Here is a 144179-nt window from a genome sequence, read left to right as displayed (position 1 = left end):
GCCACCTCGAGGGCAACGTGCAGAGGGGGTGAGACTCCTGGTGTGTTGGAAGGATCTGACAGGGAGGGCCTTTCTCACCACCAGCCAAGCTACACCTTGGTGCTTGTTGGAAAGTCCTGGCGATGAGGCATTCTGCCAAATGACTTTGACAATCTGCTCGGGGAACCATCCCACAGGATCCACCCTCTCCTTTTCCGGCAGGGCCTCTAAGACGTTACGTGCTGACCACTACCTGATCGATTTGTGGTCAAAGGTGTTTCTCTGCATAAATTTTTCCACGAGGGACAGGTGGTACGGCACGGTCCAACTACTTGGAGCGTTCCGCGACAGCGTGGCCAGACCCATCCTTCGCAACACCGGGGACAGGTAGAACCTCAGCACGTAGTGACACTTGGTGTTTGCGTACCGAGGGTCTATGCACAGCTTGATGCAGCCACACACAAAGGTGGCCATCAGTATAAGGGCGATGTTGGGCACGTTTTTTCCCCCTTTATCTAGAGGCTTGTACATCATGTCCCTGCGGACACGATCCATTTTCGACTTCCAGATAAAGCAAAAAATGGCTCGGGTGATCGCCATCGCACAGGAGTCTGGAATGGGCCAGACCTGCGCCACGTACAGCAACAGCGAGAGTGCCTCACACCTGATGACCAGGTTCTTACCCGCAATGGAGAGGGAGTGTCGCTCCCACATGCCCAGTTTCCTTTTCACCATAGACACTCGCTCTTTCCAGTTTCTAACACATGCTCCAGTCCCTCCAAACCATATCTCCAGCACCTTCAGGCCGTCAGCCCTGACGGTGAAGGGGACAAAGGATCAGTTAGCCCAGTTCCCAAAGAACATGGCCTCGCTCTTCCCACGATTTACCTTGGCTCCCGAGGCCAGTTCGAACTGGTCGCAGATGTGGATCAGTCTGCGCACCGACAGCGGATCCGAGCAGAAGACGGCGACATTGTCCATGTACAGGGAGGCTTTGACCTGAGTGCCTCCACTGCCTGGGATCGTCACTCCTCTTATGCCTGGATCCTTCCTGATGGACTCAGCAAAGGGTTCTATGCAACACATGAAAAGGACAGGGGAGAGAGGGCAGTCCTGCCTGACTCCAGATCTAATAGGAAAGCTATCTGATTCCCACCCATTGATTGAGACTGCGCTACTGATGTTAGTGTAGAGCAGTTGGATCCAATTGCGAATTCCCTCCCCAAACCCCATTTTGGAGAGCACATCCACCATGTAGGTGTGCGATATTCTGTCAAAGGCCTTCTCCTGATCCAGGCTGATGAGGCAGGTATCCACACCCCTGTCCTGCACATAGGCAGTCATAACCCTGAGCAGCGCGAGGCTGTCAGAGATCTTCCTGCCCGGCACAGTGCAGGTCTGGTCAGGGTGGATCACCAATTCCAGAACGGATTTGACCTGATTGGTGATGAACTTGGACAGAATCTTATAGTCCACATTCAACAGTGAAATGGGTCGCCAATTTCTTATTTCCTCCCTTTCCCCCTTGTGCTTGTAGATGAGGGTGGTAATGCCTTTCCTCATGGATTCTGACATGTTGCCGGCCAGGAGCATACTCTCGTACACTTCTAGCAGCTCTGGGCCCATCCAGTCCCACAGAGCCGAATACAACTCCGCCGGCAAGCCGTCGCTTCCGGGAGTTTTACTCTTCTCGAAGGACTCAAGGAGAAAGTTTGTCAGGAGTTAGCGGTTTGTCCAGGCTCTCCCGTGTATTGTCGTCTAAGACCTCCGTGATAGAGGACAGGAAGGACTGGGAGGCCGTGCTGTCTGTGGGCTTCACATTATACAATCCGGCATAAAAGGATTTGCTGATCCTCAAAATGTCGGACTGCGATGACTTTACTGAGCCGTCTTCTTCCTTCAGGCTGCTGATCACAGAGCTCTCTCTGTGTACCTTTTGGAAGAAGAAACGTGAGCACGTCTCATCCTGCTCCACGGAGTGGACTCTGGAACAGAAGATGATCTTGGAGGCCTCCAAGGCAAAGAGCGAGGCTTGCTGGCTCTTCACCTCTTGGAGTTCCTCCTTGACATCGACCCCCATCGACTGCAGCCCGAGCAGATTCTGCATGGTTTTCTGGAGCCGGGACATTTCCCTCTGTTCCTTTCTAGCTTTCTGCGTGCCTTTGAGGATGAAAAACCTCTTGATGTTTCCCTTGACCGCTTTCCACCAGTGTGTCAGGGACTCAAAGAGGGGTTTCACGGTTCTCCAACCTTTGTAATCCCTCTTGAGCTCCTCAATGTTTTCTGGGGTCAGCAGTTGCACGTTTAGTTTCCATGCCCCCCTGCCCACCCTCCAGTCTTCCTCTAAGTGACAGTCAGCCAGTAGGAGGCAGTGGTCAAAGAAGAACACCAGCTTGACATCGGTGGATCTGACTGCGAACGCGCGGGACACAAACAGGAAGTCTATCCTGGAACGGATGGACCTGTCTGGCTGCGACCAGGGTTGCTGAAGACGTTGTGCAGCTTGGCATCCTTAACTGTATCCATCAGGGATCTGGACATAACGTCCAATCTGCTGTCGGCCCTGCCGGATCGTCCAGCCGCATCGATGATGCAGTTGAAGTCAAAACCCAGAATAATCGGCCTGGAGGTCACCAGCAGCAGTAGGAGCTGCTGAAAAACCGCCAGCTACTCGCCCTTTTGTGCTGGGGCGTAGACGTTAATTAACCGGAGTGGAGCATTCTTGTACATTACGTCTGCTACGAGGAGGCGCCCGTCCACCACCACCTTAACCTTGGAGACGGTGAAGTTGCCTCCCTGCAGCAGAATACCCAGGCCAGAGGAACGAGAGTCGTTTTCTCCTGACCAAATCGATGGCCCATGGGACCACCATCGTGACCATTGCCTGTAGGAGCTGAGGTGCGGTATCGCACACTCCTGCAGAAACAGCAGGTCGGCTTTGACCTTGGCAAGGTAGTCCACATCGCGTAGTAGATTTAATGCTACGCACATTTCTGGATACAATCTTTACACCCATTTTAAAGCATTTAGTCTCTTACCAAACCTGTTGTCTCTGAGAGTTCCAGACTTTTGGTCTGCTCCTGCATACCCATAGTGTTCACAAATTGCCTCACTTTGGATGGGCTGAGGAAACTGTCCTGAACCACCCCATTGGAGATGTTCTGCTCAGGTGGCATCTGGGGGTCCGTGCAGAGAACGGGATTTGAAATGTCCTCTGTTGGAGAAGCTTCTCCAATCCTCTCCCCTTCTGGGGCGTTGCTGCTCCCAGCTTCCCAGAGCTGGGGTGCGCTGAGTGCCTCACTGCTCCCAGATTCCTGGGGCTGGGGTGCGCTGGCCTCTTCGGGTTGTGGGCAAAGTTGGGGTGCGCTGGTCTCCTCATTGTCTCCAATGTTCTGGAGCTCGGGTGTCTCGTCCTCCAACTCCCTAGAGCTTTGCCGCTTCTTCTGTAGGTGCCGCCCTTGCACTTCTTCGTCTGAAGAGCAGCAGCCCTTGTCATCTTTGTCGGATGGGAGACACCTCTTGCCACTTGTCTGGGAAGTGGCTTGGTCCCTTCTTAGCCCCTTCTTCCTTTTGGCTCTCTTCAGCTGCCACTCCCCCTGCTGAATTTCCGCTGCTTCCTCCTCCTCCATTGATTCACTCTCCTGAGAAGTGGGAGGTTCAGGGGGCAGTGCTGTTGATTGGCTGTCTGCTGCCTCAATCTTTTCCTCCACCTTGTCTCTCTCTGTGTCCTCCTTTGTCCCGTTGTTTTCACTGGGGGCCATGGTGGTTGGAGTGTTGCAAGTGTCCTTGGTAGTAGTGACACGAAGCATTTCCTCTGCTTCCCCCTCATTGGCTTTGGCTGCCTGTGCGTAAGTGAGGCAGCGTTTGGGGCAGGTCCTGTAGAGGTGGCCTGCCTTGCCACACAGGTTGCAGTACTTACTCTGCTTGCAGTCCTTTGTCTGGTGCCCTTCCTGTTTGCAGTTCTTGCAGAGGGCGGCGCAGCAGTTGGCCGCCACATGACCAGACTTGCCGCATGAGCGACAAAGTTTGGGCTGCCCAGCGTAGACAAGGTAGCCACAGCTTACCCCGATAGCGAAGCTGGAAGGAGGGTAGAAGATGGCTCCCTTACCGTCGGTCTTGAGCGTGACCTTAACCTGGCGTTTGCATGTCCAAATCCCAAAGGCGTCTCTAACTTCGGTGCAGCTCCCAACCTTGTCGACGTACCTGGCAAGGAAGGTGAACACATCGGCGACAGGGACATAGGGATTGTAGAGATGCACAGTCACCACACTGTCCCGTTGCAACAGCAGAGCAAAGAGCGGCTCCACCATCAGGATCTTCATCTCCGGCTGGTCTCTCTTCTCCTCGAGCACCCTCAGGAACTTGACGCAAGCTGCCACACACTTTAAAGTCATGTCAAAACATCCAGCGCTGAGGAAGTCTTGCAGGGAGTAGATCTCCTCCGCTTCAAATCCACATGCCTTCAACAGGATCCGCTTGATGAAGAATGACCGATCCATGGGTGCTCCTCCTTCGCTGTCTTTCACCGTCACCCGGACGGTGTTAGGTACCCCATGGTATGGGGCTCGACTGGTTATAGCCATCACTTCACGACTACAATTGATCTTAGCCAAAAGGCCAAGAAGTGGGTCCTCTTCAATTCCCTCCTGAGTCACGGGGTCTGTGGTGACTTCTCCCAGAATGCTTCAGTCACTTCTCACCAGCGCCCTCTGTTGGATGCTCTTCCTCCTGTTGAGTGCAAAAGTCCTTCTCCTCGATTCCCTCCTGAGTTGCGGTGGCTGCGGTGACTTCTCCCAGAATACTTCAGTCACTCCTCACCAGCGCCCTCTGTTGGATCAATGTGGGCATTGGATTTGTGGAGTTTGTTTCAGATTTGCTAACTAGAGTGTGTTGTGTTGTGCTGTGTTTGCTGGACTGTGTTAATCTTCCATCTCTCTGCTTTTCTATAATTCTTGTGGGGGATAATGGGCAGAATCTTCCCAACCCAGTGGAGGCAGGTTCCAGTGTGTGCTAGCTGAGAAAGTCCCGGAAACTGGGTCGGGATCCAAAGGCCAGTCTGTCCTCTTCCATCTTTCCCAAGAGTGTGCTTGAAGACAAGTGGAGAAACCCCTTAGGTCTGTTGAGTAAGTAATTAAAAAAATAATTGAGGCAGCTAAGAAAGCAATTCAGACCTGTTTTAAACCAGAGTCCTGGATTTCCCAACCAGGGCACTTGCTCTCTGACCTGTCAGCAAATGGCCAGAGTCACCGAGGTGAGTGCACAGCGGGAAGACCTTCTTCAGTGAAACAGACAGGCTGGGAAGGCTTTGATCAGTGAAACTGAAGAGTTGCTGACATGGACAGGTGAGAGGCTGCTGTTCAAAGCACTTCTTCTCTCAGAGAGAGTACTTTCACTGCTTGGCAGGTGGTTGCCAATTTCTTGGAACCCACATCACCTGTCTAGCACTTCACTAACCTTCAGCTGTACTTCCCTGCTGCCAGCCTTCCACATGACATGGGAGCAGCTTATTCACCCACACCTTTCACCCCTGATGAGGGACAATAGCAGAGGCCACACCATTGCCAACAGCAATAGCAGCAGCAGGGGCAAAACTAGCAGCTGCACCAGCTGTCTTCTCCTCCATTGAGTGCAGCACCTGGTGGGATGAACACTGGGATCCAGGTGGAAGTGGGAAAGACCCCCAAGGTAGAATCTGCATGCAGAGGATAATTTCTCTCGACATGTGTGAGCACCAGTGCTTCAGGAGGCTCGTGGAAGGTCACTGCTGATAGCTGTAGCCTCCTGGAACTAGAGCCCCTGTCCACTGGAACAGTTGAGCGTGCATTGCCAATGGTGACAAGGTGCCAATAACTGAAGGGCCACACCACGCACCCCACCCCCACCCCCGACCCTCACCACCCTCATCTCCTGGCCTCTGCGTCCCACCATGTTGTGTGCTCTTTTCTCCTGGAAGGAGAGAGGGAAGGCAGAGAGGTGTGAGTGTTTATAATGGCCCCTGTGGAGGGCTACCACGAGGCATGGATATGAGAAGCCAGTTGAATAAGAGTGAGTGTGAGTGTTAGGGATTCAGATGAGGAAGTGAGATGGCTACTTGGAGAGGAATGAGTGGAGTTGCAAGGTGTGCTGACCTGAGGCGTGCTGTGCAGGGCCTCTCAGTTTGTGGGACTTGGCACCTGAAAGTGTTCTGCCATGTACCTGTGATGCTGTCTGAAGGTCCTGAATCCTTTCGGTGCACTGACTCCAGGTTAGAGGGAGCACACTTCTGCTGCTGACTTCCTCAGCCACTTCCATCAATGCCTGCTTGGTTGGAGAAGTTATCTTCTTCCTCCCATCCTTGGGAGACTCACCTCACTGCAGCCCCTCAGAATCTGTAGCAGGACCTCCAGGTAAGAGTGAGAGACCCAAGGAGCAGCATTCCCAGGTCTCTTTGCAACTCGTTATCCCTTAATTGGAAACCATTCCTGTGACAAAATGGAGGCATCATCCTGTCTGCCCTCCCTGAGAAGTCAGGGAGACAGAGTTGGGATAATTAGCTTAATCTGGGAAAGAGCAATGGCCCGGGGCACCATTTTAATGGCCAAATCTTCCAGTCTCTGGATTGTCGGACACCGGACATGTGACCGAAAATGCATGTCTGGACCCTGTAGAAGTCCTAACATGCAGACCAACCTGGGAATTGCCTGAGAGGTTTAAACTTCTGATGGGAAATTCCCCTGCTCCCCAGGACCCTCCCTGAATGTCTCCGAGTCTGAGTTACAGTCGGAGACTTTTGACAGTTTCACGGTTTCTCATAAAATGTTAAATGGATTAAAACCTCGTCTAACTCCTGGGAAATTCTAGATCTGGCCCCTAATCAGTCGCACTGACCCCCCGACAACTCCATGATCCCCTGACCCTTCAACCACCCCCAACATCCTACTACTACCCAACCCCCGACTGCGCCCTGACCCTCTGACTACCCCCCCAACCCGACCCGACTACACCCCAACCTCAATCTGATTACCCCTCCTGACCACTCAATTACCCCGACAATCTGACCTGACCACCTCCCCCCACCACCCGTCTACCTCTCCCGACCAGACCTGACTAGCCCCCGACCTGACTACCCCTTCTGACCTGACTCGACTACTCTTCAACCCACCTACTCACCTCACCCACCTACCCAGTTACCCAGTTACCTCACCCACCCCACCCAACTCACCCGTCTACTAACCTACCCACCCTACAAACCTACCCATTCACTCATCCATTCACTAACATTCAAAGACTGGACATTTAAAGTTACCATACAGCAGCTACTGCCATAAAAAGGGGACACAGTCTTTCCCCACTCTACTCTGCTTCAACCAAGTTCCCTGATGGACACTGCATTCTGCAATTCTGGAAAAGCCAGACTGCCAAGGTCCCAGAAGAAATGAGGAGCAGTATCGAGTCGGGGGAATTTTCAAGCAGAGCGACAAGGCAATGATGATTCCTCAATCAGCCGCACTAAAATGGATTATCTGGGCATTATTCCATTGCTGTTTTTGGGATCTTTCTGTATGATTGCTGGTCCTCTGAAGTTCTGGGCCAATGAGTTGGGTTCCTGACCTGAAAACTGTCCCATCATTCCAGCAGGGGCGAGGTGGGAAGACTCCCCCTAAAAGGGTTTCAGCATAATGTGTAGACGTAAAAACAAATCATGCGAAGCAAAGTAGTGTAAGTTAAACAGTGGTAAATTAGCAACTGTGGATCAGTTAAGCAACAGTAAATCAGAAAGTTGTAAATTCAAGTCCCAGTCCAGAGATTTGAGTGTCTAAGCTCGGCTGACCCTTCACTGCCTTGCAGTACTGAGGGAGTGCTGCACTATTGGAAATATCCCCCTTTGGATGTGATGTTAAGCCAAAGCATTGTCTGCTCTCTCAGGTTGATGTAAAAGATCCCTTCGCACAATTTTGATGTGAAGCAGGGGAGTTCTCATTGGTGTTTTGGCCAATATTTATTCCTCAATCAGCATCACTAAAATGGATTATCTGGGCATTATTCCATTGCTGTTTTTGGGATCTTGCTGTACGCAAATTGATTGCCGCGTTTCCTACATTACATCGGTGGCTACACTTTGAAAGTATTTCAACGGCGGTAAAGCACTTTGGGTCAGCCTGAGCTTGTTAAAGTTCCTATATAAATGCAAGTTCATTCTTTATACTGCACAGGATTTGAAGCCAGCAGGGTTCACACAGCCCGCTCTAGAGATTTTACACAACGGCGCTTCAGATTCAGCTTAGGGATCCCCACCCCTCCCACAACCCCTCCCCCAGCACACCCCCCGCAGTGATACAAGGGGTCATTTTGTTAAGCTCAGCTACCAACAGTATCTTGTTGGTTCTGTAGCTGTCCTACACCTCAATGATGCTCACATCTCACCAAGTTCCTCGGTTGCAACGTGGGCCTGAATTTTTTGGAGGGTGGGGTTTCCCTTCCTCCTATCCGAAGAGCTGGAGGGGATCACATCCCTGCCAACTCCGAGTGCCCCACAGCCACTTATGCTCAAACGCACATCGATTGGCTGCAGGCGGAACTTCCGCCCCTCACTCAGGAGGAAGCCCCACCTGAGAGAGCTGCCGGACAACCTGATTGGCCAGTAGCTCTCCGGCCCCTGCAGCAACAAGAGCTGCAGTGGACAGAAGAGGAACTTCGTGAAGATTCCTGAGCTTATGTCCCAAAACCGAAGGACAAGGTAAGTTTAAGGGGTCCCAGGGCAGGTATGGTAGGGGAGGCCTTGGAGGGGGGAGGGGGGGTGCAAATGGGGCAATTGGGGTGTCAAGGGTGCCAGGGGAGTGGGATGGAGGTTCAATGGCCACTGGATGTTAAAGTGGGGGGGCATTCCCACAGTCAGAAGGGGGCTTCTGATGGAGGCACACCAGCCCCCCCACTTCTCGCCCGAGATCTAAGCCGTTCTTTTTCAGGCCTCCCCCTTGCCAGGCAAATCCTCCTGCCAGCCTAAAAATTGAGGCTGGGTGGGAAACGGCCCCTAACTGTCCACTTAAGGGCCGCAATTGGGGCACGTGCGGAAGTCGCGTCCAAGGACTTGCCCGCCCCAGCATAAAATTGCTGTGAGGTTGGGGTGGGCAGGAACCCAGAGGGAATCCCATTCCTTCAATTTCACGCACCCCCTCAACTAAAAACCTGCCAGCAGGGGGGGTGTAAAATTCATGCCCTGGTCTCGATACTTGTTTGTGTCACTGTGAAGTGAAAACTGCTTAGCAACAATGCATAGGTGACAGTATAACTGCACTCCAAAGCTTTGAGATCAGGCTCTTCCCAATAATAACTTTGCACATTTTTAAAATTTCTCTTTTTTAAGCAAAAGAAAACAGTTTATGATGAGCAGGTGATGCAGTCATTGGAATATTGGACTGAGGAATTCCAAACAGATGTGTGATGCATTATTTTTAAATAAAGGCAAGAAAAAGAAAGGCATGCATTTATATAGCACCTTTCATGACCTCAGTACGTCCCAGAGTGTTTGACAGTTAATTAAATACTTTTGAAATGTAGTCAATGTTGTGATAAAGCCAGCCAATTTGGACAAGCCACATTCTCCGAAACAATGAAATAATGGTCAGATAATCTGTTTTAGTGATGCTGGTTGAGGGATAAATATTGGCCAGAACACCAAGGAGAATCCCCCAGCTCTTCTGCAAATAGAGTCATGGGATCATTTAAATCTCCTTGAGGGGGCAGCTGGGGCTTGAGTTCAAGTCTCATCCAAAAGACAGCACCTCTGACAGTGCGGAACTCCCTCAGTATTTCACTGGATTGTCAACTTAGGTTATGGGCTCAAGTCTCCCAAATAGAATTTAAACCATGATCTTCTGATTCGGAGGAGAGAGTACCACCACTGTTCTAGGGCAGTGCCAAGCCTGCACAAAGAATGCTCCAATGATTCCACTAGGCCTCCTCAGAACTTTCTATGTTGAATGAAAAACCTTGGAACAATTTGGAGAAAGCTGACAGTCCCCACCTGGGAAAATAACTCTGGGCATGACCTCTTGGTGGATTCACAGTCCATAATATTAATGAAGTGACCCACCCTGTTATAAATGGGGTGGGATATTCAGTCACTGATCCAGTTAATTTCAGAAGAAACACCTTTACATTCCATATCAGTAAAGTGCTGGGCACCTTAAACACATGGAACAGAATCACCGGGTCATGAGCGCAATCAATGCCAAATTCAATCTGTGACTCTCCCTGAACCAAGTAAATATTGAAGCTTATTTAGGGTAAGTTTGGCAAGTCTACTTTTCCAAATATCATTTAAAGCTTGTGGCAATGGGATGTTTCAAATACTAAATGTAACAGCCTTGGCTTGGTGTGTATCACTCTTGACTCTGAGTCAAAAGGCCACAGCTTCAAGTTTGACTCCAAAGACTTGAACACGTGATCTAGACTGACAGGCCAGTGCAGTGATGAGAGGGTGCTGCACTGTTGGGAGTGCCATTTTTCAGTTGCGATGTTAAACTGAGGCCCAGTCTGTCTATCTGACAGCGCTATTTGAATGAGAAATCAGGACAGCGCAGCAATGAAATAAGTGAAAATGCAGATAAAACCCGCCATCTGCTGCAAACAATTGGGATTCCAAAGATACAGAGCTGCTATATTTTTCCTGGATGAATCTGAGGGATACAATAAGGTTGTTTATGTCTTTCAAAATGATTTACATTTACACATTTTAATAAAGAAACACGAAGAAGCTCAGGATTATGTCAATGGAATGGATCCTGTGTAAAGTGAACAGCTGACATTGAAAAGATGCCACAAACGTGTACATCATCCCTCTGGTCTGTACTTTAAACTTGGATTTCGAGCAGGGCCCTTGTGTTTTCATCCACCTAAAACCAAATTAAGTTTTCAAAGATTCTGATGCCCTTTAAAGAGAACATTCATGTCCTTGTTATCAACAGATAACCTCCTCAGGTAAGAACAAAGAGCCCTGGAAATCATCGTAAACCAAGCAGTACCCAAGAAAGAAAACAGACCAATATTTTGAGTGGCCTCCCTTCATCAGAACATTTTAATTCAATTCAAAAATTTGCCTTTTAATTTCTTTTCTCTTTGCTATATGGGTTACCATGCTTGCGCTATCTTACGGTCAGGATGCAGGATGGGAGATAAATAGTTAAATTCACTTGGAAAAGGCATACACAGAATTTACAGCACAGAAACACACCATTTGTCTCAACTGGTCCATGTCAGTGTTTATGCTCCATACAAACACCCTCCCAACCCTCTTCATCTCACCTGATCAACATATTCATCGATTCCTTTTTACCCAAATGTACTTTCCTAACTTTCCATAAACGTATCCAGTCTATTTACCTCAGTTACTCCTCCTGGTGATGAATTTCACATTATAACCACTCTCTGGGTAAAGGAATTTCTCTTAAATTCCCTGTTGGATTTATTGCTGTGAATTTTATGTTCACGGTCCCTAGTTTTGTGTTCCTTAACAAATCCTAAGAACTTTAATAAGGGCTGAATTGGAACTGGAGACTTAAGAAACAGGAGAATAAGTCAGATTTGTAACTTATATAACATCTTTTATTCTAGAAAGCATGGGTTTTTAAATATATTCACTCATGGGATGTGGGTGTCGCTGACTAGGCCAGCATTTACTACCCATCCCTAATTGCCCTTGAGAAGTCGTCGGTGATCTGACTTCTTGAACCACTGCAGTTCATGTGGTGTAGGTACACCCACAGTGCTGTTATGGAGGGAGTCCCAGGATTTTGATCCAGCGACAGTGAAGGAACGGTGATGTATTTCCAAGTCAGGATGGTGAGTGGCTTGGAGGGGAACTTCCAGGTGGTAACATTGCCATGCAGCTGCTGCCCTTGTCCTCCTAGATGGTAGTGGTCATGGGTTTGGAAGGTGCTGTCTAAGGAGCCTTGGTGAGTTCCTGCAGTGCATCTTTTATGATACACACTGCTGCCACTGTGCATTGGTGGGGGAGGGAGTGAATGTTTGAGAATGTGGTGCCAATCAGGCGGGCTGCTTTGTCCTGGATGATGTTGAGCTTCTTGAGTGTTGTGAGAGCTGCACTCATCCAGGCAAGTGGAGAGTATTCCATCACACTCCTGACTTGTGTCTCGTAGATGGTGGGCAGGCTTTGGAGAGTTAGGAGGTGAGTTACTCGCTGCAGGATTCCTAGCCTCTGACCTGCTCTGGTAGCCACAGTATTTATATGGCTGGTCCAGTTCAGTATCTAGTCAATGGTAACCCCCAGAATGTTGATGGTGGGGAATCAGTGATGGTAATGCCGTTGAATGTCAAGCGACAATGGTTAGATTCTCACTTGTTGGAGATGGTCATTGCCTGGCACTTGTGTGGCATGAATGTTACTTGCCACTTGTCAGCCCAAGCCTAGATATTGTCCAGGTCTTGCTGCATTTGGACATGAATTGCTTCAGTATCTGAGGAATTACGAATGGTGCCAAACATTGTGCAATCATCAGCGAACATCCCGCTTCTGATCTTATGATGGAAGGAAGGTCATTGATGAAGCAGATGAAGATGGTTGGTCCTGGGACACTACCCTGAGGAAGTCCTGCAGTGATGTCCTGGAACTGAGATGATTGACCTCCAACAATCATCTTCCTTTATGCTAGGATTGACTCTTAACTTTGGGGTAAAAAGTGCAATGTATATGCACAAGCTATAACTAGTCGTAATTCATGTACATCTACCTATCCACCAGGCTTTTTGGTTATCTGGTATCAAATGCACTGTTGAATGGCTTCAGTGAGATATAAACTTGTTGGTGTCCATGAATAATTCTGTTGTTTGCATCAAAGAGACAGATTTTTTTATGTTATTAAAGGTAATAAAATTACCTGAAAACATCTTAACTAAATTTATTCTTCAACCCATCCATTAAATGCATAAGAAATAACTTCAATTTTATAAATTACAGGCGTATATTGTGTGTGTAATTATAATAATTCAGACTCTACTTATCCTCAGCTTTCTTTACTTCTTTACTTCTTTACTTTTATAACAATCTGGTGCTGAAGTTAATTTACCAAACATTCTCATGAAGCAGATCAATCATTAGGATTGAATTACGAGTGCCAATTCTGTGCTGATTTTCACCCGATCTGACACCAGTGGCAGTAAGTGCAGCATCTCTGTAAATCACTCTGTGAAAAGCCACTATTTGTATAATATAGACATTGACTTTAACATACCTTTGTCCTGAAGTATGAATCCAGTATATGAACATTAGTTATGCACACAGATGAGAAGAGCATTGGTAATGTAGAGGAGCAGCATTACAATGAACATTTGAGATTGAGATAAATAGCACTGGTGAGGCCACATTTATTGCCCAGCCCCAGATACTCTGTGTTAACCACCTGGCGTGGGGCTGGATTCATATGTAGACCAGGTAAGCTTTGGGTTAGTGAATCGGTAAGGCTTTCCTTGATAATCCATCAGCTCTCACCATCATTTTCTGTTGGATGAAATAATAAAAGGAGTTGATAGAGTGGATAGAGAGAAGCTATTTTCCCTGGTGGGAGAATCAGGAACAAGGGGGCACTATCTTAAAATTGGAGTTGGACAATTTAAGAGTTAAAGCAGGAAGTATTTTTTCATGGAAATCTGGAACTCTGTCCCCAGAAATAATGATGGTACAATTGAAATTTTCAAGACTGAGATCATCATATTTTTGTTGCGTAAAGTTAGCAAGGGATATGGATCAAAAGCGGGAAAAAGGATTTGAGATACAGGTCAGCCATAAGTGGATGGAGCTACAGAGCAGTCTTAAGACCAGGCTGAATGGCCTAGTCTTGTTCAGAATGTTCCTACTCACCACAATTTGCCATTTTGGAATATGAACTCCAAACCTCTGGATTACTCCATCAGAATTGAAAAACAACTAGGGTTTTGAATCCAAACTACAGATGCTATGTAACAGTGTGTGTAATATAAGGATATCATTGCAGAGAGGACAGTGCTGCAGTGGAGCTTATTTCATCTCCGCCAACAGCAACTTGGGAATTACATAGGAAGAACTTAAAAAGAAACTAAAAGCTTGCTTTAACAGATGACTCTCTGCATTCTCAGCATGGATCAATGCATTCACATCTAATTGATAAACTTTGAAATATATTCAATCTTAAATTGGTAAACAAATTATCAGTTGGCACTTGTGATTGTCATTATGGTGTGTTCCTGCCACCAGGTGGCAGCGTTAAGTTGGATTTGCTTCACACTACACTGAGACCTGATGGGAGGCCTTACCTGCAGCTACATCCTGACCAGAATCTAACGTCCACTCCACCATCCCGTCACAGCTGGAAGACCACCTGCCTCCACAATGCCACATGGGAATGATGGTAGATGTCAACTGTGGCATTCTTGCCTCTGATGCCGAAGGTTATGGGCTCAAGTCCAATTTCAGGACTTGAGCAAAAAAAGGCTGATACTTCGGTACTGTGTTAGGGGAGTGCTGCAGTGTTGAAAATGCTGTCTTTTTTTATATATTCGTTCCTGGGATGTGGGCATCGCTGGCTAAGCTAGCATTTAATGCCCACCCTTAACTGTCCTTGAGAAGGTGGTGGTGTGCTGCCTTCTTGAACCACTACAGCCCATGTGTTGTAGGAGCCACTTGTTGGATGCAATCTTAAGCCAAAGTTCTGTCTACCCTCTCAGGTGTCTGTAAAAGATCCCATGGCACTGTTTCAACAAAGAACAAGGGAATTATCCCTGGTGTCCTGGCCAATATTTATCCCTCAACCAACATGACAAAAAAACAGGTTACCTAGTTGTGGTAAAGTGGAGTGCTATGTACCTTTAAGAGAATGTAGTTAGTTGACCATATGACTGTATTGACCAATCGCTGCACAGCACAGGCTTCTTGGGTAACTGTAAGTCTAGAGCTGGAGGTGATTGAAGAAGTGCACGTGGTGTTAGTGCTCTGTTCTTAGTTCCAATAAATCACCCGTGTTTGTTCAGTTAATCGGTCTCTCTGCCTATATTGTTTCAAGCACCAACTAATGTGTTAGTATCAAGGGTGCAGCTGGGCAAAGCGAACCTAATAATGTAAAACGTAAAACTAGTCACAATCATTGAGTTGTTTGTGGAGGTTTGCTATGTACATATTAGCTGCTACGTTTCTTGCATTACAACAGCAACTACACTTCAAAATTACTTAATTGGCTGTAAAATGCTTTGAGAGGTCCATTGGTCATGGAGGATTCTGTATAAATGCAAGTCTTTCTTCTCTTTCCAGACAGCTCATCCCGTTGGCCTCCTTGCTTTCCACCATCGGCACTGCTGACACCTCTAACCTTCAGAATTTCCCTGGATGATCCTGCAAACAATCTGGGAGAAAAACCATAGGAGGAATTAAAAAATAATGGATCTTGTTCATTTTCTTTGAACAGTTTTGTTTATTAGATATAAGGATAGTGAAGTGGGAAAACAGAGGCTGTTTGACTGGGCGAGGTGATTGGAGACAGGTATTTATCTGAGAGTTGGCAACTCCACATGGACCCCCCAGGGCAGGGATGGGAGTAGTCCCTGAGACAACAACAACAACTCATTTTTATATGACGCATTTAATGTAGTAAAACATTTCAGGGCACTTTGTGGGAGTGTTATAAAGCGAAGTTTGACACTGAGCCACATAGGGTGATTTTAAGGCAGATGATCAAAAGCTTAGTCAACGAGGTCGGCTTTAAGAAGTGTTGTTAAGGAGGAGAGAGAGTTAGAAAGGCAGAGAGGTTTAGGGAGGGAATTCCAGGTCTTAGGACCGAGGCAGCTGGAGGCACAGCCACCAATAATGGAATAACTGAAATCAGGGATGCTCAAGAGGCCAGAATTAGATGAGTGCATATATCTTGGAAAGTTGTGGGACCGGACGAGGTTATATAAGTAGGAAGGGGCAAAGGCTGTAGAGGGATTTGAAAACTAGGATCAGAGTTTTAAAGTTCAAGGGTGCCTTAACTAGGTTAGTGTAAGTCAGCAAGCACATTGGTGACGGGTGAATGGGATTTGTTTCAAATGCAGCAGAGTCTGGGATCATCTCAACATCAGAGGATGGAATGTGGGAGGGTGTCGAGGGGTGCATTGGAATAGCCAAGTCCAGAGGCAGCAGTGGAGGATTCTATGATGCCTTTTGAGCGGTTGTTAACTGAGTATTAATTGTGATTAATTATAGGCAGGTTATGAGTATTAATTGGGGATTCACTTGTGCTCCTATAAATAAGAATGCACAGAAACTGTGGAATTTTGGGGTTAGGAGCTGCATGCTTGTAGTATGTATTTTTGTAAATAAAAGCTTATAAAAGTGTATAAAGATTGGCCTTAATTCGATCCTCCACTGCCTGGTTTTCTGGAATGTAACATGGTAACAGATGATGGTTGTTTAATGATGAAGCTTGGAAACTAAGAAAAACATTTTTCAGACATAAAACTAAAATCATTGCGGAAAACGGTAGAAAGCAAGTGTAAATTGTTGGGGTGTGATTACTCTCCAAGGTTTTTGAAACCTGAAAGATATGTCCAGTGGAAGAATAAAGTGGATATGTGGACACAGATTATGTCCCTACCAACGAGAAAATAAGGCATGGTCTTGGCATTGTCACTGCCCACAAGAAGTAAAATCAGAAGTACAGGGCAGAATTTTCTGGCTGGCATGTGGGTGGCAGAGCCCGCACGCCAGCGCTTAAAATGTCGCGCGCTGACGTCGCGCGAGCGTCCCGACATCAGCGCGCGGCATCGCACGCCCGCCATTAATTAAAGGCCTTGTTAAGGCCCTTAACTTGCCAATCGCGACGATTTTGAGGGGCCCGTGCGAACTTCCGCTCGGGGCATGGGCCCAACGGACAGGCGGGTAGGTGATTTTTTTACAAACCTCATCCAGTGGCGGGATGAGGTTTGATAGCGGTTTTAAAAAAGTTTAATAAAGTTTTTGTTTATTTCATTAATGCGTCCCATCTCGTGTGACATTTTCACATGAGGGGGACATGTTGATGAATTTTTTATTGTTCTATTTTTTATATTTGCCAGCCTTTCAGCGATCTCCCTGAGGCAGCACTTTGCCTCAGGGAGATGTGCACTCTGACAGTTGGGAAATCCCCCCCCCCCACACAGGAAGTGCATAGTGCTTCCTGTCAGGTGGCCCGCTGGGTGGGCCTTAATTGGCCCGCCCACTTAAAATGGTGGCAGGGCCCATTTTGGCGGCGGTGATTGGCTGCCCGCCCACCGCCGAACCGGTGGGACCCGCCCGCCCATCAAGGGCAAAATCCTGCCCACAGTATTTTGTGCGATGCCTGTAGGTTGGACAGTGATGAATGTTTGGACCTACGATTAGCATTCCTCGAAAAAAAATCAACAAGGCGGATGGTTCATTAAATGCCTGTGGGTCATGGTCAGAGTTTGATAGGTTTCAGCACATGGTCATTTCACGGAAGATTTTATCAGATTGGATCAAAAAAAATGTTGAATTTGATTTGGGATTCCTAGGTCATTAGTGGCATTTAAATTACTGGATTGTGCTAGGGTGTCCCATCTGGACAGGCTGTTGGTTCCAGCTGATATTTGGTGTCAGAGAGGGAGTAGCTGTTGGATCTGATATCTGTTGCCTTAAAGAATTCCGGGGAAACAGTCATTTCCTCCAGCCTTCACAGAACAAATGAGACACTCTGTAGTGACGCAAAGAAAAGAAGAGTCAATTGTTTCCAGATTTTGAGATACAGATGCAGGCAATGGAAGGATTAAACTCAGGCAGAATGTGGATGCAAATACCTTTAGCAGATCTGGTTATTACAACAGAAGACAAAATTGAAACAATAATAATGCAAGATTGAATCCCAGAAATTCTTAAGCAACAATTAATAAGCACTTCAGATGTGACTTAAAGTATCATTATAGATTGCCCAAAGCGGAGAGGCAGGTTCCTTGAAATGACACATGATGGAGGAAGAGGATGAAGATAATGATAAATTATACTGGTCACAAGCAGTTTTACCCCTGGAATGAATGCATTAATTGTGGCTCCTTTAGCTGTGCAGTACTAGATAGTGCCTGCACATCGACAGTATGCAGAACAGATCAGTTAAAATGTCATGCATTAAGTAATGAGAATCAATGCAAGGTTAAGGAATATAAAAGTTCTACTTGCTTTAGATTTGTTTATGCAACATACTGAGGTCACTAAAGAGTGTTGCAATTCCATGTAACACAGCTGAAGTAAGTCATTTTTAAGTAATGACATAGTCTCGAGTGAGATACCTAATGCTGTTGAGAAAACTTTCCATGAAAAAAGGTTCAAATGAAACTTAACATGAAGCATGACAGGGTAATTATTTTTGGAAAGTCAGTTGATCTGCAGTTTACCTAATCAAGCCGTGATTGTAGCCCCTTAACAAAACTTAATGTTCTTTACCAGAGAGTTAGACACATATTAATGGCATCAGGATCTAAAAATCAGAGAAAAACAAATAGTCTTAAAGTTACATAGACATTTTGCCCACCCTCATTGTCAAAGGTTAAAAGTCCTGCTAAAGGACGCGGGCGTAGTTGATGAAGAGTATATGGGGCTAATAGAAGAAGTTAGTGAGAAGTGTAAAATCCCCAAAAAAAGTAATGAAGGATGCCCCCATATCCTATTGTAAGCATCTATTGGCATGGGACTTTAATGAGGTAGTTGCCATGAAATATGTTCATCCTATCTGTTATGGACCTGGCAACCAGATTTAGTCTTTATAAAATGACACATATTGAGGACAAAAGAGTTATAATGAACAAAATCACAGAGAAATGAATAGAGAAACAGACTTGGGGCACTAGTGAAGATTCTAAATGATAATGGAGGGTAACTTTCCATTGACGAGATAAGCGATGTGTGAAAATATTAACATCATGATCAAGAATACTGCAGCTGGAAGTATTTCAGCAATATACCCTGTGAAAGAAATATGCAGAGCTGGATGAAATACTGCCTAATATTTTAGCTGATCAACCAGTCTGCAAGTTGGCATCTGCCCAGGCAGGGCTGGTTCATGCAAAGAATTCACTCCAGATGGTTAGAGGATATACTTTCTATCAATTAGTCGAAGGCAATATCCCCAATTGCCTTCAGTGCTGTATGATAGTCCTCCTGCTCTAGAAGATACTTCAATTAGTTCAATTCTTTCTGCACATTTGAATGCTTTACATGCAGGGAGACAGACTTTCATCAAGGTTGAGGCCTCAGAAAATTCAGAAGCACTGAGGTATTGTATAAGACAATCTGAGACAGAGTTTATTCCAGGATATTTCATAAGAATAAAAGAAAGGATCATAAAAAATGGAAGGGTCCTGGTATGGTAATAGGTCATGATGGTAAGACAGGACTTATCAAACATGGCAATCAAAAGTGTTAAAGTTCATTCTGTAAGATTAATATGAATCAATTACACACAAACCCTGAATAGCTGATAGAGTAAACAAGGCTCCTTGTAACTCAAATGCTCATGTGTTTTGCAATGAAGGTCTGAGGAACATAAAGAGGTGGATCGAGGGCTGGTTGGGCTAATGTGAGTGAGTATGACTAATATGACTCAGCCACAGGCCAATTTCCCAGTGTGCGTACTCGTGATGTATATTCCCGAGGGGATTTATTGGAGTGCTTCCCAAATGTTTTCCCCCGTGTGGCCCCATTTTAATGCCTCAGCCTTCGTGTGACCCCAGAGTAAAGATCTGGGGGTACGAGGGCAGTTGAGCGAGAGGTGGATGCTTCAGACGGACAGTTTCTGCAATCATTATTGTGCAGAGCACTTGAAGCAGTTAAATACTTGCCATAACCTCAACTAAAACTTGATATAACTCCCTATAATTCTTAGCTACGTAAAATTTTGAAGTTCTATTTTGGCATTTGATACACATGACTGTAAATTACACAGAGAACCAGAATTTTACGATAGTCACCACAAAAGGGTTTTCGTTATACACAACAGAAAATATTGTTTTCTCATTAAGTCCCATGCCAATGGATGCTTTACGGCCATAAAGGCTTTTCTTACCCTACAAAAACATTATGGCTCATAAAACTCTTAGGGCAGGATTCTCCAACCCCGCCGGCCACCGAATCGTCCGGTCCCGCCAAACATTAATGGACTTTTGGCTGGGCCACTGAATCTCTCACCGTGGGTCTCGCCATGAGGGGGTCAGAGAATCCTGGCCTTAGTAAGCATGAATATATACTTTTTAAAACTATGTATGTATCACTCTCAAATTTAGATTGATTTGCACAAGCTTTGGCTGTTGCAATGACAGATGAGGTGGCAAGCTTGTTGCATCTAAATACCCGGGATGTGGATTTGTGTTGGTTTGGCATTGACTAGTGAGCTTGGGGATTTGGTGAAAAGATAGCGCTTCTAGAAAGAAAAAAATCTACCTTTTCACACATTTTTTTTTGCAGCAGCAATCAGGCCTCAGAGAGCAGTCCATTAGACCACCCCCATCAATAGCATAAAAGCACGAGGGGCCTCGCAGTTGTTAGAGATCAAATCTGAGCTCCAAGGCAGCCATTGCTGCTTCCATGTTCACGACCCCAAAATCTCAACTCTCGCCCCTGCTGGGGATTGTGACGCACGCTTTGGGAAGCCCTGGTCTTGTGGCAGTTGTAGGACGTGCACGGAAAGCAACTGACAAGTTTGAATATTGGTTGAATATTCAGGATGATGGCCACGAAATGAAGTCCATGGAATGGCAGAATGAGATTGTTACGATCCCAGTGGAGACCAATAATCTGAAAGAACCAAACTTTGCAAACTGACCCCAAAGGAAGAAACCAATATACAAGGTTTCACTTTTAAAACTTTGACTGGAAAAATCCAACCAAAATCATCAAAAATCATACATGAGCTAAAAGGCAAATTCTATTCAGTGGAAACTATAAATTACATTTTAAATAGTTAATACAACAAAGATAAGTCTCACAAATTTATTGGACGGTTCCCCACCATTGCCGGTTGTTGTAAAAACTCATCTGGTTCACCAATGTCCTTTAGGGAGGAAATCTGCTGTCCTTACCTGGTCTGGCTTACATGTGACTCCAGACCCACAGCAATGTGGTTGACTCTTAAATGCCCTCTGAACAAGGGCAATTAGAGATGGGCAATAAATGTTGGCGTAGCCAGTGACACCCACTCCCCATGAATGAATTTTTTAAAAATACATCTGCGCATCATTATAAGACCTGCTCACTGGAATCACCCCCCCTCCATCGTCACGTCGGTGGGGGAGGGGGGATGAGGTTGGGAGGGAGAGAAGGAGGGAACATGGTAACTGGGAGATAGCGTAAGGGGGAGGAAGGTGTAAGGGTAGGAGTTCAGAGGGGGAGAATGAGTCCAGGGGGAGGAAAGAGTCCAAAGAGAAGAAGGAGTAAGGATGGAGAAAGAAGTAGGGATGGAGGAAGGAATCAGGAAGGAGGAAGCAGGAAAGCTGGAGGAAAGAGTAAAGGTAGAGGAATGGGTAAAGGTGGAGGAATGAGTAAGGGTGGAGGAAGGAGTCAGAAAGGGGGAAGGAATAAGTGGGAGGGAAGGAATCCGGGGGTGGGGTGGGATGGGGGGGTGGGGGGTGGGGGGTAGGAGTCTGCGGGAGGGGAAGGAGTTCCAGGCACGGAAGGAGTCCAGAGGGGGAGATGCCCAGGTGAACGTGAAAGGGAGGGGTCTGTGCAGTCGATGACTGCCTCCTGGGGAGCGGACTGAGCGTGGGCTTGGTAGGAGGGAATGGTAAGTATGACAGAGGGCAGAGTGAGGTGGTAGGGTGGGAGGGTGAGGGTGCAACGGTAGCAATAGAAGGGAAGGTGAGGGTGGTTGCTGGGGGCTTGGAGGCAGACACGGACCCTGGGAGTGGGAAGGAGGAGGTTAGTGAGGTTTATGTGGATGGGGGTCGGGAATGTGCGCATTCACCTGGGCATCCCCGAAATAAAAGGGTTGTGCCTGGTAGGTGACAGTGGGGAGGTGGAAGGTAATGCCAGAGAGGGTCGACAGTGATGGGGGAAAGGACATGGATGATTAAGGGAAGGGAAAGGACGGAGAAGCTGAAGAAAAACATAAGAAGCACTTTGCCTACAAATCCAAAAGTGATACAAATCTCGTGGTGGGTGAGATCAGGTGCTGCATGGGAGTGTGATCAGTGGGTGGGCAGAGATACAGCTCAGCTCAGATGGTCAACTGAAAGGGAACCCCAGCAGGCAGCATTGAAAATACTCAGGACATTGAGATGAGAGTGATGGGGGAAGGATCCGCATGTTTGGGAGAGTGCTTGCACAAGGCTCCAAAAGACCCTGTCTCACACACACACACACACACACACACACTTCTCCCTCCAGGATCACTTGGGGGCTGGCTGTGAGCAGCTGAACTGCTACTGGGAGCAGGAATGCAGAGGGAGGACTTACGAAGCCTGTAAATGAAACTGAAAGACACCATTACACATTATTCAGTGAAAGTGAATATATTTCCTGATTAGAAAGTGACAAATTGTGTTCACCCATGCAAGGATTTGTGATCAGAAATTCTTAATGTTCCTAGACCTTAGACTTCTAGGTGCTGCCCTGACATCCACAGCAGGGGTGGAGACAGCCTGTGCAATGGTTGGCCCTGTTGCCTCTGGTGACTTTGGCGTAGGTCCTCTGGAAAGCCAAGGCCTTGGAGGCCCCAGCTTGCTTTGCCTGTCCTCCTGTGGGCCAGCTGCTCCCTCTGCGGTGACAGAGGACAAGGTTGAGGGGGGCCACAGGTAAAGGGGACTCGGGGGAAGTGGACAGCCGCTGAGATACCTGAATGGATGACCCAGAGGTGTCCAGCTACCACTCCTCCCTTCAGGTGCCCGAGGACCCGGGCCTGACTTCTTGAGGGGAAAGAGCACCTGGAGGGATGTCGAGGTGCCCCGTTTCCCTCTCTCATTGCCACTGCAGGAACTCACCCATGGCTCCCGTGATGGAGTGCAGATCTGTGCGCATCTCTGTTCCCTGTTGGACCAGGGTCTCCATGGCATCCGCCATCCTCCCCGAGCTCAGGCCAATGCACTCCTCCGACTCACGTGCCACTCTCTTGAGGGCTTTCAACAGCTCTGCATGATATTCCCCTGCCTTCTGCTGACTCTCCACAATGAGTTGGAAGGCCAAATCCAGAGGCTCATCATCTGACTCAAACCTCACCGATGCCTCTTCTGCAGCAGTCCTCTGAGTGCCAGCTGAACCTGCCTCCTCCTGTGTGGACACATGTCTGTGCGGTGATCACTAGATTGTGAACCTGAGCCTGCTCTAGACCTAGGTCCCATCAAGGTGTGTGTCTCTGCGCTGGTGCAGGGTGTGGGTAAGCGCTGTGATGGGTCTTCCAGGCTACTTATTTCCAGCTCTTCAATGTCCTCTTGGCTGGACTTGAGGATGTGGACAGAGCTGAGGGACTGGCTGGCTGAGGGTGTCAGTTGCTTGGCAGAGCTCCCTGTGAAGCAAAGTAGAAATAATTAATGCAGGCAGCAGAGTCAAAAGCAGGAGAGAGAACACTCTCAGCTGCGTTGAGAGAGGGATGATGTGGTGCAGGATACTCACATGGGTGTTCACCACCAACCCCACCATCACCACAGGCATGGTCCACGTCCTCATCAGTCAGCACAATGCCACGCTCCTCAAAGTGAGTGAGAGACCTAATGTGGGCCACTTCGCACCCCAGCCTAGGACCTCTCCCTGCTGCTTTGAGCCATCTTCTGCAGTAAACAGATGGAGAGAGTGTGAGCAGGACACATGGCACTGCGTGGAATGTTTGTGTGGTGAGCGGAGCCATGGACGGGATGAGGATGCGAGCTCCAGAGGATATATGAGCCTGATGGAGATGTGAGGGTGTGGGTGAGACTTAGTTGTCACTTGAGGTGTGAGATCTCTCTGGATGTGTGATGGGTTTGTGAGTGTGTGAGTTGAGAGTGATGAGAAGAATAAGTTACCCTGCCGAACAGATCAGGCCATTCATCCTTGTTCGGAATAGGGCGGCTGTCCTCTTTTCCAAGGCATTGCCACTGGCCACCACTGCAACTACCTCCCATGCTGGATTGGTAACCTTGCTTGCTGGTCTGCACCCAGAGCGTGGGTAGAGGACATTACAGTGGGCCTCCACCGTGTCCAAAAGGCGCTCAAGGGATGTGTCACTAAACCATGGGGCTGCAGTTTTCTTGCCTTTCAGGGCCCTGTCTTCCATGCAGCAGTCCTGGGCTGGAAACACTGAGAGGTGTGTGTGCGGCTGCACTTTAAATATAGCGCCCAGCGTTGTGGGCGAATGAGAGCCCGCCTGCCATCAAAATGTCGTGTTTCCTGGGAATGCCTGATCAAGAGGTGGGATCGGGATGATACGGCATGAAAAGCCGTCATTACAGCCAGCAGGTAAAACATTCTTTTTCTCGCCCGCCACCGGATTTAATGCAAATCTGGGACGATTCTGCCCATTGTCCGCAATTCAACATCTCAAAGCCAGGCTTCAATCACCCCCACAGCATCTGGACATGGCCGACATGGCCATCTGATGTCCAAGTTTCATCTCAAAACCTCGCCTGGTTGCGATTGCAGAAACCCTTACAAAACCATGGAGCGCATAATAACATCTTGCCCCCGACTCAAGTTTGAGGGTGATAACTTGCAGTTACATTTGCTCTCCAGCAGGGCATTGGACTGGTTAGGGATCTTGTCATCTAAACTGTGACAATGAATTCTGTTCCTAAAGATATATGTGAAAGAAGAAGAAGTAACAGGCAATGGCCATCTCCAACAAGAGAGAAACCAACCTGCTGACATTCAATGACATTACCATCGCTGAGCACCCACCGTCACAACCTAGGGGGTTACCATTGACTAGAAACTGAACTCGGTCAACCATATAAATGCTGTGGCTACAAGAGCAGATCAGAAGCTGGGAATTCCACAGTGAGTAACGCACCTTCTGACTCCCCAAAGCCTGTCCACAAGTCAGGAGTGTGATGGAATACTTCCCACTTGCCTGGATGAGTGCAGCTCCAACAACACTCAAGAAACTTGACGCCATCCAGGACAAAGCAGCCACTTGATAGGCACCCCATCCACCACCTTCAACATTCATTCCCTGCACCACCGACACACAGTGACAGCAGTGTGTACCATATACAGGATGCACTGCAGAAACTCACCAAGGCTCCTTTGACAGCACCTTCCAGACCCACGACCTCTACCACCTAGAAGGACAAGGGCGGCAGAAGCATGGGAACATCACCGCCTGCAAATTTCCCCTCCAAGTCACACACCATCCTGATTTGGAACTATATCGCCGTTCCTCCAGATTTATTGGGTCAAAATCCTGGACATCCCTTCCTAACAGCCCTGTGGGTATATCCAAACACATGGACTACAGTGGTTCAAGTAGGCGGCTCACCACTGCCTTCTCAAGGACAATTAGGGATGTGCAACAAATGCTGACCCAGTCAGTGACACCCACATCCCATGAATGAATAATAAAAAAGTAGATAAATGTGTCCCTAAAACTGTCAAACATGCTTTCTACCAGATAATCATTAAATTTATTTTCAGACCAGCTGCTATACAGATCCCATATGAACCTATTTACACAATGGCCAGAAGCTAACGTTACCCACACTAACACTTATGGACATGCATTTCACACGTCACTCACCGAGGGGCGACAATCCAATGAATTGCCAGCCTCACATGATGTTTAATGATTTTATATCTATATCTTCTAGTCTTGTGACCATAATTGAAACCATAAAGCTACTCCATCTACTCTTTTAATCATGACTTCAGTGGATCAGTGCAGCATAAAACAGGCTGCCAATTTGCTATCACCAATTTTGCACAGCTACTAAAGTTGGATGCATACACAAATATTGCCTTTCAATATTGCATAGGAATGTACTCATATTTAATCCCCGGCAAATTTGATCTCTCCAGTTCATCCTTAGAGTTTTACAGTTTTAAAATCCAGAATTGCCTGAGTCACTCTTCCCTCAACCTTTGCATCTGTTTTTTGAAGATAAAGTGACCAAAAATGGACAGTTTGGGGTAGAAATTAATGTCTGTTGGACCCATATTTTGGGTAGAAAGCTGGGAAAACACATGCCGATTTAGCAATGAGATGGCCTGCACCCCATTCACACATTGATCCCACTGCCAAATTTAAGGGGCACATTTTTTAGGCATCCTGGGCAGAGACTTAAAACAAGCATTAGGTTCCTTGCAGATTTAAATTAGAGGCCTAACGCCTTTTGAACAACCCCTGTGATACATTGGGATTCAGCATCGCCTGTGGCAAAAACCAAAGATAGGTTTTAGGATTTTTTATTTAAATGCTTCCCTATGGAACCATATGGAGGAGGATTGCACCCAGACACCATAGGAGCCTTTATCAGCTCTGCCCACTAACCCTATCCAACTCATGTCTTCCCAGGTTTGCCAAGAGACCATTGCTGGCAAGGCAGGCAGCCCAGAATTGGTGCCTCTCCTTGGGTAAGCTGCCTGTGGGGCATGAGCAGCACCAGTAACGCATCTCAATAATTCAGAGGAGGCCTAAAAGCCAATTTCCATTGTTCCTTTGGGCCTTTTGTTTGAGGTGCACAGCTTCTGCAACAGTGATTCTGGGCCTAACATTGGGCCCAGACTAAACCCTACCTACCTGAGTGTTCTAACTGTATCCTTATTAATACTTTATAGAAAGTTGAAGTTGCCGAGGCTTCATCTTGCACTCAACAGGACAAATGCAAGAATGCCAAATTTCAAACAATCGCAACAATTGAGACTACAGGAGAAAAGGGTGCTGATTGGTTGGCAACTCAACTCTGATTGGCCAAGGTATTGCCATGGAAAAAGCAACAGGGAACTTTAGGCTCCCCAAGCTCCCAGATATTTCAAAAAAGGTGCAAGACTTGAATATATTCCTTTTGTTGCAGAGAGCAGGTCCCTGCATACAAATCTATGCCACTTATGGCAAGCATAAAAGAGGCACTTTACGGGATCGATTGATTGTCTTAAATTGGTGTAGCTATTAGCGCAAGTGTGGAATCACTCCTAACAGTAGATGTTTTGTTCTGGGTTTTACAAGCACAGGCTGGTTGAGTATGGTCAGTAGCCTGCCTATTGCGAACAACCAAATGGACGATCCTGAGTGCCGATTTTGCAGTGTTTATTTCATGAAAGAAGTGTTTTTTTCATTGCTTCTTGTCAAATGATGATACTTCTGTTAAACACATACTGGTATAAAGGAAAAGCATTTTTTACATGTAAATTACCCTGGTAAACCATATATGTAACAGCTGTGATTACAGAAAAAGACAAATATGCAATTCAAACTGCTACATTTCAGGTATTATTGATATTGGTTTAATCTGGGACATTATGCACATGTATCATTGTACATTTTAATGTATAAGTTAGTTTGATAAAATAATTTTTAAAAATTTTGTGGCATCGACAGGTAAACACGGTTTGTCCTTTTTTTAAGTGGAGGGGGGGTTATTCATACACTGCCCTCTCTGTTGGGACTGGTGAACAAAAGTGTGCAACAACATGGTCGACTCCAAAGTGGAGTCTCCAACTGAATTATCTCCAATCCAAAACACCACACACCTCCTGCACACAAAGGGAAGTCAGGAAATCTGAATTGTTCAGCCTCAAAAAAGCTCTTGAGGCTGCGGGGTCAATTGAAAATTTAAAAACTGAGATTGATAGATTTTTGTATTTGTGTATTAAGGGATATGGAAACAAGACAGGTAAATTAAGTTAAGATAGTGATCATCCATCATCTCACTGAAGAGTAGAACGGTCAGGGAGGGACTAAATGGCCTACACTCATTTTTATAGAATCATGGAATGATTATAGCACAGAAAGAGGCCATTCAGCCTGTCATGTCTGTGCAGATCCTAGGAAGGAGCAATTCACCTAGTACCCCTCCCCTGCCTTTTTCCTGTGGCCCTGCAAATATTTCCTTTTTATATAATGATCCAAATTCCTTTTTGAAAGCCTCAATTAACCCTGCCTCCACCACACTCTCCAGCAGTGCATTCCAGAGCCTAACTACTCATTGCATGAAGTTTTTCCTCATTGCTTCTTTTGTCAATTATCTTAAATCTCTGTCCTGTTGTTCTCAAGCCTTCCACCAATGGGAACAGTTTCACCCTAATCTACTCTATCCCAACCCCTCATGATTTTGAATACCTTTAACAAACCTCCTCTCAAACTTCTATTCTCCAAGGAAAACAGTCCCAACTTCTCCAATCATTCTACGTAACTAAAGGTCCTCATCCCGGGAACCATTCTTGTGAAACCTTTCTTCATCCTCTCTAATGCATTCACATCCTTCCTAAATCTGGCGCCAGAACTGGATGCAATACTCCAGCTCAGGCTGAACTAATGTTTTATACAAGTTTAATATGACTTCCTTGCTTTTGTGCTCTGTGCCCCTATTGATAAGTTCCAGGATGCCATTTGCTTTATGAACTGCGCTTTCAACCTGTCCGGCTACCTTCAATGATTTGTACGTGTATATAGGCATGTCTCTCTGTTCCTGGGCCTGTTTTAGAATTGTACCCATTTATTTTGTATTGTTTCTCCATGTTCTTTCTAACGAAATGAAACACTTCACACTTCTTGCATTAAATTTCATCTGATGCTTGTCCACCCATTCTACCAACCTGTCCTTTTGAACTTGTGCCCTATCTCCCTCACAGTTCACAAAACTCCCAAGTTTCGTATCACCTGCAAATTTTGAAATTGTGACCTACACATCGAGGACTAGGTCATTAAGATATATCAGGAAGAGCAGGGGTCCTAAGGAGTGCAACTTCTCAGAGTGAGCAGCTGGGAGTTTGGTGAATGGGGGCATCTTAAGGGCTAATCTTTTCCTAAATATCTAGTCTTGTTTGCTTAATGCAAAGAAAAGTTAAGCTTATGAATAGGAAAATTGAGCGATTGAACACGTGGCTGGAGAATTGGCTTAGGAGGGAGAGCATCAGATTTCTGAGGCATTGGAACTGGTTCTGAGGCAGGTGGGACCTGTACAAGATGGACAGATTGCACCTTAGCAGAATCGGCACTAACATCCTCACAGGGAGATTTGCTGGTGCTGCTGGGGAGGATTTAAACTAGATTGGCAGGGAAATGGGAACCTGAGAGAAAGCTCAGATTGGGGGGAAGCAAAACTGGTATCAAGAAGTAGCAAAGTAGTAAGCGAAATGAAAAGGCAGTTAAGGGAAAGGCAAGCATCAAAAAGGATCAGAATGTGGAATAATGTTAAAAAGGCAAAGTTAAGCACACTCTATCTGAATGCAAGCAACAATCGGAGCAAGGTGGATGATTTAAAGGCACAAAAAGAGGTAAATGGGTATGAGTTAATTGCCATTGTGGAGATGTGGTTACAGGGTGACCGAGCCTGGGGATTGAATATTCGATGATATTCATTATTTAGGAAGGATAGGCAAAAAGGTAAAGGAGGTGGGTAGCACTGTTAATTAGGGACAAGAACAGTGCATTAGTGAGAGAGGGTCTTAGATCGAAGAATCAAGATGTAGAGCCAGTTTGGGTGGAGCTAAGAAGCAAGGGGCAGCAAACATTGACAGGAGTTATTTATAAGCCATCGAACTGTAGTGGTAACGTTGGGCACAGTATAGATCAGGAAATTGGAGCAGCATGTAACATGGATAATACAATAATAATGGGTGACTTCAATTTACATATAGACTGGGTAAACATAAAGATAAAAACAAAAAGCTAAAAGCTACTGCGGATGCTGGAAATCCAAAACAAAACAAAAACAGAATTACCTGGAAAAACTCAGCAAGTCTGGCAGCATCGGCGGAGAAGAAATCAGTCAACGTTTCGAGCCCTCATGGCCCTTCGGCAGAACTGCAGCATAGTTTCAACAAGGGAGAAATATAAATTGGTTTAAGGTGGGTGGTGGGGGGGTGGAAGAGACACATTGAGGGTGTGGTGTGAGCAGATAATAATCAAAACATGTCACAGACAAAAGGGTCAAAGAGGTGTTGAAGGTGGTGGTCTTTGTCTGAGAAAAGTGCTAATTAAGAATGGAAAACAGGATATTCAAAGTACAGCTCTAGTGGGGGTGGGGTGGAAAGACTAAAGGTTTTAGTTTTAGATTTAAAAATAATGGAAATAGGTGGGGAAAGAAGAATCTATATAAATTATTGAAAAAAAAGCGGGTGGGGGGGGAAAAGAAACGGGGTGGGGATGGGGGGAGGGGGAGTTTAAGATCTAAAGTTGTTGAATTCAATATTCAGCCCAGAGGGCTATAAAGTGCCTAGTCAGAAGATGAGGTGCTGTTCCTCCAGTTTGTGTTGGGCTTCACTGGAACAATGCAGCAAGCCAAGGACAGACATGTTGGCAAGAGAACAGGGTGGAGTGTTAAAATGGCAAGCGACAAGGAGGTTTGGGTCTTTCTTGCGGACAGACCGCAGGTGTTCCGCAAAACGGTCGCCCAGTTTGCGTTTGGTCTCTCCAATGTAGAGGAGACCGCATTGGGAGCAACAAATGCAGTAGACTAAGTTAGGGGAAATGCAGGTGAAATGCCGCTTCACTTGAAAGGAGTGTTTGGGCCCTTGGACGGTGAGGAGAGAGGAAGTGAAGGGGCAGGTGTTGCATCTTCTGCGTGGGCATGGGGAGGTGCCATAAGTGGGGGTTGAGGAATAGGGGGTGATGGAGGAGTGGACCAGGGTGTCCCGGAGGGAACGATCCCTACGGAATGCCGTCAAGGGGGGTGAAGGGAAGATGTGTTTGGTGGTGGCATCATGCTGGAGTTGGCGGAAATGGCGGAGGATGATCCTTTGAATGTGGAGGCTGGTGGGGTGATAAGTGAGGACAAGGGGGACCCTATCATGTTTCTGGAAAGGAGGAGAAGGCGTGAGGGAGGATGCGCGGGATATGGGCCGGACACGGTTGAGGGCCCTGTCAACGACCGTGGATGGAAAACCTCGGTTAAGGAAGAAGGAGGACATGTCAGAGGAGCTGTTTTTGAAGGTAGCGTCATCAGAACAGATGCGACGGAGGCGAAGGAACTGAGAGAATGGGATGGAGTCTTTACATAGTTAGCACTAATGCTGTGGAGGGTGAATTCCTGGAGTGTGTACGAGATGGATTTCTGGAGCAGTACATTGAAGAACCAACTAAGGATTGGGCTATTTTAGATATAGTATTATGTAAAGAGAAAGAATAACCTTGCTGGATAGGAGCCTTTAGGAAATTGTGATCATGATATGATAGAATTTTACATTAGGTTTGAAAGTGATAGAACAAAGAAGAGTACAGCACAGGAACAGGCCTTTCAGCCCTCCAAGCCTGCGCCAATATAGTTCATTCTGAAACTATGGTCTTAAACCTGAACAAAGGAAATGATGAAGGTATGAGGGGCATATCTCTATTGACATCTGTGTATGGTGGACTGGGAAAATACACTGAAAAATTTGATGGTAGACAGGCAATGGCTGGTATTTAGAGAAGTATTACATGGTCTACATCAAATGTACATTCCTCTAAGACACAAAACCCAACAGGAAAGTTGAATCAACTGTGGTTATTAAAAGAAGTTAAAGATTGCATCAGACCAAAGGAAGTGGTTTGTAATGTTGCCAGAAAAAGTGGGAAGCCCAAGGATTGGGAGCAATTTCGAATCCAGCAAAGGAGGACCAAGAAACTTATATAGAATGGGAGAAGAGAATATGAAAGCAAACTAGCGAGAACCATAAAGGTGGACTATAAAAGCTTCTTTAGGTATGTGAAAAGGATGAGATTAACAAGGACAAATATGGGCCCATTACAGGTAGGGGAGAATACATGGAGAATAGGGAAACAGCAGAGGAACTATACAATTACTTTGTGCCTGTCTTCATGGAGGAAGATCCAGAAAATCTCCCAGAAAAATTAGGGAACCAAGGGTCTTGTGAAAATGAGGAAATGAAAGAAATTAGCATTAATAAAGAGGTGGTATTCAAAATATTAATTGGATTTAAGGTCGATTAATCCTCTGGACCTGATGAGCTGCATTGCAGAGTGTTGAAGGGAGTAGCTACAGAGATAGTAGTCGCATTGGTGGTTATCTTTCAAAATTCTATAGATTCTGGAAAGGTTCCTGCAGATTAAAAAGTAGCAAATGTAACCCCACAGTTTAAGAAGGGAGGGAGAGAGAAAATGAAAAACTACAGACTCTGTTAGTTTGACATCAGTAGTCAGGAAAATGTTAGATAACTAGGCACTTAGAAAATAATTATATGATTGGGCAGAATCAACATGGATTTATGAAAGGGAAATCACGTTTGACAAACCTGATGGAGTTTTTTGAGGATGTTACTTGTAGCATAGATAAAGGAGAACCAGTAGATGTGGTGTATTTGGGTTTTCAGAAGGCTTTTGGTAAGGTCCCACACTGGAGGTTAGTAAATAAATTTTGGGTACATGAGATTGGGGGTGATACACTGGAATGGATTGAGGATTGATTAATAGATAGAAAACAGAGAGTAGGAATAAACACATCATTCTCAGGGTGGCAGGCTGTTACTAGCGGGGTACCACAAGGTACCCTTCAGCAGAACTGAGTAAAGTTAGGAGAGGGGTGAAATATAAGCTGGTTTAAGGTCGGGGGGGGGGAGAGAAGTTGGGGAGGTGGGGTGGTTGTAGGGACAAGCAAGCAGTGATAGGAGCAGATAATCAAAAGATGTCACAGACAAAAGGAACAAAGAGGTGTTGAAGGTGGTGATCTTATCTAAGAAAATGTGCTAATTAAGAATGGATGGCAGGACACTCAAGGTACAACTCTAGTGGGGGTGGGGTGGAAAGACTGACAGGGTATTACAGTTATAGATTTAAAAATAATGGAAATAGGTGGGAAAAGAAAAATCTATATAAATTATTGGAAAAAACAAAAGGGAGGAGGAAGAAACAGGAAGGGGGAGGGGATGGGGGAGGGAGTTTAAGATCTAAAGTTGTTGAATTCAATATTCAGTCCAGAAGGCTGTAAAGTGCCTAGTCGGAAGATGAGGTGCTGTTCCTCCAGTTTGCATTGGGCTTCACTGGAACAATGCAGCAAGCCAAGGACAGACATGTGGGCAAGAGAGCAGGGTGGAGTGTTAAAATGGCAAGCGACAGGGAGGTTTGGGTCTTTCTTGCGGACAGACCGTAGGTGTTCTGCAAAGCGGTCGCCCAGTTTGCATTTGGTCTCTCCAATGTAGAGGAGACCGCATTGGGAGCAACGAATGCAGTCGACTAAGTTAGGGGAAATGCAGGTGAAATGCTGCTTCACTTGAAAGGAGTGTTTGGGCCCTTGGATGGTGAGGAGAGAGGAAGTGAAGGGGCAGGTGTTGCATCTTCTGTGTGGGCATGGGGAGGTGCCATAGGTGGGGGTTGAGGAGTAGGGGGTGATGGAGGAGAATACCTGCGGTCTGTCCGCAAGAAAGACCCAAACCTCCCTGTCGCTTGCCATTTTAACACTCCACCCTGCTCTCTTGCCCACGTGTCTGTCCTTGGCTTGCTGCATTGTTCCAGTGAAGCCCAATGCAAACTGGAGGAACAGCACCTCATCTTCCGACTAGGCACTTTACAGCCTTCCAGACTGAATATTGAATTCAACAACTTTAGAACTTAAACTCCCTCCCCCATCCCCACCCCCTTTCCGTTTCTTCCCCCTCCCTTTTGTTTTTTCCAATAATTTATATAGATTTTTCTTTTCCCACCTATTTCCATTATTTTTAAATCTATAACTGTAATGCCCTGTCAGTCTTTCCACCCCACCCCCACTAGAGCTGTACCTTGAGTGTCCTGCCATCCATTCTTAATTAGCACATTTTCTTAGATAAGATCACCACCTTCAACACCACTTTGTCTTTTTGTCTGTGACATCTTTTGATTATCTGCTCCTATCACTGCTTGCTTGTCCCTACAACCACCCCCCACCCCCCAACTTCTCTTCCCCCCCTCCCCCCCCCCCACCACCGACCTTAAACCAGCTTATATTTCACCCCTCTCCTAACTTTACTCAGTTCTGCTGAAGGGTCATGAGGACTCGAAATGTCAACTCTTTTCTTCTCCGCCGATGCTGCCAGACCTGCTGAGTTTTTCCAGGTAATTCTGTTTTTGTTTTGGATTTCCAGCATCCGCAGTAGTTTTTTGTTTTTATATTCTAAATGTGGTCTGACCAGAGCCTTATAAAGCCTCAGCAGCACATCCCTGCTTTTATATTCCAGTCCTCTCAAAATAAATGCCAACATTGCATTTGCCTTCCTAACTACCGACTCAACCTGCAAGTTAACCTTAAGAGAATCCTGGACTAGGACTCCCAAGTCCCTTTGCACTCCAGATTTCTGAATTCTCTCCCCATTTAGAAAATAGTCTGTGCCTCTATTCTTCCTACCAAAGTGCATGACCTCACCCTTCCCCACGTTGTATTCCATCTGCCACTTCTTTGCCCATTCTCCTAACCTGTCCAAATCCTTCTGCAGCCTCCCCGCCTCCTCAATACTACCTGTCCTTCCACCTATCTTTGTATCATCTGCAAACTTAGCCAGGATGCCCTCAGTTCCTTCATCTAGATCATTAATGTATAAAGTGAAAAGTTGTGGTCCCAACACTGACCTCTGTGGAACTCCACTAGTCACCGGCCGTCATCCTGAGAAGGACCCCCTTATCCCCACTCTCTTCCTCCTGCCAGACAACCAATCTTCTATCCATGCTAGTACCTTGCCTCTAACACCATGGGCTCTTATCTTACTGAGCAGCCTCCTGTGCGGCACCTTGTCAAAGGCCTTCTAGAAGTCCAAGTAGATAACATCCATTGGCTCTCCTTTGTCTAACCTACTCTAACCTATAAGTAGTGAGGAGGATGCAAGGACACTTTCAGGGGGCTTGGACAGGCTAAGTGAATGGGCAAAAACATGGCAGATGGAATGTAATGTGAATAAGTGTGAAGTTATCCACTTTGGTAGAAAAAACAGAAAGACAGATTATTTTTTAATGGTGAGGGGTTGGGAAGTGTTAATGTCCAAAGGGACCTGGGTGTCCTTGTTCATGAGTCACTAAAAGCTAGCATGCAGGTACAGGCGCAATTATGAAGGAAAATGGCATTTGGCCTTCATCACAAGGGGATTTGAGTACAGGTGTAAAGATGTCTTGCTCCAATTGCATACAGCCTTGGTGACACCACACCTGGAATATTGTGTACAGTTTTGGTCTCCTTATCTAAGGAAGGATGTACTTGCCATAGAGGGAGTGCAACAGAGGTTCATCAGACTAATCCCTGGGATGGTGAGATTGTCGAATGAGGAGTGATTAAGGAAACGGGACCTGCATTCTCTAGAGTTTTGAAGAATGAGAGATGATCTCATTGAAACATATAAAATTCTTACAGGGTGTGACAGGGTGGATGTGGATAGGATGCTTACCTTGGCTGATGAGTCTAGAGCCAGTCGACAGCCTCTGAATAGGGGATAGGCCATTTAAGGTTGAGATGAGGAGGAATTTCTTAACTCAGAGGGTGTTGAATCTTTGGAATTCTCTACCCCAGAGGGCTGTGAATGCTCAATCATTGAGCATGTTCAAGACAGAAATCGATAGATTTCTGGAGAATAATGACACCAAAGGATATGGGGATAATGTGGGAAAGTGGTGTTGAGGTAGATGATGAGCCATGATCTAATTGAATGGCAGAGCAGGCTCGACGGGCCGAATGGCCTACTCCTGCTCTTGACACCAATCCCTGGGAAACTCCACTGTAAACCTCCCTCCAGTTCAAAAACACAACCATTTGTTTCCTGTCACTCAGTCAACCTAATCCATGTTGCTACGGTCCCTTTTAATCCATAAACTCTAAATGTGCTCACTAGTCTCTCCTCGGAATTGTATGTTCCCGGGTTCCATTGATACACAATCAACTGATCTCGAGTGTGGAACTGTACTTTGTACCATCTCCTGTATCCATCATCATTCTTAACCGAACCCAGTGTTGTACAACTGCGACTTCTCACCTTCCGACCCTCCTCGGGATGAAATTCTGAAACAAATTTATAATTAACCTTAGGATCAACCAATTAACTGTGGGCTCAGTTATATCCCAATTGTAACTTAACAGCAGATCCTGTTCCAGCTCAGCGAATGTCGCTACGCTCCGGTGATGGAGAAATGTTGTCGGAAAGGAAATCCTGAAATAACACCGGAGATGTTGGGTGTCACTCAAGGAGGAGATTGTGGCCCTGCTCTGAGCTCTGTCTAACTGCAGATGACGCTCACACACAGTAGATGCGGACTTGGCGTCCAGCATCAGGGGTGGGGCAAAGTTGCCGCCGAGTCTGCAGCGGACCAGCATGTGTCAGGGTAGCGGGCACGATGCATTCAGGCAGGGAGGGGTTTCATTTCAAGTATTAATGTGCCGGAGGTTGGCAACCCTTCCCTGCCATTCCCTGCCATCCTCGTGTTCAGAACATCAAACATCACAGGGGGCACTCGGCAAAGAGGGCAGAATCCTGGAGGTTAAGGAAAGGAAGCGGCAATATTAAGCGAAGTGAATTTCAGTGGTTTTAAACTATATATTTTTTTCTTCGACCCTCTTGACCCTTTATGTTAGTTCCCGTCCATTATGTTCGCGCCAGATACCGTTATCCCCACCAATGGGGTTTCCCAGTGGGAATTCCACTCCCTATGTGATCAGCTACACACAGCCAATTAATTACTTTCAGATGTACTGACTCTTGGTTTTGACTTAGTCAGAATGTCTCCAAAAGTTTCCAGAATCTGGGCTTAGTTGTTTTATTTCAGATCCCAGCGAACCAGAATACCAATGTAATAACAAGCAATACAAGGGAATGCCTCTGAACCAATACCCCATCCATCAATAAGCAATGCCCTGAAGTATAAATCTGTGCTTCAGCATCCAGGATAGCAACTTACCAAGGCTCCTTCAATCGCCTTCCAAACCCACGACTTCTACCATCTAGAAAGACAAGGGCAGCAGATAGATGGGAACACCGCCACCTGCAAGTTCCCATCCAAGCCACTCACTATCCTGACTTGGAAATATATCGCCCTTCCTTCACTGTTGCTGGGTCAAAATCTTGGAACTCCCTCCCTTACAGCACTATGGGTGTACCTACACCACATGGACTGCAGCGGTTCAAGAAGGCAGCTCACCACCACCGTCTCAAGGGCAACCAGGGATGGGCAATAAATACTGACCCAGCCAGTGACACCAACATCCCATGAGCAAATAAAAGAAACAAGCAACACAAATGTCTCTGAACCAGTACCCATTTATCAATAAGTAATACCCTGTGGAGACAGGAGAACAAGGATAGATTTTAATGCCATAATATAGTGGCTCTAATGTCCTAGCAGGAACGTTCACTGTTGAACTAAATTGGCAAGGAGGTGGGCACCAGCTTACAGAAGTAGAAAAAAGGAATCAGATGTACATTATGAGTGTGTTGGACAGTACTAGAAAAGGGAATAATTCCATAATAGGCATTGGCGGGCTAAGAAGAGCCATGAAGATACAGGTTTACAATGCATGTATGTTAACACGCAAACTGTGGTGAATAAGGTTAGTGAGCTGCAAGTACAAGTTGATGTGTGGGAATATGATGGTCCTGGAATAACAGGCATGTGGGTTATAAACGGCGAGGAGTTGGCACTTAATATTCAAGGGTCTAAAGTGTCCAGAAAAGATAGAGAATATGATGAAACAAAAAAAAAGAGGGTTTATGATGCACGTCAGGTGAATGTTTCAAACACAAACCAGGCCAAATACAATACACTGAGAGGAAAGTGAGGAGGAAAATACGACTGATAAGAGAGACCATAAGAATAGATCGGCAGTCAACATAAAAAAGAACCCAAAAATCTTCTTTGGGCACGTAAATAGTAAGTGGGTAGTAGGATGTGCAATGAGTCCTACTGCAGCCAAAGAGGGTGTAGTGCTGCTGGAGCACACCAGAATGTCACTTCAGCACCTCCATCCAGGGCCGGGGAGCAGAGTGCCAAAGAGCGGAGAGCCAGGGAGCAGGGCCTGGGGAGGAGAGGTTGGCTGTGAGGGGCCGGAGAGTGAGATGCTCTAGAGCCCCAGGCCGGTGGCGGGGTGGGGGGGGGAGAGGCTGACTGCTGTGTGTGGGAGAGTGAGTGCATGTTTGTGGGAGTGAGAGACTGAGTGTGTGTGTGGGAGTGTGAGTGTGCACGTGCATAGGAGTGAGTGTGTGTGTGTGTGTGTGTGTGTGTGAGTGAGATTGTGTATGTGTGTGTGTGTGGAGGGGGGAGTGAGTGTGTGTGTGGGAATGAGAGAGATTGTGTGTGAGTGTGTGTGGGAGTGAGGGAGTGTGTGTGTCGGGGGGGTGTTGTGTATGAGTGAGACAGTGTGTGGTGGGAGTGAGTCTGTATGCATGTGGGAGTGAGAGTGTGAGTGTATGTGCGGGAGTGAGAGAATGTGTGTGTGGGAGTGAGAGAGTGTATATGGGTGGATATGTGTTTGGGACTGAGAGTGTGTGTCTGTGTGGGAATGAGAGAATGGGGGGACTGAGTCTGTGTGTGTGTGTAGAAGTGAGAGTGTGTGTGTGGAGGGGGGAGTGAGTGTGTGAGTGAGAGTGAGTGAATGTGTGTGTGTGAGAGTGAAATAGAGCGAGAGTGTGATTGCGTGTCTGCCTTACTCTCAGCCTCAGATTTCTCACTTACCCTCACCACCACACACACACACACACACACACACAGACACACACACACACAATGGGTGAGGGTGAGTGAGTGAGAACCCTGAGACTGGGAGTGAGGCTGGCACACACACTCTGACCCTCTCACACTGTGGGCATTTTTATTAATTACTCTATTTTGTTAACTTAACAACTTATTGTTATGACATTGATTTATTTTTGCTCAGCAATTGTTACTTTCCTTAATACCTCAACTTTTTCTTGAAATTCAGTTTAAAAATGTGCCAAACCTTATCTTTCCGAAATTTACTCATTGGCCCCCTGAATGAGAAAAAATGAAAATCTGGCCCTCCCCGAGCGAAAAGGTTGGACAAACCTGTTTTAAGAAGTTCTCGTCATCCGTGCTGAGTGGCCAGAGCTTAGGACCTGACAGACCGGATTAAAAAAAAGTAATTTTTCAGGCTGAGAGTTCAGTTTTTTTGAAACTGGTCTGTCAGGTCAATTTCACTAGTTGCTGCGCTGCTGCTGGGGATGTTGAGGGGTTGGGGAGTGGAGGGGGAGAGTTTGCTGCAGGGGTGGAGAGGTGGGGTTGGGGGTGGGGAGAGGGGGAAGAGATGCAGAAGTGGGGAGGGGGAGTGGGTGTTGGGGAGATTGGGGGAGGAGGTTGGAGGAGGGGTTGGGCTGGTGGGGAGGGAATGGGGGCTGCAGGATGGGTGGGGGGTTTGGGAGGGTTGGGATTTGGGGGTCAGAGGTTGCTGAAGGGAGGGGTGAGAAAGAGGTTGGTGGTAGTGGGGGCACTAATATTTTTCAATTAAAAATCAGTGTTTTACTGAGTTTTGGGGGCTCAAATGATTAATACATAAGAAAACAACGTAACAGTAGATTAGAAATGATAAGGCCAATAGATTTTCTTAGAGTTTCTGCACCTTAAAATTTGGCTCTACACCCCTGGATATATGTGTAGAGACACAGGGCAAGGCTAGAATACTTAATGTGTTCTTTGTATCAGCATTTATTAAGGAAGAGGATGGTGACAAAATATCAGTAGAAGCAGAGATGGTGGAGGTAATGGATGGGGTGGAAATTGATAGGCTGAATGTACTGGAAAAGCTGGCTGTCTGGGACTGGATAAGTCACCTGACCTGAATAGCTTTCAACCCAGGTTGCTAAAGGAAGTTGGACTGGAGATAGCAGAAGCATAATCTTCCAAGATACAGGGGATGTGCCAGAGGATTGGCGAGTGGCAAATGTGACAGCCTTATTCAAGAAAGGGTGCAAGGACAGTCCCAGTAACTACAGGCCAGTCAGTTTAACATCAGTGGTAGGTGAGGTTTCAGAAACAATAATAAGGGGAAAAAGTCAACCGGCGCTTTGAGAGGTTTGAGTTAATTAATGGTAGCCAGCAGGGATTTGTAAAAGGTAGATCATGCTTGACTAATCTAATTAGACTTTTCGATGAAGTAACAGAGAATGTTGATAGATAATGTGGTGGATGTGGATTTTAAGAAAGCATTTGATAAAGTACCACATAAAAGGCTGTTTAACAAAATTGTGATTCATGCAATAGGAGGGTTAGTATCAGCTTGGATAAAAAATTGACTAAAGGACAGACAACAGCAAATCATGGTAAATGGTTATTTTTCAGGCTGGAGGGTTGTAGTCAGTGGTATTCCCAAGGATTAGTGCTAGGACCACTGTGTTTTTTGATTAGATAAAAATTGCTTGGATATTGGAATAAGGAGTAAAATTTCAAGATTTCCAGATGCTAACCAACTGCAACAGGACATAGATAGGTTAGCAGAATGAGCAGACAAATGATAGCTGAAATTTAATACAGAGAAGTATGACGTGATGCATTTTGGAAGAAGAGATAGGGAGAAGCAATATGGACTTAATGGCACAATTCTAAAGAGTATGCAGGGACGGAGGGACTTGGGGACGCATGTGCATTGATCTTGGAAGATGGCAGGACATATTGTGAGAGTGGTTAGCAAAGTATTTAGGATCTTGGGCTTCATAAAGAGAAGCATTGAGTACAGAAGCAGGGAAGTAATGTTGATCCTTTATAAAATCCTGGTTAGGCCCCAACTAGAGTATTGCACCCACTCTGAAATGGTCCAGCAAACCACTCAGTTCAGGGGCGATTAGGGATGGGCAAGAAATGCTGGCCTTGCCAACGATGCTCACATCCCAAGAATTAATGAGGCTTAGCACAGTAAATACTGAGCAAACTAAAGTACTCAAAAAGGAAGTTGGATCTATCCATATTTGGTGCAGGCAGTAGATTAAAAATGATCAAGAAATGCCCTGAAACCAAGATTTGGATGGCAGTGTGAAGCACAGATTGAATGGTCTAATGTTTACTGCCTGTATCTTCTCCGGCCAAGTCCCACTCACCCATCACCCCATTCTCACAAACCTATTTTGACTTCCAGACTCCCAACACCTGAAATTCAAACCTTCAATCCTCGCATTTAAATTTCTTCTTGGTCTTTCCCCTTTACTATCTCTGTAACATCCTCCAGATCTACAAAACATTTGAGCTATTAATTCCTCTGACTCTGGCCTATTGTGCACGCCCCTTTTGCCCCACCACTGGTGTCTATGCCTTCAGCTGACTAGGCCCTGTGCTCTGAAACTCCCTTCTGCCTCTCCACCTCCATCTCCTCATTTAAAATCCTGCTTAAAACCCACAGTCTTGACACAGCGCTCAATATCTCCTACAACAAAATCAAAAACACCTGGAAAAACTCAGCAGGTCCGACAGCATCTGCGGAGAGAGATACAGTTGACGCTTCGAGTCCGTATGACCCTTCATCAGAACAATATCTCCTTTTTGACTTGACGTCCATTTCCTTATTACACATTCATAAAGTGCTTCTGGATATTTCTCTGTACATTAGGAGTGTTATAAAAAAAAATTAAGGCTATTGTTGATGTATGTGATGTTGCAGTCAATGACAGGGACCTTTCTGCCCCTATAAATTTCGTTCATATTTTATTTAAACTTAAATTAAACAGTGGCTGGATGGCAAAGTTGTGGCGTGATATATTGCTGTATTGCCTGCAAAGCCCAAGAAGATAAAATTCATGTCGATGTGCCCCACAAAACACATTTGCAGAAGTCATGCTCTAAAGCCAACGTGACTGCTGTTGGTGAGCTCCACGTCCACTAGATGGTGCTGCTGTCAATGGGTTGCGAAATAAAACCCAAGGAGATGGGTTCGAGGCGGTCACAGGTCCTGTGAGGCCATCACTTAGCAGACTCCAAACCACCTACCTCGCTTTATTTCTCTCGGTTAATATTTAGCTCTTGTGCTCGTCCCTTGTTAATTGTGAAATGGCTGCGACTTGTCGAAAATTAACTTAATGGGCCAATGACAACTCTCCATCCGTCTCAATGTACCAAATGGGACATTATTTGATTGATTTCCCACGACTCTGGTCATATATATACACATGTGCACGCTTCCAAATTCCCGCAGCAATTAATAAATTAACTGTATCTCGTGTTTCTTTTACTCTTTCGTAATGTGGTATACGTGGTCAGCCGGACCAGTCTGTTTGCCTGTTGGAAAAAGCCAAAGACCATTTTAACCGAAACACGGATTATTTAAGGGAAATTATTTCGTTTTTGGCGTTACACCGCCGACAGCAAAATCAGCACGAACGCTGGTACTCGGCGTAAAACAACTCTTTTACAGTCGTCTGGTTATAAAGTGGTGTTGCAAAATGCTTGATGTTTTTTTTCCCCCCAATTGTTGCCCACCCTGGAATTATCCCGTATAAGTAAATAATAAAACAAGTCAGCAAACGAGATCCAGAGAGTGCGTCAACCGGGGGACATCGACGTTTATACGAATTTTTTTTTATTTTTTGGGGCAAAAAAAAAATCAAATAAATTTGTTCGCGTTTAATGGGATCAGTCGGAGGAGTGGTTTAAAAAAAAAACCCCCGGCTTGGAAAAAAAAAATAATTCGCGTGAGCTGCCGTTTTATTAAAGATTATTCAAACACACACTTTGTTTTTAAAAAAAAAATAATAAAATGATTTTAAAGGAGCCTGGAGAAAGAGGAGAGAGGGTGTGAGGTGGTGGTGTAGGTGCAATAACCCTAAACCCGTGGGATTCCTAACTGTTCTCAGTCACATTGCTGGGCAGATTGAAGAAAATGTAAGGCTTCACCCAGCAGTTTATATTTTAAATGGTTCTAATGAGCACCTAACCTCTCCGGTGTGCTGTGCAAAATTACAGTAATGCTTGCCATCGGTCCAGATCAAAGGGGTTTTGTTTTTCACACAGACTCTGCGAGAGAAAAAATAAATAAAGAAATTGTAGAAATTGCTCTTGTTTACTCTTTTGGATGGTTGTTTTGTTTGTTGGTGCAGGTTGAAGCGTGTTTCTTTTCATGGCTCCTTTTTATTTTGTCTGGGTGTGTTCCCAGCAACCGTTTTCTCCTTTGGGCTCTAATATTAGAGCATCTCTTGATTTTTCAACCCCCACCAACCCATCCCACCACCCTTGCCTTCACACACGGGCAAGTCGTCGGCCCAACCTTTTGGTTACTCGTTCGAAAGGCAGAGTTACGAAGTTACAGCAATTTGCCCTTTGGATTGGCAGGGCCAACACCTTCTGCTGATTATAGAGCGACATGGTATAGGGGGGGGGATAATAAAACAAATTGAAACGAAATGTTCTTGTCTGTTCAGTGTGTTCTGTGGTTTTCTTGTGTGGGCGTGGGTTTTGTGGGGTTGGGGTTGGGGGCCTGCAGATATTTACTGGCTCTCGATAGAGTCAGGGTTTATGAATCTGGAGTGAATGGGGAGAGAGGATATCCCCAAAATCTGTGATTTTTTCCTCCCTCTCTCTCTCTTAAAAAGTGTCAACAGGCACTGGAAAAGTTCCTATCAGGGAAGGTGAGAGCGTATCTTCAGGCTGGACGAGTCCACCCCCCCTCCTCTCCCCGCGAGAGGGCTCGACAAGAGTTTTCCTTTCCCTGTTTGTTGTCTCTCTGTTCTTGCTCTCTTCCTTTCTCTCCTGCTCATTTCATCTTCCTGGCTGTTGGAATTCCATTTTTTTTCGCTCCTTCGCACAAGAACAGGAATAAAATAAAACAAAATTAGCCAGCTTGCTGCCACTCGTAAAACAAAAACAAAAATATTTATAAGCTATGAATGCAATGCGGTTATTTTGAAAACAGCAGGTGCGTGCCTTAGACTGCTATTGCTTGAATAATAAATATTCCTTCCCTCTTCAATAATATATGTCTTTATATATATATATAAATATATATATACATTGATGAGCAAACGGAATATTTAGACTCTCGCTTGTTAATAATGCAAACCCGGTTGAATAATCACGAATCTCTCTGACTCCATCCCTTCTCACCCTGGCTCCCAAACGATTTTCACGGTGCGTTCGCCTGTTTGTTCGCTGAAGGTTCCGTTCATATTAACTCGGATAAGATTTGTGTGCGTGTGTATTTTTAACGGGCCTTTAGGCGAACAGGCTGAGAGATAATGAACTCTTGACAGAATTGGAGAAAACGGATTCATAACTCACATCCCCCCCACCCCCCTTCAAACCACCCCCCTGCCCCCCCACACTCCCCCCCTCCCCATGTTTTACTTGCCCTCCCACGCGTATTAAAATACAATTTACAAATCATTGCGCTTCTGTCACAGAAAACAAAATGGGTCAAATTTCCCCACCAAATTTATATTAAAAAAAATCGGCGTGACTGTTTCGTTTTTATTGCGTTGTCATCGGGGACATTCCGTAATTAAAAAGTTAGACAAATGTGAAAAGATTTTCTGTCAAGAGTGGATACTTGAGAAATATTAAATATAGACTATGTCAGACCGTCAAAGGGCTACTGTCTCTTTAAAATGCCCCAAAGAGACACATATAATCCTGAATTTATTTGCTGTCCTCTCTTGCTGTGCCCATATTCATCACGCTGTTTTGTGTTGAGGAGAAGGTTAACACATGTCGCCCATTATCATTCTTACCTTCTCTTCTTTCTTTAAGAGGCTGTGAAAAGGCCAAGCCTGGTTATAACTCTCCAAGTGTTACCATGGCGACCATCCCGGCAGGAGTTCATTCTCCCATCCTTCCCATTCAAAGTGCCCTCCTCGGAACAATTTTATCATTACAGAGCCGACAAACTAACACGCATCAAAACACTACCTTGTGCAATTAGCTGGATATTGGGGTGGTAAGACATGATTGACAGTGCTGAACTATATAATCATCTGTGTCCTAAGGCGATGAGATCTGATTGGGTCCCGGCGTGCATTTGAACCCCTTTACTTTTATATTAGCATCTGTATAATGTGAGGAAGCTCCCGTCCGTATGGTGAAGTGTTGACCCGGGGCCTGCTACCTTCCAAGTTTATTTTTTTTTTAAAAGAAACTTTTTTTTTTCTTCCCTCTCTGTCTCTATCGACTTTCTCACTTTCACTGGGCCACACTCATGGATTTGTACCTGTTTGGATTTGTGCTGTCGCTCCTATTGAATTCAACCCACGGACTAGCCGGCTACCCGATCTGGTGGTAAGTGAGATTTCTTTCTTTCTTTCTCTGTGCAAATCCCTCTGTGTGTGTATGTGTGTGTGTGTGTGTTTTGATTTGCTTTTTATTTCCGATTGCGCGTTGTGAATTGGCTGTGAGCAAACTCGTTCCAGACCATTTGGAAAGGCGCTCAGTGAGAGGTGTGTGTGTTGTGTGTGCGTCTGTACTCAGGGAAACGCCTGATCAGCAAGCCCTGTTATCTGATGCCGGCTGTATCATAGACACCGACTGCTTGATGCTGTTGCAATGCTCGCAATCTTGAGAACGCGGCATTCCCCACAGCCAGCGGGGGGGAGAGAGAGAGAGAGAAACCGAGCGCAAAAAAACATCAACAACCCCCCAAGCTGCCGTGAGCTGAACACTACCCAGGGAGACCGGCAGAGGAGAGAGGGCAAAGAGTGAAAAATGATAGGGAAAGGGGGCTAGAATGAAAAAGGGAAATCTGGAGAAAAAAAACGTGGGCTCAGAAAGTAAAGAGAGAGGGAGAGAGAGAGGGAAAGTGGGAATAGGATGGAGAGAGAGGGTGAGAGGCTGACGAGAAGGGAGACAAGGCAGGTAAAGGTTCATCCGCCTGCTGCACCCGGGGAGGGGATCTTTCCAACCAGCGTTACAAAAAGGAACTAAACGAAAATATGTATCACTAGACGGGTCGTGCACCTGGAATATCTTTCAGAAGTTTTGGGGAGGAGACTCTGACTTGTTGGGAGTCTCGGACAGACTTTGAAAGGGGTCCAGAGAGCTGCCGAGTGTGTATTTCAGCTCAAGGCGGTGAGATCTCTCTCCTCTCTCTGTCTCTCTCTCTCTCTCTTTCCCTCTTGAGTCTGATTGGGGTTTAAACACTTTGTTTTGCTTCTCTGTAAACCGAGCGAGCTCTGCCCTTCAAAGCAACGGAGGGCGAGGGCAGAAAGGACTTTGTGTTAGCTTCATCCCGGTAACCACAGAGGCAAAAAACAAAACCGGATCAGATATACTTCTAAGACGTTTTGAGCAGCAATTGGCAATGACAGTGGACTCGCTTGAAATAAAAACCGCTTTCATAACCCACATCCTGATTCGAAGCATTCCAGAACAATCTTTAACAATACACCTGAAGTCAAACATTTTTAAAAATAAACATCAGAAACAGGTAAGGACGACAAGTGCAGACTATGCCACGCAATGATTTAAAATGAAATCCATTTTTATTCCAATGTGTACCCTATCCCCCTCCCTCCTGCTCTGCACCGGACCAAATGGAATCGCAACTTCCAACTAGGACGGACCCCTCTTCCTGTGAGAAGTGTTGCACTTTCCTGAATTCAAAACGTTCCCATTCTGCCCCTTCACTCTTCTCCCTGTGATTTTTTTCCTTGGTTTTAATTCGGTGACACACACACGGCGAACGGGCGCTGCAGGAGCGCCGCGGGGAGAACATTTCCCGCAACTGTTGGGCGGTTTCGGCGAAAGTTTCGCCAGCTCCGTCTGATCTCAAGAACTGTGATTCCAGGAAATCGGGAGGAGTGTGTTTCTGATAGCAGGCACCGTGTGCAAACTGCCCAGTACCGTGTACAAACCCCCGGTACTGTGTACTCACTGCCCGGTACCGTGTACACACCGCCCGGTACTGTGTACACACCGCCCGGTGCTGTGTACTCACTGCCCGGTACCGTGTACACACTGCCCGGTACCGTGTACAAACCCCCGGTACTGTGTACTCACTGCCCGGTACCGTGTACACACTGCCCGGTACTGTGTACTCACTGCCCGGTACTGTGTACTCAATCATCGGCACCGTGTACACACCGCCCGATACCGTGTACTCACTGCCCGGTACCGTGTACTCACTGTCCGGTACCGTGTACTCACTGCCCGGCACCGTGTACTCACTGCCCGGTACTGTGTACATACTGCCTGGTACCGTGTACTCACTGCCTGGTACTGTGTACACACTGCCCGGTACCGTATAGTCCCTGCCAGCACCGTGTACATACTGCCCGGTACCGAGTACACACTGTCCGGTACCGTATACACACTGGCCGTACCGCGTTCCCACTGCCCGGTACTGTGTGCTCACTGGCCGGTACCCATTGCCTCTCTTATCCGTGTAAAAAAACACGGTCACTTGCAGAAAGTGACTGTAGGAGATTCGCTTGGATACCCCGCCCTTCTCACCCTCACAAACCGATCCTTCGGCGCTGTCCGATTATGTCCGTTAATGGTTTATTTCCACATAATTTATTCGATAAGGTTACTCTTTTTTTACAAACGGTTGTTTAAATATTCCCTCCTATGTTAACAATATGCAGGGACTGACACCAACATACCCGTGGAGCTTGTGCCTCAACATAAGTTACTTTGACTCACACATTTCAGAATAATTAACTTCCAGAATTAAAATAAATAGCAAAAGGACTCCCTCCCTGCCTATTGCATCTATGCGTGCGGACTCAAGATCTCTTATCACCTCTTGTGTCATGTATATATTTATAGAGAGAGAGGCGAGCCTTTATAAGGCTCATATAGGGAATTCCCTGGAACACTGGACGAGTGTCAGAGGGAGAGAGATACAGAGACACGCAGGCAGAAATAAAGAGACCGAAAGAGACAAAGCGACAGAGACAGAAATGGATAAGAGATACACAGAATATTTATACAAAAGCTAAATGTACCACAAATGCAGAAAATCCGAAATAAAAACACAGTAGACATCATCTGTGGAGAGAGAAACAGAATCTGTAGAGAAAAAGAGATATGACCAGAGAACGTTGTAATCCCATTTCTTGCTCCTTTCCACTCAACAGCCAGGGCTGAGGGTGGGTAAGAGTGACAATGACAGGGTCCATGCTAGGACTTGCCTAGGAGTAGGATTGATTCAAGTGCGTAACTCTCTCCTGGCACTTGGATCAACATGATTGCAACTCAAGTGTCCCTAGCGGACGCTGCGCTCATTCACTCCAAAACCCCTTAGTGAGCGAGAAAGACTTTACCTCCCTCCCATCGACATTTTCATTCGATCTTCCGCCAGGCGAGACCCTCCAGTCCCTAAGGACTCCTCATACAGTTAACAAAAATGAAACTGATCGAAGTGAAGACTCCCGTACAATAGGGCGGCCTCCCTGAGATATCCATATTCTAAGGAGATCCCCACAGTCTAGCAATTTAACACATAGTTGACATAGGGCTACTTTGAAACTTTCGAGTGGCATCCCATCACAGGCAGAATTAAAAACTTGCCTTGCCAATTTCGCAGTGACACCAAAGTCCATGTACCCATACAACTGATGCGTTCACTTGGGATTTGTACCAAACACCATCAGGCACAGTTTTAAGCAACCTGTTGACACCTCATAAAATAAATGGAGTCGAGAGAGAGAGAGAGAGAGATGAGACATGTCTTGCTTGAGGGAGATGAGGAGACATTTCTTGCTTCGTTATCTGGAAAGTCCGATGGAGGCAGCTTCAACTGAAACTTTCAAACGGGAACTGGATATTTAATTTAAAAAGCGGGCAATATGCAGGGGCAGTATGAAGAAAGATCAGGAAAATGGGACTGGCCGAACGGCCCTTTCAAAGAAGCAGCACACGTATGACGGGCCGAATGGCCTCCTGTTTAGTTCTATGAAACAGAAACACTTCTGTTAAATTTGTGCCCAGTTAACAAAAAAACTATCTGACCTTCCGGAATCAGCTATTCAGGTTCCAATGAGGAGTGTGCAAAGGTAAACGCGAAATTTAATTTGTGCACCTCCAGTTGCACCTTTGTTAGGCATCAATCCCTATCACTGAGGCCTGACTGCGTGTCCAAAACTAATTGTTTATCATCTCGTTTCTTCTTGATACGGTGAATTTAGGAAGAGGAAATTCGCAATCAGGGAAGGCGATTGCGGGATTTGATTCGATCATGAATCTGCACCCAAGCCAGGGGTGAGATCCGGGTCCTGACCTCCCTCTCCCTCTCCCTCTCTCCCCATGGACCTGGGGTGGGGGGTTACCTGCAGCACGCCAGGTCATGAACTCTCACCTGACAGATTAACACAAGAGAGCTCAGAGCAAACCAGAGCGGGCAAAAAATCGCCGACCCTGGCGTGTTCCAGTAATGAGCGGCGATTACTGAAACGAAACGAGGTAACAGGGATATTCGAACATGAAAACTTTTCCAGGATTTTCCATTCACCGTCACTAAATTCGCTGGTTGGTTAATGTGCAGCTTGGGAAAAGTATCCCAAAATCGAAATTGTGATTGTTCAGAACTATGCAAATTATAGGGAATGATCCAGAAATTCACATATGGAAAATGTTTAATAAATAGGGTTCATATGTGGGGGTGGAGAGCAAATCGAACTAGGATCATGTACTACCGATGTGAGTCCATTCGGACTGTTCTTGGGTCCCGCCCAGTCTATGTTGAGGATTTTATATTTCAAATATTTAAACTTCTGTGGTTCAAATTCCAGCCTTGTTTAGTCTCAGGTTGTTTACACGCCTCTCCTCAGTGACCGCGCGTCACCACCATTACACATCCCGCCAGCGTCCCACCAATATCGGTCATACAATCAAAATAAAAAAAAAGGGGGGCCCCGCTGGACGCGACACCCGCTGCATTCTTGCCAGCTCAGTCAAACCGAGTGTTGCACCCTCCAGTCCGCCGCGTGAGTCAGCGCCAAAAGAATATGATGGATGGAGGAAGCGGCCTGTCACCCCAGTGTCCTGCACATGGACAGTGATGGACTATGTCTTCGTCAGAGCGGCAGTGGGCGCCAGTTCTCGGCCAGCTGGGCTCGGAGGGGGGATATTTAACTCAGCCCTCACCATTCACATACTTCCATCCCCGCCCCATCTTTGCCCCGAAGGCCTGTTGGAACATCAGTCCTTTAAAGGGATAACTAGAGCAACAATTACCATCAGCAATCGGCTCCGGTGATTTTTTTTTTTTACAATGCATTTATTTACGCCGCTTGTTGCACAGGAATAATGTTCTCCATCCAACAGAGAAGTGGAGGTGTTCAATTCACGAAGGGTTTTTGCTATGAGTAAATAAGGATAAACTGTTTTCACTGACTGTGGGTGGGGGGAGGTGGGGAGGGGGTCAGTAAGGGAGGACACAGATTTAATTTAAGGTAATTAGCAAAGAACCAAAGGCGAGATAAGGAGATTTTTATTTTGAGCAGCGAGTTATTATGATTTGGAAGTCACGGCCTGAAAGAGGAGTGGAAGCAGACTCAACTTTCAAAAGAAAAGAGTCAGATACACACTTGAAGGGGAGAAACTTGCCGGGTTATGGAGAAAGAACAGGGCAGTGCGGCGAATTAACATGCAGGATGGGCCGAATGGCTTTCTGCCTCTTAAAATTTTAATAATAAACAGGGAAATCATTATTATGATGTCACTTTTATAAGAGGGTAACCTTACAGTTTACAGTCTGGGGAGAGGGTCGTTTGTGTGTTCAATGGCAACCAGTCCTATCATGTCTGCGCTACAAAAAGCTATGAGATCGGATAGACGAATTCGAGCGAGGGTGGCTTTGATGCAGAGCTTTCCCAAAAAAGACAATTAGGAATCCCTTTTTGCAAAATGATGAGAAAAATCTTGGGAGTCTCCGAGTGAGCTGGCGTTAAGTAATGAAGGTACCTGGGGAAGGTATTCCTGGGCATAAGTGGGCGTGCGGACACGCGAACCAGATTCTCAACATATTCGAATAGACTGTAGGCCTATATAGCCTGAGGTACATCCACATAAGGAGATGAAACAGATAAAGATAGATGCTTATATACATAGAGAGGTAGATAGGTCGAGAGCGATTCAATGAATGATGAAGAGATAGAGACAGGAGTACAGGAAATGGGTAGGTAGACACATGGTAATTGATGTATAAAGTGATAGCAAAAAAGACTTTCATTTATGTAGCGCCTTTCACGACCTCAGGATGTCCCGAAGCGCTTTACAGACAATTAAGACTTTTGAAGCATAGTCAACTGGAGGAATGCAAGGAAATGTGACTATTTGCACACAGCAAGATCCCACAAAGAAGATTACGAAAATAACCAGAGAATCTGTTTTTTGTGATGTTGATTGAGGGGTAAATAACGATGGCACCAGGGATAACTTCCCTGCTCCAACACAAAGTAGCACCGTGGAGTCTCCTACATCCACTGCGCCCAGTTAACATCTGGTCCAAAAGATGGCACTTCGGGCAATGCAGCACACCCTCAGCACTGCACTAACGTCTCAGACTGGGTTTTCATGCTCAAGTCTCTCGAGTGGGTCTTGAGCCCACAGCCTTGACTCAGAAGCGACAGTACCACTCACTGAGCCATGAGTGACAGACACATCGATAAGCTGCACATTCAGGAGCACTGTCTGTGCAGGTCTCTTCCTGCACAATAACAATATGTGTGCACATGTGAATGTTGCATCTGAAGCATAGTGTATATCTACTTCGTTTCCATTGTTATTTATTTTCACCAAGTCTTTAACATCTGGTAGCAAAAAAGGCGCCCTCTGTTGCCTTTTAAAAGTGACAAATGCGTGAAGCGCAGACGTGGGAAGAATTCCTCCCGCGTCTTCCCGGACTCCACGTTGAGATTACTGCCAGGGGCGTGGCGGAGGAGATACGCACATTCCCCACTCCTGGCCGGGACACCACTCCTCCCTGAAGAAGAGCCCTTGTGTTTACTTTCCAAGAACCCGCGATAAGAGAGGATGAGCAATGGCATGAATAAAAACCGATCATTAAACAGCACCTCAAACATTTGTTTAAAAAGCTGTAAATATTTGCAACATTCCCCATACTTTCGAATGAAGCAACAACTAAACTAGCATGAGTGGGGGGGGGGGGGGGGTGGATGAAACAATTGCATATCACCAAACATGGGTATAAGATATGCCTCTCATTTGAGCTAAAGGTGATACTCCTTTTTGCTGAAAAGTAACCATTGCTTCTCCTACTTATTGACGTTCCCACTTAATAGGATATTAGAGTTATCTTTTCAGGCCAGCCACTGGACATTAACTGCAAAGCTGAGTTCTAGCAAACCGGCAAAACATTGGCTGCTATAGGTATCCCCCTCAGCGATGCAGCAAGTCATTGAAGACGGGTTTTCATCTCACTAAAACATGCATTCACCACAATTCTGCCCCTTAAAAATTCAGTGATGTTTTAACTATCCTTCTTGTGCCCTGCTTAAATACTTTTTTTCCTACTATCGCCTGTTTCACTGAGTAAGATTCGTCTATGTGGGCGCTGAGCGAATTTGTGTCGGTGAATATGTGTCTCTGAGTGACTGCGTATGTGCCAGCATACTTGCAAGTATTTGCACACCTGTCTGTATATGTGTGACGATGTATGTATATCTATATATGCTTGGTAGCAAACATGTGTAGACTTGCCTGCACGTATTTGTGCACATATTTATTTTGGGGTATCTACCATGTATATGCTACATTTGTAAGTATTTGCTTAATCATGCATATTCATAGCGGTATACGCCCATGCCTGGGTATATCTATTGAATGTGTATATGCATGTGTCTGTCTATGTACATCAATATATATAAGCATGCACTTGTGTGTGTATCAATGCATGTATTTGTGTAACTTTATATAGATTTATACAAAAGCTGCTACAAGTAAAACATAATGCAAACCACATACTTAAGAGGCAACTGTATGGTTAAGCAAATGACTAACTTCATTGCAGTAGAGTGGAGCATGGACTGACTGTCTGAACACAGTGCCATGGGGCAGGTACTGAGAAGAGGACAGAAAGGTATGTGAGGATGAGGATCAGCTGTATGAGAAATAACCGCATTGGCAGAGCCACAGAAGAGCAGAGAAGTAGGGTGTCTGTTGGCTGGGATACAATGTGAGTTATGGGGAAATCTAGAAAAGTAAACAAGGTGGGAAAAGGGCAGGGGGTGGAGGGGATATTCAAAAACATTAGAAAAAATCACCAGTCAAAATATAAACTACTATATGGAGAATAAATGGAGTTTAAATGTAGAACAGCCAATTATCTAACTAAATGGCAGAACATGCTTAGGGGGTTGAATGGTCTAGTCCAAAGTTGGTGTAAATAATGCTCAGTGGCTGTTAGTTTACATAATATAAATAAATTTTATGATATGTAAACTAAATATATAATTTAGCTTATAAGTCACTGCATTAGCAAAATATTTTAATGTGAAGCTTCTGAGACATTTTGACGTAACTAAGTATGATGTAAATCCAAGTATTGACTACACTCGTTTATTTATATATGTAAGATATGCTGCGTTACATTCTAAATTTTATCTGATTTTGTGGGAAAGGTTGCACAAATTCGCTGGCACAGGTTGGATGTAGAAATTATCCTGTGGTCTAATCCAACATTGCAGCTGGTTTGCTTACATGTTGCTAAATTTGACCCAGCTTTTGATCGGTGTTGTATCCAGCGGTTTCTACTCCAGTGTGTATGGTGTGCCAATTGGTTGCCACTTTGTCTACTTTAAAACAGGGACTAGATTTCAAGACAAAAGCTTTATTGACTACGAAGTGCATTAGGACATCCTGAGGTTATGAAAGGTGCCATATAAATGCAAGCTATTTCTATACTTTGAATATAGGTATGGAAAGCCTTCATAGGATGTCAAAAATTCACATCATAGGTGCAAGATTAGTGTCAATGTCTGCTAACAAACAACATTTTTAAAAAATCAGGATGCCAATCCTCATACTCCTCCCCAATCATTCCACCTCTCAATATTTACTAATCTCATTTCTTACTGCTTTCAGTTTGCTCAGATGGATTGCATATCCTTCTAGTCCTTTCTCCCTTATGTGTTTATCTAGCTTCTCCTTAAAAGTATCAATGCAGAACTGTAACTGTGCATCCTCTGACAATCAACCCCTCCTACAATGCTGTATTCTCCCAGAGAAATGAAGCAGTCATTTCCCCATCTCCAAGAGTGATCCTAGGTGGCACTCCCTCAGATTTTCCCTCCATGTACAGAAGCACAAGACTCTGGCCGGAAAGTTGCGGCAGGGGGTGGGGCCAGGGCGGTAAAATATGGAGAGCCATTCTAAACTCCATTGACTTTGGTGGAACTGTAAAATTCCACTGGTATAAAATTCCATCCTCTGTTTGACCAACCTCACTATTGGGTGTGTGCCAGGATCACATGGTTTTTGTGAGCAAAATACTGTGGTATGTGATCAAAAACCAACATAATAAGAAACAATGTTTTATTTTCTTCCTAGCATGCTCTCTGTTTTATTTTCTGTAGTTCAGTGCTTTTTGATGTACTTCCTTTGCAAGGATCAGATTCAACCTGGTAACTGACAAATTATGTCATTTCAGAGCAGGTTATGATCTGACAATGATGCAGCAATACCCCACTGCTGGCAACCTTGGGATATCCAACCCTTATGGGTTATTCAATAAGAAGAAATAGTAATTAAAATATATTTTCAAGTATTCTTGGTCCAAAATAGCATTGACGACTGTCTGACAATACCAGTGCATCCTTGCATCAACCGCACTTGTATTTATCATTGCAATTTCTATCTTGTCAGGAAGATTCCATTTTGCTTTGAAAGTTTTAAAAGTTTCATACCATCAACAGGCACCACTAAAGTGATAATTTTCTTATCGATGACACTAAACTGTGAAAGTTAGCAGGTCAAACAGACTGGGGTTAGGCCATCACGGCCAAACTTTGGCATGGGAACAGAGAGAAGCAGGACAAGAGGCGTAATGCTCAATATAGTGGTACCATTGCTCAGCTAGGCTCCATCATGGTTTAAAATATGAGGACAGCATAGACTAGTTTTGTATTCCCTTGAATATGGATGAAGGGTTGATCTAACTAAGGAATTTAAAATAGATAAAGGTGTTTCCAGGTAGATAGAGAGAAACCATTTCCTCCTTTGGAGTAGTCCATAACAAGAAAGCATAGCCTCAAATTGAGAACTAGACTGTTCAGGGGTGACGTCAAGGATCACTTCTTCATACAAAAGGTAGTGGAAATTTGGAAGTCTTTCTCCCACAGAAAAGCAATTTGGATAATCCCTAACCTCTGCTTTGTGCCTTGCTGTAAGGAAGGGTTCAAACATCACAGAATCACAGAACCTTTACAGTGCAGGAGGAGGCCATTCGGCCAATCAAGTCTGCAGGGCTCTCTGAAAGAGCATTCTACCTAGTCCCACTCCACTGCCTTATCCTTGTAATCTTGCATATTCTTTATTATATAGCTATCCAATTCCTTTTTGAATACCTTGATTGAACCTGCCTCCACCTCAGGAAGTTCAGCCCAGACTCCAACCACCCTCTGGGTGAAAAAATTAGCAAGCAAGCAGGTTAATTGTTACAGCTAACTAGGAATAAATTAATCTGTTGTGTTTTTGTGATGTTGATTGGGGGGGTAAACACTGGCCAAGGTGCCAGGGGTAACTCCCCTGCTTTTACCTGAAACAGCACCATGGGACCCCACATACAACCGAGCAGGCAGATGGGACGCCTCCAACATCCCATCCAAAAGGCAGCATCACCTACAGTGCAGCACTCCCTCAGCACTGCACTGGAGCCCCAGCCCTGCTCTTTGCATTTAAGCAGGACTTAAACCTAGAGCCTTGCAACTTCAAGGCAAGAATGCTCCTAACTGAGCCATAGCTGACAGATCACTGTGCCCAATTTCAGTTCCCTCATGTGGCTGTAAAACTTCCAGATCAGGGCCACATAAAAGATGCCGAGGGCTTAATGCACCAGGAGCAAAGACCCAAATTTCAGCTTTCTGTTTTGCAATAAACAGGCCCTTCCAACGCAATGTTTTTAACACCAACCCTGTAAGGATGAAGGCCATATCCATTGTGTGCAAATACATAGAGAGAGGCTGCAGTCTAGACTTGATCAATTAAAGTCATTTTTGTGCTTAAAAAAAGTAATTATCCAATAACTGGGGATAAGTGATGTAAATGATTCAGAAAAGTGGGTAATTCCAAGCAAAAAATTCATTATCAGATAATTTCAATCAAGTTACTTTGAACTAAATGTAAATTATAGAAGGTTTGATAATTTTCACATTACACACACATGTGTTTAAGTGTATATAACAAAATGATAGGTGAGTTTAAACGGTTATGCAATTCAAAGGTGGCATTTGTTAAATAACACTCATGTTGGTGGTTGTTACTGTAAAGTCTTGGATATTATTTTCCTTCTTTCATGCCCTGTACATGGGCACGCTTATCACTTTGAACTGTGTGAGTGTGCCAGGGTATGTGAGTTATATCTTTATATAGATTTAATATATGACTTTACCTTAATTAGTATGAAATATAATTGATCCGGCAATGGCAGTAACAATAAAGGATTATTACAAATGTGGTATCCCAGCAAAGTGTTCATTGCAAAGTTCTTAAGAATGAGGATTGAAAGCAATTCACTATTACTCATCATTTCCAGATATCAAACAGATAGAAGAGGTGACCTATAAAAATTTAATATCCTATCAATGAATTGCTAATGTTGTAGTATTGGAAACGAATGTCACAATTCACTAAAACCCGCCTTACAGTGGAGAAATGATTCCCATTTGCACCATCAGCAATAACTTATCCTTAATTTATTGTCAGCTGGTGTACAGATAACGCTATAAAACGGAAAATGGTAGTTATGTAGGCCAAAACAATGTAGACCAAAATTGGAAAGGTAGGTTAGCGACTTTAGTTAGGCTCGTTTTTTTAAGAAGAAAGCTGTTGTTTCATGGGATGTTTGGCAGATAGCTTAGGCTAGACGGCTCGTTCTGCAAACTTCATTCGAACACAAGGCTAGTTTCTGCAAACAAGGCTGTGAAACGTGCCCACCAAATTGTACACAGCAAGCTCCCACAAACCGTGAAGCGAATGGTCAAGTGATGTGTTTTAGGATGAGAGATACATTTTGGCAAGGAAAGCGAAACTCCCGGCTCGCTAGTTGATTTAGTCATATCACTTGTCCAGAGGACTATAGAAATCTGGGTTAGAAATAATGCTGGTTGCTTCATTAACCGCTCCAAGGGTAGCTCTCCCATCCCATCCCACTACCTGTCATACTTGTCTCCTGCGAATTCATTGTGCCATAAACACTGAGATGGTCTGACCATTGCTACCAGATTGAATCATTAACTCCAGTCAAAAGGAGTGAACTGTAATCAATAGAGATTGATAGCAATTGCAGTGACACACTTTAACAAAACTGAATACCACATCACAGTTACACCATGCACTCGACGGCAGCCCATATACAAAAGTTCAACACGTTGTTTAGATCAGTTATACCAATTACTTCCACCGCCTTTAGTATAATGTTCTGCCTTTTTAAAAGCAAGTTTATCTCTTTCCCATTCTACATGCTCCCCCTTTGCTCTGTCGCACACACTCAAAAACGCTTTTAAAAAAAGTCCACATTCAAGCCTCCTGGAGAACTGGCTACTCAATTGTAACATGTTCACGACGGAATGGAATGGAATTCGATTTTAGCGATTGTCGAATGCGTTTTTAGCTGCGGGGCATTGGACTCCCAGGAAGAAGACTACAGCGCTCGTCACTAATTGATACTGGGATGGAGAGGGGGAACTTTGGCTGGGAACGTTCTCACTTGCCAGAGCGAGAGAGAGAGAGAGAGAAAGCCCAGAAGCGACAGAGCTCCGTCAACATAGCAAACGTGCCAGCTATTTGCGGTTAAAGGCTGTAAAACATTGTTCAGTGTAATGTAAATCATCGCAGAGACTGTCATCCAGAGGCTGCATTAGGCGGGTTGCTGCAGTTCTGCATTCTCCGAATGTGGATTTTGTGAACTCAAGTCTTTTTTTTGTTGTTGTGTAGAAGGTGTCAGGAGGAATGCGAGCGGGAATGTGATTCTAGTTAAAGGCAGCGGTTATAACATTTATGTTCATTAGAAGAGGTCAGCATGCCAACCGCGAGCATTTTGAGGGAAGCCAGTAAATTGATCGCAGAGAGAGAGAGAGAGAGAGAGAGGGATCCAGTGACTGTTGTCACACGAATAAATAACAGCTCCGATCTGTTTCACCTTCTACTCTCAATTATTCAGGGACTGGAAGACGTTTCGATGGAAGAGATATCAGGCTTTTTACCACAAAGAACCGGCAATTTTCCTCAGCATTATCCCCCCATGCAACATCACAATTGAAAATTGCTCCAACAACACCCCCTTTTCTCTCCATCTCTTAAGTACTGCATTCGGCTATCTATTATCTGTTTATCTGTCTGCCAATGTAGCATTTACTTATCTCTCTTTGTTATATCTCCGTGTTTCGATACATTCAGTATCTGTGCATGACTGTCTTTCCATCTGTCTATCTGATACACACACACACGTAGAGAGAGAAATGCATACGTACATATTTATATCCATACAATGAGAGACGAAACACACTCATTTCTACACAATATAGAGAAGCATTCACACACTTATATGCATATACCCGTATGAATGTGCGTACATGTCGCTTTCTCTCTATGTATACACATGTGTATATGTGTACAGCATCCCTAGCTTTATAATGTAATCCCAGACAATCTATTCAGTTACAAACGACAGGTTCTGAAGCGTAGCAATGTTGTATCAAGCAAAGACTTGAACATGTTGTCATATTACAAGGGGGGGAAATGAGAGAAGTGAACCTAGAGTCTGAAATGCAGCCCGCAGGGAGAACAATGTGATTTATAGTTGACTGTTCGTGACATCAGAGAGTGGACTCAGAACAGTGGAGTCAAACTCCACACAACGAATGAACGAATTCCGAGACGGATTAGAAAAATAGAATCATGACTGAAAATGCCTTGATAATGCCACGCGTCTGTCCCTTTTCAAAAAAAAAATGTCTCGAGTTTTGTGCAAAATAATTGCAAAATGTAGTACAAAATCTTGGAACTGAAATTGCAAGGTACAGTAAGTATATACTGTTCCCAGCACCCAGAATGCTAAAGGTTACACATACTGGGCATTGTTACTCGCAGAGTGCCAGGCTATAGGTGAGAATCCTGAGCTGCTGAAGAGGGGTATGGTAGTGACATGGAAATGTTACTGGGCTGGTTATCCGGAGATCCGAATTGAAACGCCACACTGCAGCTGGGGAATTTAATCTGCTTGATTAAATAGATTTAGGAATGCAAAGTTAGTAAGGTAACCATGAAGCAGCCGAACTGTCTTGAAAAGGCACCTGGTTCATGAAGGAAAACCTCTGTCCTTGCCCCCAGACTGGACAGCAATGTGGTTGTCTCCTAACTCCTTCCTGGATCTGGCCGAATAAACCCCACTCAGTTGTCTTTAGGAAGGTGGTGACCTTCTCGAGGGCGATTAGGAGTGGCCAATACTCGCTGGCCAGTGACACCCATGTCAAAAATGTGGGCTTAAGTTAAATAATGAGACTGAAACGCATCACATTATAGGAACATATTATGGCTAATGATACTGCCTGACTCCTGGAATGGAGTCACTTAGAATCGTGTAAGAACTGCAGGGAGCACCCTGGGAGAATGCCTGTGCAAACTCTGCTCCAGTACAATGCTGATTATTTCCCATAAACTAACCAGACCCCTGGCCGAATGGAAACCAAAACCAACAGCCCATAGTTCATTTCATCAGCTTTGGTTTCAATAAATTCGCCGCTAACAGAACCAAGACACGAAAGTTTAAGACCGTTGATTATTTTTTTTGTTTTTTTTTTAACTAAATAAGCTTCCAAATCAAGGTGAAGGGTCAAGGTTAAGGACAAATGACGGTGAATCAAGAAGCTGGGGTTTGGGGAAAGGAATGAGACAACGGAAATTAATGCGGGGAAAGGGTGGGGGAGTGGGATCTTGGTAAGATGCCCAGCACCCTGCGTAATCCTCATGGGGCACTGCAGTGACTGTCAGGGGCAGTGTTCAAAGCTTAAAGTGAAATGTTTAAGAGTAATTAATTAATCGTAGTGAGGTGATTACGGTGGAAATACAATAGATAATACAATACATTGGTACGGCCCAAAAGGTTACAAACTCAAAGGCGATCCAACTTAAACACTTATAAATCTCGATCTGTTAAGCAGGCAGTGCTATGAAGTTCAAGTGTACTTTTAAAACCGTCTTCCGGTCTCTTTTCTGGAACTACTTGCACTGTTCCCTGCTGTTTCTTTGTGTTTGACACAATTATATTTTACTCTGTGTACACAGTTTATCAATCACTTACATTGCTGCCTGCTCTTGTCTGGATGAGTACAATGCTCTCAGCTCTTGTGATGGAACAAAGTGCCCTTCATCCTCATTGACTGACAGTTACTTCAGGTAACATGTCCCGCTGTAGAAAATCACAGAGACTACACCCACAGCTTGTACCGGCTCAGCTACATGTTCAAAATGTGGAAAAAAAAGATCAAACGGCACCTGTTCACCCTAACGCTTCTGATAGTCAAGTTTCTTTTTTAAATCTTACATTCCCATAGCACCTCATGACGTACTGCCAGTCCAATTAAGCACTTTCTCGAAGTGCAGTCACCATTGTAATGAAGGGAGGTTTGGTAGCCAATTTGTGCACAGCAAGCTCCCACAAACAGTAGCGAATGACTTACCTGGTAGCTGAGGGACACACGTTGACCGGAGCGGCGGGAGAACTCGCTGCTCTGGGTGAATCGTATCATGGAGATCTCCTATATCCAACTGAATGGCAGACCTGGTCTCTGTTTAACTTTGAATCCGAAAGACAGCACCTGCTGAAATATCAGTCTAAATTACTGAACTTGGGCTTAAGCCCACTGCTTTCTGTCTCGCCTGTCCGTCCTCCAACTCTGCCACCGTTAACACCTAGAGGCAATTGGCGAGAGATATTTTGATGTCTTTGAATACCATACAAACAACACTTATCAACCTTTAAAAACAACTATAAAATTTGATAAAATATATATCCTAAAGCAGTTTTAAAACATCCCAGTCAAAGATTTAAGTCCATTCATTGTATTTATTGTAAAGCCCTGTGTTAGTATTTGATTAAGTAATTCTCTTCAACAAACTGTCACTGTTCTGGTGATGACCATCACCATGGTTTGATCATTTATCCCTCTCGCTTCCGTACAGTTTACACACTCCAGACAAAGAGTAAGGCTTGAGGGAAGTTAGTTCCTCAGCACTTTGCCGCTACTATTTCCCCTGGAAATGATTGGGCCGTTCACTGCAGAATTGTCCCAGTAATAGCTCAGAGGAAGCGTGAGCGCTCCAACGACATGACAGCATCGATAAACGTTTGCACTGTTGATCTAACTCAGATCTAAACACTGGGTGACGAATATCAGCTTGACCCTCTTGTAAACCCTGATCATTTCAAACTTTTGGTTCGAGACACCACTAAGGTTATAGAGAAACGGATGTGACTTCAATGGGGAATAGCCTAGGTTTGTGGGTTTACTATTTGGGTTATCTGTCTGAAGAACTAATTTATCTTATCGAGGCAAGTGTCTATTTTTTCAAAGCGGCATAGGCTGTCGCATTTCACTGCCAGTGCTGGAAAATTGCCAATAAATGCCCGCAAAGTAAATCCCAAACGAATGAAGCTGATTAACTATTCATTCATGAAATTAACCATCCAGGAAAGACATCACGCTGATACTCTCTGTGTATTGGAACCCAACGATTCAGGGCTCACCCTCTGTCACACCGTAATGCGTTTTTTGGCCTCCCCGATATAATTTTATTAGGGGGAGCTCTATTCCCTGCACTATTTGAAAGAATGTGGTAATATTAAGCACTAGAGACATTTCAACCAGAAAATGGGTTAAGGGATCCATATTAATATTTGTGTTAGTTTTTTTTTAAGTGTCCACTTTGTCCTTAGCACCCTATCTTTAATTCCCTGATGTTTTACATTCCCCGTGTAATAGGACAGGATTTGTTCTTAAATCCAATGGCTTAATGACTAAAGGGGAGCCAATCGCAGTCCTCACTGTCCACTAATAAACCTGAGCCGGTGTTGTTCCAACAAAAGCCGCCAACTGCTTTCTAAACCTCTCTGGCCTCTGGCCTGGGCTGTTCTTCAGCGTAGCCAACATTTAATGGCTATTACATGGACTCCAGCACTGAAGTAGTATTTATCCAGTCAAATACGCGTTTGGCGTCTATTTATAGGTATATGTATATAGGTATATAATGGAATTGTATGTGTAGGCATTATTATTTATATCAATTGTAGATTTATGTGTGTGGGAATGTATCTGTTGTACCTGTGTGGGTATCCGTGTATCTATTATATCTGTCCATTTGAGGTATGTATATAGTTATGTGTGTGTGTGAGAGAGAGAGAAAGAAAGGGAGAGAAAAAATATTGTTCATGGATTAACAGACAATGAACACATGACACATGATTCATGTGATCCCTGAAGGAGTTGAAAATTAATTTTCCAGATAATTTTTTTCCCTTGTTGACTCTGAATTTTCTGCTCTTCCTCAACATTACATGGCTAGTGGGTTGGCATTGTGGTAGTGGTGGTGGGGGTAGAGGGTGGAGGGTTGGAGAGGTGACTAAAGGGGTTGAGGACGAAAGTTTCTAGCCATAATAGCCCATTTATTATGAATGTGGAGCAGGTTTGATGGATCAGATGGTCTTTTCCTGCCTGGCTTATTTGTATCTTTCCATGTTTATCAGTGTGTGGGCATATACCAATTATGTCTATTTGTGTGCATTTATCATATTTATATGTGTGTGAATCTATATGCACATCTGTTATGTATGTGCATATGTGTAACTCCATATGAAATCCACTAGGTGATATAATGAACATATATATATATATTAACTTTTTGTGCTCTCTTTGCATTTTATTTTTCTCTCTGCTCTTTTCTCTCTTGTCTTTTTCTTTTATCTTACAGGTGGAGGGGTGGGTGGGGTGGTAGCTGGAGGTGGGGTGAGGCTGCTGAATTAAACGAGAACTGCAGAACACACTATTGGGAGTTCAGGATAAAATTTGGCTCTCAGCAATTCCCTTTCCAGTCTTTACACCTTAGTTACTTTCTGCCATTCCTCAACCCAAATCATGTCCCCTGACTTCTGCATCCTCACACTAGCCCCTCCCCTCACTGCTATTGTTACCCTACTCACCTAACCCTAGCCCATTACAATCCCACTTCTTCTGTTTTGAATCACCCAGTATATCCTCATCTCCCCTTGCTCTGTTGTCAGCCACTTCACTTTTAACCTCCCATCTATTCCACGTTACTCTTACCCACTCACCCTGAGGGCAGGTGACAGAGGCCAGATGTCTGCTCATGCTCATCCTAAATCTGTTTCTGTCCTCCCCTCTTATCTATTTTCTTCAAATAAAGGCTTTGTTTGGTTCCACAATTCAACTCACTTGCTTTGCAATAAATAAGTCTAAATAAGATGTGAAAAGTTATGCTCTCTGCTAGTTATCAGTGTGTCTCTTTCTTTCTATCTCATCTGTCTGTCTATTATGTTGTGAATGGGATAGCTGGGATTTTTAATCCAAGTTTACAATTCTAAATTTTGAGCTTAAGTGACTTTAAAAACTGGCAAGTAATAAATTTTATGCAAATGTATTGAATGATTTATAGGGAAATTATAATACAGTTTTTCCAACCAACTAATTTAATTTCAAATCTAATTTCAAAGTGAGGCCAGCCTGTTAAAATTCAACTTTGCTGTTTTAATAACTGGCACAAAAGTGTGACCCAAAAAAATCTAATATCAGAAAGAAAGTGTTTGTAGACAGGAAGTGCATACAGACTTCAGATTGGTCAGATATAAATGTGAGTGGCTATGTAGCTATCCTTTTTATGTATGTGTATAGGTAGCTGTGTATCATTATCTTTATATGCATGGGTATGAGTGTATCCACTATATCTACATTTTTGTGGATATATTATCTGTGCATCTAGGTATATATGTATCTATTATATCTACAAGTATGGAAATGATAGTGTGTTAAATCTATGTATGCATGTGTGCCTATATTTCAATTGTATCTACTAGTGAATCTCTCATGGTAATATATATGGTAAATCAGAGGAATGTGGTTTCTGTTACCTTTCTCTGTTGCCTATGTGTTGCTGATTCTCCTTATATCTCTCGTCTTCTGCTTATGTCTCTCCTTCTCTGCTCTATTGCAACTCCTCTCTCTCCACCCCCCCCCCCCCCCCCCCCCTCCACGCCTTTTCTCTCTCTCTCTCTCTAATTCTTCAGTGCTGGTGCAATGCCAGATAAGTAGGCTGTACATCCCAGTGATTGGCTGATCAATTCAAACAACACAGTTTGAGTACAGACCATATTCAATCAGCCCGCCTTTGCAAAGCCCAAAACGAAATGTTCGCTTTTAGGTGTGAATCCCAATTGGGCAGCACTCAATGAATACTCCTGAGTGTGTTAATTACTACACTAACAACCAATCTAAGATAATCAATTAAGCTCATAACATGGCTGATTTATTCTTGCTAGAAGTGACAAACATCCATAAGCAGAGACCCGTTCTCTGAAAACAAAAGGAATATTCTCAAACCTTGCACCTTTTTTGAATTACCTGGGGGCTCAAGGAGCCTATAGTTTCCCATTGTTTTCTCCATAGGAATGCCTCAGCCAACCAGAGTCGACTTGCCAACAGTCAGCACCCTTTTTTCCTGTAATATACGTTGCTGTGATCATTTGAAATTTGGCATTCTTGCATTTGTCCTGATGAGTGCAAGATGAAAAACTTCAGCAACCTGTCTCCCTTTTCAGCAATATTGAACATAAATATTAATGTATACATATCAACTATATTCCTATGTCTATGGTTATATCTATATGCGTTGGCTGGAACATATGTATGTGTATATATTTATGTATGTACATTGGGTACGTGTGTATGTTTCAATAATATTGATAAGAATACACATAAAATAGAATGTTTCACTATATTTTCTCCTGTTGGTGCAAGATTGTGAACTTGAAATCAGAACTTATCTTAAACGTTGATAATTCCTTTAAAACCTGTGTTATATATGACTCTAGTGGCACTTATGTATATGTATGCTAGTATATATATAATATTGCCCATCTTTAAATATGTATGTGTGGCTGTGTACTGTATATTTATAATGTGTGGGTGTTTTTAGATATTCTGCATACATGTGTTCTAATTAGAGCAGACTTCAGCTATATTTATGATGAAAATGTTTCTTTAAATCTGCTTTTGTTTATGATATGAATTTGTAATTTGGTTTAATTAATGTTATATTAATGATTTGATTGACAATCATTAAATATAAAGTGAATGTGTTAACGTATTATATGTCATCAACTATTGAATAAGCAGTAATCTAATCTTGCTGTTACAGACTCTCCTCTACATCAAAAACAAATTCCTTATCAATTATTTAACCAGTTCTGTTGTGAATTTGTAGGTTCTCTTCTTTCACTGACTGATGTTAAAACATCTTTATAGTGTGAATTCAGCTCCTGTGGGAGGTGTCAGTACGGGTAGGGAAATGGTGAAAGTGTTTGGCGTGGATGAAATTGGGACATTTATTCAGTTCCACATCCACAGTCTCTTTACTGTTGCTCCATTTCACCAATTCCCACTAGCTGTACTATTGCCAAAACTACCTTTGTATTTAATAACATAATTGCAATCTAAAGACAGTGGCTAAAAGGAGTCAGAATTGGGATCCTAGGCTAAGGTTAATGCCATATTATGCAAAGGAGCAATCAGTGAATGACCATATTGATCTCACAGTTACATTGCAACCTTCCAGCATCGATAGTTAGGTCTATTTATTTCAATGAATATTTGGGCTGTTTAAAAATTGTTTTTCTTTTTGCCGGTGAGTTACCAACATAAGAAAAAATGGATTGGGAATATGACTGGATTTCTCTTTTCTGGGAATATTTATAATTAATATTTTTTTCTAATTGTGGGGAGTCAGAATAGCACAAGGGCAGTGTTTGCACTGATAAAGGGGTAGTTCATTGGAACTCGGAAGCAGGAAATGTTTAAGTGGTGATGTCTTGGAAACATTTTATAATTATTAGATAAAGTTATAGGAGCTAAGAGAGGGTTTGTGGCTAGTGGTAAAGTCCCTATCTCCGGGCAAGAATCTCTGGGTTCACACCCCACTTCAGGACTTGATGGCCATGGAAGGTGTGTGCATAATGTGGCCAAACAGGTCCATTATCAACCTGCAAATCCTTTCACTTATGAGTGGGAGAGTTCTCAGGTCAGCTACTGGCAATTACAAACCAATGCAGTACTTTGCCAAGCATAATCATGGGCCAATCCAATGGAAGTCCATGGTCACCAACACCCTCTTGGGGGAAGGTAACTGAAGGAGGAGGATATGAGTTAAAAGTCTCGGATGCAGACGAATTATACCATGGACATCCTGTACTTAACCGACAATAACCTCTAGGGTGTGTTTTACCCAGTTCTAATCAAATGAATTCCCGTGTTTCTTGTTGAAATGCCCTTCCCTGCTCTCCAAGACCAAATTTGTTTGTTAAAACAGTTACACATGTGCATTTAAAAAATGGAGTTCCTATTTGAAGTTTATCACATAAATTCCTGAATCATTTTAAGTTCTCTGAATGTTTATTGCACCCATTGAAATGTCCATTTGATAAGGTGCCACATCAAAGGTTATTACAGAAAATAAAAGTGCATGGAGTAGGGGGTAACATATTAGCACAGATAGAAGATTGGCTGGCTGGCAGAAAGCAGAGAGTATGCATAAATAGGTCTTTTTCAGATTGGCAGAATGTGATGAGTGTACTCCCACAGGGGCTGATACTGGGGCCTCAACTTTTTATGATTTACATCAATGACTTAGATGAGGGGAGGAAAGACATGGTAGCTAAATTTGCAGATGACACAAAGATAGGTAGGAAAGTGTGTTGTGAAGAGGACGTGAGAACATTGCAGATAGACATAAATAGGCTGAGTGAGTGGGCAAAGATCTGGCAAATGGAGTTTAATGTGGGAAAATATGAAGTTGTTCACTTTGGCAGGAAGGACAAAAAAGCAGAATATAACTTAAATGGAGAACAGCTGCATAATTCTGAGGTGCAGAGCGATCTAGGTGTTCTAGTACGAGTCACAAAAAGTTAGTATGCGGGTACAGCAAGTAATTAAGAAGGCGAATGGAATGTTATCCTTTATTACGAGAGGGATTGAGCATAAAGGATGTTATGCTTCAGTTATACAGGGCACTAGTGAGACTGCACCTCGAATACTGTGTGCAGTTTTGGTCTCCTTATTTAAGGGAGGATGTAAATGCATTGGTGGTGGTTCAGAAGAGGTTTACTAGATTGATACCTGGAATGAGTGGGTTGTCTTATGAGGAAAGGTTGGACAGACTAGGCTTGTTTCTACTGCAGTTTAGAAGAGTGAGGGGTGATTTGATCGACGTATACAAGATCCTGAACGGCCTTGACAAGGTGGATGTCGAAAGGATGTTTCCTCTTGTGGGTGAGTCCAGAGCTAGGGGGCACTGTTTAAAAATTAGGGGTTGCCCTTTTATGACAGAGTTGAGGAGAATTTTTTTTCTCTCAGGGGGCTGTGCAACTTTGGAATTCATTGAATATTTTTAAGGTGGAGGTAGAAAGATTCTTGTTAGGCAAGGGAAGCAAAGATTATCGAGGTTAGATGGGAATGTGGAAATCGAAACACAAGAAAATCAGCCATGATCTAATTGAATGGCGGAGCAGGCTCGAGGGGCCGAATGGTCTACTCCTGTTCCTATTCCTTAGGTTCTTACGTCCAAGAGTTCCACTCCTCACGTTTTATCCTAAATTCACAGCGATCAGTTACCCAGGCTGAAATAAAAATCAGAAAGTGCTGGAAACACTCAGCAGGCCAGGCAGCACCTGTGGAGAGAGAAACCGAAAGTGTGATCACCACCTGAAACGTTTTCCCCCTCCACAGATGCTGTCTGACCTGCTGACTATTTCCAGCACGTTCAGGTTTTTTTTAATCAATTTCAGAATTCCAGCAACTATGGTTTTTAGTTTTGTATCAGGTCACAGAGACTGGCTTGGTGGGATTTGCTAATCCCTGCATCCTTTCTGTTTATAACTATCTAATTCCTCGTACTCGTTCTTTCCGCAATGCCCTGTGATCTGATGGTCAGCCTGGGAGTGTTTGTATTAGCGTTTTATACACAAAGTGATCAAGAACCCCGGGAGAAGGTATCTCAGGGCACAGGTAGGATTTACCAGGGAGGAAATAACTGGCAAGACCAGCAGAGCACTGACTCACGCAGGGAGGTGAACTAACCGGGATTGTAGAAAAAAAGGACACTTGCTGCCCAGAAATAATTTGACCTCAAGTCAACTATTGGCAAAATTGTGCATTTAGGATTCACTTATTCCGCACATCGTTAAAATGGAACTTATTAAAGTTAGTCAATCCGCTGGTGACCCGATCAAAGAGACTCCTTGATGTATCAGTGAGGTAGCATATTTTAGCTGTAAGCAATCAGGAACCGTAATGAAACAGGGCACAGGCGGCCATTCAGCCCGTCGTGCCGGTACTGGGAACCAATAAACACAATGGCAGGGCTGGAACTGTGTTAGGCGTTATGTGAGAATGTAAAGGTACGAGGTTTTGTCTTTATTTCTGGCTGGTGATATACTCTTAAAAAATGAATGATTTCAAGTGAAATGGACTGTTTTGACCAGCTCTTATCTTGTACAGGTCTCTGGCTCTGGGGCACCAGTACTCGTCCCTGGGTTCTCAGCCCATTCTGTGCGGCAGCATCCCCGGCCTTGTCCCGAAGCAACTACGCTTCTGCAGGAACTACATCGAGATCATGCCGAGCGTGGCTGAGGGGGTCAAGATCGGAATCCAGGAGTGTCAGCATCAGTTCAGGGGCAGGAGATGGAACTGCACCACCGTCAATGACAAGCTGGCTATCTTTGGACCAGTGCTGGATAAAGGTATTTCAGAGTGACACAAGATCAGATTTGGGAATAGGGGTCTGTACCTTCCCAGTCAGGGGAGGCTGAGCAAGAGGGGAAACGAATCCGAACATGAAATAGAGAGAAATGAATAAAAGACAGTCGGCCAAATACATTTACTGAGCAGTCCCTAAGTGAATATCATGTTGTACTCCCAAAAATGATCAACCAATCGCTTTAGTGAACTCTTGGTTAGTCAGTATGATGGGCATTTCACTGCAAGGTTCATCCGGTGGGGAGATTTCATGTCCGAATAAACTGCTAAAATACATGTTTAAATAGTAAGAGCTGTGGGGATGTTTCCGTAGGATTCCTGACCAATCGCTCTTGGAGTGAACGAATGAATGTTGCTGGACTGAGTGAGGGGTGGTGGGCTGAAGGAATCCTGTTACCACCTCCTTCTCCCCCCTGCCCCGTTTGTTAGAATGTCACATCTGCAGCCAGAGTAAATTTGGAGCCACTTAAAATCTGTCCCTCGCCCTTACTTTTCTTATGAAGAATTCATTCAATGTTTCCTGTGTTAAAAACATTGTTATTCATTTATCTGAAAGTCAGTTCGGATACTGTCTTGCGCGTCTACTTTGAAATTCATTGGAAATCTACTAAAGTGCTAAAGTTAGTAAAAAAATAAATGCTATTATTGATGATAGGGATTGTCAATTTATTGCAGAACCCACCGATATAACAATTCCCGCATTTCCCATTTCAAACCCTTCAGCTATGGGAGCGCTTCCATTGCGGGAAAGGGACAAATTTAATGCTCTGACTGTTAGTGGTTGGTGGATAGAAAAACAGCAACTGTGTTAAGGGGGAAGCTGTGAATCGCCACAAATGTGTTGGGGTGATTTCCACCTCCACGGACGTTGGCCTCACCAAAATCTGATCTGGTGGTCAGTCTTGCCCAGCGTCAAGAAATGCTGCTGTTAAAATGAATTAAACCATCCGCAGAAAGTTAGGACTGGTGTTTAACCGCTTAAAGACCGGTTTTAACGGTATTAATTTTCCTGCAACCCCACTCAACCTCAGGGTCTCAGAAAGGGAGCAGTTAATTGTGAGGAGTCTCACCCTCCCAGGTAAAAAATTATTCCTCAGAGACTTTTCATATAACATTTACTTTGTTAAAAATTAATTCACTTCTCCTTTCTTTCTCTTGCTTAATCTAATCTTTCTTTCCTTCCCTCTTTTTTCCTCCGTACCTGAAATGATTCTGGTTCACTCCATTTCCTTTGCCATCATTATCTGCCTCTTTCTCAATTTTTAAATCGGACTGGATAATTGGAGATGACAGTTGCTTCTGCTATTCACTAAGGTCCCAGATTCCCTATTGCCCCTGCCATTCTGCTATCAACTCACATTTCCTGCAAAGTATTTTGAGCTAAAAGGTGAGAAAAGTCTAACTAATAGGGAAACCACATTAAGATGCCCGCTCCAGCAAATTCTGGCTAATATCTTTGTGATTGCAACTCTCTGTGGGGCACCTGTTGAAGGTGGGAGTTGTGTGGGGTGATGGAGTGGTGAGAGCGGGTCAGAGCTGACACCAGAGTCTTTTTTAAAATAACAAGTGGCCCAAGTTTGCAGCTCCCAATCCTGTTACTCCAAACTGCAGCCCAATTGAATCCTTAATGAATGATGTATCTAGTTAGTCAAATCATTTTACGTTCCTTTGAATATGTGATAACATCTATGTTCCTTCCAAGTGGATATTGATTTCTTTTTAACTGGCAGCTGTCTCATTGGGATGGGAAAAACTTTTTTTGAGGAGTTGACAAAAATTATTACCAGGTATTAAATTGGAAATTAGTAGATAAAGGCCAAGGCCCATCGAATTCATACTCTACCATCTTGGCAGTAGCTTGATGCTATAATAATGGAGCTGTTGACTATTCATGGCGATCAATCTCTATCAATTAGTCTACACCAGACCCAGACACAAGACAAGGAAAACTCCCTGTGGTGGAAAGTTTTGGGAATCATAAGCCCAAAGTCACCTATTCCTCCCAAGCATGTTCGGCTTTCCTTATATCACATCTCAAATTACTCCTCTACTGTATCCCAAAATGTTACTTGCTGAAAAAAAATCTAATTTGCATTCGAATGAATTAACTTTACCTCTTCCGACCATCTCCTTAGGGAGCCTGTTTCATACATTGACCACTAGCTAACTGAAATAATGACAGTATTGGTTAGGATAACATTATTGCAGCAGTGCTGTTAGGATGACGTGTTATTAGGATTGCAGCATTGTCTAGGGATTAAGTCTTGTTCTCCAATGGTTCAATTTAACATGTTCACCCTTGTGTTCAAATCCCTTGCCCCTCTTTACCTCCATAGCCTCCCCAGCCCTACAACCCTCCATTGTCTCTGCCTTCCACCAACACTGGCGTATTGCAGAGTCCCTGTTCTCCCCATTGTTGTTTGCTGCCTCTTCAGCAGTCTGGGCCCGAAGCTTTGAAATTCCCTCCCTAACACTATCTGCTTCTCCCCCCTCTTCCTTTAAGGGCCCTTAATGAAATCTACCCCTGGCCAAGCTATTAGTCACCCCTCCCAAAATCTCCATCTTTGGCCGTTATATCTGATTAAGCTTCTGTTAAGCAACTTTGTATTATATACAGTAAATGCAAGAGTATTGCAGATGCTGGAAATCTGAAATAAAAACAGTGAATGTTGGAAACAATCAGCAGTTCAGGCAGCATCTGTGGAGAGAGAAAGTGAGCTAATATTTCAAGTCGATGATCTTTCATCTGAACATATACAAATTATCATTGCGTTTATCTTTGCTCTATGATTAACTGAATTATAGTGATAATTTGATAAACAGATACACTTCATTACAAATTTAAGGTTGTCAAAGGTTAAAACTATGCTTTGGAGTCAGGATTATAGTTGAGAGGAGTATAAGCGGTTTACTTTATGACTCATTCAGCAATGTTACTTTTGATTGTAGGCTTTTTTCTAATTATCATGCTGAGGATTATTAGTGCTGAGGAATTGAACACTTGTTTCAGATTTTTCAGTATCAACATCAAGCACTCCTTGTGTTTTTTTTTCATTTCTCACACCAGCTGCACTTAGGCCACTGAGTGACAGTGCACAAAGGTGCAAAATTAGGGGAACTTGTATGCTGCAGGCCCATGTCCCATTCAGACCTACACTGTGATCATATTTCTCAGAAGAATAAAAGAAATGTCTATCCCATCAAACTGGGCTGGAGTTGAATCCAGGTCCCAGAGATGGAAAGGTCAGTAACTAACCCACAACAACATCCAGCTCCCAGTTCGACAGGAACTTTATCTGTATTCTTAGATGTTTTAATTGGTCAACCACCAGGTACTGAGCATATTTAAAGCTTTAAATACGTATTTGGGACTGATTTAGAATTAAAGCTGCAGTTTTCAGTTAATAGTCTCATACCCTCTATCTGTGGAGAATGATGTGCTGCTCTGACACATCAGAGTTATACTGTCAACTGTGAATCACACTGAGGTTGATGCATCGTGTGTGCATGAATATCAGCCATGGCATAGTGGGCAGAATTCTTGTTTCTGAGGTGGAAAGTTATGAGGTTAAGTCCCAATCCACTGAGTTGAGTGCAACATCTAGACTGATACACCAGTACAGTACTAAGGGTGTGCTGCACTGCTGGATGTGCTGTCTTTGAGATGAGACTGAAACATTTGCCCTCTCAAGTGGAAATAAAGGATCCCATGGTATCATTTTAAAAAGGGTAAAGGAGTTCTCCTCAGTGTCAATATTTATTCCATGGTGCTATTAACCAATATCACCAAAACAAATGATCTGGTCATTAACACATTGATGTTTGTGGGATTTTAGTTTGTGCAATTTCACTGCCACATTGTTGCAACAGTGACTACACTTCACAAGTAGTTCATTGGATGTAAAGTGCTTTGGTACAACTGAGATTTTCAAAAGTGCTATATAATTGTAAGCTTCTCTTTGTTTCTGGATATATATGGAGAGCTCTTCTCCACAAGCAACTAATTTTTAATGTTAGCAGAGTTCAAGCATCAATGTACTGCTAACAGTAAAAATATTAGATAGTAAATTTATGATCTATCGGTTGATTCAATGGGCAGCCTTAACACTTAAAATGCAGCTCCATATTGGACTGAAGTTAAATCACACCAGATGCAAACTCAAACTGGTCTTCATGAGGGCTTCACCTGTTTGCCGGCCAAAATGTAGTCAGGAGACAGATTGACTTAATGATTAAAATTTAAGTACAAATAATGGTCTTTCTAAAGACTCAGATGAAGTGACATTTGTTAATTTTAATACTCAAATTTCGATTCAGAAAACAGAATAAACAGGAGTTTTGTTCAACTTTCTTTTGAATATGATTGGAGCAGTAATCACAGTTTTTATAAATCAAGTTTTTTATAAAATACAATTGTCTTTTTGTCAAGGTTATCAACATGGGCAGTGATTAAGTTTATAAGATTTAATTTTGTGAGGACAATTGTGGTAACTTGCAAAAAGGACAATATATTACAGCTGAACAAATATAGTCTTTGATAAGGTTGTAGATTTGTTTAAGGTCCTTTTTTAATGTTGAACAACCAAGTTGAAAGGTCATGTTCCACAGTGATGGACATTACCATAGTTGCAAAAGGTAGGAAATGAAACAGGCTAAATCAAAACATCATGTTCAGTGATGGAGGTTTTAGTGATTGGTTCAGTAATTGTGTTTGAAAGTACTGCAGATTGTATGAGGAAGGCAAGTGGGAGGGAGGTCAGAATATCCAGTTTGGGATCCTGGAAAGGGATGAGTTACATGGGAGATATTGTTATCAGTCTTGAGTTCACTAAAGTGCTGGTAGGAGCTGGTGTGTGTGAAGTGTCCATGTGCAGGTATATGAATATTGTCTAAGCATTTATAGGATATTTGGTTTTGAAAAAGAGTTGTATATTGTGCAGGTTTTCATATCGGCAGTATTTGCATGTTCACGATGCTGTGTGTGCCAGTGTCTAACTTGTGTGTGGTATGGTGTCTGTTCGTATAAATTGCTTTGTAGGCTTTTATAAGACAATGTTTGGATTGGCATGAAATCTTCTCGTAGGTTTGTGTAAAACACAGTATAAAATACCCATTTATGGTATGGGGGGTAGGGGTGAGGGTGGAGGCAAGAGATCTTCAGTCACATACCATGCTTGCTGTGGCCTTTCATTCTACCTCCTATTGGGAATTGCCTTTTTAACAACTAAGAGTTGATAATCTAAATTACATAGAAATTATATTGAATTTAGAGCACGCAGCCCCCAGCCTATCAGCTCCATTCCTTTCATCCTCTTGTACTTAATCTATATTCCCCTTAAAAGCATGTGTATAGTTCTGATATATATATCCAATTGTTTCTCCCTAATGGAAAGTGATGCTTACGGTCCTTTTTGGACTATGGCTAATTACCATTACCATCTGTAACAATATTAGCCAACAATATTGCTACAGTTGAAAATAACGTCAACACTCAATGTAACCTTATGATGTTCCTCTATCCCTGATTTAAAACAGGTATTAACCCTGTTTGCTTTAAACGTCAATGCCTCTGTGCAATAGCAGACAAAGGAAAGTTGTACAAATGTGTTAATTGTTTGACCATTAACATTGCCAACTTTCACTAAGAACATAAGAAATAGAAGCGGGAGTAGGCCACTTGAGCCTTCGAGCCTGCTCCACCATTTAATACGATCATGGTTGATCTATTACCTTGACTCAATCTCAACGGGGGTTGCCTAACTTTTTGTGCTGTAGTGTGGATTTGCACAGAGACACTCCATTGTGATATATAGGAATATATTGCACTGGGAATAGTATGAATGTCATACAAATATTGAGCAAACACAGCAGATTAGTTTGTAGCTTGGTGAAAAAAGGAATTGTAAAGGTTTGGTAATTCCAGATGAACATTCAACAATGTGTATTTATATAGTGCCATCCTATCAGTGAGTCCGTTACATCAACAGATGCTGATTTCCTTAATTAGAATCAACAGTTCTGGCAGTGCACTACTGAGGGAGTGCGGGAGTGCTGCACGGTTGGAGGTGCTGTCTTTCAGCTGAAATGCTAAACTGAGGGCCTGTCTCCCCTTTCAGGTAGATGTAAGACATCCAGTGTTGTTGTTTTGAAGGAGAGCAGGGAGTTTTCCTTAGTGCCCTGGCCAGCATTTATCCCTCAACCGACATCACTAAGCTGGTCATTATTCCATTGTATTTTGTGTGACCTTGCTGCTTTTGAACTGACTGCCAGAGCAGAGACAACACTTCAGAAGTACTTCATTAACTGTTAGGCACTTTAAGATTTTTTTTCTTAATTCTTTCAGGGCACGTGGACTTCACTGACCAGGCTAGCATTTGTTGCCCACCCCTAATTGCCCTTGAATTCTACGCCTTGCTAGGCCATTTCAGAGGGCAGTTAAGAGCCAACATTGCTGTGGGTCTAGTGTCACGTGTAGGCCAGACCGGGCAAGGATGGCAGATTTCCTTCTCTGAAGGACATTAGTGAACCAGATGCGCTTTCATGACAGTCAATTGTAGTTTTCATCGTCTTTATAACTGAAATTAACTTTACATTCCAGATTTATTAATTGAATTTTGAATTCCACCAGTTGATGGGGTGGGATTTTAACCCATGCCCCAGACCATTAGCGTGGGCCTCTGGATTGCTAGTCCAGTGACATTACCACAATGCCACCGTCGCCGTCTACCCCGGATGTTGTGAAAGTTGGTATATAAATGCACTCTTTTAAAATGGAAACAACAGTTTCTCAATCATATCATGTTCTGCAATGGAATGTTATACTCAGCATTTATAGCTTGACTAATTAAACAGGATTATTGGGATTCGATAGTATAATAAAGACCCGGCAGGTACATACAGAATGTAGTGTAGTTATATAGGTAAAATACTGTGTAAATTTGCCCAGATATACAAGATAGGATTATATAAAATCTTGTGAATGGTATGTGTGTCTAATGTATAGTGTCAATGTGAACAAAACTGTGTAGAAGGAGCATTAAGAAAAAGAAAGGGGAGAGTAAGTTCCAAACCAGTGCACGATTTTGCCTCTGCAAGTAGCATTCCAATCAAAGCAAAAAAATTGAACTGTTGACAGTTGAAATAAAAGAGAAAATTCTGGAAATTCCCTGCAGGTCTGCCAGAACGTGCAAGAGAAAAGAAAAGTTTTGGGTGGAGACCCTACATCAGAACATTTACCTCCAGAATTGGTGAGATGAATACATAAGAGGGAAAATAAACTGGAGGAAAAAAATCTGAATATAAATGAAAGGTTGTAAAAGTCTTTAACAACTCATCAGATGCCTTCCAGTTACATTGTTAAAGGTACTTTTGTGTCTTTACAAGTGACTACCCATAGTTGAACTTCACTAATTATCACCACATCCTTTAATTCCTTGGCTCACCACCAAAATAAGTATGAAACACCCCTTTACCTAGCTGCCCTAGCCCATGTGGCTCTATATATTGCCTGCCTCCTGTATCTAAAGCCACCTGAGGACATGACTCCTTCATTCCATATATGGATAACAACAGAGGAATTGCTGATTTGCAGATGGATAGACGTATAGTAAAGATATTACAGTTTTAAAACTTCTTTTAATGGTGTCAGCTGCGGCTCAGTGTTGACAATCTTATCTTGGAGTCAAGAGGATATTGGTTCAAGTCCTGCTCCTGAGATTTGAGCACAAAATCTAGATTGATACTCCAGTACAATACTGTGGAGTGCTGCACTGTAGGAGTCATTAAACTAAGGCCCCATCTGTCTTATTAGGTGGACATGAAAGGTCTGTACTTTGAAGAAGCATTGGGGAGAAATCCCTGGTGTTCCAGTCAATAGTTACCCGTCAACCAGAATTACTAAACAAAATATCTGGCCATGATCACATTGCAATTTGTGGGAGCTTGCTGTGCATAAATTAGCCACAGTACCATGTTTCCTATATCATAACAATGGTAGCATTTTAAAATACCTCACTGGTTGTAACATGCTTTGGGATGCCCTAAATTTTAGAAAGATGCTATATAAACACAACTCTATTCTTACTTTTATTTCTCACATTAAGAGAGCTTCCCTGAAGCTATGAATGTATAGCCGAGTGTGAAAATTAGTCATGCGGGCACCAAGGGTCTCAGGTTCAATTCCTGTCTATGCTGCTTCAATTGGCTCTGCCAACCCTAGGCTAGGGAGAGAACAAAATCAGCCAGGGTTCCACAACCTGAATGGTGTCAAGGAGCATTGCTAGATAGTCCACCTGTGTACATAATTGAAGATCAGGTTCTGTCTCCATCATCAAGTACCCTGTCCAGGATCTCACATGAAGAATGTATACTTGGATAAGCCCCATGGGGAACTGGATTTTAGTAAGAAGCAGCACCTTCAGGACCACAGGGAGAAAACAGAGCAAAACAAAACCATATGTGAGTTCAGTAACAAAGTATAGAGTCTGTAACAGCTTCATCTGGGCAGATAATCTAGAGTCTATCCAGTCATATAGTCAGAAATAAAAATTTAACTCACTGTGTTAAGGAAAAATGTTTTGTGAAATGGTCATCAAAACCAATGAAAGTTAAACAAAATAATTGACTTTAGCTTCATGCACAGACTGAGATATACTCCAGCTGTCTAATTTGACAAATGAAAGATTCTCCACTACTTGTCTTGAGCTGCTACAAGCTATAGGCTTTATAATATTGCATTTTTTCTGTAACATTATAATAGTGTGGTGTCTAAAACTTAGGTTCAAATACAGTTGTAATTCTATCTATTATTATACTAAGTGGGTTGTACAAACACGTTGCTTTTGACAGTATGTCATGGGAATCCAATTACAAATACTTCAAACATTTACATGAGGCTCCTTCATTTGATACTTTAACAAAAGTATTAATCTCTTTATTTTAAATATGTTAATACCTCAATTTAAATTGTTAAGGCAGAAACCTTATACATGCTTTTCTAACTTCCATATAATAAATTTAAGACTGTGTGCTACCCTGTTCATTTATTTCCTAATTTGATCATTTTTGGAATACATCTCAATTTATAACACCTTTTGGGTTTCTGTAACAGTGCTCTGGTTTGATAACTCTACAGTGATTTTTGCATTGCACTATGGATTTGTACAGCTCGCAATGATTGTATAATGCCATTTCGTACAGGGATAATCTTTCTGAATGAGTGCACCCAGAATTAAACTTCACCCAACAGCAGTGCCCATCAGCCAGCCTCTTGCACAATCCTTACGATCATTATTTATTTATAGGATGTGGGCATCGCTGGCTGGGCCAGCATTTATTGTCCATCCCTGATTGCCCTTGAGAAGGTGGTGGTGAGCCACCTTCTTGAACTGCTGCATTCCATGTAGTGTAGGTACACCCACAGTGTTGTTAGGGAGGGAGTTACAATGAATAAACAGAAAATCATAAGGAGTATGCCCATGATATCTTTTTACCCCCTAGTGAGATGTGAGCGTTGCTGTATTGTTGCCCATCCCTAATTCCCCTTCAACTGAGTGGATTGTCGGGTCATTTCAGAGGGCAATTAAGAGTCGACCACATTGTTGTGGTCTGGAGTCACATGTAGGCCAGACCAGGCAAGGTTGGCAGATTTCCCTCCCTAAAGGATATCAGTGAACGAGATGGGTTTTTACAACACTCAATGACAATTGCACAGTCACTATTACTGACACTAGCTTTCAATTCCAGATTTTATTAATTAATTGAATTTAAATTCCACCAGCTGCCGTGGTGGGATTTGAACCCATGTCCTCTGAGCCAATCCAGTGAGTGATGCTCCTTGTTGTCTGCAAATATTCTAAAAATAGGCCTTGCAATCTCTTATTCTGATTTTTCTACTGACATTGCCATTGTATTATGGGAGATACAGTGATGTTAGTTATTAAACTAGGGAGACGGGAAGGGTGGAATTAAAGGAAGCCTCACTGAACATCCCTGCACACCTGCCCCAGCTTGCTGCCAGAGGACCACCTCCAGGCAACTGCTGGGCTTCAATCTCAATTGGGGGCCAACCTGCAATCGGGAACATCCCATCAACACCACCAATTTTCCCTCAAGTGGGGCAATTTTCCATTAATTTACTATCCGCCACTATCTATCCAGGGTATAGTAGCAGAATTCACATAGAAGAACGTTATGCTAATTGGCACTAAGTTGCCAATCTCATGAAGGGCAATTATAAGAATGCCTTGGATGGAAAATTCTCTTAGATGTGCTTGGAGTTGTTCACATGAGTTTAGGGTTTAAGTGCATTATTGTGGCAGTGTAAATGGTATCAGGGCATGCTCCATGTTGGGATTGGAGGCAGAGTTTTGGAACCCAAACCTGCTACAGTGGGAACATTGATGGCATAATCTCCAGGATTTTCTGATCCAAACTCATGATGGGTCAGATTCCTTGGGGCAAGGGCAAGGCCTCAGGACAACTTATCATCATCATGTTTACTCTGTACAAAAGCAGGTCTTTGGTTCATTGTCTGATGATTCTTCATTCCAAGCCATTTTCATTGGTGGTGGTTTACTGTTGCCTTCCATTCTCAGGGCTAGGACCCAGGACTACCTCAGCCAGAATAGAAATTGAACCTACATTGTTGGCATTATTCTGAACCATATGTTAGCCATCTAGCCAACTGAGCTAACTAGCCCCTTTGAGGGTATTCACCCTTGGATATAAAAACTCTCCATTTCCTAGCACTGAGCACTGACATCAGTACAAAATTCACCCAGAATCATTTAACATACTGTATGTTTTAAACAAGACAGTGAGGGCTCTGTTTAGAACTATGGTATACAAAATACAATATTCAGTAATGACAATTTGAAGGGAATGCTTGTCCTATTTCTTATGGTGTTAAAGAACACATCAGTAATGGAGACTGTCTCAGGTTTATGTTTGGTAAAGTTATTGGATTGTATAAGATAGTGTACAATACAAGGTTCAGCCATCAGAGGTCAAATGGGCTAGAACAATTTAAATAAACATTCTCATTGATCTGGTGTAAAACAGCAAACCGTCCCCAGTTCATATAGCTGTATGTTGGTCTTAAACTTGTAGAGAAAATGTAGGCAATAATGGCTCAGAATGTCCCACACCAAAAGTAGGTCATAGAATACTATAAGTTCAAGACCCAGAGTTCATTATTGTATTAAGCTATTAGGTTCATTCACTATCAGTTCAAACTCTTAGACTCACCTGATGCTAGTGAATTATTCCCTTATGCCAGGACAAAGCAGCCCACTTGATTGGCACCCCATCCACAAACATTCACTCCCTTCACTACAGTACACAGATGCACAATAGCAGCAGTGTGTACCATCTACAATATGCACTGCTGGAACTCACCAAGACTCCTTAGACAGGACCTTCCAAACTCATGACTGCTACCACCGAGAAGGATAAGGGCAGCAGACACATGGGAACACCATCGCCTGCGAGTTCCCCTCCAAGCCACTCACCATCCTGACTTGGAAATATATCACTGTTCCTTCACTGTCGCTGGGTCAAAATCCTGGAACTTCCTCCCTAACAGCAATGCGGGTGTACCTACACCACATAGACTGCAGCGGTTCAAGAAGGCAGCTCACCACCACCTTTTCAAGGGCAATTAGGGATGGGCAATAAATGCTGGCCTAGCTAGCGACATCCACATCCCGTGAACAAATTTTTTTAAATTATCATTTGTTAGTTCCAGTCTTCATCTCAGCAGATCTAATGGGACTCCCTGTTGTGCTGAGTGTGCAGCATCTACCTGTCTCAGCTGCTGCTTGAGTTCATATCACATTGGTGTTGCTAGTAGCTCAACTGAATAGTCACAAATTATCACAAGACTAGGAAGGTTGACATTAATAGTAGCAATGTAAAATGTAGCTTCTTTCTCTCTCGCTCATACATGAATCTTTATATATAATAAAAATGGGTTTGCCTACGTGTATATCCAGGCACTGTAGAGCTACTACACTTTAAGGAGCTACAAAATTAATTTATTTTCCAACAAACCCTGGCAGCTGATTCAACAGATTTTTCATATTTGGGGCGCTGTAAATTGGAACTCTCACCATCTTCTTGTGAAAGCTGCCCTTTTTCCATAAAAAAAGTGAGTTAGTGTGGGGTGTGTAGGGTTCAGTGAGGTTGGTTAACAGCAGGGTGGGGAAAACAGTGGATAAAATTGTGAATCATACGTGAATGAGTTCCAACAGTCATTGCCCATTTTATGCTGAGACATCTAATATGTTCCTTATTAGTTCTAAATCAGCGTCCTTGTTCAAAAGGTCCAATAGGAAAACTGTAATTGTCACAGTGGAGTAGATTGCAGTGTTCATGTGAGACTGTTGTCAGAGCATACTTTGAGGTAGAGTAACAGAATATTTAGCCTCCATGTTCATGGTATGTTAGTAATATTGTTAGGATGCACAAGTGAAGGGCATTGTTTAAATAGGGCACAGCTGGGACACTGGGTGTGTGGGAAGAGAGCTGTGAGATGGAACAAAGTCATTACACTCTATGTAAAGAAAAGCTCTGCATCTTGGTTTCAACTTCACCAACCAGTTGGATCCTATTAACACATCTAGCCTGTACATGGGAAGCCTTGGTGCTGACATTGGGTGCTTGAAACAGGAAAGTGTTCAACTTCTGTTTGTCAAAATCCCTTATTTACATAAACATGAAAAAATAGAAAAAGTAGTTGATGAGTGAAGAAACTAGGCAAAAGTTGCATGAATATATTCTAATTTGCTTCAATTAAGAGATGGTTCACTGCCGAATTTCAGTACTGTGTGGATTCCAAGCGAATGAATAGTTGTTGACATGAATGTTGAGCCTTACCAATGTCCATGTTGATTGGATGTTGTTATGTTGGCATAAAGTCTGAATGTATAATCAGTCAAGGTCAGCAAGCTTGACATTGATATTGTGAAGAAATAAACTGCTGAATTACAGATCAGATCCATAGCAAAGCAAAGATGTCATTAGTTACCTCTTTGAATGCCCCATACAATGATCCAAAGCAGGTGCAGATGGTGGGGCTTTCATTTCTCCATGCAAATAGAGAACACCTACAGCCTATAAATAGTAGGTTTTGTGTTAGTGAGGATGGACTGTGGAATATGGTGCTGAGCCTAACATGGCAGAGAGTTCAATGTTCAATCCCCATTCTGGGCTGAAGTAGCTGATCCCTGCCAAGGTGACAGTTAAATGAAATTGGTCACAAAACTTTGGCCTAGGGATGGGAAAACATCGGCCAAGGTTCTCTATCCGATTCAATACCCAGTCATTAATGCTGGCAAATATGATTGTCAAATAAAGCAAAGGAAAATGAATGACTTGCACTTATATATTGGCTTTCACAATTATAGAGTTGAATCTCTTGAGTTTGATACTTAAAAATGTGTCATGTGTGATTCGTTCTTATGGGTAATTGGCTATACATTGTGTTGGCACATTCTTGAGGTTGTGAAAGGGGCTATATAAATGCAATTTCATTCTTTTCTATATGCAACCTTCACCTGCTATGTGCTTCATAAGTTAACGTAAGCCTGCATATCACCTCCTGTGTACCACTTTTTATTAATAATGCCTTTTGCACATCGAGGTGAAGTATGTTAATGTTGGAGAATGGAACACTTTCCATTTTGGGCACTGTTCTCAGGTACAGCTTGTAAGATAAAGCTTCTTCTCATCCTACCAATGTCCGTTGTCCAACACCTAGGGTTGCCAACTCTCCAGGATTAGTCCCTGGAGTCTCCAGTAATTGAAGATCAGCCTCCAGGGGACTGGTGTGTGCAACCCTAGGGAAAAATCATCGGGACATTAACAAAAGTTGTTTTATTTTTCATTTTCTTTGAACATTTCTCATTACCGGATATAAAATTATTGAAAATGAGAGCAATGGTTGTTTGGTTGACAGTCAAGCATCATCCAATTGGGTAAGGAGCCTTTGCTTTCCAACTGGTGTAGGAAGGCAGTGCGTCTCAAGGATGGATATGTTGACTGGAGCATAGGGGAGGTCATGTGATGTAACCTCCAGGAATACATTTCATCGCAGTTGGCAACCCTACCAACACCACGCATCAGTTGCAGATGCAGAAGGGCACACGTCTCTTCCACATCAGCCATCCTGAGGGGCATCGCCACTTGTTTTGTTGGTTCATGTCCGATACTAAGAATAAGTATAAGATTAGTCAAAAATCACTTCACATAGGATTTTGATAATCTGTAAACAGAAGTAACTTTCACCACAAAGCTGGATTGCAGAAGTGGAAGCTGAACCACTAACCCACTGTGCTGCCACCCCACACCACACCACCGAACCCGCATCCCCAACATCCTGCACTCTTACCAGTCCCCTAATCTTCAGATATGAAACTGGTTAACTTACTGGGCTGGTTGGTACTACATCTAGGTAAGTTGGTTTTTATTTTGTCTCAGGACATGGATGATGCTGACAAGGTCACAATTATTGGCCACTAGCTCTGAGAAAATGGTTTTCTAACTTTATTACAATTTTTCACAACTGAATGGCTTGCTAGGCCACTGCAAATGGAAATGTGGGAATGTCTAGGTAATATCACATAGTCTCCCTTTTCTGAAGGAAGTTAGTGAACTAGTTGGATCTGGTTCTATTGTGATGGCTGTTGGGCCAAATGGCCTCTGACAGGTTCACCCAACAAAAATTCTCACTAGGTACAGTAGTGAAGGAATAACAATCATTAAAATGGTTGGCTACCACCAGGAGGTTAGGAGTAAGATCAGTGAGGGAGGTAATAAAACAGAGTGTGAGATTGCTTTGGAGTATTGATGCAATGAATGGTGCTATTCATTTAACTTTGTTGATGTTAGTGACACACACAAAACTCTATAATTAGTACTATTTTTACAAGAAAATATCCCTGGCAATCATCTCTCTCAGCTACATTATAAGACACAGGAGACAATGTCTTGTTGGTATTGTAATACTTGCTCCCGGTTAGAATAGAAGATACATAAAACAATCCCATTGGAAGTTCAATTTATCCAACAAACATATGGGTGAATCTATGTCCAAGTAACATCACCCATCTCTGACTCTGCCTCAGCTCATCTGCTGCTGACACCCCTCAAGCAAACTTGTGTTATCTCTGTACTCAATTATTCTAGAGCTCTCCTGGAAGGCCTCTTATGTTCCAGCTCCATAAACTTGATCTCATCCAGAACTCTGCAGCTTACACCAAGTCCCACTTACGCATTACCCTTGTGCTCACTGAAATACACTGGTTCGTAGTTCAGCAATGCCTCAAATTTAAAATTCTCATCTGTGTTCACATCCCTCCATCTTCCCTTCCCTATCTCTGTAACCTCCTGGAGCCCAACAACCCTTCAAGAAATCAGCATGCCTCCAATTCTGAACTCTAGTACATCCCTGATTTTCTTTGCCCCACCATTAGAAACCCACCTTCAACTGCCTAAGCCCTAAACTGTGGGATTTCCTCCCTAAACCTTTGGGCCTCTCTGCTGCTCTGTCATCTCTAACCCCAGAGACTAGCACCAGAGGGAGACTATTCCCAGGGAGAGACTAATCCCAAAGGAAATTAAACCCATTGGGAGATTAACTCTAGTTTGAAACTAGCCACAGTGGAAGACCAACCCCAGTGGGAGACTAAGCCCAGTTGGAGACTAACCCAGTAGGAGAGTACCCCAGTGCGAGACTAACCCAGTAGGAGACTAACCCAGTAGGAGACTAACCCAGTAGGAGACTAACCCAGTAGGAGACTAACCCAGTAGGAGACTAACCCAGTAGGAGACTAACCCAGTAGGAGAGTACCCCAGTGCGAGACTAACCCAGTAGGAGACTAACCCAGTAGGAGACTAACCCAGTAGGAGAGTACCCCAGTAGGAGAGTAACCCCAGTAGGAGACTGATCCCAGTGAGAGACTAGCCCAATAGGAGACTAACCCAGTGGGAGAGTAACCCCAGTGGGAGAGTAACCCAAAAGGACACTAACAGTGGGAGACTAACCCTAGTAGGAAAGTAACCTCAGTGGGAGACTAACCCAGTGGGAGACTAACCCCAGGAGAACACTAGCTCAGGGGAGACTAATTTCCAATTGAAACTGACCCCCTGAAGGGACCTCACGCATGTGATGAGATTACAATTCAGCCTAACTTCAGTAAAGAAACTAAGGCCAGACTCTATATCAACAATCACGAGACATGACATGCTGACTCGTTCTAATTTCTACCTAATTTGCTTTTGAATTTCCTAATTTGGCGAAACTGCATCCTTTTGGTGCGATCTCTGATTTCCAGCGCATCTGCTAAACTTTGAAGCTTACAGCCAGGCAGCTGACGGTGAGGTTTTGCTGTGTGAATGAACTGGAATATTTACCTACAGAAGCGAATGCACATCGAACCAATCGGTGCTGCCCTTTGGGATAGAGTTATTAAAGCAACTCTCAGTTAGAACTTGCTGTAACTTCTGCAGAATGTAACACAAAACACAGCTTATTTAACTATACTCGTTTGGAATCTTTGATTCAGTAAACAATCTTAACTGTTGTGGTTGTATACTGAGATATGCAAGGACATTTTTGAATGTTTTTTGGGGGGGAATGATTCTGCGCGTTATTATGTGGGTCCTGACCAATCGAGGCCAATTGCTTTCTGCACCACAAGGGAATATTCTAAAAGTGTTGAGACTTGCGCGACGCCTCCAGTCTGAAATTCCCTGGCTCTCAGCCCATTCATAAAGGTGGAATCTCATTTGGTGTACGAGCGAGAGAGAAGAAAAAAACCTCGTGGGAAGGTTCAGGAGGCTGAGTAATGGGCAGCCCTGCCGGAGGAGCGAGCCACTTGGGCCATTTCACTCACACACACACACTTTTAAACAGCTTATTAACAGAAGGGGGTTCTTACACACAACACACCCCCTCCCTTGTTCCCTACATCACCGCACAGTTTAGTTGAAATCAGGCAGGACAGTTGAGTTTTATTGCCTCCCAATTGTAATGAGCTTCAGACAATCAAACGGGAGACAATTCGCTTTGACCAATGGAATCGAGGGCATTTATTCTGGAGCGGGAGCTGGGATCTAATTTTAACACTGGAATCACGTGTGTTTATATATATATACATATATATATTCCATGATACTAAGATTATGAACTTACATTTGTAATTTATCCGCTTTAAGAAATTCTAGTTCGCTCGGTTGGAAGTTTTTTCCACTCAGAGACTGGGCTCAGTCTGAGCTCAGTGACCCAAACCCACTGTGTCCGGTAACATCGTGAATCTCAGCATTTCCCCTCTCCCCGACCACCCCTCCTCTCCCCCCTCCTCCTGACCCCTCCTCTCCCCCCTCCTCCTGACCCCTCCACTCACCCTGACCCCCCCCCACTCACCCTGACCCCTCCTCTCCCCGACCATCCCTCCTCTCCCCCTGACCCCCCTACTCAACCTGACCCCTCCTCTCCCCCTCCCCCCCTCCCCCTGACCCCTCCTGTCCCCCAAACACCCCCCCCCCTCACCCCTCCTCTCACCCGACACCCCCTCCCCCCTTGAACCCTCCTCTCCCCCTGGCCCCTCCACTCCCTCTGTCCCTCATCTCCCCGATCCCTCCTCTCCCCCAAACCCTCCTCTCCCCCTGACTCCTCTCCCTCTCACCCCTCCTCTCCCCCTGACCCCTCATCTCCCCCTGACCCCTCATCTCCCCCTGACTCCTTCTCTCCCCCTTACCCTTCCATTCCCCATGGCCCCTCTACTCCCCCCTGTCCCCTCCATTCCCCTACCCCTCACCCTTCCACTCCCCCTGGCCCCTCCACTCCCCCCGAACCCTCCTCCCCCCTTGAACCCTCCTCTCCCCCTGACCCTTCCTCTCCCCCTGATCCCTCCTCTCCTTCTGACACCTCCTCTCCCCCACCTCAGCTCCCGCTTTCCCCATCGAACTATAATATCAGTTAGTCCGGAATGAGTTGACGATTTTAATATCTGCTCACAGAAGTAATTTTTGAACAAAATCCCAACAGAGATTCTTCTTCATATAACCAAAAACTGAAAATGCTGGAAATACTCAGCAGGTCAGGCAGTATCTGCGGGGGTTGGGGGGAGAAACATTGTTTCAGGACCAGGACCTGAAATTAGAACAGAAACAATATCGCACAATTTTGCTTTTGTACAGATTGGTTTATCTCCAGACCTCTATGTTTAACGGAGTTAGGTTTTGGCAAAGTATTTATAGTTTAATGGTGATACACCCGAGAGAGTGAGACAGTACCTGTGTACCCATGGTCCATACTTTTAATTTCGTAAAAAGTATTTTCGTTTAGGACGGGTTAACAGCTAGTTACATGTAGCAAAAAAAGACACCACTGGCTGTTGGCAATCATTACTTGTCACTGTTACACTCACTTGTTCTTACAGTGATAATAACGTGTGTTATTACCAATAACCTATATCCAGATATATTGTGGACAAGGCTGACAGGTGACTGATGCATCATTCCATTCACAGGCTTCACTGGCTTGGGGGACACATCCCAGGACTGGGTCAGTGGGAGTGATCGGTTTATGATGACTGATTGCATTTTGAATACAATGGCTGAAGAGGGGGCTGAGATTTTTGGCTACAGTTTTTCTTTCAGGGGTGGTGGAGACAGTAAAGCCAACTCATTCCACAATTCATTCGTTTCCTTCCCTGTAACCTGCAGAAGAAATGAATGAATCAACTGGTCGAGAAATTTTGAGAAATGAATGCCTCCATTAATCCATTTTTTAAAAAATTGAGTGAATTATTCCATTTGCCGAGATGAATCGAGTGTGATGTATGTATAATAGCACGATTTGAGCTATCAGCAGTGTCAGAGTCAGAGAGAGTTGATCCCTTTTTACATTTATCTCGAACAGCCCCCCCTCATATATTTCGAGTTGCTTGCGCCCCGTGGTCTGTCTCCTCTCCTCTGTTCAGAGGAGATGTGGTAGATTTCTTTTTCTCTCTCTCTGCTTCTGAAATTTCTCGCTCGTCAATCAGGTCTGGGGCTGCGGGGACAGAGGGCTGAGATTAGCGGGGAGTGTGTGCATGTCGTGGCCGGGGACACCTTCACCCTGATCCGCGCCGCCCCTCAACCCAACCTCCGAGCACCAGGTCACCAGACCCGACAAGATGTTACGGCCTGGTTCTGCCTCATTACTGCCATTTAAATTACATTTTTAAAGCATATCTCCTTTAAATAAAAAAAAAATCATTATTTGCTTCTGGGCAGAAATGCTCAGGATCAGTTTTGATGCTTCATGAGCTAAAGGGATTAAAAATAGCAAAATAAGCTTATACTGAGAAAAAGAGTTAAGCTTGTACCCCACTGCGAGAGAGGGCAAACTATATCAGCGCGAACTAGTGATTACGGCCATAGCTGCGCCATTCACACGCCCTTTAGTCATTTTGATGAAAGTGTTTCAATAGGGATTTCCTAGTCTATCCCACCCGATTGGGGACACACTAGAATTAAGAATAGTTGGCTGTTGCTACGATTTGTCAGGGAATGCCAGAACTCTGCAGTGGGTAACGTTGCCTGAAGTAACTCTCTCCATTGTATTAATAATACAGTGTGACACCGAGCTAACAAAGGCAGATTCAGACACTCAGCAGGTAATGGAGCTCATTTTCTAGGCATGAGAGTCAGCCTCTGTCCTGAGCTGTCACAGGACATTCCCACACCTCTAGCATCACTGTCTCACACTTACTCTCTCATATCGTCCCAGGACATCCCCACTCCTCTATCGACACTTAGAATGATTGTGTCTCATGGGTCTTTACCCATTGCTCTTCCATCGTGTTTTTTTTTTCACAGCTCATTTACAGTCATTTTCTTTTGTCTTAACATGAGTTTGTTCTGCTCCTGGCACCAGGTCATTCCCATATCTTCTACTCCTCCATCTTTCTGTCACAAGACAATTCAACAGCCTTATCTCGGACTCACCTTCCTTTTCTGACATTTAAGACGAAGAGTTAAACACAAACATCATTTTTTTACATCTTCCACCATTTTGCCATTTGGGTTTTGGGATGTGGTAAGATGACATTTATTGTCCGTGGTTAGTTATCCAGAGGGCAGTGAGAGTCACGTTGCCACATTTGAGGCAGTCAGGGTAGGGGAGGGAGGCTCTGCGAAGGACATTAGTGAGCCAGTTGGGTCTTCACGACAATGCAAAGTTTCCCTGTTCATTCTTAGTTAGGTTTGGGGAAACCATTTGGTTTCAAGATGCCACTTTTTAAAGTCAGTTCAGGAGGTTTCTCTGTTAAATCAACTAGGACTTGATTTTTGTGAGCAAAGGTGACCTTATGGACCTGAGCACTGATATAGATGCAGGGAGCCTGCTTCCAAACATTACATTAATTTTATTCATTCATGGGATGTGGGCTTCACTGGCTGGGCCAGCAATTATTGCCCATCCCTAGTTGCCCTTCAGGAGGTGGTGATGAGCTACCTCCTTGAACTGCTGCAGTCCATGTGGTGCAGGTATACCCTCAGTGCTGTTAGGAAGGGAGTTCCAGGATTTTGACCCAGTGACAGTAAAGGAACGGTGATATATTTCCAAGTCAGGAATGTGAGTGACTTGGAGGGGAACTTCCAGGTGGTGGTGTTCCCATCCAACTGCTGCCCTTGTCCTTTTAAGTGCTAGTGGTCTTGGGTTTGGAAGGTGCTGTCTAAGGAGCCTTGGTGAGTTTCTGCAGTGTATCTTGTAGGTGGTACACATTGCTGCTACTGTGCGTTGGTGGTGGAGGGAGTGAATGTTTGTGGATGCGGTGCCAATGGTGTCAAGCTTCTTGAGTGTTATGGGTAAACTGGATCTCTATGAAATGTAAAATTTGAATACATAATCTAGGCCGACACTCTAGCACAGGACTGAGGGAGTGCTGCAATGTGAGAATTGCCACTTCTTGCATGACAGCTTGAACTGAAGCCCCGAAGGAATAGTTGATGTAAAAGATTGCACTCCTTCAAAGAAGAACAGGGGAGTTCTCCAGGTGTCCTGGACGACATTTCTCCCTCAACCAACAACTACAACGAATGAGCTGGTTATTAATTTCAGTTCAGTTTGTGGGTGTCTGCTGCATTCAACTTGACTGTTGCTTTTCTTATACCACAGCACTGACTACATTTCAAAAGTACTTCATGAGCTATTCAGTGCTTTGGGACAGCCTGAGGGTTGTGAAAATATTGTATAAATGCAAGCCTGTCTTTCCCCCTTTCCTTTGCTCTTTCCTTATTTCTTTCTTTCCTTCCTTTTCTTTGTATAGTGCAGCTTTCCACATTCAGCCACACATGCTGCAATACACTGACACAATAATAGAGGGTAGACTGCTAGGGATGATTGACAGCATTATCTGTGCTAGACAGAGAAATGTGAATAAATTGAGAACAGGCAATGCATGTCTCCAATGTCTCCATTATGAAACTAAGTATGACTGTCCACGCTATTTGCTGGATCAGTATCCAAGAGGTTCTGAGTAGCTCGTCTCAGTTGGGCACAGGGATTCTAGCTGGACAATAATATTAAGGGTTACCGAACCAAGGTGGATAAATGGAGTTTAAGTACAGATCAGCCATGATCTAACTGATGGGCACAACAGGCCCAAGGGGCTGAATGGTCTACTTCATGGCAAATGGCCTCAGTGTTCCCGGGCCAAGGAGGAAATAAATAGCCAAGGTTCCCACTCTTGATTATCTCCTGCTGGGAAATAGCGAGAGTGGGCCATCAAGTTAAGGCGAGGTTGAACTATGCTTTGATACATGCTGCACTTGGCCAACAGCCCCTGGGAAGGCTCATTGGTGAAGAAGAGCTGCCTTGCAAAATAGCAGGGGCCAGATTGAACCCCAGGGACCATACCGCACAATAAAAAGAGAAAAATGTGCATTTAAGTAGCGCCTTTCACAATAACAGGGCTTTCCAAAATGCTTTACAGCCTCGCCACTTTTTAAAGTGTAGTCGCTGTTGCAGTGCAAGAAATGTGGCAGCCAATTTGTTCACAGCAAGATCCCACAGAAAACAAGGAAATAACATCGGTTAAGGAACGAATATTTGCCAGGACACAAGTGCCTTGTGTACAGGACAGAAGAGGATTGGATATGGGGTGGAATATTTCAAAAGAAATAAAACACTTATATTGAGCAAGTGAATGTAGGAGTATTGCAATGTGGTGCAGTGCTCCTGTTGTATGCGTTTTTTTCTCACCTTCACCCATTTTTACTCTCCCCTGTCTCCTGGAGGTGCTGGTTCTTGCAGGGGCAATTTCACAGACATTGCCATCTCTGACTATCTCACTAAGGGACCATTCTTCACATGAGCTGTGGCAAACTATTTTTCTGTTCAATGGCATCACAAATGAGTGCAACCTTGTTCTCATGTGCCTTGCATATTTTCCAGCAGAGCCATGCAGTGCTGTGGTAGTGGGGTGAGGCAGTGCCTATGCATTACTGTTGAGCCGGTAGGATGTAAATTTTTGACCATCAGTCTATGAAGTCCCCATGTCAGCTTTACATTAGGGGACGAGGTACTGAGCAAAGGGCTGACACTTACTCCCACACAAGAAGGGGAACGAGAGAGTTAAGGACATATCGTGGGATTGCTCTCCTGCCACTCCAAGTATTGTGGGAATGAAAAAAAAGAGAGAAAGAAAGAAAAAAAAGAAAGAGAGAAAGAAGGAAGGAAAGAGAGAAAGAAAGAAAGAGAGAGAGAGACAGAAAGAAAGACCGAAAGACAGAAAGAAAGAAATAAAGTAAGTAAGTTCTTCCAAAGATAATAAATTTGTTGGGCAAAATCATAACATGCTATAATTACAACATGAAAATATTAGGAGATTCTTTGATTTCCCCTGATTTGTTTTTAATGGAGGCTTGTGGTTAATTAACTTAAAATAAATGGGATACTATTTTCATTAAAACAATGTCCAGAGAAATATTACACAAAACTATTAAAATGTATCTGTTATTACATAACAAAATTTGCTATTGAATGAATTGATGTAAAAATCAGATGTAATTCCATCTAATTTGATCTCATTGCCAAAAGGCTCCAGTGGAATTCGCAAACTAATAATGGGTGGTTTGAAGGGAGTGCCGAGTGTGTAACTCAATGGATGGGATTTGTTGATGTCATGAAAGGAGAACTCAAGATTATCAGAAAACTTCTGAGACTCAGTTGAAAGTGTAATTATTACCGCTGGTACTCCTTTAAATGAGGTGGGGCTCACCATCAGTGACTTTTTAAATTACACCATAATAATAATTGTATGTAATAAATATGTAATAACTCTACATAATACATCACTCATTTTAAAGAGATAATGTCAACATCTATGGCCCTCTTAATGAGAGGAACCTCACCATTAGTACCTCTCAATAGAAATGTCACCATCTATGTTCCTTTCAATAAGGAAAATTCATACCTTTTAACAGTGACTCTCATCATCTTTGGACAGGGCATCTCAGCATAAGTGTCATGTTGATTTGGAGATTCTCACCTTCAGCGTCCTTTATTAAAGAGAACTGACTTCATAAGTGCTCCTTTCAAGGGGGCAATCTCACCATTGTGCCTCTTCTAATTGCTAAATTTCAGTAGCACTATATATTATTTCAGAAAAATATGCAACAGCTACCTTGCTACAGGTCTTGATATCTCCGAGTAAGTTGGGAAAAAGTAAGTTAAAGACCCCTCTCCTAATTATTATCTAGGAGCACTTGTTGAAAATTGAGCACGGGATCAGGTTTGACTGTGACACCCCCACACTTTAAATAACTCACAAATGAAGAATGAAGCATGGGGACTGGACACAAGTGAGAGGAGGAAAAATAGGAAAATTATCCTGGAAAAATGGCACGATTGCAAATTTATGATGAAGATCAAAAACTTTTAAAAAAATCTCTTTTCACTCAGTTTAAAATTTTTGCCTTGAACAAGAGCCGATGGATTTGCAGCAATAAATACATTAATTAACTCAGAACTATTTGTAAGATGTAAATTAATTTGATACCCTCACAGTTGGGTTTAGCGACACACCCCAGGCCGGTTTTCTAATACTGTTTCTAATCCTCGGTCTTGTAAACAAAATAAAACCGAACAAAAATGGGAGCAAAATTGAAGCATTGTTTAGGGTTCATTATCATTTCAGCAATAGATTCTCAGAAGAAGCACAACTCTCTTTAACCCACAATACCACGTCTGCTATTTAATATAACATATACAAATTAAATTTCAAAGCATGAAAGAAACATAAACATTGGCAACAGACATGTTCACAATGGTTTACAGTTAAGTCATGTTGTTAGTGCATATTAAAAAACATGCCCCATTGACTTCTTCTCTGTGGTTGTGTTGAAAGCTATGCGCATCCTGATCTCCTGTCTCCTTTCGGTCTTTTGTCTTCCAGCCACCCGGGAATCCGCCTTTGTCCATGCCATTGCCTCAGCTGGAGTAGCGTTTGCCGTGACACGTTCTTGCGCTGAGGGCTCCAACACTATCTGCGGCTGTGACTCGCACCACAAGGGCCCACCAGGCGAAGGCTGGAAATGGGGGGGCTGCAGTGAGGATGCTGAATTTGGTGTACTGGTGTCCAGGGAGTTTGCCGATGCGCGAGAGAACAGGCCAGATGCCAGATCTGCTATGAACCGGCACAACAATGAGGCTGGACGGACGGTAAGGAGTCAGATAGCTTTGAACTGGACCGTGTAGGATGAATGGCAGCACAATTTGTTTTTGACTGGATTAAGTAGGGTTGGAATGAGGTTAACTCGAAAAGCCATAGTTTTTAATTTAAATTTTGGATTGAAATTTAATTTGAATATTTTGACAAAGAATGATAGCCATTTTGTACAAATAAGTTTTTTTGTATGCTGTGGGACAAGAACATTCACTGGGACACTTTGAATGAGGTCTTTAAATGACTTCAGGCTTACTTTGAGGTTTCAGTTTAGGATTTCATCTGAAGGACAGTTGGCCAACAATGCAGCGCTCCCTCAGTACTGCGCTGAGGTGATGACTAGATCAAGCATTTGTGTTTTGGAATAAGGACTGAATGCACACACGCCTGACTTGGCAGCAAAAGTTACACCAACTGAGCCAAGCTGTACGTACAGTTCATGTTTTTGACTGATGAGATTGCATTAGATGAAGTGAAGGGGGGTGGCAGAGAGGTGAGGTGGATGTGTATTATCCTGCAGCCACTATTTCAGTGCAGTCACAGTTGTGCAGTGTTATCATTCATTTAAATTTACGGAATCACAGAATTGTTACGGTGCAGAAGGAGGCCATTCAGCCCATCATGTCTGCACTGGCTCTCTGAGCATTTTAACTTTGTGTCAATTTCCTGACTTTTCCCTGTAACCCTGCACATTGTTTTTATTTAAATAATCATCCAATGCCCTCTTGAATGCCTCAATCGAACCTGCCTCCACCACACTTCCAGGCAGTGCATTCCAAACCCTAACTACTCGCTGTGTGAAAAAGTTTTTTCTCACCTCGCATTTGCTTCTATAGCAAAACACGTTGCCCTCTGGTTCTCGCTCCATTTACGAGCAGGAACAGTTTCTCCCTATCTGCTCTGTCCAGACCCCTCATGATTTCGAAAACTTCTATCAAGTCTCCTATTAGACCTTCTCCTCTCCAAGGAAAACAGTCCCAACTTCTCCAAACTTTCCTCATAACTGAAGTGTCTCATCCCTGGAACCATTCTCACAAACCTCTTCTGCACTGTCTCCAATGCGTTCACATCCTTCCTATAGTATGGTGTCCAGAACTGTACACAATACTCCAGCTGAGGTCTAACCAGTGTCTTTTATAAGTTCAACCCTAACCTTCCTACTCTTGTACTCTATGCCCCTATTAATGAATCCTAGAATATTGTATGCTTTAGAAACAGCTCTCGCTACATGTCCTGCCACGTTTAATGATTTATGTATACAAAGGGGGTGCTCCTGCACACCCTTTAGAATAGTATCCTTTATTTCATACTGTCTCTCCATGCTCTTTGCACCAAAGTGTATGACCTTACACTTGTCCACATTGCCACCTATCTGCCAATTTGATTGCAGTTTCTCTCATTTCTGTGGAGATTTCCCAGAAAGGATCAAACAGAAAATCAAATACCGTCACATGGAATGGTGGACAATTTGCTTCTTACCAAATTGAGGAGCAAACATGAGGGAATGGATAGGTATTCTGGTTTTCTACAGTGTTTGCACATTACAAGTAAAGATGTGTGGTCTCCCTCCAATGGCTGTACTTTATAGTAGAAACACATTCATTTCCAAGCCCACAAACATGTGGATGTATGAATAAGCCCCTGATGATTTGGGGCTTATAAAGTGACACCATGGTCTGGATTTTCCACATCGTAACTACACTTCGACAGGAATCAGTTATGTTAGATCCCTGCTCACCTATGCCCCCGTTCCCACTGTCATTTCCAACAGATGGCTGAAGCACTCAGCCTGAAATTGGCGTGTGCATTCAAATAAAGCAGTAATGACCTGGTAAACTTATTTTGCATCTATATCACTTCAGTGTCCCCCAGCCACCTTCTCACCTGTATGAATTGACAGCCCAAAATTGCTGAGGCAAGGAGGATGTAGGTTTAGAGAAGCCAGCAGGTATACTGTGAGGATTTACAAAAGGTTTATTGGTCTGGTAATTTTGGTGATTTTATTTTGTTGTTCCAAGGCTTGCCATTGCCCTCGCACTCCCTAATTACACAGACCACCAGGCTGTTACTAGTGGGATACTGCAAGGATCCATTCTAGGTCCACCGCTGTTCACAATCTATAAAAATGATCTGGATGTGGGGACCAATTGTAATATTTCCAAAGTTGCTGATGACACCAAGCTGGATGGGAACTTAAGTTGTGAGAAGGATGCAAGGAGAGTTCAGGAAGGCTAACTGAATGGGCTAGAACGCGACAGACAGAGTGTAATGTGAATAAATGTGAAGTTATTCACTTTGGTAGAAAAAACAAGAAGGCAGAGTATTTCTATAATGGTGAGAGATTGGGAAGTGTTGATGTTCAAAGGGTGTCCTTGTTCATGAATCTCAAAAAGCTAGCATGCAGATGCAGCATGCAATTAGGAAAGCAAATGGTATGTTGGCCTTCAACGCAATGGGATTTCAGTACAGGAGTAAAGATGTCTTGCTGCTATTGTACAGAGCCTTAGTGAGACCACACCTGGAGTGCTGTGCGCAGTTTTGGCCCCCTTATCTAAGGAAGGATATATTTACCATAGAGGGAGTGCAACGGAGGTTCACCAGATTAATCCCTGCGATGGTGGGATGGTCATATGAGGAGAGATTGGGAAGACTGGGTCCAAATTACCTTGAGTTTTGAAGAATGAGGGGTGACCTCATTGAAACTTTACAAAATTCTTACAGGGAGTGACACGGTGGATGTAGATGTTTCCACTGGCTGGTGAATCTAGAAACAGCGGACATAATCTCAGGATAAGGAATAGGCCATTTAAGACATGAGATGAGGAGGAATTTCTTCACTCAGAGGGTGGTCAATCTTTGGAATTCTCTACCCCAGAGGGCAGTGGAAGCTCAATCATTGAGTATGTTCAAGACAGAAATCCATTGATTTCTGGAGACTAATGACATCAACGGATATGGAGATAGCGCTGGAAAGTGGTGTTGAGGTAGATGACCAAATTGAATGACAGAGCAGGCTCGACAGACCGAATGGCCTACCCTGTTCCAATGTTCCTATCAGGCAACATAGAGGCACACAACAATCTCCCAAATACACAGAGCAAAGTGTCCAATAAAAATTTTTAAAATGCTGGAAATACTCTGCAGCTCAGGTGGCATCTGTGCAGAGAAATCCATAAATAAGTCTGCCCTGGTCAACCCATTGTTTCAGTCTGTTCCTGCTCCACTGAACTTATTTCGTCCTATCTTGACTCCAATTTCCTCTCCTTGTACAGTCTCTTCCTACCTATATCTGTGGCTCTTCTGATTCCCTACGTCACTTTAACAGCTTCCAGATTCCTGGCTCTAACTGTCTCCTCTTTACTATGGACATCCCCTCCATACCTACACCTCCACCCCACAATAGGATGCTCTCAGAGCTGTCCAATTCTTTCTCAAATGAAGGCCCAACCAATCCCCATCCACTACTATTCTCCTCCATCTGGCTGAACTTGCTCTCACTCTGATCAACTACTCCTTTACTTCCATTTACTTCCTTCAAATAAAAGGTATTGCTATGGGTACCAGCATGAGTTCTGGCTATGCCTGCCTTTTGCTGGAATATATGGAACGTTCATTATTCCAGTCCTACTCAGGCCGCCTCTCTCACCTATTTTTTCCAGTACATTGATGACTGTATCTGTGCAGCCTCCTGCTCTCACCATGAACTGGAAAATTTCATTGACTTTGTTTCCAATCTCTTTGGTCCATCTCGGACTCTTCCCTTCTCTTCCTCGACTTCTCAGTCTCAATTTCTGGAGATCGGCTGTCTACTAATGTTCACTACAAACCCACCCACTTCCACAGCTATTTCAACTACACTTCCTCACACCCTGCCTCCTGTAAGGACTCCATTCCATTCTCCCAGTTTCTCCATCTCCGTCGCATCTGTTCCGACAATGCAGCCTTCCACACCTGCACTTCCAAAATGTCTTTCCTTTTGCTCCACCGAGGATTCCCACCCAACATGGTTGACAGGGTCCTCCACTGTGTTCAATCCGTTTCCTGCATTTCTGCTCTCACCCCTTCCTCTCCCTCCCAGACCCACAATAGGGTTCCCCTTTGTCCTCACTTTCCAGCCCACCAGCCTCCGTATTTGAAGGATCACCTTCTGCCATTTCCACCAACTCCAGGATGATGCAACCACCAAACACATGTTCCCCTGCCCTCCCCTTTCAGCATTCCATAGGGAACATTCCCTCCGCGACACTCTACCCCACTCCTCAGTCACCCCTAACACCCCCTCCCTCTCCTTCGGCACCTTTCCATGCAAGTGCAGGAGATGCAACACTTGTCCTTTCACCTGCTCCATTCTCACTATACAAGGCACCAAACACTCCTTCCAAGTGAAACAATGATCTACTTGTACTTCTTTCAGTTTAGTACACTGTATTCACTGTTCCCGATGTGGTCTCCTCTACATTGGGAAGACCAAATATAGACTTCTGCTAAGTCCACAAGCATAACCCTGAGCTTCATGTCACTTGTCATTTTAATTCTCCACCTTGCTCCCATGCTCACCATTCTGTCCTCGGTCTGCTACAGTTCTCCAATGAAGCTCAACACAAGCTCGTGGAGGAGCACCTCGTCTTTTGCCTTGGCACTCTACAGCCTTCTGGACTCAATATTGAGTTCAACAACTTTAGATCATAACCTCTGCCTTCATCTTATTCTATGTGTTTTTTGAGTTTTTTTTCTGGCTTGTTTCTTTCTTTATCCCTTCATGTTGTATTCACTTGCCTGCTATTTAGCCATTCATGCCTTGTCTTTGCTTCTTTACTATACCCATTATCACTCTCTTTGCCTTTTGCATCGTAAAACCTTTAGTTATTTAATCTCTCTTGTCCTCACCCAATCACAGGCCTTCCCTTTTGTTCTTCTTGCCCTTCCCCCATCTCCTTGCTTAAGAACTCTTACATTTCTATCTTTCTTCAATCCTGATAAAAGATCATCAATTTGAAATGTTAACTCTATTTCTCCCCACAGATACTTCCTGACCTCCTGAGTATTCCAGCGTTTTTTGTTTTTATTTAAAACTTCCGGCATCCACAGTATTTTACTTTTGCCCCTATCTCCAATCGTCCAAACAATAGTGCCTGATGAGACTGTGCTTTACTTACATTAACACAACCTGTAGCTGATCTCTGTGTATAAGCCACAACCACCCCGAACAATGTACAAAACGGATTGGAGATCATTTGCATGCTATTGCTGCAGGGTCATTCCAAGCTGCAATTGTGGTATAAATTGGGAAACAGTCTGGTGTGACAAGTCAAACGAATTCATCACTTTGATGGTTTGCGTAATCTCAATGTTTGGGAATTAGACGGTATTGCAATGTAAAATGTATACTTGAATGCTGCAAAGGGGCCAAATAAATACTGCCGTAAATGAGTTGCATTTTAATCATTTTAAAGCAGGGGGTGTGGAGTGCTAGCAAACTGAGAGATGGGCAAAATCCTACTGCCTGTGAGAATTTGCTGAAGTCGAGCCCGACCTCGCTGATGACGCGTAGCCACCTGCCTGCGTGATCTGACCGAAGGCAGCCAGTCAAGACCCTGGGACCACCGGCCAATCAAGGGTGGTGGGTGGAACAGGACCCCAGTTGGCCTAATGGGTGGGCCCACAGCAATGTCCTGCCGGCAGCCTCCTCCACCTGGGAGAGGAGGCTGCTGCTGCTTCTGCGGGCAGGAGAACCCAAGGGCCCCTCGAGATACAGGAGCCTTCGGAAGAAGTGTGAAATTATTAAAATGGCTTGTGGCCACGGCTGCCAGGCCACTATTTTGGAGAGGAAGCCGCTCCACAGGATGGCCTGCAGCCGTAGCTATGACCCTGTGGCAAAATTGCCTTCAGGGAGCAAGGGGGAATAAATGAAGGAAGCCTTGCTGATCCCTCTTCAGTAGGATTCTGGCAGCATCCCCAATCTGATCCCAACCAGCCAGTTTCTTGCCACGAATTGGCTGCCTGTCACGACTGGGTAGTTAGCCGCTTCCATCGCTCACCCATCTGCCCAGAAATGGGAATGCATCAAGTGGCTGACCTGAAGCATTGCTCTGCAAATTCCCACTACCCCAACACCCACTCACCTCCATAGGCCATGTCTGTGTGGCAGGTAAATCCCGCCCAAAGTGAACAGTGCTATCTGGCACTGGATATTTTCTTTCATTTGGTCCCAGAATGTGGGCGACATTGACAAAACCACATATACTGGCCTGAGTGACTGATAGTCGGCCTTCTCCTTGATCTGCTGCAGTCCTTTGGGTATATTGCTTTCACAATGGCTTGAGCTGAAGAATTCCAGGATATTGACCAGCAATGATGATGGAAAGATGATATGCGTGTGTGTGTGTGTGTGTGTGTGTGGGTATGTGTGTGTATGGGTGTGTGTGTGTGTGTGTATATGTGTGTGTGTATATGTGTGTATGGGTGTGTGTGTGTATGTGTGTGTGTGTGTATGTGTGTATGGGTGTGTGTGTGCATATGTGTGTGTGTGTGTATATGTGTGTATGGGCGTGTGTGTATATGTGTGTATCTGTGTGTGTGTGTATATGTGTGTGTGTGTGTATATGTGTGTATGGGTGTGTGTGAGATATATGGTAATCAGTCAGGAAGATATATGACTTGGAGGATAACTTGGAGGTGATGGTTCTTGTTGTTCTAAGTGACAGATGTTGTAGGGACCAGAGATGCTATCAAAGTAATTTTGATGTTTTGCTGCAGTGCATTCTGTAGATCATACCTACTGCAGTGGTAGTGCACTGGTGATGGAGAAGGTGGGGATTGAGACCAGCAACAGGGCTGCCAACAGTCAAACTTCTTTGTCCTGAATGGGCTGAAGCTTCATTAATATTGCTGCGGCTGCTTCCATACCGAGGAGTCCTGAGGAGTTTATAACACTTCTAAATGGAGCATTGTAGATAGTGGAGAGGTTTTGAGAGGTCAGAAGAAATGCTAAGACTAAGCTGCATGCCTGAGAGATACAGGTTTTTTCCCCCTATTAACTATCACAGCCCTGTACACCACACTAAAACATCCAAAGCTACCATGTGTTGCAAAAGCTGGCTGCACATAACCACAATATTTTGCAGGGAGCATTGGTCAGGTGGTGAATTCCTCAGCACAGATTTACCCAGCCTGTGTCCTAGCTCTCCAGCTACTGTTTTGTGTGGTTGTTTGCATTCAGCTTTTGTTCACAGCCGACCTTCAATATATGGTGGGAAACTTGGCAATGCTGATACCCTTAAAGTTTTGAACACGAGAGTCTCTTGTCCGAGATGGTCATTACCTGTATTGAATGTTACCTGCCACTTAGCAGCCCATGTTTGGATGTTTCCAGGTCTTGCTGTAGGTAAGGCTTGGTTGCTTCATTATCGGATGATCAGGTGCTGAGGATGTGGAATTAACAGTTAACAGGCTCTGACATCTAATAGAGGGAAGGTTATTGACAAAGCAGCTGAAAACATTGGGTCAAGAACACGTCCCTGAAGAACTCCAGCAAGAAAATCCCAAGATTGCAATGATTGGCCTCTGCCAGTTGCAGTCATCTTTCTATATGCCATGTCAAGGTTTTCTTTTTGAATTCCTTGTCACCAACTAACCTCAGTTTTGCTGGCACTCCTTAGTGTCACACTGGGTTGTATACGACCTTACACTATACAATGACAGATATTCAGAATCAGAAGGAAATGTAGGGCAATTCTGAATGGAGAGTTCTTGTATGGCCTTGTGGAACATAATAACTAGAGTAGGCCATTCAGCCCCTCAAGCCAGTTCCACCATTTAATTCAGAACGTGATTGATCTATACCTCAACCCCAATTACCCCCTTCAACCTATATCTCTTAATAAATTTGCACTGGGGCAAAACCTCTGCTCGCACCAACATGACCATCAATGTATGGGACACTCAGTTGGGACTTGTCACAGGGTGTGCACAGGTATGTCAGTTTTGACTATGTACCTCGGTGATTGGGGTGGATAGGCGGGTCTATGGTGGGAGTTCTGGTCTTCCATTGGACCAAGTTGGACTCATTCATTCCTTGATGTTAAAGAGACAGTCCGAGAGCATGGAGGTGGTCATACAGTCAACAGAGGAGATGGTGAGTTAGAGTTGGGTGCCATAATATGGAGGCTGAAGCCATTCCTGTGGGTGATGTAATATGGAGATTAGGAGAGGAAAGAGCTAAGCATATTGTCGATGATGAGTGGGACATGGAGTTGCTGATTTCGGGCAGATGTATTAGGGCAACTGCCTATGTAAAGGCAGTTCTATCATGTGGGCCAGTGGAGAATAATGGCATTGTTAACTATGGATGTCAAAGAGGGGATAGTACACCATGTAGACAGTCACAAAGAATGGTGTTTAAGACTATGTTCAGCATAGCCTCAGTGCTGTAAAAAGATTAAACTAAGACTGAAAGGATAAAACCAGGGAGATTTGGAAGAAGTAGGCGTAGGCCTGAGATGCAACATCATATTTGGAGACTAAAGGGAGGAAAAGGGGGCTAGAAATGGTGTAGTGCTTGACAGCATAGTTAAAGAGGGAATGACTCCATTTACCGTGGTAACACTCTAGTGGTGGAAATGTCAGACAGTAGATTACACTTCAGAACAAGCTTGGCACTGTAAATGAGACATTAGCTATTCTGGCACGAAAAACATCCCATCCAGGTGTTTGCTGTGTATAAACAGACAGGTGGCGTGAAGCCAGTGTGTCTTTCTGGCACGCACTGATGATTAGGCACCCTACAGGTATGTGTCAGTCATTCTTAATCAGGACTCTTCTAAAACAGAAGCATAATCCATATAAGTCACTTTGAGAAGTCAGGCTATGAGAAGGAATACAAACAGGCCTGCTTCAACTGATCTAATCTACTCTCTTTTCGCCCTGGCAAATTGCTGTCTGTAAAATACTCCAGTGACTAACAGCACTCCTTAAATGAAATTGACTCTATTTCTAATTGTGTCATAAACCCATCTCTCTGAGAAAACTGCATTCCTCTAATTCTGGCATTTCATGTGTCCGCATTTTCCAACAGCCCTACGTAGGTGGCTATGCCTTCAGTAGCCTCTAAGCTCTGGAATTCCCTCATTATGCCTCTCCACCTTTCTTCCCTCTCTTTCTTTCTTTAAGACACTCCTTAAAACCTACTACTTTGGCCAAGCTTTTGGTCACCTATCCTAATATCCCATGTGATTCAGTGTCATGTTGTTTGGTAATGCAGCATCAAAGGCATGATAGAAATGCACATGGTTGTTTTTTGCAGCACCTACTCATAAATGGTGGTAGAGTCTTCTGTTGCCTGTGTCCTGTTGTCTAGAAATCCCATGTGAAATCCATCACCACCTTTCCGACCTCCTTTGAAATCCATCTCCAAATCTCGTTCTTCCTAGTTTGGAATCCATTTTCCATATGCCTCATCTTAGAGGTTCCCTGCATCATATTATTAGATTAAAGGTGCCTATTCCATAGAAGGAGTTGCTGGCTTTTAATGGTCCTGAGGGCTGCTGCCATTGGCAATGCAATATGCAGACTTCAATTCCTAGTGGGTCAATACCTGAATGACAGGGACGCACAGTCCTTCAGATTTTGCATTCTTTCTTTTGACTCAGAAGATTGTGGGCTCAAGTGCCACTCCAGAAACTCGAGCACGTAACCTCTTGTGCACTATTGAGGGAGTACTGCACAGTTGGAGGTGCTGCCTTTTGGATGAAACATCAAATCAGACACTATTTGCTTTCTCAGGCGGGCACAAAAGATCCCATGGCATTATTTTGAAGAAGAGCAGAGGTGTTTTCCCCAGTGTCCTGGCCATTATTTATCCTTCAACCAACATCACTAAAACAGATTATCTGGTCACTACCTGATTGCTATTTGTGGGATCTTGCTGTGTACAAATTGGCTATTGCGCTTCCTACATTAAAATGATCACTACACTTCAAAAGTACTTAATTGGCTGTAAAACACTTTGGGGCATTCTGTGGTCATGAAAGGCGCTACATAAATGCTAGTCTTCCTCTTTTGTTTGTTGAACGTCTTGTCCCAGTGCCCTCTTGGTAATATATAAGTCCCATGAGGCCGGTTTTACTGGATTTATTTCAGGCACCACACAAAGCATTAATGTGCTGGTAACAGATACATTTGAGTCAGGAGCTACAGAATTTATTGTCCCAGTGTCTCAGGGCACCTGTCATAGGTCCCTTACCCTGTACAATTTAACCACGACATTTGGAATCAAAGCACAGATAAAGCAAATTGACAGTTATGACTTAAACAATGACCATGAGAAATGTTATTGATTATCCAAATAACAGCTCCTGTGGAATATGAAGGTGTTATCTACACTGCTTTAACTTTTATAAAAATCCCACAGTTGGTGTAACTCTACAGGTTATTCATAGTGTGAAAGACCAGCAGGAGTGAAAAATTACATGGCATAAATAATGTGACAGGGATTGTTACTTCACAATGCACCAGGCAAAGAGGGCTGGGGAACATCAATTACATTTAAGGTTATAACCAACATCAAGAAAAACAAGCACTAAGTTATTGTGTCAGCCTCGGCTCAGATGATAGCGCACTCGCCTCTGGATCATAAGATTCTGTGCTCAACACCACACCAGGGCTTGAGCATACTCTAGTTGACATTCCAGAGCAGTACTGAGGGAGTGCTGCACTTTCAGAGGTGATGTCTTTCAGATGAGATGTTAAACAAAGGCCTCATCTGCCTGCTTGGGTGGATGTAAAATATCCCAAGGTACTATTTTGAAGAAGGGCAGGGGAGTTATCCCCGGTGATCTGGCAATGTTTATCCACCAATCAACATCACACAAATAGAAACAGATTATCTGATCATCATCACATTGCTGTTAGTAGCCATTTGATGAGCACAGATCACCTGCCATGTTTACTCTGGGCAGGGTTTTCAGGGCAGTGGGCGGACCCGGGAGCGCCTGGGAAACGGTCCGCCACCCACGATAGGCCCCCCGATCGCGATTTCATGCTGCATGGCCAATTAACGGCCAGTCTGCATGAAATGCGTGCTGAAAGGCTCAGCGCTGCTGGGGTGGGGGTGGGAGGAGGGCAAGCGCTGAAGCCTGCGCAGGGAGCTGGAGAATTTTAAAATCGGAAATAAAGATTTGGAAAATCTGAAAAAAATGTTCCCACCTAGGACTCATTCACATGAACATCTACAAAATAACAATTATTCAAATCATTTTAATTATTTTTTTAAATTAATGTCGGAAACCTCATCCCATCCGTGGATGAGATTTCCTCAAAAATGCAAAGGCCGCCTGGCTGATTCACTTACCATTGAATCGTAACATTGGATGAGCAGTGAAAAATCTCTCTTAATTAATAAATTAATGGCCTTAATGGGCCTCTTAATTGTCAGTGGGCGCAGTGCCAACTCTCGCGCATGCCCATCGACTGAAATATGACACAAGTGGGTGATGACGTAGGGACGCTCGCCCAACAGCACCGTGCACTATTTTATGTCCGATCGGGTCGGGCATGGGCTGTATATTACAACAGTGACTAAATTTCATGAAGGACTTCATTGGCTGTAAAGTGCTTTGAGAGGTCCAGTGGTTGTGAAAAGCTGTATCTAAATGTAAGTCTTTCTTTCTTTTGAAAGAGCAAGGAATGTTTGGAATAATTCTTTGAAGCAAAGTAATCGAGGCCAATGAGCTAAGAGTGGGATGTTAGATGGAGGAGTTGTGGGCCCCAAGGAATAATTCCGATGGACTGAATGGTTTCTCTCACTTCCTCATGCCATTGCAACTGGGATTATTTGTTTTAATACTCCTGGTGGTGCAGCTCCAGTTAGCAAGCACACCAGGAATCAAAGGGCCACTTACATTTACCAAGGTTTACACAATTGTGGTGTTTCTGTTCAGACTGAGATAATAATTCAAGAGTGTCTCACTTAACTGCAACAACCCTTCAGTGTCTGAGCAAGTGAGGAGTCACCAGGGCCGAAGGTGAAGGTATGAGATTGTATGGGATTCTGATTCCTTTTTGAATTTCATAGGGAACTGTGGTAAAAGTAATGTCACTTGCATCCATAGAAGTCAGGAAGATTCAGTCTCTGGTCTGTGTCAAGTGATCACAACATGTGAGCACAGAACTGCAACTGGCCTCAGTACTCCAGGGTTAGGGAGGGGGGAACTCAGCCATGCTCCCTGCGCCTACATAGTATCCAGGGACCCCAATTAATAAAGCATGAATGTGACTGTAATTGTAAGTGTGAGTCTGAGTGTGAGTGTTGGCATTAGTGTGTTTGTGTGTGCATGTGTTTGTGACTGTCAGTGTGCTTTTGAGTGTGTGGGTGTGTTTGAGTGTGTGTATTACTTTGAGTGTATCTGTGGGTGTGAGTGTGAATGCCAGTGTGGCTGCTACATCACTTTGAGCTGGAAAAGGCCATTGACTGCTTAGCAAGCAGAAAGGCACCCAGCAAGGCTGGGATTCCAGCCGAACTGTTCAAGCATTGCAAGACCCATCTACTGTCACAACTTCATGACCTCCTCCTTCTCTGTCGGAAGGTAAGATCCGTTCAAAGCACATGTGTGACACAAAAGTCATCACATTACACAAAAACAAAGGTGACAGAGAAGATTGTAACAATTACAGGGATACTCACTCTTTAGCGTCACTTAAGACTCCATCTACTTGCAAACCGAGCATACCCAGAAGCACAATATGGTTTCCGTGCTAGCAGATCTACTGTGGACATGATCTTCTCCAACACCATCTATAAGGGAAGTGTTTTTCATTCATTCATGGGATGTGGGCATCGCTGGCTAAGCTAGCATTTATTGTCCATCACTAATTACCCTTGAGAAGGTGATGGTGAGCTTGCCTTCTTGGACTGCTGCAGTCCATGTGATGTCCAGCAACAGTGAAGGAGCAGCGATATAGTTCCAAGACAAGATGATGGGTGGCTTGGAAGGGAACTTCCAGGTGGTGGTGTTCCCATGTGCCTGCTGCCCTTGTCCTTCTAGATGGTAGCAGTCGTGGGTTTAGAAGGTGCTGTCTAAGGAGACTTGGTGAGTTCCTGCAGTGCATCTTGTAGATGGTACACATTGCTGCCATTATTCATTGGTGGTGGAGGGAGTGAATGTTTGTGGATGGGGTGTCAATCAGGCTTTATCCTGGATGGTGTCGAGTTTCTTGAGTGTTGTTGGAGCTGCACTCATCCAGGCAAGTGAGGATTATTCCATCACACTCCTGACTTGTGCCTTGTAGATGTTGAAGAGTCTTTGGGGAGTCAGGAGGTGAGTTACTCGCCACAGGATTCCTAGCCTCTGACCTGCTCTTGTAGCCACAGTATTTATGTGACCAGTCCAGTTCATTTTCTGGTCAATGCTAACTTCCAGGGTGTTGATAGTGGGAGACTGAGTGATGGTAATGCCATTGAATGCCAAGGGGCTTTGGTTAGATTCTCTCTTGTTGGAAATGGTCATTGCCTGGCACTTGTATGGTGTGAATGTTACTTGCCACTTGTCAGCCCAAGCCTGGGTATTGTCCAGGTCTTGCTGCATTTGGACATGGACTGTTTCAATATCTGAGGAGTCATGAATGGTGCTGAACATTGTGCAATCATCAGTGAATATCCTCACTCCTGACCTTATGATGGAAGGAAGGTCATTGATGAAGCAGCAGAAGATGGTTGGGCCGAGGACACTACCCTGAGGATCTCCTGCAGTGATGTCCTGGAGCTGAGATGACTGACCTCCAACAACCACAGCCATCTTCCTTTGTGCTAGGTAGGACTCCAACCAGTGGAGAGTTTTTGCCCTGATTCCCACTGACTCCAGCTTTGCTCCTGGATGCCGCACTTGGTCAAGTGCTGTCAAGGGCAGTCACTCTCACCTCATTTCTGGAGTTCAGCTCTTTTGTCCATTTTTGAACCATAATAGGGAACAGGTTATACCTTTTTACCTTACTTCCATAGATGTCACTAACACATTTGACACCATCAGCAGAGCAGGACTCTACAAGGTTTTGGAGAAAGTTGGCTGTTCACCAAAGCTCCTCAGTCCCATTTGCTCCTTTCATGACAACATGTACTGCACTGTACAGTTTGGTGGCTCCACCTCTGACAGTTTCAAGGTGAAGAAGAGGGTGAAACATGGCTGTGTCTGGCTCCTGCTCTGTTTGGCATCTTTCTCTTCATGCTCCTGACCTTTGCCTTCCCTGCAGATATGGAAGGAGTTAGCTGCATTCTAGGTCAGATGGCAGGCTCTACAATCGATCCAGACTAAAAGTGAAGACACAAATACAGCTCATCTTAATTAGGGAACTCCTGTACAACGATAATGCCATCATTTACACAGAAATCAAGCTACCAAGATTCTTACATTGTCTCTCCCATGTCTGTAACTTGTTCTCCCTTACTTTAAGTGTCAAGAAAGCATTGTTATGGGACAGTGTGTCATATCTCTGCCCATAAATAATACCCAGCTGTAAGTTATTCACAAATTCTGCCATCTTGAGTCCACTGTGGCAGACAACCTGGCTCTTGATGCAGAACTCGATACACACATAGGGAAAGCAGCTGCCGCCTTGACTCATGAAACACACATGGAATAACATCAAGCTGATTCTTAGGGCCAAGATGCCAGTTTATGAGGCCTGTGTTCTCAGCACCTTACTGTATGGCTGTGAAACATGGATGACAAGAAAGGAAGCCCAAGAGCTTTCCTCTTTGCTGTTTATGACACATTCTGGGCATCCGATGGAAGGACAAAATCACAACTGTGGCAGTCCTCTCAAAAAGGAAATCTCCCAAGTATGTTGGCACTCATTAAGCAGAGGCGACTTTGCTGGCTCGCGCATGTTGGCACAAAGACAGTCGTATTCCCAGGGGATTCCTGTATGGCAAGGCAGCCGGAGCCAGGAGACCAGTAGAATGACCAACAGTCCGCTTCAGGGATGCTTGCAAGTGTGACATGAAGGCCCTATAGTTTCACTCCTGGGAGGCACTAGCCTGCAACACCAGAAAATGGCGACATTGCCTGTGGGTTGGCATGCACCAGCACAACGACTAGTGGCTACAGTGGCTTGGCAACAGGTGCCAACACCGAGAACAACAACCCACAGCGACACCTGATAACCACTTCATATGCAGCACTTGTGGCAAGACCCGCGTCTCCCAGATTGGTCTCTTCAGCCATCAGCGCCATATGAAGCTATCCCATCCCCGATATATATGATTTGCTGCAAGTCCATCACCTCACACAGATGGAAGGAGGCTGATGATGACACATGATTGTGTGTGTGTGTGTGTGTGTGTGTGTGTGTGTGTTACTTTGCATGCGAATGTGGTGTGTGGCTGTAATTGTGGGAGTGGGTGGTTGTGGATATTGGCGTGAGTGTGGGTGTGAGTGTGTGTCAATGTAGGTGTTAGCATTGGTGTGGACATTTATGTGGTTGTAAGTATGTGCGTGTGTTGATCCCACTGTAGGTTTTCGTATGAGTTTGTGTGTGTGTGTGAGTATGGCAGTGGGTGCAGGCATGAATGTGAATTTGAATGTAAATTTGGGTGTGAGTAGATGTGACTGTATGTGCTGATGTATGTGAGTGTGAGTGTGGCTGTGAAATTGAGTGCCAGTGTGGGTGTGAATGTGTGTCTGTGTGTAACAGTGTAGTTTTGATTGTGAACTTGGGTGTAGATTTGGGTGTCAGTGGATTTTTGGGTGTTACCGGATTGTGTTGGTGTCGATTTTTGTTTATTCATTCGCGGGACATGACTATGGCTGGCTAGGGCACCACTTATTGTTCGTCCTCAATTGTCGTTGCTATTGTCCATGTGGTGTAGAAACGCACTCTGTGATCTTAGGAAGGGAATTCCAGGATTTTGACCCAGCGACAGATGGAAACTTGCAGTTGGCGGTGTTTCCAAAAATCTGCTGCTCTTGTCCTTCTAAGTGGTAAAGGTCATAGGTGTGTAAGATGTTGTCGAAGGAGGCTTGGCGAGATGCTGCAGTGCACCATTGTAGATGGAACACATTGCTGTCACCAGGCGCTGATGGTGGAGGGAGTGAATGTTTAAGGTGGTGGATGGTGTGCAGATAGAGTAGGCTACTTTACCCTGGATGGTATTTAGCTTCTTGAGTGTTCTTGGAGCTGCACTCATCTAGGCAAATGGAGAATATCCCATCACACTCCTGACTTGTGCCTTGCAGATGGTGGACAGGCTTCAGGGAGTCAGGATTTGAGTTACTAACTGCAGAATTTCCAGCCTTCAATCTACTCTTACATAAGAACATAAGAAATTGGAGCTGGAGTAGGCATTTGGCCACTGTGCCATTCAACGTGATCACGGCTGTCCTGATTGCGGCCTGAACTCTATTTTCCTGTCTGCTCCCGATATCTCTTCACTGGCTTGTCAATCAAAGATCTGTCTAACTCAGCCTTGAATTTTTAAAAATTCTTTCACAGGATGTGGGCATCGCTGGCTAGGCCAGAATTTATTGCTCATTCCTAATTGCCCTTGAGAAGGTGGTAGTGAGCTGCCTTCCTGAATCGCTGCAGTCCCTGTGGTGTAGATACACCCATGGTGCTGTTAGGAAGAAAGTTCCAGGATTTTGACTCAGTGACAGTGAAGGAAGGGCAATATAGTTCCAAGTCAGGATGGTGGGTGGCTTGGAGAGGAACTCGTAGATGGTGGTGTTCCCATGCGTCTACTGCTCTTGGGAGATCATGGGATTTGAAGATGCTGTCAAAGATATTCAATATATTCAATGACCCAGCCTCCACTGCTTTCTGAGGTAGAGAATTCCAAACACTAACAAGACCCTGAGAGAAGAAATTTCTCCTCTTCTCTGTCTTAAAGGGGGGACCCATTATTTTGAAGTTGTGCCACCTAGTCCTATAATCCCCCATGAGGAGAAACCTCCTCTCAGCATCTACCCTGTCAAGCCCCCTCAGAATTTTATGTTTCAATAAGATCACCTCTCATTCTTCTCAACTCCAATGAGTAAGGCACAACCTGCTCAACCTTTGCTCATAACTCAACTGCTTCCTCCCAGGAATTGGCCTAGTGAGCCCACTCTTAACTACTTCCAAAGAAAGTATCTCCTCCTTAAGTAAGGAGACCCAAACACTACATAGTACTCTAGGCGTGGTCTCACCAATGTCCTGTACAGCTGTAGAAAGACTTCCCTGCTTTTATATTCCATCCCCCTTGCAATAATGGCCAACATTCCATTTGTCTTCCTAATTACTTGCTAGCTTTTTGTGATTCATGTGCCAGGACACTCAGATCCCTCTGTACTGCAGCATTCTGCAGTCTCTCTCCATTTAAATAATATTCTGCTTTTATATTCTTCCGGCCAATGTGGACAACTCCACCTTTTTCCACATTATACTCCATCTGCCAAGCTTTTTCCCTCTCACTTAATTTACATATATCCTTTTGTTGACTCTTTGGGCAGACTTTTCTGAGCCCGTTGGTGTCGGGCATCATGGTGGGTGTGAGTGGACAACATGGCGGGTAGGCCAAAATCGGTCATGGAACCAGTTTGCGATCGTCCACTCTGCCCGTCAATAGTGGGCCATGTTTCCCACCACCGCACATCAGGAACTTCATTTTAATACATCTGCATATCATTATAAGCACTGCTCGCCGGAATCATCTCCCCATGTCAAATTTACTGCCCACATTGGCGGGAAAACATGTCGGTGCAGAACACATCTTGACAAGTGTGACATGCAAATGTTGGGACTTGCTCACATCGTGGATATTCGAGGAGCAGAAGATGCTGGAGCCCTACAGCTACTGGACCCTGAAGGAACACGTGCATCACATGCTGGGTGGATCTACATGGACATAGCTCTGCCGCCAAACAGCTCACGGAAGGTGGAAGGTCACTGTGGAGGGTCTGTTTCCGGACATCAGTGTCTTGGCCATAGTCTGCGATGATGATCCTCGAGGGGGTGGAGAGGAAGGTGTAGGTTTGACTGGGAGACAAAGGTGTACTGAAGGTGGGGTAAGGTTGAGACGGGGGGAGCAATGGTGTCGGGGGGTGGGGTGGTGTGAGGTTGGGTGTGGGGGGAGGGAGTATGGGGAGGCTGCAGGATGGTGTAACGGGGAGAATGTGGCAACAGGGGAGATGGGTATAAGGGGGGAGAAAGGTGTGAGGGGAGGAGTTCGGAGTGGGGAAGGACGTCGGGTGGAGGGAGGAGTCTGGAGTGGGGAAGGAGTCCAGGGGGAGGAAGAATTCTGGAGGGGGAAAGGAGCCCAGGGGGTGGAAGGAGTAAGGTTGGAAAAAGGGGTAAGGGTGGAGGAAGGGGTAAGAGTGGAGGAAGGAGTTAAGGGGTGGTGTCCAGGTGAATGTGCAAGGGAGGGGTCTGTGGAGTCAATGGCTGCTTCCTGGGGAATGAAATGAGAGTGGGTGAGGTAGGAGGGAATGGTGAGAGTGAGAGAGTGCAGAGTGAGACGGTAAGGTGAGATGGTGAGGGTGCAACGGTAGCGGTAGAAGAGATGGTGAATGTGGTTGGTGGGGATTTGGAGGCAGATACAGACTCTGGGGTTGGGAAGGAGGAGGTCGAGGAGGTCAATGTGGTTGGGGATGGGATTCTTGGGAAGGTAGAGAATGTGTATGGCCACATGGACTTTCCAGAAGGAAAAGGGTTCGGGCCAGTAGGTGATGGTGGGGAGATGGAAGGTGATGCCAGGGGGATCGACAGTGATGGGGGAAAGGGCATAGGTGACTGAGGGAGGGGAAAAGACGTGGGAGCTGATGGCAAACTTTACAATACCATCTTGCAAAATCAAAAGTGAGCGGAGCCTCGTGTTGGGCGGGAACAGGTGCTGCTGGGAGTGTGCTCAGTGAGTGGGTGGAGATGTAGGTCAGCTCAGATGGACAACTGAAAGCGACCCCCAGCAGGCAGCATTGAAAATGCTCAGGACATTGAGATGAGTGTGATAGGGGAAGGATCTGTATGCGTGGGAGGGTGCTTGCACGAGGCTCGAGAAAGCCCTGCCACACACACACACACTTCACTCTCCAAAATCACTTGTGGGCCAGCTGCATGCAGCTAAACTGCTCGTGGGGTGGAGGGGAGGAATGCAGTGGGGGGACTTGCAAAGCCTGTCAATGAAGCTGAAAGACACCATTACACGTTATTCAGTGAAAGTGAATATATTTTCACATTGTAAAGTGATAAACTGTGTTCACCCGTGCAAGCATATGTGATCAGAAATTCTTAACTTTTAAAGGCCTAACACTTCTAGGTGCTGCCCTGACATCCGCAGCAGGGGTGGAGACATCCTGTGCAATGATTGGCCCTGTTGCCTCTGATGACTTCAGCATGCATCCTCTGGAGGGCCGAGGCTTTGAGAGCCCTGGCTTGCTTTGGCTGTCCTCCTGTGGGACAGCTGCTCCTTCTGCGGTGACAGAGGACCAGGTTGAGGGGGGGTCACAGGCAAAGGGGACTCAAAGGGAGTGGAAAGCCTCTGAGAGTCCTGCGTGAATGACCCAGAGTATCCAGCTGCTGCTCCTCCTCCCTTCAGGCGCCTGAGGGCCCCGGCCTGACTCCTTCAGGGGTAGGAACACCTGGAGGGTCTTTGAGGTGCCCCATTCCCCTCTCATGTTGCTGCTGCAGGAACTCACCCATGGCCACCGTGATGGAGTGCAGGTCTGCGCACATCTCTGTGTTCTGCTGGACCAGGATCTCCATGGTGTCCACCATCCTTCCCATGGAGATCTCCATTTACGCACATGTGGCACCACTTCATCAGAGAGAAGATGGACACACTCCTCTGACTCACGTGCCTCCCTGTTGAGGGTTTCCAGCAGTCCTCCAAGTGCTGTGGAGCTCGGCTGAACCTGCCTCCTCCTGCTGCGGACACGTGTCTGTGCGGTGACCACCAGATTGTGAACTCGAGCCTGCTCTAGATCTAGGTCCCACCGAGGTGTGTGTCTCTGCGCTGGTGGAGGGTGTGGGTAAGCGCTGTGATGGGTCTTCCAGGCTGTTTATTTCCAGCTCTTCAATGGAGGAGGTGTCCTCTTGGCTGGAGGTGAGGACCTGGATGGAGCTGAGGGTCTGGCTGGCTGAGGGTGTCGGTTGCTTGGCAGAGCTCCCTGTGAACCAAAGTAGAGATAATTAGTGCCTGGCAGCAGAGTCAAAAGCAGGAGAGAGAGCACTCACAGTTGCACTGAGAGAGGAATGATGTGGTACAGGATCCTTACATGGGTGTTCGCCGCTCACCGTCACTGCAGGCAGGGTCCATGTCTTCACCAGTCAGTGCGATGACACACTCCTCAAAGCGAGTGAGGGGCCTAATGTGGGCCACTCCATCCCTGGTCTGGGACCTCTCCCTGCTGCTGTGAGTCAGCTTCTCCTGCATGAAAACAAATGAGGAGAGTATGAGCAGGACACATGGCACTGCACGGAATGTTTGTGTGGGGAGCAGAGCATAGCCAGGATGAGGACATGAGCTGCAGAGGATATGAGCCTGATGGAGATGTGAGGGTGTGTGTGAGAGTTAGTGATGTTGTCCCTTGAGGTGTGAGATCCCTGTGGATGTGTAATGAGTTTGTGAGTGTGTGAGTTGAGAGTGATGAGAAGAGTATCTTGCCCTGGCAGAACAGAGGAGACCATTCATCCTGTAGGGGCACTGGGTGGCTGCTATCTTTGCCACCACCTCTCATGCTGGATTGGTGACCTTGCTTGCTGGCCTTCACCCAGAGCTGGGTAGTGTTCATCGCAGGGGGCCTCCACTGCGTCCAGTAGCTTCCCAAGGGAGGTGTCGCTAAATCTGGGGGCAGCATGTTTCCTCCCTTTGGCAGCCATGACATTGCAGCAGCTTCCTATCCCTTAGAGAGAGAGCTAGCTCTTTGACAAATGAGAGGCCATCCTGCCAGCGACCTGGTATGTTTCCCAGAAATGGGTGATTAATGAGGCGGGATTGGGACAATATAGCGTGAAAACCAGCTGTTGCAGCTGGCAGGCAAAACGTTCTCTTCCCCGCCCACACGTATTGCAAATCTGGGACGATTCTTCCCTCTGTTTCATCTTCCCAATTTGCTTTTCTACCTATCTTCGTGTGGACAGCAAATTTGGCTACAATATACAGTCTTCCCCTTCAACCAAGTCATTAATGTAAATAGCTGAGGCCCCAGTACTGATCCCTGTGGCACTCCACTAGTTAGAGTTTGCGGTCCATTTATTCTGATTCTCTGTTGGCTGTTAGTTAGCCAGTCCACTATCCATGCTAATACATCATCCCCAACACCACAGCATCTTTTATGTGGCACCTTATTGAATGCCTTTTGAAAATCCTAATACACTGCAAGGTTCCCCTTTATCCACCCTACTAGTTACATCCTCAAAGAACTCCAATAAATGTGTCAAACACAATTTCCCTTTCATGAAACCATGTTTACTCTGCCAGTTTGCATTATAATTTTCTAAATGTCCTGCTACTACCTCCTTAATAATGAATTCCAGCATGTTCCCAGTGAGAGCCATTTGTCTAATTGGTCTATAGTTTCCATGTTCTCCATATCCCTCTTTCTTGAACAGAAGAGTTACATTTGCAAATTTCCAATTCGCTGGGGCCTTTCCAGAATCAAGGGAATTTTGGAAGATTACAACCAATGCATTCATTATCTTTGCCGACATTTCTTTTATGACCATTGGACGCAGGCCGTCAGGTGCAAGGAACTTATCAGCGTTAAGTCCCCTTAGTTTTTCCTTTACTTTTTCTCCAGTGATAGTGATTGTTTTAAGTTCCTCTCTCCCTTTTGCCTCTTGATGTTCTACTATTTTTGGGATGCTTTTTGTGTTTTCTACTGAGAAGACAGATACAAAATACTCGTTCAAAGTCTCTGCCTTTCTTTGTTTCCCATTATTAATTCCCCAGTCTCACTCTCTAAGGGACCAATTCTTATTTTAACTATTCTTTTCCTTTTTATATACTTGTAGAAGATTTACTGCCTGTTTTTATATTTCTTGCTAGTTTTCTCTCATGCTCCAATTTGTGTTGACTTATTTTTAGTCACCCTTTGCTGATTTTTGAAATATTCTCAATCTTTTGGCCTAGCACTAACCTTCGCAGCAGGCTACACCTTTTCTTTCAAGTTGATACCACCCTTAATGTCCTTCATTAGCCACAGCCACCTTCTGGTGAAGTCTTTTTTCTTCAATGGAATATATCTTTGGTGAGAGTTATGAAATATCTCCTTAAATGTCTATTGCTGCTTCTCTATCATCTTACTTCTTAATTTATTTTCCCAGTCCACTTTAGCCAACTCTGTCTTGATACCCTTGTATTTATTATTATTGTCTTTATCTAAGTTGTCACTTTATCACTAGTTATGAACCTGCATTTCTCATTCTCAAGCTGAATGTATAATTCTATCATGTTATGATCACTCTTGCTTATAGAATCCTTTATCATTATCATGCATTATTTCTCATTAACTTTCCAAATCCCCAGTCACGTGAACCCTCCACCCACCACAAATGATTAAGTTTGTGGCCCTCTCTATAGTCTTGATTGTATGTTTCACTAGGGCACTGGTTCCAGAGTTATTCAAGTGAAGGCCCACCCAATGGTAATGCTCCCTCTTTCCCCAATACTAGTGCCAGTGCCCCATGAATTGAAACCAATTTCTCCCATACCAATCTTTGAGATAGGCATTCAACTCTCTGATCTTATTTACCCTATGCCAATTTGCTCATGGCTCAGGTAGTAATCCAGATTGTTACCTTTGTGATTCTGTTTTTTATTTAATCTTTAACTGTTCATACTCCCATAGCAGAACCTCTTTCTTACTCTCAGCTATGTTGTTTGTACCGACGTGGACCACAACTGGATCCTTCCCCTCCCATGCCAAGTTCCTGTTCGGCCCTGAGGAGATGCCCATAACCCTAGCACGGGGCAGGCAGTGCAGCCTTCAGGACTTACACCGTCAGCTGCAGAACACTGTATTTGTCCCCCTGACTTAACTGTCCCCAACCATAACAGCATTGCTTTTAACACCCCTACTTGATTGGCCCCCTGCATCATAGTTCTGTGGTCAGTTTGCTCATCCTCTCTGCAGCCCTGGCCCTTGTCCATACAAGTTTCAAGAACCTCGAACCTGTTGGACAATTGCTGGGCTGAGGCTCCTCCATTGCTACCCTCTGGATCTCCACACCTGCCTCACTCAAAGTCATATCCCACCGTCCCTGACCACAGACCAAATCTCAAGTATGTAGCCCACAGGCCCTGTCTCCTGGAACAAAAATGCCCAGGTAACTTTCCTCTTCTTGATGCATTGCTAGGTATGACTCCAACCAATGGAAATTTTCCCCTTGATTCCCATTGACTCCAGTTTTGCTAGGGCTCCTTGATACTTCCACTCAGTCAAATGCTTCCTTGATGTCAAGGGTAGTCACTCTCACCTCACCTCTAGAATTTAGCTCCTCTGTCCATTTTTGTACCAAGGTTGTAATGAGGTCAGAAGTTAAGTGGTCTTGGTAGAATCTAAACTGAGCGTCAGTGAGTAGGTTATTGCTGACTAAGTGCTGATTGATAGTACTGTCAATGATACCTTCCATCACATAAGAACATAGGACTTAAGAGCAGGAGTGGGCCATTCAGCTCTCCGAATCTGTTCTGCCATTCAGTAAGATCATGGTTGGTCTGGTTGTGGCCTTAACTCCACTTTCTTGTCTGCCCCCCATAACCCCTGACTCCTTTTGTCTATCAAAAATCTGTCCAACTCAGCTTTGAATAAATTCAATGACCCAGCCTCCACTGCTTTCTGGGGAAGAGAATTCCACAGACTACTGACCCTCTGAGAGAAAAAAATTCTCCTCATCTCCGTCTTAAAAGGGAGACCTCTGATTCTTAAACTGTGTCCCCTAATTCTACTCTCCCCACAAGTGGAAACATCCTCCTGGTATCTACCCTACCAAGCCCCCCTCAGGATGTCATATGTTTCAATATATAAGTTTTATAAAGAAATATATATGTTTCACTTTGCTGTTGATCGAGAGTAGACTGATGGGGCAATAGTTGGCTGGGCTGATGGGGCAATAGTTGGCTGGGCTGATGGGGCAATAGTTGGCTGGGCTGATGGGGCAATAGTTGGCTGGGCTGATGGGGCAATAGTTGGCTGGGCTGATGGGGCAATAGTTGGCTGGGCTGATGGGGCAATAGTTGGCTGGGCTGATGGGGCAATAGTTGGCTGGGCTGATGGGGCAATAGTTGGCTGGGCTGATGGGGCAATAGTTGGCTGGGCTGATGGGGCAATAGTTGGCTGGGCTGATGGGGCAATAGTTGGCTGGGTTGAATTTCTCATGCTTTTTATTGACAGGGCATACCTGGGCAATTTTCCACATTGTTGCATAGATGTCATGTTGTAACTCTATTGGAACAGCTTGGCTAGTTCTGGAGCACAAGTCTTCAGTACTACTGCTGGGATGTTGTCAGGGCCCATGGTCTTTGCAGTATCCAGTGCCTTCAACTGTTTCTTGGTGTCACGTGGAGTGAATCAAATTGGCTGAAGACTGGCATCTGACATCTGTGATGGTGGGGACCTCAGGAGGAGGCTGAGATGGATTATCCACTCAGCACTTCTGCCCGAAGGTGGTTGCAAATGCTTCCATCTTGTCTTTTGCATTGATGTTCTGGGCTCCCCCATCAATGAGGATGGGGATGTTTGTGGCACCACCTCCTACAGTTAATTGTTGAATTGTCTACCACCATTCATGACTGGATGTAGCAGGGCTGCTGATCTGGTCAGTTGGTTGTGAAATCACTTAGCTATGTCTATAACATACTTCTTCCACTGTTCATCATGCACGTAGTCCTGTGTTGTAGCTTCACTATGTTGGTACCTCCTTTTTAGATGCTCTTCCTGGCATGCTCTCCTACACTCCTCATTGAACCAGGGTTGATACCCTGGCTTGATCGTAATGATAGTGTGGGGGAATATGCCAGTTAGTAGTGGTACCAACTAGCCACTTTTGGTGGTGGACATTGAAGTCTCCCACCCAGAATACATTCTCTGCTCTTGCCACCCTCAGTGCTTCCTCCAATTGATGTTCAACATGGAGGAGTACTGATTCAATGGTTGGGGGTGGGGGGTTGGGGGAATAGGTGGTAACCAGTGGGAGGCTTCTTTGCCCATGTTTGACCTGATGCCATGAGACTTCACGGGGCCCAGAGTCAACGTTGAGGACTCCCAGGGCAGTTCCTTCCCAACTGTATATCACTGTGCTGCCACCTCTGGTGGGCCTGTTCTGTTGGTGGGACAGGACATACCCAGGGATGATGATGGTGTGTCTGGGACATTGGCTGTAAGGTATGATTCTGTGAGTATGACTATGTCAGACAGTTGCTAGACTAGTCTGTGAGACAGCTCTCCCAATTTCGGCACAAGCCCCCAAATGTTAGTAAGGAGGACTTTGCATGGTTGACTGAGTGACTGGCTAGACTATTTCAGAGGATAGTTAAGAGTCAACTACATTCTTCTAAATATGGAGTCACATGTAGGCCAGACTGGGTTCTTTGTACAATTACAGAGTGTAAGGAACAAGTGAATGAATTGCAGGTGCAAAGTCAACTCGAAGGTATGACATGGTGGCCATTACTGAGATATGGCTGCAAGACAGTCAGGATTGAAAACTAAATATCCATGGGTTATAAGGTCTACAGGAAAGATAAGGAAACTGGTAGAGGGGAAGAAGTAGCCTTAGTTATTAAGGATGAAATCACTTCAATGATAAGCGAGGGTAAGCAGCAATGAAGACTTTATGAGCAGAATAAAGAAATAGAAAGAGATTTAAGACTGTAGTAGGAGTTGTTTATAGGCTCCCTGGTAGCCATGGTGAAATGGTAGCTTGTATAAATGCCGAGATTAGACAAGCAAGTAGTAAAGGCACAGTAGCTTTTCACGGGGAGTTTTGCCTTTCATATGAATTGGGATAAGCAGAGTCACACATGTCAGAATGGGAGTAAATTACTTGAGTGTGTCTGAGATAGTTTTCCACAACAATATGTCCTAGAACCAAGAAGGGAGCGGGCCATTTTAGAATTGGTAATAAATAATAAGGCAGATTTAGATCATAACATGAGTGTGTTAAACGTAGTGTTTGAAACAGGAAACAGCTACTGAGATTCTATATTTAGATAAGGCTGACTTCAATGGGATGAGATAGACTGACAGCAATAAATTGGGTGAATCTGTTAATGGGTAAAATGACAGCAGATCAGTGGAAGGTGTTTAATAAAGAATTTAAGGTGATACAAAACCAGTTTACACTCCTAAAGGGCAACAGTTACAAATAGATAGCAATAAACAATTAAAGAAGTAAGAGACAACATAAAACTAAAAGGAAAAACACACAAAAATGCAAAAAAAAGTACAGATCTGAGCAAATGGGAAGTTATAATAAGCAGCAAAGGAGCAGAGAACAAGAGCTGCAAAAAGAGAATATGAAAAGAAACTTGCAAGAGATATCAACCTTAACACAAAATTAGTTAAAACAGGCTGATCAGAAGCCTCTTCTGGGTCCCTTGAAAACTGATAATGATGCTGTTGTCAGTGAAAATAAAGAAATGGCAGACATGCTGAATAATGACTTTGCATCAGTAATTCCAGTAGAGGAACAGGTCAGCATGCCGGACTTGCCAAGGAAATTATTATTAAATCAGTGGCAGGGGTTCAACAAATTTAATGTAAACAATACAACTGGAAATAATGACACTGCAGAGTGACAGGTCTCCCAGACCAGGGGCTTCAAGGAAGTCGCTGAGGGCAATGCAGATGCCACAGCTATAATCTTCCAAAGTTCTTCCGATTCAGGAACTGTTCCTTTAGATTGGAAAATTGTGCTGCTATTTAAGAAAGGTGCAAGAGGGGAACTAGGGAATTTATCAATTTATCAGCCTATCATCTGTTGTCATGAAATTATTCGAGTCTATAATTAAGGATGGAGAGAATGAACACCTTGAAAATGCCCAGCTGATCGGAGAGACCCAGCGTGGAATTGTAAAGCTTGAGGAACCTGACTGCACTTTTTGAAGAGATGACTGAAGTAGTGAGCCGGGGAATATCTATGCGTGTTGTTTACATAGACTTCCAGAAGGTATTTGATACAGATCACGATAAGAGACTGCTAACTAAAGTAGAAGCTCATGGAATTGAGGGCAAATTATTGACCTGATTAGGAAATTGGCTGAGCAGCAGGAGACAGAGTGTAAGGATAATGGGTAGGAACACTAATTGGTTGGATATGACTAGTGTCCTGCAAGGACCCATGTTAGGACCTCAACTATTCATTGTATTAATGAATAAATGATGGGATATATATCCACATTTACCATTGACACAAAGGTAGGCGATATTATAAGCAGTGTTGATGGAAGTATAAAATTACAAAGAGATATTGATAAATTAAATGTACAAGCAAAAATATGGAAAATGGAGTTCAATGTAGGCAGATGTGCGGTCATCCACTCTGGACTTAGAAAGGATAGAATAGGGAAACATTCTAAATGGTGAAAAGCTAGAAACAGTGAGGCCCAAAGAGACTTCGAGCTCCAGGAATGCAGATAATTGAAATGTGAAAAGGTACAGAAAACAATTTGACTAGATTACAAAGGGGTAGAAGTCATGTTTCAGCTATACAAAGCCCTGATTAGACCACCCCTTGAGAACTGCGTACAGTCCTGGGCACCACACCTTGGAAAGAATATATTAACCTTGGAGGGAGTGCAGCATAGATTTGACAGAATGACATCTGGACTTCAAGTTTTCAGCTATTAGAAAAGTTTACACAAACTAGGATTCTATTCCCTGGAATTTAGAAGGTTTAAGGGGTGATTTAATCAAAGTTTTTGGGATATTAAGGGGAATGGATATGGTCAATAGAGAGCAACGATTTCTGTTAGTTGGGGAGTTTACATCTAGGGGGCAAAGTCTAAAAACTTGAACCAGACCTTTCAGGAGTGAAATTAGAACACAATTCTGCAACACAGAGTACTGGAAATTTGGAACTCTGTTCCACAAATGGCAACTGATGTTGGATCAATTGTTAAATTTAAAACTCAGATTGATAGATTATTGTTAACCAAAGGTATTCAGGGATAAGGGGAATAGGTGGGTATATGGAGGGGATAAATACCCTACTCCTGTTCTTATGTTACTGTGGGGATGGGTGCGGGTGGGCACCTGAGCAGATTTTTAGTGTCATTGTCAAAATGGTGAGCATGATTGTGGATATGACTGTTATTATTGGGAGTGATTGTGCTAATGAGATTTTCGGTCAGTATCAGTGGAGGTTTATGTCGATATGGGCGTGGGTATGAATGTGAATGTCAGTGCTTGTGCAGGACCAGTATGGATGTGATTGTGGGTATCTGTCAGTGTCCACTTGAGTTCATGGAGGTGTGTATGTGTGTGCGTGTGATGGTGGATCTGAGTGCGATAAGTGTGGGTGTGGGTTTGGATGTGGCTATGAGAGTGTGGGAGGGAGCAGGTGTGAGTGTAATTGTGGGTTAGTCTGTGTGTGGGTGCTCATGAGTATGGTTGTGTGTCTGTGTGTCCATGGGTGTGTCTATTTTTGTTATTCCTTCATGGGATGTGGGCGTCGCTGGCTAGGCCAGCATTTATTGCCCATCCCTAATTGCCTTTGTCCAGGGGGCATTTAAGAGTCAACCACATTGCTGTGGGTCTGGAGTCTCATGTAGTCCAGATTTCCTTCCCTAAAGGACATTGGTGAACCAGATGGGATTTTATGGTAATCGACAATGGTTTCGTGGTCATCATCAGACTTTTTATTTCAGATTTCTAATTTATTAGAACTCTTTCAGAAAGTAACAAGAAAGGTGGATAAAGGGGAACCTGTAGATGTGGTGTCTTTGAATTTCCAAAAGGCATTTGATAAAAGCACATGGTGTAAGGAGGAACATATTAGCATGGATAAAGGATTAGTTAGCTAACAGGAAGCAGAGAGTAGGGATAAAAAGGTATTTTCAGGATGACAAGCTGAAGGACAGGTATTGGTGCAGGGGCCTGAACTATTTACAATCTATATCAATGACTGGATTAAGGGACTGAATGTATGGAAGCTAAGGGCAGAATTTAGCCCTTGCCTGGAGGGCAGGCCCCACCCCGCCACTGAAATGGGGCCATTTTGAGTGGGTGGGCCAATTAAGGCCCGCCCAGCAGCCTGCCTGACAGGGAGTGCTATGCGCTTCCTGTGGGGGGGTGGAGGGATTCCCCATCTGTCAAAGTGCACACTGCTCCCTGAGGCAAAGTCCTGTCTCAGGGAGATTCGTGACAGGTAAGTAAACTCTAAAAATAGGTAAATATTAAAATCATTAACATGTCCCCCTCATGTGACAATGTCACATGAGTTGGGACATGTTAACAGTAAACACATAAAATTTATTACATTTTTAAAAAACGGACATGAAACTTCATCCCGCCAGTGGATGAAGTTTCATGAATAACCTGCAGCCTGCCGGGGCTCCTGGCCTGCCCTTAAGGTTGGCCAGTCGGGGTGTTTAATAAGGTTAATGAGCCTGTCAATGGCCTTAATTGGCCACTGACAGGTCGGCGGGCAGACAGCTGATTTCACTGTCCGCCTGCCTTTGTGAATATTTAAAAGGACCAAGATGACGTCGGGGGTTCCTCCCGATGTCAACCCGCCTCATTTTCCCCTCGGCGAGTGGGCCCCGCCCCCAAATCACCAAGGGGAAAATCCTGGCCTAAATTTTTGATGATGCCAAGATAGGTAGGAAAGTAAGTTGTCAAGAGGAGGTAAAGAGTCTGCAAAGGGATACAAACAAGTTAAGTGACTGGAAAAAAATGTGGCAGATAGAATATAATGTGGGACAATGTGAACTTGTCCACTTTGGCAGGAAGAATAGAAAAGCAGCAAATTATTTAAATGGAGAGAGATTGCAGTACTGGATGGTAGAGAGAGATCTGGGTGCCCTCATACATGAACCAGGAATAGCTCGTATGCAGGTACAGCAAATGATCCAGAAGGCAAATGGAATGTTGGCGATTATTGCAAGGGGAATGGAAAATAAAAGTAGGGAAGTTTTACTGCAGCTGTACAGGGCCTTGGTGTGACCACATCTGGAATATTGTGTGCAGTTTTGTTCTCCTTATTTGAAAAAGGGTATAGTTGCACTAGAAAAGGTTCATTCGATTCATTCCTGAGATAAAGGGGTTGCCTTATGAGGAAAGATTGAACCGGCTGGGCCTATACCCATTGGGGTTTCAAAGAATGTCCTCCTGAGACATGTAAGATTCTGAGGGGATTTGACAGGGTGGATGCTGAAAGGATGTTTCCCCTTATGGGAAAGACTAGAACTAAGGGGCTTAAAAATGAGAGGTGTCCCTTTTAAGAGGGAATGAGGAGAATTTTTTTCTCTCTGAGGGTCAGTAGTCTGTGGAATTCTCTTCCCCAGAAAGCAGTGAAGGCTGGGTCATTGAATTTACTCAAGGCTGAGTTAGACAGGTTCTTGATAGACAAGGGAGTCGAGAGTTATGAGGAGCAAACAGGAAAGTGGAGTTGAGACCACAATCAGATCAGTCATGATCTTATAGAATGGCAGAGCAGGCTCGAGGGGCCGAATAGCCTACTCCTGCTCCTAAGTCTTATGTTTCTATGTGGTTGTGAGTGTGGGTGTGAGAGTGTGAGAATGTGAGTGTGAGAGCATGGGTGTGAGAGCATGGGTGTGAGAGCGTGGGTGTGAGAACGTGGGTGTGAGAGTGTGGGTGTGAGACTGTGAAGGTGCGAGAGTGTGAGGGTGTGAGTGTGAGAGTGTGGAAGAGTGAGTGTGGGTGTATGAGTGTGGTTGAATGTGAGAGTGTAGGTGTGAAATTGTGGGTGTGAGAGTGTGTGTGTGAGTGTATGGGGGTGTGTGTGTGGGTGAGAGTGTGTGGATGAGAGTATGGGTGTGAGTGTGGGTGTGAGAGTGTGTGCGTGGGTATGTGGGGGTGTGTGAGTGGGTGAGAGTGTGTGTGTGAGTGTGTGGTTGTGAGTGTGTGGGTGTGTGTGTGTGGGTGAGAGAATGTGGGTGTGAGATTGTGCGTGAGTGTGGGTGAGATTGTGTGGGGGTGTGTGAGTGGGTGAGAGTGTGTGTGTGAGTGTGTGGTTGTGAGTGTGTAGGTGTGTGTGTGTGGGTGAGAGAATGTGGGTGTGAGATTGTGCGTGAGTGTGGGTGAGAGTGTGTGGGGGTGTGTGAGTGGGTGAGAGTGGGTGAGAGTGTGTGTGTGGTTGTGAGTGTGTGGGGGTGTGTGTGTGGGTGAGAGTATGGGTGTGAGAGTGTGAGAGTGTGTGTGTGAGTGTGTGGGGGTGTGTGAGTGTGTGGTTGTGAATGTGTGGGTGTGTGTGTGTGGGTGAGAGAATGTGGGTGTGAGATTGTGGGTGGGTGTGAGTGTGTGAGAGTATGGGTGTGAGAGTGTGGGTGTGAGAGTGTGGGTGTGAGAGTGTGAGTGAATGTGGGTGAGTGTGTGAGAATGTCCAAATGTGAGTCCCAGTTGTGTGAATATAGGCACGAGTGTGTGTGTGTGGCTATTGTGAGTGAGGGTGCAGTGTGGATATGAGTGTGGATGTGATTTGCTTCAGGTTGCTGTGTGGTTTAGCAGGAACATTGGCTGTGGTGCAAGTGTCGGTGTGAGTGGGGTGTAGACTCAAGGGTGAGTGTGGCACTGGTCACAATTATGGGCACTGGTGTGGGTTTGAATATTTATGTGGTTGTGAGTGTGGCTGAAGTGTGTGTGTGAGTGTAGGTCTGAGTGGACATGAGTTTTTATGACATTGTGAGTGTGAGTGTGAGTGTGGGAGTGAATATGAGTGTGAGTGAGTCTGAGCTGAGTATGAATGTTGGTGTGGGTGTTAATGTGTGTCCGATAGTGAGTATTGGTGCGAGTGTGGGTGCACATGTGAAGTTTTATTTTATTTGTTTGTGTGATGTGAGTGTTGCCGGCATGGTTAGTGTTTAATGCCCATCCCTTATTGCCCTTGAGAAGGTGGTGGCGGTACATCCACACTGCTGTTAGGAAAGGAGTTCCAGAATTTTAACCCAGCGACAGTGAAGGATTGGCAATATAGTTCCAAGTCAGGCTGGGTTGTGGCTTGGAGGGGAGCTTGCAGGTGGTGGTGTTCCCATGCATCTGCTGCCCTTATCCTTCTAGGTGGTAGAGATTGAAGCTTTGGAAGGTGCCTTCGAAGGAGCCTTGGCAAGTTGTTGGAGTGCATCTTGTAGATGGTACCCGCTGCTGCCACTGCATGCCAGTGGTGGAGGAAGTGAATGTTGATGGTGGTAGATGGGGTGTCAATCAAGTGGGCTGCGTTGTCTTGGTTGGTGTTGAACCTCTTGAGTGTTGTTGGAGCTGCACTCATGCAGGAAAGTGGAGAGTATTCCATCACACTCCTGACTTGTGTCTTGTAGATGTTGGACAGGTTTTGGGGAATCAGGAGGGAAGTTAATCACCACAGAATTCCCAGCCTCTGACCTGCTCTTATATAGCTTACCAAGTTAAGTTTCTGGTCAATTGTAACCCCCAGGGTGTTGACAGTGGAGGATTCAGCAATGGTAATGCCTAGAATGTCAAGGGACAGTGGATATATTCTCTCTTGTTGGAGATGGTCATTGCCTGGCACTTGTGTGGAGAAATATTACTTGCCACTAATCAGCCCATGCCTGAATGTTCACAGAATCACAGAATCACAGTGCAGAAGAGGCCCTTCGGCCATCGAGTCTGCACCGACACGTGAGAAACACCTGACCTACCTACCTAATCCCATTTACCAGCACTTGGCCCCATAGCCTTGAATGTTATGATGTGCCAAGTGCTCATCCAGGTACTTTTTAAAGGATGTGAGGCAACCTGCCTCCACCACCCTCCCAGGCAGTGCATTCCAGACCGTCACCACCCTCTGGGTAAAAAAGTTTTTCCTCACATCCCCTCTAAACCTCCTGCCCCTCACCTTGAACTTATGACCCCTTGTGACTGACCCTTCAACTAAGGGGAACAGCTGCTCCCTATCTATCCTGTCCATGCCCCTCATTATCTTGTACACCTCGATCAGGTCGCCCCTCAGTCTTCTCTGCTCCAACGAAAACAACACAAGTCTATCCAACCTCTCTTCATAACTCAAATGTTTCATCCCAGGCAACATCCTGGTGAATCTCCTCTGCACCCCCTCCAGTGCAATCACATCCTTCCTATAATGTGGCGACCAGAACTACACACAGTACTCCAGCTGTGGCCTCACTTATGTCCTATACAACTCCAACATGACCTCCCTACTTTTGTAATCTATGCCTCGATTGATAAAGGCAAGTGTCCCATATGCCTTTTTCACCACCCCACTAACATGCCCCTCTGCCTTCAGAGATCTATGGACACACACGCCAAGGTCCCTTTGTTCCTCAGAACTTCCTAGTGTCATGCCGTTTATTGAATACTTCCTTGTCAAATTACTCCTTCCAAAGTGTATCACCTCACACTTTTCAGCGTTAAATTCCATCTGCCACTTATCTGCCCATTTGACCATCCCGTCAATATCTTCCTGTATCCCAAAACATTCAACCTCACTGTTAACCACTCGGCCAATCTTTGTGTCATCCGCAAATTTACTAATCCTACCCCCCACATAGTCATCTATGTTGTTTATATAAATGACAAATAATAGGGGACCCAGCACAGATCCCTGTGGTATGCTACTGGACACTGGCTTCCAGTCACTAAAGCATCCTTTTGTCATCAACCTCTGCCTCCTACAACTAAGCCAATTTTGAATCCACCTTATCAAATTACCCTGTATCCCATGTGCATTTGCCTTCTTTATAAGTCTCCCATGTGGGACCTTGTCAAAGGCTTTGCTGAAATCCATATGAACTACATCAACTGCACTACCCTCATCTACACACCTGGTCACTTCCTCAAAAAATTCAGTCAAATTTGATAGGCATGACCTCCCTCTGACAAAGCCATGCTGACTATCCCTGATCAAACTTTGCCTCTCCAAGTGGAGATAGATACTCTCCTTAAGAACTTCCTCCAATAGTTTCCCTACCACTGATGTGAGACTCACTGGCCTGTAGTTCCCTGGCTTATATCGACAACCCTTCTTAAATAGCGGAACCACATTAGCTGTTCTCCAGTCCTCTGGCACCTCCCCTGTGACCAGAGAGGGATTAAAAATTTGGGTCAGAGCCCCTGCGATCTCCTCCCTTGCCTCCCTCAGCAGTCTGGGACACAAATCATCTGGACCTGGAGATTTGTCCACTTTTAAGCCTGCCAACACCTCTAATACCTTGTCACTCCCTATGTCAATTTGCTTAAGAACCTCGGAGTCTCTCTCCCCGAGTTCGATACCTTCATGCTCATTCTCTTGGGTGAAGACAGATGTGAAGTATTCATTCAACAATCTAGCAATGTCCTCTGGCTCCACCCATAGATTGCCCCCTTGGTCCCTTATGAGCCCTACTCTTTCCCTGGTTATCCTCTTACCATTGATATACTTATAGAATATCTTGGGATTTTCCCTACTTTTACCAGCCAGAGCTTTCTCATATCCCCTCTTTGCTCTCCTAATTGCTTTCTTAAGCTCCACCCTGCACTTTCTGTACTCCACTAATGCCTCTGCTGATTTACTTCCCTTGTACCTGCTAAAAGCCTCTCTTTTCCTTCTCATCATAACCTGAATATCTCTGGTCATCCATGGTTCTCTGGGCTTGTTACTCCTTCCTATCACCCTAGAGGGAACATGTTCAGCCTGTACCCTCCCCATTTCCTTTTTGAACGCCCCCCACTGTTCCTCTGTAGATTTCCCCACAAGTAACTGTTCCCAGTCTACCTTGGCCAGATCCTGCCTTATTTTACTAAAATCCACTCTCCACCAATCCAAAACATTTTTTTGCAACTTGTCAATTTCTTTGTCCATAACAAACTTAAACTGTACCATGTTGTGGTCGCTATCGCTAAAATGCTCCCCCACCACCACCTCAGCCACCTGTCTGGCTTCATTCCCCAGAATTAGGTCCAACACTGCGCCGTCCCTTGTTGGACCCTCTACATATTGACCTAAAATGTTCTCCTGTACACATTTCAAGAAATCCACTCCATCCAAGCCCTTAACACTATGTCTATCCCATTTAATGTTGGGAAAGTTGAAATCACCTAATATAATTACCCTATTGTTATTGTTTTTACACACCTCCACAAATTGTGCACATATTTGCTCCTCAATCTCCCACTGACTATCTAGGGGCCTATAATAAACACCTAACAATGTGGCTGCCCCTTTTTTATTCCTAAGCTCTACCCACAAAGCTTCATTCGATGTCCCCTCCAAGGTATCATCTCTCCTTAATGCAGTAACTGACTCCTTAACTAATAATGCAATGCCTCCTCCTCTTTTACCCCCTCCCCTGTCTCGCCTGAAGATTCTATATCTCGGAATGTTGAGCTGCCAATCCTGCCCTTCCCTCAACCACGTCTCAGTGATGGCTACTATATCACAATTCCACATGTCAATCCTCACCCTTAACTCATCCATTTTACCTGTAATACTCCTGGCATTAAAGTAGAGGCCAACCAGCCTTGCCTTACTCCCTTGAAGCTCATTGCAGCTGTACTCCCTCTGACTTGATTGTTTTACGGTATTATGATGTGCCCCTATTCTCCTAACATTCTGTGTCCCCTCCCCCTGCCGAATTAGTTTAAACTCCACCCAACAGCACTAGCAAACCCACCCGCAAAGATGTTAGTCCTGCTCTGGTTCAGATGTAGACTGTCCCGCGTGTACAGGTCCCATAGCAAGGAACAGGCAAACATGAGTTATCAGGAAGCACCGGTGGAAGTGACTGGCATTACATCGAACCCTCCTCAAGTGGGAGGAACCTGAAGAAGTTGTTTTTGGGACTTGCTTTGCATAAATTGGCTCTTCTATTTCTGCTATTACCACAGTGGGCAATAATTCAAAAGTAATTCTTTGGCTGTAAAGTGCTTTGTAGCAATCTGAGCTCATGGAAGATGTCATATCAATGCAAGGCATTCTTTTTTTTGTATTATATTTCAAATGCTGTTCAGGCAGCCTGACCACACTCTTGGCCCATATCCAATTTGTATCCTTCAATTCCCTCCTGACTCAGACCTCACAAGCATGTTTGCACAGAGCTACAGAACAGAAGGGGCGCCTCTTGTCAGCAACCTAGTCGATGTTTGTGCATTGGAGGGTGGGACTGCTAGTATAGGTAAAAGCACCAATTATTGTAAACATACCACCACATTTCATTTCTCACTTTCACATTTCAACAGATTATGGAGTTGCTTGCCTCATCTTCAATAAAGAAACAGTCTCAAGCACTGAAACCATAAATCTATCTGCATCTTTAATTTCCAAAAGAGAAATGCAAATGTACAACACTCTTTCATGGTTATTGTGCATTATCATACCTGTCATTAGAAAACAGGAGAAGAGATAACAATAAACCCCATTCTCCGCAACCTACCAAGACTACATTAGCAGCAGCCCCAAGACACAGGCATGAAAATACTCCCCAGGATCTTCTACAAGCATTCATATCATGCCTATCCTTGCACATTTGCATCTATGTATGTGATATCAATATGAAAGATTGCTGACAATAACTTGGTGTATAAATATATTATATATTATGCACACAATGTTTACAAGTCTTTTTCTACTCCTTTAATAAAGAAAAAAGAAATATAGCATCTTTTACAACCTCAGGAGGAACTAAAGTGACTAGCTCATCATTTTATTTATGTCGGTTGAGGTACAAGTAGTGGCTATGTCACCAGGGAGAACTTGAGAGGGCAGATAGGTCTCAGTTTAACATCTCAGCCAAAAGATGGCATCTCCAATAGTGCAGCATTCCCTCAGCGCAGTACTGCACTAGAATGCCAAGCAAGATTCTATGCTCAAGTCTTTGGAGTGGGATTGAACTCACGACCCACTGGCTCAGGTGAGAGCCTACCACTGAGCCACAACTAATATCTAATTGCACATACCAACTTTGATCCATTCTGTGGAAATGTAGCAGCATTTTGCAACTCCTAAGGTTACATGAAGCAAGATTTGTGTACAAAGGTGCCCAATGTATTTTCATCACACAAATTTAAAATTACTACATCTGCAAATTATCTTATTTCTACATCTTTTTTGAAAATCAAATATTTCCAAATTACATATCTTTATGTCAGAACAGGTTAATTTTCTGCTATTTGCATTCCTAGTGTTTTTATTCTTTTGCTTTGTTCTGATATCACATGCATTTTGTTCATTATTGACAGTACCCTGATGAACATGAACACTTCAGGTTGACATACTGTCAATCAGTTTAGGAACAGAAACAAGTGGTCCAGTGATCCAAGAGTGTAAGAAAGAATGGAACAGGGAAAGGCCATTCAGCCCATCAAACCCATTCCTTCCAACATAGACTTACATGTTGCCATGAAAAAAAAAACTGTGGGAAGCCTCTGTTAGATTGGGGGTTGTATGTGTACCTGTCACAATGTCACTATCAGACATATTAGTCCATATCAGTGTCCTATGGGAGATCACAAAGAATCTTATACACAGAAGAGACTATTTGGCCCATTGTGTCCGTGTAGACTCTTTGAAAGAGCTATCCAACCAAACATTTCTCACTCTTTCCTCAAATAATTCACTGGTAGCCTGTAAGCTATGCGTATAGTATATAAAATATTTGATCCCTATTCCTTCTGAATGCCGTTTCCTTTCACTTCAGACAGCAGACTTCAATTGCTTTGTTGGACCCATGATTGTCTGGCACTGATGGCTTCTTGGGTGGTCATGAGCTCATCCAAAATGTGACACTGGAAAATGTGACACTGGCCATTCTTGGTTATGGGAACAAAGGGAAAAAAGGTGTCTTTTCCATATTATACAGAAGAATTGCTGAAATGCAGAGGCACATTTCCATAGTATTCACATTAAGTCTACGTAGCTAGTTCCTGTTAAAAGAAATCATAATTTTCCAAAGAAATTTGTGCTTCTATCAATAATTTCCCTTTTCAATTATACTCTCATCTGGTCTATGGCCACAGGTTGGAGGAAAAACACCAGCAGAGTCTTGCTGGAGTGAGGGCCCCGTTTCTATGGTGTCATTTCTGTGTGGTTCTATGGAAAATGTTGCATTCTCAATTATTGTTGGCCTTTTCCAGAGTCCATGAAGAGTTCAGCTGATAAAAGTTACATATGTTGGTCTCATGCAGTAAGGACTTTTGTCTAAGCCAGGAGGGCATGGATTAAGAATCTCCTAAATTTATCAGGTGTGGCTAGGGTTGCCAATCCTTCAGGATTCAAGACAGACTTCCAAGGGAAAAAAATCATAGGGGCATTTTAAAAATTGTATTTTCGTTGAACACTTTTGTTCGCTAGCTATAAAAAAAACATCGGGGATGGGGAAAAGAGGCTGTTTCACTGACAGACAAATATCATCCAATCATAGAGTGACCAGATTTTCAAAAGTCAAAACCGGGACACATTGGAAAGCCATGGGAAGGCAGAGCTCTGTGATGATTGACATGTTGGGTGACCAACAGCAGGAGTCTGGGAGAGGGCAGTTGAAGGTGGGAAGTCATGTGATGACATCTCCTGGAATATGTCCAACCAGAGTTGGCAACCCTCGTTGTGGCTGAGTGAGGATTGGCAGTGCCAGGTGAGCTGAGGGTTCAACTGCCATGGAAAAATGTGGTATTCCTCAGGGAGGGAGAGCTGGCATTGCAGATCGTTCATATTGTGCCTCCTGTTGTCTAGCTATGAAGTTGCACTATTGGGGTCAAAAGACAACATTGGGGCTATTTGTCTTCCGCCTAAGATGCAAGACTATCACTGCATCATATTTCTCAGTGGCCATTAAACAGGCCAATAGCTCGGATTGTGATCCATGGATCAAGTTAGTGGATGCAGTTTGCCTAATGCGAAACTAAAGTATTAAATTCTTTGGTACATCCCTGCCTTAAAGGGGCATTTATGTCAGAAGGCAAAAGGTGTTTAAGGATGACACAGGTCCTTTTAGCAGCGCAGGTTAGAGTTTGTGGAACAGGGTAATAGTTGAAATGATAAATGGGTAATTAGCATCTTTGGCATGGCGCCAAAAGAATACATTTAAAGAATAAATCCCTTTAGTCCTTTCACGCCCAGTCCCAAATAGTTATATCAAACTGGAGGGGGAGGCTCCATGAACATCCCCATCCTCAGTGATGGCAGAACGCAGCAGGCAAGGGCAAAAGACAAGGTTGAAGCGTTTGCAATCATCTTCAGCTAAAAGTGTTGAGTGGAGTACAGAGTGGAGATGACGAGGCCTGAGTATGATGGGGAACGAGTGCTAACTTGGGAATTTGGTGCAGGTGGGAATTCACTGCAGAGAAAGAAACAGGTGCTGCTTTTTATATCTTTATTCAGCCTCCAGTAGCTGGTGAGTGTTCAAAGGCATTAATTAGTTGAGCAGGTAGGTGATTTGTTGGTGACTTTTGAGGTTTTATCCTTTTAAACAGGGGCAGTAGTTTAAACTGGTACTGGGGAGATATAAGTATTGTATTAAATTTAGAGCTTAACTAGGTAAACTACTTAATATAACTGCAGATAACGGTTGAGTAATATTTCTAAACTTGAAACCTAATTAGTTAAATAACACACAATAAATATGGCAAGCAGGTGCTGTATTGCAGCTGTAGTATGTGGGATGTGGTGACACCCCCATGAACCACGGCAACACATCCACAGTAAGTGCCTACAGCTCAGAGTTGATGATCTGGAGCCCGAGCTTCAAACACTGTGATGTATCAGGGATGGGGAAAGCGAACTGGATACTTTGTTCTAGGAGACAGTCACACCCATTAGGTTAGGTGCTTCTGATTTGGTCCGTGGTCAGTGGCAGGAGGGTGTGTAAGTGAGGCAGGTATGGGGGCCCAGAAGATAGCATTGGAGGAGCTTCAGCCTCTCCAATTGTCCAATATGTTTGAGGTTCATGCGGCTTGTGTGGATGATAGCAGGCACTGCAGGGTAGGTGAACAAACTGACCATGGCACCATAGTGCAGGGTCCCATTCAAGGGCAGGGTGGGGGGGGGGGGGCGGGATAAAAAGGAATGTAGTAGGGGGATCAGTACAGTTAGGGGGATAGATATTGTTCCTTGCAGTCAAGAGCCTGAGTCCCAAAGGCTGTGTTGCATACCCGGTGCCAAAGTTAAGGACATCTCCACAGGACTGGAGAGAAACTTGGAGTGGGAGAGGAAGAATCCAGTTTCCGTGGTGCATGTGGCTAAGAATGACATAGGTAGGATTAAGGAAGAGGTCTGCTGAGGGAATACAAGCAGCTAGAGGCTAAATTAAAAAGAAGAACCACAAAGGTAATAATATTTGGATTACTACCTGAGCCATGAGCAAATTGGCATAGGATAAATAAGATTAGAGAGTTGAATGCATGGCTCAAAGATTGGTGTGGGAGAAATGATTTGAACTCATGAGGCACTGGCACCAGTACTGAGGAAAGAGGGAGCTGCACTATTGGGATGGCCTTCACCTGAACCACTGGGGCAGTGTCCTGGCTAGTCTTATAATTAGGGCTGTGGAGAGGGTTTTAAACTAAATAGTGGGGGTTGGCGGGGGGAGGTTTTACATGGGGCGATATTTGGAAAGTTAAAGAGAAAGGTCAAGGCAATAGAGCAGGGGTATGATGCAGATAATGATAACCAGTATGTGACAGGAAGGGAAAGAACATACTAAAATATACCAGCAAATAACGTCAGAGTAAGCAAACACATCTTTAAACTAACCATGGGAGGAGAAGGGTTCGGTTGAAGAAAGATTTAGAAATCCAAGGATATAAGTTGAGGCAACAGAAAAGTGTATTGATGTGGGTGAAGATAAGTTGAGTGGGATAGGAAAGGACAGAGTTTAACTGCAATAGTGTATAAGAGAGTAAGGTCCATGCAAGGAATAGTAGTAAAAAAAAATTGAAGTAAATTTATCTGAATGCATGGAGCATTTGCAATAAGATAGACACAAATTGAGATAAATGGCTTAGATCTTATCACTATTGTAGAGAAATGGCTACAAGGTGACCATGCCAATTACAAAGGTATGAAGGGAGAGCTGGCTATGGCTGATTGGGTAAATAGACTAAAAGCTATGGAGGTAAATAAACAGTGGGAAACATTTCAAGAAACAATTCAAAATGTTCAACAAAAATGCATTGCTTTGAAAAATAAAAACTCAGGAAGGAAGATCCATCCATGGCTTAAGCTAAGGAAGTTCAGGTTAGTATTAGATTAAAAGAGACTTATAATGTTGCAAAGAATAGTAGTAAGCCTGAGCATTGGTAGTGTTTTAGAAACCAAAAAAAGGGCCACCAAAAAAGTGATATAAAGGGGAAAAAATAGAATATGAGAATAAACTAGCCAGGAATATGAAAACAGATTGTAAGAGTTTTTACAAGTATATGAAAAGGAAGAGAGTAACTAAAGTAAATGTTAGTCCCTCAGAAGCAGAGGCAGGATAAGTTAACATGGGGAATGAGGAAATGGCGAGACATTGAACAAATATTTTGTGCCTGTCTTCTCAGTAGAAGACACAAATTATATACCAGAAATAGAGGGTAACCTAGGGGCTAATAAGAGTGAGGAAATTAAGGTGATTTAATATCAGCAGAGAAAAAGCACTGGAGAAACTCAAGGGACTAAAATCTGACAAATCCCCAGGACTTGATGGCCTACATCCTAGAGTTCTAAAAAAAGATAGCTACAGAGATACTGGATACTGGCCATGATTGTCCAAAATCCCCTAGACTCTGGAATGGATGCTAGCAAATGTAACTCTGCTATTCAAGAAAGGAGGGAGAGAAAAATAGGGAACTACAGGCCAGTTAGCCTGACATCAGTGATCAGGAAAGTGCTGGAATCTATTGTGAAGGAAGTCTTAACAGTGTACTTAAAAAAGCAGAGTATGATTAAAGCAAGTCAACATGGTGTTATGAAAGGGAATTCCTGTTTGTCAAATTTATTAGAGTTTTTTGAGGTAACTAGTAGGGTAGATAAAGGGGAACCAGTAAATGTAACATACTTGGATTTCCAGAAGGGATTTGATGAGGTGCCACATAAAAAGATTATTAGGCAAGAGGACTCATGGAGTTGGGGGGATGATATATTAGTATGGATTGAGGATTGCTTAATGGACTGGAAGCAGAGAGTAGAGATAAATGGACATTTTCAAGTTGTCAGGCTGTAACTCATGGACTGCCACAAGGATTAGTGCTGGGGCTCTGCTATTTAGAATCTATATTAATTTAGACGAAGAGACAGGGAGTAATGTATCTAAATTTGCTGACAATACGAAGCTAGGTGGGAGTTCAAGCTGTGGGGAGACACAAAAAGGCTGCACGGAGATATTGACAGGTTAGGTGAGTGGGCAACTAGGTGGCAGGTAGAATATAATGTGGGGAAGTGTGAGATTATTCACATTTGGTTGTAAAAATAGAAAAGCAAAATTTTTTTAAAAATATGTGAAACTAGTAAATGTTGATGTTCAGAGATTCTAGGGTGAACTTGTATGAGGAACACAAAATGTTAGCATGCAAGTACAGCAAACAATTAGGAAAGCAAATGGCATGTTGGCCTTTACTGCAAGGGGATTGGAGTACAAGAATAAAGAAGTCTTGCTACAATTGTACCTGGCTTTAGTGAGACCACCTGGAATACTGTGTGTAATTTTGGTCTCTATATTTAAGGAAGGATATACTTGTATTGGAGGCAGTATAGCAAAGGCTCACTAGATTGAGTCCTGGGATGAGCGAGGGTGGTCCTATGCTGAGACTGGGTAAATTGGGTCTATATTCTCTGAAGTCTAGAGGAATGAGATATGACCTCATTGCAACATTCAAGGTTATGAAGGAGCTTGACAGGGTAGATGCTGAGAGGTTGTTTCCTCTGGCTGATGAATTTATAACAATGAGGCAAGTTTCAGGCCGATCACTGAAGACTGAGATGAGGAGAAATTTCTTCACTGAAAGGATTGTGAAACTTTGAAATTTTCTGCCCCAGAGGATTGTGGATGCACCATCGTTGAATAGATTTAAGGCCGGGATTGACAGATTTTTGGTCTCTCAGGAAATCAAGGGATATGGGGAGCAAGTGGGAAAGCGGAGTTGAAGCCTGAGAACAGCCATGGTCATATTGAATGGTGGAGCAGATTCGATAGGCCGTATGGTCTACCCTTGCTCCGATTTCTTGTGCTCTTATCCATTTCTGTCTCCTCCTGAGGACCCCAGCATCACAGGTCTTCAGGCATCTTTTCACTCCATGTGATAACATCCCGGCTATAGTATTGAAGGGGGAGGCGATGGCACAGTGGTATTGTTGCTGGACTAATAATCCAGAGACCCAAGGTAATGCTCTGGGGACTTGGGTTCGAATCCCTCCAGGACAGATGGTGGAGTTTGAATTCAATAAAAATGTGCAGCGCTGGCAAGGGTGCAGAATGTACTCTGGGTTGGGGACTTCAATGTCCATCACTAAGAGTAGCTCAGTAGCACCACCACTGACCGAGCTAGCTGAGTCCTAAAGGACATAACCGCTAGACTGGGTCTGAGGCAGGTGGTGGGGGAACCAGCAAGAGGGAAAAACATACTTGACCTTTTCCTCACCAACCTGCCTGCCGCAGATGCATCTGTCCATGACAGTATCAATAGGAGTGACTACCACACAGATGTCGTGGAGATGAACTCCAGGAGCAGCACCAGGCATACCTAAAAATGAGGTGACAACCTGGTGACGCTATAGTACAGGACTACCTGCGTGCCAAACAGCATTAACAGCAAGTGTTAGACAGAGCTAAGCGATCCCACAACCAATGGATCAGATCTAAGCTCTCCAGTCCTGCCATATCCAGCCATGAATGGTGGTGGACAATTAAACAACTCACTGGAGGAGGAGGCTCCACAAATATCCCCATCCTCAATGATGGGGGAGCCCAGCACAACAGTGCAAAAGATAAAGCTGAAGCATTTGCTACAATCTTCAGCCAGAAGTGTCAAGTGGATGATCCATCTTGGCCTCCTCCGGAGATCCCCAGCATCACAGATGCCAGCCTCCAGCCAATTCAATTCACTCCATGTGATATCAAGAAACGGCTGAAGGATACTGCAAAGGCTATGGGTCCTGACAATATCCTGGCAATCATACTGAAGACTTGTGCTCCAGGGCTTGCCATGCCCCTAGCCAAGCTGTTCCAGTACAGCTACCACACTGGCATCTAACCAGCTATATGCAAAGTTGCCCAGGTATGTCCTGTACACAAAAAGCAGGACAAATCCAACCCGGCCGATTACCGCCCCATCAAACTACTCTCGATCATCAGTAAAGTAATGGAAGGGTTCATCAACAGTGCTATCAAGTGGCACTTGCTTAGCAATAACCTGCTTACTGATGCTCAGTTTAGGTTCTGCCAGGGCCACTCAGCTCCTGACCTCACTACAGCCTTGGTTCAAACATGGATAAAAGAGTTGAGCTCCCGAGGTGAGGTGAGAGTGGCTGCCCTTTACATCGAGGCAACATTTGAGCAAGTGTGGCATCAGAGAGCCCTAGCAAAACTGGAGTCAATGGGAATTAGGGGGAGAACTCTCCACTGGTTGGAGCCATACCTAGCACAAGGTTGTGGTTGTTGGAGGTCAGTCATCTCAGCTCCAGGACATCACTGCAGAAGTTCCTCAGGGAAGTGTCCTTGGCCCAACCATCTTCAGCTGCTTCATCAATGACCTTCCTTCCATCATAAGGTCAGAAGTTGGGATGTTCGCTGATGATTGCACAATGTTCAGCACCATTCGCGACTCCTCAGATACTGAAGCAATCCATGTCCAAATGCAGCAAAACCTGGACAATATCCAGGCTTGGGCTGACAAGTGGCAAGTAACATTCGTGCCACACAAGTGTCAGGCAATGACCATCTCCAGCAAAAGAGAATCCAACCATCGCCCCTTGACATTCAATGGCATTCACTGAATCCCTCACTATCAACATCCTGAGGGTTACCATTGACCAAAAACTGAACTGGACTAGCCATATAAATACTGTGGCTACAAGAGCAGGTCAGCGGCTAGGAATCCTGCAATGAGTAACTCACCTCCTGACTTCCCAAAGCCTGTCCACCATCTACAAGGCACAAGTCAGGGGTATGATGGAATACTCCCCGCTTGCCTGGATGAGTGCAGCTCCTACAACACTCAAGAAGCTTGACACCGTTCATGTTAAAGCAGCCCACTTGATTGGTACCACATCCACAAACATTCACTCCCTCCATCACTGATGCACAGTAGCAGCAGTGTGCACCATCTACAAGATGGACTGCAGGAATTCACCAAGGCTCCTTAGACAGCACCTTCCAAACCCATGACCACTACCATCTAGAAAGACAAGGGCAGTAGACACATGGGAACAGCACCACCTGGAAGTTCCCCTCCAAGTCACTCACCATCCTGATTGAAAACATATCGCTATTCTTTTATTGTCATTGGATCAAAATCTGAAACTAGCTCCCTAACCTTTACAAGGACTGCAGCGGTTCAAGAAGGCAGCTCTCCATCACCTTCTTGAGTCAGTTAGGGATGGGAAATATAAATGCTTTTCAGTGTGATGCCCACATTCCATGAATGAAAAATAATGATCTCCCTGCATGCATTTGGGGAGCAGGATTTCCTGATGGGCAGATATTGGACAAGGGTATAAAGAGATAATTAAAGACCCATTTTAAGCTCCCATATTCCATGGTTATTTTATATAATTCTTTAATTTTGTTTTGCAATTTACAGTTGAGTAACAAAATTTACTGGGATTTGGGAAGTAAAGGAATCTCTCTGCTGGGGGCTCTACCGTTGAGACACTACAGTGCTAGCAGAGTTGGTGCCATTATAAATGTGGAAAAATGATTTTATAATGGAAAATGTTGACTCAAAAGCATGATTGGAACTTATCAACAAGTAAAGTTTTGTAGGCAGGAAGTGTTAATAGATGTAATATCAGGTAAGTTGATATTAAAGAACATTTTCGTGCAAGACACGTATAGATATAACAGAGTATTACTGCACAGTCCTAACTAGTGTTCACTAATTGTGTTTCTTGATTACTGTTGCAGTCAATACTGGATCACATGCACCTAAAATGCAAGTGTCATGGTTTGTCCGGGAGCTGCGAGGTGAAGACATGCTGGTGGGCACAGCCAGACTTCCGGGTCATCGGGGACTATCTGAAGGACAAATATGACAGTGCGTCCGAGATGGTGGTGGAGAAGCACAGGGAGTCTCGGGGTTGGGTGGAGACTCTCCGTGCCAAATATGAGCTCTTTAAGCCCCCAACCGAGCGTGACCTTGTGTACTATGAAAATTCGCCAAACTTTTGCGAGCCAAATGCCGAGACGGGCTCCTTTGGGACCAGGGACAGGATCTGCAACGTCACTTCTCATGGGATCGATGGCTGTGATTTGCTCTGCTGTGGCCGTGGACATAACACCAGGACGGAGAAACGCAAGGAAAAATGTCACTGCATATTCCACTGGTGCTGCTATGTCAGTTGTCAGGAGTGCATTCGAGTGTACGATGTACATACATGCAAATAACAGGACACACACAAACACAAACACAGACACACACACACACACACACAAATAAAGTCACACAACCTGGAACCTTCCAGTCATTGTTGGGGATAAACAAAAATTGTGCACTTTACTGTGCATGTACATTGCAGAAATGAATTCTGGGGAATGTAGTCTTTTCACCAATCTATTCAATTTCTCTTCGGAGCAAGTAGGGCTTTCTAGCTTAAAGAGAAACTTACTTTGAACCAAAAAGCTCATAGTAGAAAATAGAGAAGTCAAATTATTATTTGATCCAAAAACTGGTATGTTGGGACTACTTGCTCTCAACTTGAAATTGCGGATTGTCATTTATTATGACTGATGAGAAAATGAGCAAACATTTCCAGTAATTTTTAAATTTACATAATATCCCACACTTTCCTCTGGTACAATAACTTTTCATTTTATGTCTCCCACCCTTCCACTTTTCCATGTGGCTGTTACACTTGTGCACCCTGGCACTTTGCTGTTGCCAACAGATTCAGCGATGTTGTAGGTGTTTCTGTAGCTATAACAATTATGTAATGCTGTAGCTTGGCCCAATCGAAATGGCAACCTGCTCAATAGATGGGGTGAGAGTCACGACTCTCCAGCACTATTCAGTATTTGTGTGGATCTCAAGTTGGACTAGATTGTTTTATGTTTCCCATCCCAGAACTGACAAACAAATGGAAATCCTACCGGAATGTGATCTTCCCTGGGATTCAGGCTTGCCATTGGGACAGAGATGAAAGAGATGGAAGGAACCACTAGTGTTTATAAATGACATGCACATTGATGTAAACATATACACAATAAATTTAAGAAGTGTCATCAGGATTATCGGGAAGCTCTAGGGAGGATATAAAGGATGCTGGTGGATATGTTAAACTTTTGCATTTCTATAGTAAAGGCATTTGTAGAAAAGTCACCTAACCTTCACAGAAGAGCTTTTACCTATGAAAATATCAAAGAAATATTTATCTATATAATGATCTAAATTGCAACAAACTACCCCAGAATGGCGAGTGTTTGAACTATTGGTTTTCAACACGCTGACGACACTGCATTTTTAAGTCAGTCCCAAACTAGTTTATGATCTAATGCTTTCAATCTTAAAGTAACTTGTGCATTTCTGAATTCAAATCCCTTCAAACTTCAGAGTAAAGACTACAATCCCCAGAATCCTTTCCAGTCTGCAATATCCCACGTGACTAGTTGGCTGCAGATACAAGCTGAAGTATTAACATTGTATTAACAGCTTAGTCCTCCAGCTCTACATTTATTCCATCCCCAAGTCATAAGATATCAGACAAGATCCTTGTAACAAAGCTTCCTAGTTCTTTAGGATGGTGACTGTATCACACACCACGCCTGATATAAGTATTAATACTACCTGTACTTCTCACCTCCCAATCAGACCTTTATCAAAATGATTGAAAGTTGAGGTTTGAGTGGATCTGTTGGCCATATCCAGCTGATGTGGACATGACTTCCTCCTTTACAGGGACCCTGATCCACCACCGACTTAAGAGTAATTTTACTTACATACAATGTGCCTTCTTTCTGTGAAAGAAAAAAGATGGGATAAGATAAAGAAGCAAGGTGGGAATTCATTGTAGAGCCCCATGGATACCTTTCCCAGGATGAGTGAGTAGTTACTTCAAGCAATGGGCGTTGACATCCTGTGCTCTAAAAATTAATTAAAAGCCTGCAGTATTTATCATAGCATTTTTCTACCTTGTAGCCTGGAATTACTAGCTCCAGTTGAACCTGTATTGCAAGTTGCTATATCCAAAGTTTTGTACAAATTAGATGTTTGACCCTTTGATTTTATATTCTTAAAGCCTATGTTTTTATAATTATTTATTGCACAATGTGTATATATATGACTCAACTGAGATTATATATTTGCAGAAAGTGTCTTATCTGCTGTTTCTAGTTTATAAACTTGCCAAGGTGGCTTGAAGGCAGTGTGATCTACATTTACTGTCATGCTTCACAGCGCAGGACCCACAGTCAGCTCTTCGGAAGCAGATGTTAAATGTATAATCTCTCCTGTCACTCAGTGTACATATTCTTCTCTTAGTGTTAGAAATAGCTACCAACAAAGAAATAAAATTTATTCATGTAGTGTACACTGGTGTGCTGTCCTTTTTTACCTGAGAACTCATATTCACTGATTATGATTTTAAATCTGTCTTTCTCTTTTGCCACTCTGCTCAAGCAGATATTAATTCCCACTGTTGTATGGTCCCACTGCTGCTGGCTGCCCTTGCTGAAGATTCTTTGCATCTGAGGTAGACAGTGAGTGTCAGCGGGTTAGTTGACCAGGAAGGTATTACAGCTGAGTCCCTGTCCTTATTTACCCCCATGTGCAAGTATCAATATGAGGCAACCAGGAGCAGCAATCCTGACTGGGATCAGTTCATGCAGCGCTGTTGATCAAACTGGGACCTTGTGACTATGTATTGTTTTAATGTTTTTTTGGGATGTTGGATGACACTGTCCAGGCAGTATATACCATACATCCCAATTTCCCTGAGGGTATATTAAGTCAACCAAGTGGTGTGGGATTGGAATCACTGGTAGACCAGATCAGGTGCATCCCCTTGAAGGATATTAGTGAACCAGTTGGATTTTTAAAAAAAAATTTGGTAATTTCTAGCCCTTGTCCATACATTCATCTATTAAAGCAACCATGATTTTAACATCTAAAGTCCAGCTCACCCAATAAACTTGTCCCACTCTCCTGATGCCTGGATCATCATGTAATGATATGTAATAATGATTAATAATGACATATAATCTCCTGGGAGGGGCTCCAAGGTCATGGGGGGTTTGGGGGTTGGAGAGTGGGGGGAACCCTCTGGGAAAAACCCCTAGGCTATATAAATACTGACCCTGAATTGACTCTCCTTCAGCAAGTAGAGTCAGTAAATGTCATGGATCTTATTGTCATCAATAAATAGCACCTTGTCATTCACTGAAAGTTAGTATCCAAGAAGCCAATGGTTCAACTGTTCCTCTTTCAAGGTTGAAATCAATTCTGAAATATTACTGTAGCTCACAGCTAGTAGTAGTTAGGCATCCATCTGTCACCCGTCTGGGAATGATGGACTGCGTCCGGGATGTATGTCACTTCTGATGGATCATTGTTGTGGCTGTAGAGGCATACTTGTGAGCGATGGTCTCTTTTGCAGCTGGCACAGATGAATGGCGTTGGCACGAGTTCAACTGATGTTTTTTGCTTCCGCTAGGCTCTCTTTTCTGCCATCTGGACATTTCTTTTGCCCTCTGCTTCCTTCCTAACTGCCTGTCTCCAGGCACCCCTGTCAGCAGCAAGGACAATACATTGACTCTGATCCGGGGCAACTTGAGGTCTTGCTTGCAGACATCCTTGTATTACAGACATGGGCAACCTGTTGGTCTTCTTCCAATAGCAAGTTCACCACAAAGCTTGTCTTTGAGCATAAGGCTGCCATCTATTCGGTGCACATGACCCAGCCAACAGAGTCGCCACTGACTAGAGGGTAAACATGCTGGGGTCCCTGCATGTTGGTGTACTTCCATGCTCAGCACTCTGTCCTGTCAGGAGATGCCCAATATTTGTCTGAGGTGACAGAGG

The 144179-nt window shown here is 44.2% G+C and overlaps 1 protein-coding gene across 1 annotated transcript; it reads left to right on the top strand.

Moving 5' to 3' along the window:
- The first annotated feature begins 44830 nt into the window (after positions 1–44830).
- Positions 44831–142682, top strand: LOC144668060 (proto-oncogene Wnt-3). The gene is made up of 4 exons (XM_078529820.1): positions 44831–45230; positions 68909–69150; positions 93613–93878; positions 140072–142682. Exons 1-4 carry the CDS (start codon positions 45151–45153, stop codon positions 140549–140551), a joined length of 1068 nt encoding a protein of 355 aa, XP_078385946.1. The 5' UTR covers positions 44831–45150; the 3' UTR covers positions 140552–142682.
- Positions 142683–144179: the final 1497 nt, after the last annotated feature.

This window comes from Cetorhinus maximus, chromosome 25, assembly GCF_964194155.1.
Source record: "Cetorhinus maximus chromosome 25, sCetMax3.hap1.1, whole genome shotgun sequence".
Taxonomy (NCBI): Eukaryota; Metazoa; Chordata; class Chondrichthyes; order Lamniformes; family Cetorhinidae; genus Cetorhinus; species Cetorhinus maximus.
Note: the sequence above shows the minus strand (reverse complement) of the source record. Positions and strands in the feature narration are given on the sequence as shown.

Coding starts and splice junctions, on each gene's coding strand:
- LOC144668060 (XM_078529820.1), top strand. CDS start 45,151: ATGGATTTGTACCTGTTTGGATTTGTGCTGTCGCTCCTATTGAATTCA. Junction 45,231..68,908: donor GCCGGCTACCCGATCTGGTG/GTAAGTGAGATT, acceptor TATCTTGTACAG/GTCTCTGGCTCTGGGGCACC. Junction 69,151..93,612: donor TGGACCAGTGCTGGATAAAG/GTATTTCAGAGT, acceptor TTTGTCTTCCAG/CCACCCGGGAATCCGCCTTT.